At 41.8% G+C, this 143,258-nt stretch overlaps 3 protein-coding genes, 1 non-coding gene and 1 pseudogene across 6 annotated transcripts; 3 read left to right on the forward strand and 2 right to left on the reverse strand.

The window, feature by feature from the left end:
* Positions 1-8,053: 8,053 nt before the first annotated feature.
* PLIN2 (perilipin 2) lies at positions 8,054-26,219 on the forward strand. 3 transcript variants are annotated; one of them, XM_044265604.1, is made up of 9 exons: positions 8,073-8,130; positions 9,302-9,354; positions 9,440-9,635; positions 11,451-11,533; positions 12,327-12,612; positions 13,425-13,606; positions 14,442-14,576; positions 15,453-15,743; positions 25,803-26,219. In XM_044265604.1, the coding sequence occupies exons 2-9, from the start codon at positions 9,325-9,327 to the stop codon at positions 25,941-25,943; spliced, it is 1,344 nt and encodes a 447-aa protein (XP_044121539.1). In that variant the 5' UTR covers positions 8,073-8,130; positions 9,302-9,324; the 3' UTR covers positions 25,944-26,219. The 3 variants fall into 3 exon arrangements, with proteins under 3 accessions (XP_044121540.1, XP_044121539.1, XP_044121538.1); XM_044265603.1 differs by having other exon boundaries at positions 8,097-8,138; XM_044265605.1 differs by lacking the exon at positions 25,803-26,219 and having other exon boundaries at positions 8,054-8,134; positions 15,453-16,319.
* Positions 26,220-30,197: 3,978 nt separating this feature from the next.
* On the forward strand, positions 30,198-75,413 carry HAUS6 (HAUS augmin like complex subunit 6). The gene is made up of 17 exons (XM_044265606.1): positions 30,198-30,575; positions 36,018-36,113; positions 38,710-38,788; positions 40,372-40,504; positions 42,153-42,300; positions 44,436-44,501; positions 44,971-45,019; positions 47,661-47,831; positions 49,319-49,512; positions 50,141-50,267; positions 50,728-50,830; positions 62,912-62,993; positions 68,470-68,536; positions 68,793-68,978; positions 70,812-70,947; positions 72,034-73,077; positions 74,544-75,413. Exons 1-17 carry the CDS (start codon positions 30,448-30,450, stop codon positions 74,627-74,629), a joined length of 2,895 nt encoding a protein of 964 aa, XP_044121541.1. The 5' UTR covers positions 30,198-30,447; the 3' UTR covers positions 74,630-75,413.
* On the reverse strand, positions 55,674-55,792 carry LOC122917809 (annotated as a pseudogene).
* Positions 68,259-68,389, forward strand: LOC122917914. The gene has a single exon (XR_006386527.1).
* Positions 75,414-79,820: 4,407 nt separating the features above from the next.
* Positions 79,821-81,450, reverse strand: RRAGA (Ras related GTP binding A). The gene has a single exon (XM_044265607.1). It carries the CDS (start codon positions 81,214-81,216, stop codon positions 80,275-80,277), a length of 942 nt encoding a protein of 313 aa, XP_044121542.1. The 5' UTR covers positions 81,217-81,450; the 3' UTR covers positions 79,821-80,274.
* Between the last annotated feature and the right edge of the window lie 61,808 nt (positions 81,451-143,258).

Raw genomic sequence — 143,258 nt, forward strand, 5'->3', positions numbered from 1 at the left:
AGTTTTTTTTGGGTCCATATTCCATAACCATCCTGTTATAACTAATCAGAATCTAAGAAATGAGTATAAATGGTGAAGGGGGGTATGGTGGTAGTTAGCTGATCTACATCTCAGTTTCAGGAAAATGGTCCTTTCTCCTGGGATGGTAGATCAGAATGGTTTTAGTTTGCTAAAGCCAAACGTGAAAATTTCGGCAGCCTTGGAAAAGCAATGTAGCTATCATAGATGTCATTTTCAACAGTATAACTTTGTGTCACATATCTTTTTTATTTTTATTTTTTGTTTTTTTATTTTTTTAAAGATTTTATTTATTTATTTGACAGAGAGAGATCACAAGCAGGCAGAGAGGCAGGCAGAGAGAGGAGGAAGCAGGCTTCCTGCTGAGCAGAGAGCCCGAAGTGGGGTTTGATCCCAGGACCCTGAGATCATGACCCAAGCCAAAGGCAGAGGCTTAACCCACTGAGCCACCCAGGTGCCCTAAAGGGCAATTCTTTTTTTTTTTTTTTTAAAGATTTTATTTATTTATTTGACAGAGAGAGATCACAGTAGGCAGAGAGGCAGGCAGAGAGAGGGGAAGGGAAGCAGGCCCCTGCTGAGCAGAGAGCCCAACGCGGGACTCGATCCCAGGACCCTGAGATCATGACCCGACCGGAAGGCAGCGGCTTAACCCACTGAGCCACCCAGGCGCCCGGTAAAGGGCAATTCTTTATGCCAAAATGATTAAGCGCAACAGACCTCTTGTCGATATATATATATATATATATATATATATATATATATATTTTTTTTTTTTTTAAGATTTTATTTATTTATTTATTTGTCAGAGAGAGAGAGTGCGGGAGAACACAAGCAGGCAGAGCGGCAGGCAGAGGCAGAGAGAGAAGCAGGCTCCCCACTGAGCAAGGAGCCCGATGTGAGACTCGATCCTGGGACTCTGGGATCATGACCTGAGCCAAAGGCAGGGGCTTAACCAGCTGAGCCACCCAGGTGTCCCTCGAGTTATATTTTTGTACACATTGTGGGAAGACCATGGAGCCAGGCATCTCAGGTTCTGGTGTCAACGCTGCCAGCTGTGGTGCCCTAGGCAAATCACTCAGCTGCTTTGTCCCTTAGAAGTCTGGCTGGAATGCAGTATTTCTCAAAGGATTACCTGAATCAGAATGACCTGGGCTATTTTTCAAATATTTCTGGACTATTTTTTTTTTTTTTAAGATTTTACTTATTTAGGGGTGCCTGGGTGGCTCAGTGGGTTAGGCCGCTGCCTTTGGCTCAGGTCATGATCTCAGGGTCCTGGGATCGAGTCCCGCATCGGGCTCTCTGCTCAGCAGGGAGCCTGCTTCCCTTCCTCTCTCTCTCTGCCTGCCTCTCCGTCTACTTGTGATTTCTCTCTGTCAAATAAATAAATAAAAGCTTAAAAAAAAAAGATTTTACTTATTTATTTGAGGGCAAGAGTGAGAGAGAGCGAGACTGAGAGTGAGAGCAAGAGAGAATCGCACAAGCAGAGGAGTGGGGGATGGGTAAGGGGCAGAGGGGAAGGGACTGGCAGACTCCCAGCAGAGCAGGGAGCCTGATGCTGGGCTCAGTCCCACCGGGACTGAGCCAACGGAGCGCTCCTATTTTTTTTTTTTTTTAAGATTATTTATTTATTATTTATGTTATTTGAGAGTGAGAGAGAGGGAAAGAGGGAGAGAGAGAAAGCCCAAGCTGAGAGAGGGGCAGGAGGAGAGAGAGAGAATCTCAGACTGACTCTGCCCTGAACACAGAGCTCACTATGGGGCTCGATCCCATGACCTTGAGATCATGACCTGAACCAAAATCGAGTCACTCAACCGACTGAGCCACTCAGTTGCCCCCTGGACTATTTCTTATATTTGGTGAAAAAGAATCTCTGGGGATGAGGTCCCAGAATCTGTTTTTTTTTTTTTTAAAGATTTTATTTATTTATTTGACAGAGAGAGAGAGAGACAGGCAGAGAGGAACACAAGCAGGGGGAGTGGGAGAGGGAGATCAGGCTTCTGGCTGAACGGGGATACGGATGCAGGGTACTAGGACTCTGGGATCATGACCTGAGTCTAAGATAGTCACTTAACGACTGAGCCACCCAGGCACCCTCCAGAATCTGTATTTTTTAAAAAGTGCCCCAGGCCATTGTCATATGCACAGGGACTCACTAGATGGGATCATTGATAGGATCGCTTTCTGGTCTAAAATTCTGTTCATTCTCATCACCTGAATTTTACCTGATTTTACTTTCTGTGAACAAAATGGCATTAACAGGAGAATGGCAATGACACTAGCTAAGAAACTATTTGTCTGGTGCTGTTTGGGGCCTTATACTCATTGTCTTATTCTTTTGCACAATAATCATTTGAGGTAGGTGTTATTGTTATCAGCGAAATATACGTAGATTCCAAGTTGGAACTCTGTATAAACTTCCAACTCTAAGATGATTAAGTTCTGGAACTTAATGTACAGCATGGCGACAAGAGTTAACCATACTGCTTTGTGTATTTCAAAGTTGTCAAGAGAGTAGATTTATTTAAGAGTTCTCATCACACACATACACATTGTAAGTATGTGATGTGATAACTAACCTTATTGTGGTAATCCTTTTTCCATATATATATGTACATATAATAATTACGTTGTGCACCTTAAGCTTACACAATTTTATATGTCTACTGTATCTCAATAAAACTGGAGGGGAAAAGTCAGGGCTCTGATTTCAAAGTTAATGGTTTTTTTTTTTTTAATTTTTTTTTATTTTTCCCCCCACACTCTTATGCTGTAGTAAGAAACTACAAAAGAACTTATTATAATTGACAAGCTCTAGTGCAGCAGCTTCTCTTCATACAATAGATTATTATTTTAGGAGCTGTTTCTTCATCCTAGTTGAGTCACTGAGCCTCTCCTATTGTGAACGTTAATTACCTGATGTGACGATGATAGTCTGAAAACAGTAAGTGTCATTCACACTCTTTGCCTTATTTTTCTTGCCTATTTAAAATGTATTCTTGGGCACCTGGGTGGCTCAGTCGGTCAAGTGTCTGCCTTCTGCTCTGGTCATGATGTCAGCATTCTGGGATCAAGTCCCATGTCGGGGTCCCTGCTCAGTGGAGAGAGCTCTCCCTCTGCCTCTCAGCCACTTGTTCTCTCTCTCTCTCACTCTCCCTCTCTCAAATAAAATCTTTAAAGAAAATTAAAAAAAAATAAAATGTATTCTTATATTCTATGCATTTTATGAGGCAATCCAAGTCCTTTGTGTGTGACAGAGAATAAATTGGATATTAAATAAATAATCAAAAGTAAGCTATATTTATGAATTCACTTAATAACTGCATTCACTTGGGGGTGCCTGGGTTGCTCAGTCGGTTAAGCAACCGACTTTCAGTTTCAGCTCAGGCTGTGATCTTGGGGTCATGGGATCAAGCCCCACATGGAACTACACACTCAGTCTGCTTCAGATTCTCTCTCTCCCCCTCCCTCTGCCCCTTCTGTGCCTGCGTTCACTCCCCCCCCAATAAATAAATAAATAAATAAATAAATCTTTAAAAAATATTCCATTCACTGAAAGAGAAAAAAAATACATGAAGTTGTGATAGCCCAGGATAATTTCAGTTTGTGAAATCTCAAATCTATAACAAACTACAAGATGGAGGGAAAAGAAAGAAATCAGACAAGACATGGATTCGAAATTTGATGAGATCTATCTTTTGTATACTTCTCCTTGAGTTATCCATTTCAGATAGAGAAGGGAAGGGGCCCTGACAAGCTAAAATACATGAAGTTCTTTGAGAAGGAGGAGGAGGTTGGTTTGTTTGGAAACTAAGTCAAGTTAAAGGCCATGTGAAAGAGGAGTGCCTTTTCCTCTCCAAGGTATTTGGAAGGGAATAAAAGAAGAATGGCAGAGGATCAAGCTTGGGCATGATTAGGAAAGTAGATTAATTGGGTCATCCAGGAAATTCTTGTGCTGGTGACCAGTTTGCATGGAGTTTGAACTGGTCAAAACAGAAATCATCTGGCCTCCTGACTCATTAGTTGTGACCCATTATTTTTGTCCCTGGTTCATGAGAAAAGCAGTTTTTATCTAATTTCCAGCTCAGATGAAAAGAAACAAACGTAGTATTATTTCTGCTGTTTTTGAATGCTGTTGTCTTAGCATACAGGAATAGGAAAAGGTACCTGACTGGTTTGGGATAATGTTTGTAGAAAGAACATTGTAACACCATAAACAATGTATTGTTATTTTTTTGGATTAAGACAATACAGCTGGAAGGAGCCCTAAATACCATCTAATTCCTTCATATAGACATTGAGGCCTGTGAAGGTCAATTCTATTCACTGCCTAAGAACATATACCATAGATTCGGGAGCCAGACCTACCTGGTTTGAGGCTCAGCTCTGCTGTATATGAGTTTGTGGCCTTGGGCCTGAGGAGGGCCTCACAGAAAGAGCTGTGTAGCCCAGAGTGAGTGGAGTTTGCTAGATGGGTAGGCATTCCAGACAGAGAGACTGAGGGTTTGTCCAAAGAGGGAGGGCTGGGAGGGAGAGAGGGATGCATGTTGGTTGCATGGGGAGGTGAATGTAGCTGGAGCTCACAGTGCTAAACCCCAGACTAAAGAGAAATCAGCCAGGGAGAGAACCTGTTGCCCCTCCTCTAGAAGAGGAAACTTCATTGGCAGTTTTTTTTTCTTGCTATTTCACTATTACTTTGTATCAGTTATACACTCAAAGAGGGTAAGTTGCTATAAACTCTAGAATAGGTTTCTTTGTCAACAGGGTCTCCCATACTTTGGAGTTCAGGAAGACTAGGCAGGGCTTGGGATGTTGCTGGTCCTTAGGAGCCCCTTCTAATTCCCCTGTGAGCTGAGTTCTCTCCAGCCCAATGCCCAGCATATGACTCTTGGACAAAACAGCTCTGGGTGTGGTTATAAAACATTAAATAATAGCTACCATTTCTAGGTACCTGACATTGATTCATTTAATCCCTGCAAAAGGGGGGTGCTTGGGTGGCTCAGTGGGTTAAAACCTCTGCCTTTGGCTCAGGTCATGATCCCAGGGTCCTGGCATTGAGCCCCACTTTGGGATTTCTGCTTAGTGGGGAGCCTGCTTCCCTTCCTCTCTCTCTGCCTGCCTCTGCCTGCTTGTGATCTCTGTCTATCAAATAGATAAATAAAATCTTAAACAAAAAATCCTTGCAAAAATTTATGAAGGAAGCCCAACTATACTTTTTTCTTTTCTCAACTTAAAAAAAGTTTTCTAAAAAAGATTTTTATTTACTTATTTACTTGACAGAGTGATAGAGCACAAGTAGGCAGAGTGGCAGGCAGAGGGAGAGGGAGAAGCAGGCTCTCCACAGAGTGGGGAGCCGGCTGAGGGGCTCAGTCCCAGGACCCTGGGATCATGACCTGAGCCAAAGGCAGATGCTTAACCAACTGAGCCACTCAGGCGCCTCTTTTCTCAACTTTTCAAAACTCATCTAGAGAAGTAGAACATACATGCAAAAAATATTTAGGTTTAATATATCTTATATATATTAATATATAAATTCATATAAATTTAATACACTTTCACGAAAAGAGCACAGACATGTCACTAGTGCCCAGCACAAGAAAAAATTAGCAGTGGGGCCTCTGGGTGGCTCAGCTGGTTAAGTGACTCTTGCTTTTGGCTCAGGTCATGGTCTCAGAGTCATGAGATTTAGTGGGGCATTGGGCTCCTGCTGAGTGCAGAGCCTGCCTGGGATTCTCCCTTTCCCTCTCCCTCTGCCTCTGTATGCACCCCCTTCCGCCCCCCTCTCCCCCGCCCCCATGTGTGGTGTGTGCTCTTTCTCACGCTTCCTCTTCAAAAAAAAAAAAAAAAAAAAAAAAGGAGAAGGAGGAGAGAAAAAATTAGCATCACTCAAAGGAACTTTCATGACTGCACCCAGTCACTAGTCCTTATTAGCCCCCAAAGGAACTGTCCTCCTTACTTGTAACAGCAGAGTTTAGTTTGCTTGTTTTGTACAGTGTTACTTGTCTGTGGTTTACCTTAAACTGCAGATGATTACAGGTCTGATCATTTTCTTTCATTGCTACATTATTTCCTCTACCTTGTCTCTTGAAACATTTTAAGCCCCAGAAAAGTTGAAAACTGAGTATAGTGAACACCCATATGTCCTTTATAGAGCGCTGAGGACTATTAGTATTCCTGCTTTCTGGGTGAGGGAGCTAAGGCAAAGAGAAATGAGGTAACCAGCCGTGGTCATGCCTGTAGGATGTAGTTTTGCATCATTTGCTGTTTACTCAGCTCTAAGACCGTGAGCAAGTCCTCTAACGTGTCTGAGGCTGTTCCTTCATTAATAAGATGGGGTTCCAGACTGTTCTGAGGCTGAAATGTGAGGAACATACGAAACTGTATGTGAAGAGTACAGGGGCTCAAAAGGCATATTAAAAACACAGGCTCCTGAGTCTCACTCTCCAGAGATCCCCGCTAAGCAGGTCTGGGGAAGGAGGCATAAAGTTGAACAAGCACCCTAGGGGACTCTGATTGAGGCTCAAATCCCCTCCCACAGTACCAAAAAAACACTAGTATGAAACAATGATTCCCAAACTTCAGAGGCTATCAGAATCACTGTGAAGACTTGGACATTATTCTTGCTGCTGCCTCCACATTCACTGACTTGAGAAGACAAAAGAGGGTTGTAGGTGCTGTGTAGGCTTGGCCTCTTTAAGGAGGACGCATGACTCAAAAGTAGGTGAAAGGGAAAAAAGAAGTAGGTGAAAGGGCAAGAGTGTTAGGTTTCAAAATGAGAGGTCAAATCAGAGGGAAGTAAAAAAATAAAAAAGAAAAGAAAAGAAAGGAAGAAAGAAAATGACTCCTTGTGATCCAAGGAGTCATTACTCAAAAGTCAATACATTCTTACTATTTTACATCAGACCAGGGGTTAGATTCACTACTGGTACACCAAACATCTGCTTACAGCTGAAACAAAGCTGGAACACAAAAAAGAAAAAGAGAGAGAGAGAGAGAGAGAAAGAATCTGATTGCTTGAAGCATTGAAAATGTCAATCACATGGGAGGGGGGGACCTAAAAACCAATTCAATACCTTTTTGGATTTTCAAACATTTATCTTACGGTTTGGTATTGTGTTTTATTTTGAATCCTACGGTGCGAGAGGGAGGGAGAAATACCGTATTTTTCAGCTGAGGGAATTTATATGTATGAATTTGGTCTCATTGAAGGGATATTTACTGGGTCAGTTTGGAGCTTTAAATATGATCCCCTGCCACCTGCCAACTGTCCCTTGTTTACATTCCCCCTGAAAGAAGGCGAGAGGGCCAAGGCCGGCAGCAGCCCCTAAAATCCCCTGCCGCAAGTCGGGGTGCGGGAGGGGAAGTCCACAAAACTCCCACCCTGCCAGGGCCCTTGTCACAACTTGTTTGCTCAGATCATCTGGTGCAAGTCCCTGCATTTTAAAGGCAAAAAGCCTGGAACTCAAATGTTGGCGACTTAATTTCCTAACTATCTTTTAAAAGGCATAACCTACAATTTAAAAAAAAAAAAAAAAAAAAAAAAAGAAAGAAAGAAAAAAGACCATCTTGCATTGTCAGCACAGACCGCTATCATCCTGGAGTGGTTCGGTCTTGCGTGTCGCTCAGAGAAAATGAAGGGGGCCAACCGAGGGTATTTCAAGGCCCTTTTTGGAAACTGCGACTCAGCTTTAAATGAGAAATACATTTGAAAAACTGACTTTAAAAACACAGAAGCCATAAAACAGTCTCCACGGGTCCGTCATCGGGTTAGAATTTCACCAAACTTCATAAGTGATTTACTTGCTAAAAATAAGCCTAGGAGCCGGGGTTTGCGTTTTTTAAAGAGCGTCCTATTTTGAGGACTGACGGGAATCAACAGGTTACTGCCCATTGGGGCGCGCGACTCCGCCGCCACCAGCCTCCCCGCCCCCCCTCCCCCAGCAGGGCGCCCACTCCGGGCGGGGCCTGGGGCAGTTCCGCGTCCCGCGCCGCGGATCACGTGCAGCTGAGGCGCGGGGGGCGGGGCGGGTGGGTATAATACAGGCCGGTCACCAGCGCCCCCACTTCGAAACGCCGCGCGGGACTCGCCGGGCCGTGAGCTCTCCGCTGCAGTGGGTCGGTAGGTGCGCGCACCCCGTTCCGTGCGTCGCGCACTGGCGCGGGGATCCCGCGGGGCTGCAGGTTGGGACGCGGGGCGGTGGTCCCGGAGCCTGCCCGCCTCGCCGCCTTGGGGCGGTTTCCGGGTTGGGGTCGGGGTTGGGGTCGGGATCGGGGTAGGGAAGGGGCGGTCTCCTGGGCCTGCGCTTTCCCCCTTGGCTTTTGTCTTTCGAGTCTCTGCGCTCGCTGCAGTGCGGGTGTAGCTTTTGGGCTTGGTTGCGGGGTAACAGTTTCCGTTTGTCCCGCAAGTCCGTTACAGAAAAGGAAATGCGCTAGCAAATCTGCTTCAGCAGAATTTCTTTAGGAAGTAGCGACAGCGAGGCTGTGGGCACTGGCGCCTGACTTGCGCCCTAAGAAGGGCTCTTACTCATTTCCTGTAGCATTGGGACCCCCGGCGCGGGCGGAGCGTGAACTGTCTAGCCTTGACCGGGCGGCGGCCAGCGGGCTGTGCAGGTTTTTTCCCACTCTGCTGCTTAGGAGTGAGGCGGGTTTATGTGGGTGTATACGGGTCATAGGAGGCACAACTTACATGGAGGAGCCTCCTGGAGTGTTTCCTCAGAGCTCTTGTGCTTAGTTTCCCCTAGACGAAATGCAGTCCTCCCCAAGGAAGGAATAAATCCCCCCAGAGCCTTTATAGTTTTGACCGCCAAAAATGTCTTGTACTTGAAAGCTCTCTTTTTAAGTAATGTCTGCACCCAGCGTGGGGCTTGAACTCAAAACCTCCAGATCAAGAGTCACCCGCTCTACTGACTGAGGCCCCCAGGCACCCCTCTCTCTGGTTTTGATATGGGTTTTAACTTGGTTCTAATGTGTTTGTGAACAGATTATCCTCTTCAAAAGGCATTTCTAGTATCCTGGTGAATAAACAAGACCAACATATCAACAGTGCAGTGTCTCCGCTTGTATTCCCTGCACATACTCTCTTCTATTGGAACTTTACACATCATGTCTGAAAGCGGGTCTTAGAACGGGTTTGCCCAGGGGGGAGAGCGGTCAGCTAGAGAGTGGGGAGAAGTGCAGAAGATTCAGCTTGAGTTTTTATCTCTTCTTGAGATTCGCGTTTACTTGGGAATGAATGAATTTGAGAGATTCTTTTTCTGGTGTCCTGAAAGCAGTGTCTTTCCCACAGATCCTGTTTCTCTGAGAAGAAAAATGGCATCTGTTGCAGTTGATACACAACCGGTATGAATTTTAAATCGTGTCTTGATCCCCTTTCCCTCCCCCGGGTGTGTTGAAGGCATTAACACGTCCCTCCACTTGGTTGCAGAGTGTGGTGACTCGGGTAGTCAACCTACCCTTGGTGAGCTCCACCTACGACCTTGTCTCCTCGGTTTATATCAGTACAAAGGATCAGTATCCATGCTTGAAGTCTGTGTGCGAGATGGCAGAGAAGGGTGTAAAGACCATCACTTCCGTGGCTGTGACGAGTGCTCTGCCCATCATCCAGAAGCTAGAACCACAAAGTGAGTTCTGATTTCTTCTTTCAAGATTCAGTCCCAAGGAAGGAGCGTCTGGGTGGCTCAGTGGATTAAAGCCTCTGCCTTGTCCTCAGGTCATGATCTCAGGGTCCTGGGATTGAGCCCCAGATCAGGCTCTCTGCTCAGCAAGGAGCCTGCTTCCTCTTTTCTCTCTGTCTACTTCTCTGCCTACTTGTGATCTCTGTCTGTCAAATAAATAAATAAAATCTTAAAGAAAAAAATTCAGTCCCAAGGGATGGGGCAGGGGTGATCCCGGAACTGGCTGTAATATGTGAATGCCAGCCTTAACACGCCTAGCACACAGAGGCAAGGTCAGGGAATACTTAGCCTTTACCCAGGCACTTGCTGCCTTTCCTTAGAAACTGCCACATGGCCCTCATTGTTCTAGAAGATCTGCCTCATAACCATAGACGATCAGGAGAGAGAAACAGTTAACCTAGAGATGCCTCTGTACTGACAGCTGAGATCACAAGAGGAGCTAGTGGGTGAACTGAAATACAGGACTTCATGCACTATTTTAAAAAGTAATACCTTTCCGCTTCAATTAACATAAGCAATTCACCCACTTGAAGTGTACAATGAAGTGTTAATTTTATTCATAGAGGTGTGTAAATATTTTTGCAATTGATTGTAGAACCTTTCCCATCACCTCAGAAAGGAAACTCATACCAGTTTCTGTTTAGGATGATGAAAAAGTTCTGGAAATAATAGGGTGATAATTACACGTATTGTGAATGAACTTAATGACAACAAATTACATATTTTGTACACCTAGGAGTGGGACTGCTGAGTCCTCTAATACTGTGTAAAGCTTTTGAGGAGCTACCAGGCTGTTGTCCAAAGCCCCTGCACCATTTTAGCACCATTTTAGCACCATTTTACAGTCCACCCAGTAGTGTATGAAGGGTCCATTTCTTGTTACTAACCGGTTTTTTTTTTTAAAGGTTGTTTACTTGTTTATTTATTTGACAGATATCACCAGTAGGCAGAGAGGCAGAGAGAGGAGGAAGCAGGCTCTCTGTTGAGCAGAGAGCCCAGTGGGGGCTGGATCCCAGGTCCTTTGGATCAGGACCTGAGCCGAAGGCAGAGGCTTTAAACCACTGAGCCACCCAGGTGCCCCTATTAACAGCTTTTTAAAAAAATTTCTTTTTGAGATTATTTTTTTAACTGCTTGAGTAAAGGTTTAAATCATTCCTCTAAATGGTTGGATCATGGACTTTTGGGACTAGAAGGAAGCTTTAGAGCCTGGTTTTCCAAACTCTGCTCCTTCCCAGATGAACTTATTAGTGCATGGGTCATTACTGGAAGGGAAGCTTAGGTTAAAAACGGGGCCTTGCTGGCCAGATCCAGGGTGTGCTGTTCGCATACTGTTGGCTGGTGACAAAGTAGAATATGCCGCCACTTCTGGGAAGTGTAGGTGGGGATTAAAATGGAGTGGAAATGTTCATTTTGGGAATTTCAGTTACTTTACTCCTGGAATGATGGTTCGGGTGAAGCCTGGCTTCCCTTGGCATTAACCTTAGATACCAGTTGATGAGGAAGAAGCTTCTTAGCCAGCTTCTTACCGGGCATGCTGCTGCCTCTGCCTGCTGCTTCCTTTCACCCCGTATTTCCCTGTCTGTAGAAAAGTGTTGGCAGCAGCCTGCTGTTGAGCTAGACACGAGGCAGTGCATCGTATAGTAAATGAGGACCAACAGTTTTGCCATTTTTTTAATAATAAGGCCCAAGTTTCAAGGTACACTGTAGTGTGTATTCATTCTTACCTGCACTTAATGTTTTCCCCATTTGTAATTCTTCTAGTTGCTGTTGCCAACACCTATGCGTGTAAGGGGCTAGACCGGATTGAGGAGAAACTGCCTATTCTGAATCAGCCAACAAACCAGGTGAGCTTGGCGGGGAGTACTGAGGCTTACTGCCTCACATGTCTAAGTCTTCGTGCTCTGTCTGTCGAGCACAGGCTGTGCGTATCATAAACAGAAAATACTCTCTTCTCCTGAATGTGTTTCTGAAAGGGCACTCCCTTCCTTGCTGAATTACTGTCAGGTTACCGCTAAGAAGTAGAGATGAGCTAGCCACTTTTGGACTAGAATGCTTTTAGTCAGATCTTTATTTGTGGTTTTGCCTCTGGATGGTACTGCTCTCACAAGTAACTGGTCCCCATGTGGTGTTAGATAAAGGTGGGTGTGGTGTTCAGAACCTTTTCTTACTTGGTATCCAGTAGGATGGAGAATGACCGCTCTGCCCCTGTGCGGGCCTCCTGGGGCCCTGTGCATCAGGCCAGGTGGGCATGTGCCGTACCTCTCTGTCTGCTCACAGCCATGCGTGAGCTGCTTTCCCTATAAGTATGTCAACATGGAAAGTGCCTTTTCTTCTCTGTAGTACTCTTTGTGCCTTACTTAGTACACATTCATCGAGTTTAAAAAAATACTTAGTGACAAATTTTACATCATTTTACCTCAATAGCGCCTCCAGCAACCCTTGAATGGTGGTAGTGGCAGGTAGGGGAGATAGAGCTGATGAGGAAATGGAGGCTTAACCAACTCCAAGTGACTTGCCTCACACCTAATGCTGAAAGTGAAAGGGCCAGATTCCTCTTTCAGCACTTCAGTGAGGCTGCGTAGTTGGTGTTTATGTCTGTGCTGCACCTCAGCCCAGTGGTGGTTTCTCTGTTTATAGGTGGTTGCCAGTGCCCGGGGTGCTGTAACAGGGGCAAAAGATGCTGTGACAACTACGGTGACTGGGGCCAAGGATTCCATGGCCAGCACCGTCACCGCGGTGATAGACAAGACCAAAGGAGCGGTGACGGGCAGTGTGGAGAAGACCAAGTCTGTGGTCAGTGGCAGCATTAACACAGTCTTGGGAAGTCGGATGATGCATCTGGTGAACAGTGGAGTAGAGAATGCGCTCACCAAATCTGAGTTGCTGGTGGACCAGTACCTCCCTCTCACGGAGAAAGAATTAGGTAATTGGTTAGGGCACCTGGGTGGCTCAGTTGGTTAAGCATCTGTCTTCGGCTCACGTCATGATCTCGGGGTCCTGGGACCCTGCATCGGGTTCTCTGTTCAGTGACAAGTCTGCTCCCTTTGATTCTGATTTGTCACTTTTGCTCTCTTAAATAAGTAAGATTTTTTTTTTAAAGAACTAGGTAATTGGATTTTTGTCTTGAACTAATGGTTTATATCTTAAAAGCAGTCTTTTAAAATGGTTCCATTGAGATCTGCTTAATGTGCCATAAAAGTCACCTGTGTGAGTCTGAGTTAGAGTGCCCAGCCATCACCACAGCCCAGTGGTGCCGCATTTTTGTCATGCCAGAAGACCCTTTTTGCCTGTTTGTAGTCCCATCTCCCTTTTCTTTCCCAGGCAAACGATAAGGTGTCTCTGTAGACTTTCTCCTAAAGTAGGTTTAAGTTTCACGTTGAATACCACATAGTAAGTTTGGAAACTCTGGAGAGAAATTAACCCTAGAGAAATTTTTTGTAAGTGGATTGTCTTTAATGGTCTGCTTTATAGAATCGTTACGCATTCAGTGCCAAATACGATGTTGTCCGAGAAGCTGACTCGAATGGATTGAGATGTGTAGATGAAAATGCAGGATGCAGTAATAACTTATGTGTTGGGTAGTTAAGCCCAGCAGCAGGCAGGAGCTGTCTTGGGGAAATGAGAACGTAATTCCTAGGTGGGTGGGTAGAATGGACCAGGTAAGATCCAGATTAGAGGCCAGGCCTTATCACTAGCTGTGGCCCCTTATGCCCCCCCCTTTTTTTCTGTTTTCAGAAGAAGAAGCAAAAAAAGTTGAAGGGTTTGATACAGTACAGAAGCCAAATTACTACGTACGATTAGGATCCCTGTCTACCAAGCTCCGGTCACGTGCCTACCAGCAGGCTCTCAACAGGGTTCAAGAAGCCAAGCAAAAAAGCCAAGAAACCATTTCTCAGCTCCATTCCACTGTGAATCTGGTGAGTAAGACCTCATTTAAAGGTAGCCAAGGTGAGTTGAGTTATTTTAACAAGTGAGAGTAGATGCAGTCATGAAATCTAAGAATTTTAATCTTAATGAAAAACCCAAAGAGTAAAATGGGCAAAGAGGATACTCACAGAAAAGCAGGTATAGATAGCTGAACTCTAGGAAGCAATGTTCTCTTGGCCTCACACACTGGCAAAGCTTGACGCTGTGGGTAATGAAGTAGGGAACGGAAGGAGGTATGCGTGTACTTGTGCCCTTCTGGGGGATATAGGGACTGTTCTGGGTAAGTTACATCTATTCCTTGAGCAGTTTCATTTTTGGAAGTGTTTCCTGTAGATACGTGCAGAAGTTTCGAGTTAAAAAAACGTATAAGCAAGGCCTGTCAACTTAGAGGAAACTAAATTGCTACATCATAAAGGAGCTATTGTGTAGCCTTTGAAAGTTGCCAAGTTACAGAACCGTATGTCCTGCCATTAGAAACTGGTTTCTTGGAAGGGGAAAGAGGTAGCTGGCAACAGGGAAGAGGAGGTTTTAATTCCTTTTCCTTTGGTGATTTTGTCTTCTGTGAATATATGTACTAAATTTGAGTTGCTTTATGTCTGCTAAACTGGAAATAAATTGGAGACACTGGTTTAGTAGTGAAACAGGCAGTAAAGAACTACGATTACCTGGCTGATTTACAAAAAAACCAATAAAATTAATAGCAGGGATCTCTCCTTAAACTCTCATGGAAATTTTTTTATATTACCTGATTGATACCATAGACCTGAGAACAAAAGGCTAACCTGAATGACTGGTTTGTTCCTTCGTTATTTCAATGCGTTCTAGATTGAATTTGCCAGGAAGAATGTGCATAGTGCCAACCAGAAAATTCAAGGTGCTCAGGATAAGTTCTATCTCTCCTGGGTGGAGTGGAAGAGAAGCATTGGTTATGATGATACAGATGAGTCCCATTGTGCTGAGGTAAGACATCTCCCCTGCAGTTTCTGAGGATGTTCTTACTCAATTTTTCGTTCTCGTTTTCCCGTCATTCTCAGAATATTCTGTCAGAAGTTTGAACAGGACTATGTACCTAGGTTAAGTAACAAAAAACTAAAATGTGCAGTAATTTAAGTAATCTACAGACACATACATTACCCGTAACAGAAAATAGTATTTCTGTGGGAAACATGGGCCTCGCCCTCCTACTGGGTCCAGACCAGACTAGTGGGGGATACAAATATTTGTACTGCTTTTGATGACCTAGACAAGGTGCTAGTGAACACAGATGAAAGGAGCCTAACTCAGCCTTAGAGTAAGGATGGGTGAGTCAGGGCTTGCTGGAAGAGCTCCGTGCTAAGCCGGGATCTCCCTGGGTGCATAAAGTAGGTGAAAGGGCACTAATGTTCCGGATGCAGCAGTAGCACACTGTGGTCCGAGGAGGTGGTTCTTTGGGTTGCAGCAGCTTGTATGCATATCTCTGAAAAGATACGCTCTACTCAGGAATCTTATGTGGGCTTTTAAAAGTTGAATCAGGCACTTGGGTGGCTCAGTGGGTTAAGCCCTCTGCCTTTGGCTCAGGTCATGACCTCAGGGTCCTGGGGTCAAGTCCTGCATGGCTCTCTGCTCAGCGGGGAGCCTGCTTCCTCCTCTCTCTCTGCCTGACTCTCTGCTTGCCTCTGATCTCTGTCTGTCAAATAAGTAAACTCTTAATTAAAAATAAATAAATAAATAAATATCTTTAAAAAAGTCAAAGAATCCACATATATGTGGACACAAAACCCGTTTACTGGAATTGAACTGATGGATTAAATAGCATTGTTGGAGCCCCTGCTGATTTGTCAACTGTTGTGTTTTCAGCACATTGAGTCACGGACTCTGGCTATTGCCCACAGCCTGACGCAGCAGCTCCAGACCACGTGCCACACCCTGCTGTCCAGTGTCCAGGGGTTACCACAGAACATCCAAGACCAGGCCAGTCACCTGGGGGTCATGGCTGGTGACATCTACTCAGGCTTCCGCAGTGCTGCCTCTTTTAAGGAAGTGTCTGACAGCCTCCTCAGTTCCAGCAAGGGGCAGCTGCAGAAAATGAAGGAGTCTTTAGATGACGTGATGGATTATCTTGTTAACAACACGCCTCTCAACTGGCTGGTAGGTCCCTTTTATCCTCAGCTGACCGAGTCTCAGAATGCTCAGGACCGAGGTGCACCAAGGGACATGAGCAGTCAGGAGGCCCAGCAGCCTCAGCACAGAGCAGCTTAGAGCTGTCCTTGTCACCAGGATGGGTGCAGCCTGCCAGAGACTTGATGTTGCCATTAACCTGCTAGACACCTTTGAGTTGGGGAAGCATTTAGCTAGAGAAAAGGTCCTCAGTTGTAGTCCCTTCTAACTGGAGTCAGAGCTTTAAAATGCTTGGCATTGGCAGATGAGTTCTGTTGTTTACCTGGCTGGTAAGAAGAGAAGGCTAGGTTGGTCAGAGTCTCTCCAGGACTCCCAGAAAGTTTTCATGAATTTATAGTCTCATCCATTGTTAACCATTTTTGCTGTTTGTATTGAATAAAAGTACCTTCCCCTGGGCTGTGCTGTGGGCTAGTGTCTGCTCTGTGGTCTGATCTGAGTAGGCTGCTTCTCACTGGTTTGTCTCACAAAACATGCCTGTACAATCTTCTTTTTCACCCCATGAAGGAAGGCGCCCTATGTATTCAATAAAATTCACTGCAGAACAGATCAGTTTTATGCTGTGTGTTCCATGTGCTTTTGTGTGTTGCTTTCCTAGAGCTGCTTGGCCTGCATGACCAGGTTATTAACACACGTACATGAGTTCCAGTCAGCCCCCTGAGGAATTGGCTAGCGCAGTAACATTGGAAGGCTGGAGCTAGGAATGGACTGTTTGGTAGCAGATTGTTTCAAGATTCCATTTATTTAGATTTCCTTCATTCATTGGACCAAGAGAGGGAGGGAGAGCAAGCACAAGCAGGGGGAGCAGCAGGGAGAGGGAGAAGCAGGCTCCCTGCTGAGGAAGTCAGAATGGCTTGATCTCAAGAGAGGGGATCAACCAACAGAGCTGAAGGCAGACGCTCACCCAGGCTCCTGATGACAGGTTTTCAACAAAATAAAGCTAATGTGTATACAGGAATTTTTACGAGGGGACAATTACTGCCTTTATCTCCCCACATTTTTTTTTTTAAACTTGAAGGGTTTTACTTGAGAGAGCAGACTCCGCACGGAGCAGGGAGCCAGCCTCAGTCCTGGGACCCTGACCTGAGCCAAAGGTAGACGGTTAACTGACTGAGCCATCCAGGTGCCCCATTGATCTCCCCATTTACTTAACCTTGGGAGAGGGGGTTTTTAAGCCAGTATAAGGCTGTTCATTGCTGCCTGCCTTGCTGAAAAGGAATCAAAAGTTGAAAGGAAGCGAGTGAGTGACACTCTGCATCAGTTTCCTATATAAAGGCAGGCATTTTTTGCTAAAGGGCTGTTAAAAACTGTGAGCCCTGAACTATGAGACTGGTCAGTGTCATTCTCAGCAGGCCTGGACTTGGCTGTGTCCTCACTTTGGGAGAAAGCCACTCACACTAGTTGGTGAGATACTGTTGGAAGATCAGATGGGAGTAGTCAGACTCTAGACCCTCAGCAGGAAAGCTGCTCACTTCCCTAGGTGTTCAGACTTGGAGCCCCTCGATGTTGGTCAGTTGGGAGGGAATCTCAGGAATCTCCTAAACAGCAAAGCTGCAGTATGCTGAACTGTTAGAGAAATAGTTTGCAAATGGTGAAACACAGAAACGTGCTTCTGTTTGTTCTGCTAAAATAAGGTTAGCAAGGCAGCTCTTCAGAACTGAAGTCTTAAGATTTGTCTCCCTTTTCTACCCTGGTTCCCCCGTTCTCCCCAAGAAAACAAGGAGGCAGCATATAACTACATGCACTTTTTGATGTGAGTGAGACACATCAAAGCTTACAAAAGTTTCAAAAGCTTACAAAGTTACAAAACTGAATTTTCCCCTTGAGGTAACTCCAGGAACCAAATGAATTGGAAGAGAGAGACTCCCTGAGAGGCTTCTTGAAGTTGAGAGGCGACTTTGTTTTCCAGGAAGGTGGTGAAAGTTCCAGGACTTTGTTTCAAGGCCACGGTTCATGGGCTTCCAGAATGGAATCTGTCCATCCACACGCCCATCTGCCCCCAGTAACTGGCATTTTCTAAAGCAACTGTCTACCACACACTTACTTTACTATGACTTACAGGGTCTTTTTGTTTTGTTTTGTTTTCTTAATCCAAGTGGACCATGACCTTGCCCCTCTGCCTCAAAACTCCAAGGCTCCTATCTTGTGGTTTATTCTAAATGGTTGAAAATTACATGCCCTAGACTACACATACTTTCTTAATCCTGAACAAAGACCTGTTTCCCCATCCTAAAAGTTGTAGTGCCAACTGAATTGCTATAGAAATTGGGACTGTTCTCAAACCTTGATGAGGCAGACAATGTAAAGACTACTCTTAGCTTCCAGAGGACCACCACTAGCCCTCATTTTTTGCCACGTGCTCTGCACGCTTGTGGTTTTGTCTGTCCTTGGATCATGAGTCTGTGCCTACGTGCATTCCGTTCTGTTCTCAACATGTCTCAAATCGTGATCTGGCTTCTTAGAGCTTTCTTGTTGCATAAATGGGCAGTTTTGGTTTAACAGACTTTTCCCCAAGGAGGACAGGTCTTGGGGAGGAAAAGCTGAGTAAGCACAGTAACTGGAAGGTTGAAACATTTGGCTGCATGAAGGCTGGCATAGCATGCTTGAGTGTTCAAAGATGTTTTCTCCTTTGCATGTAATAAGACAGACTGCTTAGTTCTGGGTAAAAAGATCAAAGGAACATGGCATACTAGCCATTAATCCCTTAGACTTGGCTTTCTCATCTGTAATGTAGAATTAGTGATGCTCTCACAGAGGAAAGTGAAGTGTTTGAGGATGGGGTATCCTTTTCTGTTCTGCACTAGAAGCATGGGGACACCACCTGTGGGGCAGTGACATACAGTGTCTTTAACTTGCTAGTCTATCCAGTGTAAGCACATATTACCAGGTGATTAGGGAGATATATCCACTTTGATAAGGCATTACAGATACTAAAGAGCTAATGAAGTGAAAAAGGAAAAACTGAAATTTGGTCTATTTGAGCTTTTCCTTTTTTAAAGATTCACTTATTTGAGATAGCAGGGGACACAGGGAGAGTGAGAAGCAGGCACCCTACTGAGCAAGGGGCCTGAGGGGGGGCTTGATCCCCAGGACCCTGGGATCATGAACTGAGCCTTAAGGCAGAGCTTAACCAACTGAGCCCGCTTAACCAACAGGGCTCGCTACAATTATTCTTTCAGAAAACCATTTAGCTCATGGAGGTGGCTGGTGAGGGAGGGAGGAATACAAAGCAGGATAGATACTTGTGCATAAATCTTTCAAGAAATGAAGTGTAAATGATGCCTGGGAGAGTAGATGTGGGGGTATGGAAAGGAGGGCCCTTTGCCAGTCTGGTCTCTGGGCTCTTACGGAGTTGGGACTGGGTGAGCTCCAGGAGTGACCTCATACTGAGGTCTGCATGGATGATGGTCTAGTGAGATGTGTAGATAGCTGCATTTTTCTATATATATAGTTGCATTAAAAAGTTATTTAATTCACTGTTTGAGTTTGTAATAGAAGGCATGAACTGTGATGAGAATGGAAAGACCAGAAACTTCCCCCAAAAGGTATTTATCGTCTTAGGGGAAGCTTGTTGATGACTGTTCAAGTAATACCTGGGGGAGAACACTACTTGTCCCTCACTCTGGCCCCAGTCTGCTAATTGAAAAATTCCCTACCTTTTTTTTTTTTTTTTTTTTTTAAAAGAGATTTTTTATTTATCTGACAGAGATCACAAGTAGGCAGAGAGGCAGGCAGAGAGGGAGGAGGAAGCAGGCTCCCCGCTGAGCAGAGAGCCCGAAGAGGGGCTGGATCCCAGGACCCTGGGATCATGACCCGAGCCGGAGGCAGAGGCTTTAACGCACTGAGCCACCCAGGCGCCCCTCCCTACCTTTATTACTACAAAATTAACCTGCAGAATATCAAAGCAGTACAGGAATGGCAGGGCAACAATTTGGGTTTTCAGTTTTATTGGCCAAAGCAAAAGAGAATGCTAACTTAGGGGATATTTCCTGCTGGGGGTGGTGGGGGAGTTTTGATGTCTTCTAGAACTTAAAGTGAGGAAAGTAGGGAACAGTGTTAAGTGACACTTGACTAAAGTAATGAAGAGACGAACTGGTATTTCCATGTAGATAATGATGGAGAAACACTTACCACTTCAATTCTGCTTTCATTTCTCTTGGGTGTATGCGTGAGAGTGGCATTGGGAATGGGTCATGCAGTCGCTGTGTCTGACTGAACTGCCAGACTGTTCACACTGTTTGCTGCATCTTACGTGCCTGCCAGCAAGCTCTGGGGGTTCCGACTTCACACCTTCACCAACACTTGGTGAAGCCAACGGCTTAAAGAAAGCTTCGCATTGGGCACCCGGTTGGCTCAGCTGGTTGAGCAACTGCCTTTGGCTCAGGTCGTGATCCCAGATCGATTCCAGCATCAAGTTCCACACTGGACTCCCACCTCTATGGGGAGTCTGCTTCTCTCTCTGACCTTCTCCCCTCTCATGCTCTCTCTTGCTCTCTTTCTCAAATAAATAAATTAAAAAAAAAAAACTTAGCATTATAAAGAGTAGATGTTTCGTTTACGCTGGCTGGAGCACAGGAAAACTCAGCTAAGGACGTAGCTCATGTATCTATCAGACTGACTCCACGTATAAAATAGCCCTAGTGAACTCCACACGAATAACATTAGGGAGCGTTCTCCTGTCCTCTCTCTATGCCAGGGATTATCAACTGTAAAGATTGATAAAATGCAGATTCCTGGGTTTCACATCTAGAGATTCTGTTTACTGGGTCTTGGTGGTGGTACCAGGCACCTGCACTTTTTAAAATCATCCTTCAAAAAAATAAGTTAGGGGTGCTTGGGTGGCTCAGTGGGTTAAGCTGCTGCCTTCGGCTCAGGTCATGATCTCAGGGTCTTGGGATCGAGCCCCGCGTCGGACTCTCTGCTCAGCCGGGAGCCTGCTTCTTCCTCTCTCTGCCTGCCTCTCTGCCTACTTGTGATCTCTGTCAAATAAATAAATAAAATCTTTAAAAAATAATTAAAAATCTAAAAGCATCCCTTAAAAAAAAAAAAAGAGCATCATCTCTAGTGATTTCTGCTGCAGGTGACCTACGGACTACTCTCTGGGAAGCAAAGGAAAGAGGAAACAAATTAATTTTTTTAAAAGATTTTTAAATTTATTTGACAGAGATCATAAGTAGATAGAGAGGCAGGCGGGGGTGGGAGTGGGGGAAGCAAACTCCCCGCTGAGCAGAGAGCCCAATGTGGGGCTCAGTCCCAGGGATCACGACCTGAGCTGAAGGCAGAGGCCTCAACCCACTGAGTCACCCAGGTGCCCCAGAAACAAATTACTTTAACCTTTGACAAAAATAGGACTAGGGTTACCTGTAGTCCTCTCCAAATAAGACCTTCAGTCTGGGTTCCATAGTGTCCTAAGACATACTTTTGGCTTACCTGCTCGGATGAATACACAGGAGCTAACAGTGACTAGGTTCACTTTAATTTTGTTGGGATGATTTCCTATGCTGAGAGTTCTAGCCACTTCCACAAACTTAGCTAAAGAGAAATCATTGGGGTACGAGAGGGTGTTCTACAGCAGGGAAGGGGATGTGCCCCCGGAGGTAGTACCCGCTGTACCACACTGTTCAAATAAAGCAGAACCAAGGCACTCCCAGCTCTCCAGCTTGCAAGCACGTCAACAGGCCACACAGGCAAATCTATTTCGAATGGTAATAGAGAGAGAGCACATGCACAGGGTGGGGAGAGGGAGAGCGAGAATCTGGAACAGACTCCCTGCTGAGCGCCAAGCGGACCCCAGGCTCCAAATCACGACCCTGAAATCGTGACTGAGCCGAAACCAAGAGTTGGACGTTTAACTGACTTGAGTCCCCCAAGTCCCCCAGTATTTTTATTTCTGGAACAGTCTCATCTGTCCAGGGCCTTAGGCCACCAGTAGGCCACCTTTAGGCAAATAAGAAAATGGCCCCTAGTCTCAGTATGTGTAGCGCCACCTTCTGGAAAGTTGTCATGTAAATACGGGACTCCAAGAAGTGAGATGAGAAAGGTGCCCCCCCTAAGGTCCTATGGTGAGCAACCTGCACAAAGGTACACAGAGCTGGGCGCCTGGGTGGCTCAGCTGGTTAAGCAACCGCCTTTGGCTCAGGTCATGATCCTTGAGTCGCAGGATCCAGTCCTGCACTGGGCTCCCAGCTCCATGGGGAGTCAGCTTCTCCCTCTGACCTTCTCCCCTCTCGTCCTCTCACTGTCTTTCTCTCAAATAGATAAAATCTTAAAAAAAAAAAAAAAAAAAAAAAGATATACAGGGTCACAGGAATCCTAGCATGGTCGTTTGGTTTCCTTGGAAAGAATGTGTTCCTAGCTTCCTGTCCTTTCAGGGAGGGACTGTGGTTATCTCAGAATTTTGTAGTCTATCTGTTTCTGAGTTTGGCCTTTAACCCTGAGGGGTGTTCTCTGCAAGAGAATATTTACACTCCATCAGTGGTCTAGACTACACTTGTTCTTGTCAGTGAAAAACGGATTCATTTTATAGGTGTATGAAATCATTTCTCTTGTGCCACATTTGTAAAAACCTCGTAGATTTTGACCTGTAGATGATCAGGCACAACGGTAACATTTTACTGTAAACTCACTGTGGAAACCTGATGGACTGTGACTACCTCTTGGTTGCCCCACACTCTATTTTATTCACAGCCCCCAAGTAGGTTTTGCTGGTAGTCAGGAATTTAATGGAAATTAGACACTCGGGATTATTCTGGATTTATGGAGGGGGAATTGTATGGCTTTTCTAAAGCATCTCAGGTACTAGAGGCACGTTTTAAATTACTATTATTTTATACAGCAGCACTCTACACTTTTCCTCTAAAATTTTGAGAGTGAGATAATCAACCTTTTGCAAAGAATTCTGCTTTAGGCCAACAACTACCTAGCCTATAGGTGACTTTGGAGGTAGTGTGTATGTGTGTTGGTCTTTAAGGAACTAAGGAAAGTAAAAGCTACTGTTTATTAGGCACTTTTTACAAGTTAGGCTCATTCTACCTTCATTCTTCATATGCAACCAAATGAATTAGGTGTTTTCCTCATGGGAGAGGTGAGGAAACAGTTTGAAAAGATAGAAGGATGGGGTTTAGATTGATGTCTATTGATGTCAAAGGTCAAGTATTTGTTGTTGTGCTTGTTTTAGCACTCTTCTTTTTTAAAAACTTTTTTCAAAGATTTTATTTATTTGACAGACATAGCAAGAGCGGGAACACAAGCAGGGGGAGTGGAAGAGGGAGGAGTAGTCTTCCCATCGAGCAGGATCCTAGGACCCGGGGATCATGAGCTGAGCTGAAGGCAGGCGCTCATTAACTGAACCACCCAGGCACCCCTCTTTTTTTTTTTTTCCTTTTATGATTTTTATTTATTACAGAGAGAGAGAGTGAACAAGCAGGGGGCGTGGCAGGGAGAGAAGCAGGCTCCCCACTGAGCAAGGAGCCTGCCTCAGGGCTCCATCCCAGGACTCTGGGATCATGACCTGAGCTAAGGCAGCCAGTTTAACTAATGGAGCCACCCAGGTGCCCTCCCCAGCACTATCTTTTGGGAGAAAACTGCACCTTGTCTCCTGTTTGGAGCCCAGAAAATTTCTTGGCCTGAATCTTCTTGTGTCATAGCTTCCTGTTCTCTTGTGTATTTGTTAAAAAAAAAAAAAAGGGAAGTGATATTGGATGTTAAAAAAAAATACAGTTAATATGGGGCACCTGGATGGCTCAGTTGGTTTGTGACTGCCTTTGGCTCAGGTCATGATTCTAGGGTCTGGGGATTGAGCCCCATGTTGGGTTCCCTGCTCAGCAGGGGAGTCTGCTTCTCCCCTTCCCCCAGCTCATGCTCTCACTCACTCACTCTCTTTCAAATAAATAAAATCTTAAAAAAAAAAACAAAACCCCAAACCACATCAACACCCCCCTCCATACAATTAGTAGAGATAGTTGAGAAGAGAGAGCTAAATCATGCATATCTTTTAACTAATAAGGCTAAAGTTGCAATAGTTGACTTGTCTGGCTAACATTCTGAATGAGTTTGTAAGCTCATTGTTGGATTTTGTGGATGTCAGGTTGCACTGAATATTTGCAAAGTCAGCATTCATAAATAGAATGCAGTTAGATCTGGGCAAACTGAGAGCCTCGGGAACAAATGGTATAAGTCTGTACTCAGGCCAGACGTTTCTCTGAGCACCCGAGTTTTGTAGGGAAAAGAACAACAAACAGGATTCCCTCTTATGGTTGGTTTTCCTTCTTGTTTTACTATTTCTTAATTTTGAAATAACACAAAACATCAAATTTACCATTTTAACCATTCTTTTTTTTTTTTTAAAGATTTTATTTATTTATTTGACAGACAGAGATTACAAGTAGGCAGAGAAGCTGGCAGAGAGAGGAGGAAGCAGGCTCTCCGCTGAGCAGAGAGCCCGATGTGGGGCTCGATCCCAGGACCCTGGGATCATGACCTGAGCCGAAGGCAGAGGCTTTAACCCACTGAGCCACCCAGGCGCCCCCATTTTAACCATTCTTAAGGGTTCAATTCCATGGCATTGGGTACATTCACCATGTTGCGCCATTGTTACTGCTTTACGTTTCTAGAACATTATCATCCCAAGCATAAATTCTGTACCTGTTAAACAATGACTCATTTCTTTCCTCCCCCCTCTCTGCGTTTTGACGGTTTTTGTTATGTTTCTGTTAAGTTTTATGTTATGTTTTTTAGTTATGTTGCCTCTGTTAGGTGATTCGCCAATCTTTTTCTCTGCTCTCAAGCTTCCAGCCTTTCATAATTTATTAGACGTTACTAATTTTCTGCTTCTAATCTGCTGTTGGCTAGAAACATCACTTAGCTTATCAAATTTGCATGTAAAGGAAGAGTTCCTAGAACTTCTTATCCCTGAAAGCCTTTCCTCTGTGGAGAAGTACTAGGACTTTGTGATGGCTCTTCCAACTTTTTTATTCATTTATTTATTTATTTATTTATTTATTTATTTATTTATTTGACAGAGAGAGATCACAAATAGGCAGAGAGGCAGAGGAGGAAGCAGGCACCCCGCCAAGCAGAGAGCCCGATGCGGGGCTCGATCCCAGGACCCTGAGATCATGACCTGAGCCGAAGGCAGCGGCTTAACCCACTGAGCCACCCAGGCACCCAGCTCTTCCAACTATTAAAAGACCTTTTCCTTCCTCAGTTCCTAGACATTTCCCAAAGGGTTTATATTTGTAAGTCGGACTTATGATAAAAGTGGAGCATTACTGTTTTTAACAGAATAGTAAATTAATAGAAGAATAACCAGAAGGGCCTGATGTTTTGTATTTTAAAAAACACTTTCTTTCTTTCTTTTTTTTTTTAAATTTTTATTTATTTATTTATTTATTTATTTTTAAAGATTTTATTTATTTATTTGACAGACAGAGATCACAAGTAGGCAGAGAGGCAGACAGAGAGAGAGGAGGAAGCAGGCTCCCCGCTGAGCAGAGAGCCCGATGCGGGGCTCGATCCCAGGACCCTGAGATCATGACCTGAGCCAAGGCAGCGGCTTAACCCACTGAGCCACCCAGGTGCCCCTCTTTCTTTTTTTTTTTTTTTAAAGATTTATTTTTATTTATTTATTTGACAGAGAGAAATCACAAGTAGACAGAGAGGCAGGCAGAGAGAGAGAGAGGGAAGCAGGCTCACCGCTGAGCAGAGAGCCTGATGCGGAACTCGATCCCAGGACTCTAAGATCATGACCTGAGCCGAAGGCAGCGGCTTAACCCACTGAGCCACCCAGGCATCCAAAAAACACTTTCATTTAGTAAGTTCCACCTAGGTAGTTTCCTTTCAAAGAGAAGTTTCCTTAGTGCTTTTGTAATATGAGTGAATTGTGGGAATAAGACCATGAACACCTTGTTAGAAAGCCTGTCTACAGAGAAAGTAAGGGCCATTCACAAGCAGTCGTGTATCCAGGAGCTCACCTGGACATGACTGCACATTTCGTTAGTGTTTTTTTTAATATCCAAGATTCTTCTTTTTCAGGTATTTGATTTGACTGCCATAGACTTGACATCTGAGACTGATGAAATTCCAGATATTATAGCTTTGGAAGAGGAGGATGCATCAGATCACTCACATGCTAATGGTCCCGAGTCCTCTCAGGGCAAAACATTGAATAACTAACAAGAACATACTCCCTTTGGCTGAATACACAATTTGGGTCACATTAAACTTCATGCTTGCTCATGTGTTTATTCCTGAGGCTTTGGGGATTAACCTGTTGTGGGTTACAATCTCTTTCTTTATTTCTTTTTGGCTACTTGGTCTTAATTGTAATGAAACTGATTGGTGTAAACTTTTGTAAGAGAACCTAGTTCTGCAGCATATATCATTTCATGTAATTCAAAATTTAATCACTGATATGCCTATAATAAAAATTGTGCTGTGTATAATGTTGAATCAGAGTGATTAAAATTTTTTTAACTTATATATTGGCACTTTTTTTTTTTAAAGATTTTATTTGTTTATTTGACAGAGATCACAAGTAGACAGAGAGGCAGGCAGAGAGAGAGAGAGAGGGAAGCAGGCTCCCTGCCGAGCAGAGAGCCCGATGTGGGACTCGATCCCAGGACCCTGAGATCATGACCCGAGCCGAAGGCAGCGGCTTAACCCACTGAGCCATCCAGGTGCCCCTATATTGGCACTTTTGTCTTTATTTTTGGCCTCCCAGGATGGGTATTTTTTTTTTTTTTCTAAAGACTTTATCTATTTATTTGACAGAGAGATCACAAGTAGGCAGAGAGGCATGCAGAGAGAGAGGAGGAAGCAGGCTCTCCGCTGAGCAGAGAACCCAATGCTGGGCTGGATCCCAGGACCCTGAGATCATGACCTGAGCCAAAGGCAGAGGCTTTAACCCACTGAGCCACCCAGGCGCCCTAGCCAGGATGGGTATCTTAATAGGTCTGTGGGTCAGTGGTTTTTTTTTTTTTTTTTCTTTTCTTTTTCTTTCTCCTAGCCTAGTGGTGAGCATCTGATTGAAAATAGATCAACTAGGAGGAAGTATATCGCAAGGAGTAAAGATTGTGTGTTCTAATATTGGCTCTGCCACTTACTAGTCATGTGACTTTAAACAAGTTACTTAATTTCCTTATACCTCTACTTCCTCATCTGTAAAATGGGCATAATAGTAGAGTTTGTTATGAAGAATAAACAAATTAACATTTGTGAAAAGCTTAGAGCAATACCTGGCGTAAAGTAGCGTTAAATAAGTATTAAATGGTAGAAACAATGGTTGACCCAGTAGTTGTGAGCATCCCTAGTGTCCAAATCATAGTTTTGAAATGTCTTTTCCCACTAAAAGAAATCAGGGCTTCTTGGAGAAATGGCTGATTCCAGGTTTGAGGCAGAAAATTTACAAGATGATCCTTGAACTTCTTGCTACTCCAGATGGCAAGGAAACTGACTTGAAGAGTTTCCCATTGACTAAAGACAGGATAGTTTGAACTTCAGTAAGGATAATAATTGCAATAGTTTGAACCCCATCAAGTGCAAACCCTTTTAAATATCAAAGTGTATCATTATACATATAAAAATTTAATTGGTCACCTTCAGGGGATGATAACAAACCAATTAACTGTTAAATAAAGGGAAAAACAGCCATCAAAAAAAAATTTAAGGGATGCCTGGGTGGCGCAGTTGGTTGGACGACTGCCTTCGGCTCAGGGCGTGATCCTGGAGTCCCGGGATCGAGTCCCGCATCAGGCTCCCAGCTCCATGGGGAGTCTGCTTCGCTCTCTGACCTTCTCCTCGCTCATGCTCTCTCTCACTGTCTCTCTCTCAAATAAATAAATAAAATCTTTAAAAAAAAAAATTTAAATCTTCCCATTTGCAAGGATGTGGATGGAACTAGGGGGTATTATGCTAAGTGAAATAAGTCAATCAGAGAAAGACAATTATTATATAAACTCTCTGGTATGAGGAATTTGAGAAATAAGACAGAGGATCATAGGGGAAGAGAGAAAAAAATGAAACAAGATGAAACCAGAGAGGGAGACAAACCATAAGAGACTCAATCTCAGGAAACAAACTGAGGGTTGCTGGAAGGAAAGGGAGTTGGGGGTTGGAGTAATGGGGTGATGGATTTTGGGGACATGTGTTGTAATGAGCACTAGGTATTATACAAGACTTATGAATCACAGACCTGTACCCCTGAAACAAATAATATAATGTATGTTACTCGATTGAACTTCAATTTAAAAAAGAAAAAGAAAAAATAAAGGGAAAGAATGAACGGTTTATCTTCTTTTATATATACACCTGTATTTTAAAGATTTTATTGATTTATTTTAGAGGCGGGGCGGGGCAGAGTGAGAGCAGAGTCCCAAGCAGACCCCACACTGAGTGTGCAACCCAACACATCCCATAACCCTGAGATCAGACATGAGCAGAAAACAAGAGTTGGACTCCCAGATGACTGTGCCACTCAGACGTCCTGTTTTTCCTTATATCCTTACCCCTGGATAAAACAGTAAATGTGGGAAAATTTCTATCATAAAATTATTGCTACTGGGCGCCTGGGTGGCTCAGTGGGTTAAGCCGCTGCCTTGGCTCAGGTCATGATCTCAGGGTCCTGGGATCGAGTCCCGCATCGGGCTCTCTGCTCAGCAGGGAGCCTGCTTCCTCCTCTCTCTCTCTCTGCCTGCCTCTCTGCCCACTTGTAATCTCTCTCTGTCAAATAAATAAATAAAATCTTTAAAAAAAATTTATTGCTACTAACAAGAAAAAAATGATTATCTTGGACTGCTATAATTACCTTAGACTGAGTGGTATACAACAGCGATGTATTTCTCACAGCTCTGGAGGCTGAAAGTTTGCAATCAGGACATGAGCCTGGTTGGGTTTGGTGAAGACCCTTCTAGGTTGCAGTAAATCCACTTACCTTTGTATCCTTAAATGGCGGAAAAAGCAGATCCTTAAGCAAGCTCTCTTGTGACTCTTAGGACATTAATCCTGTTCAGGAGGGTTCCTCCCTTATGATCTCATCTAATCCTAATTATCTTCCAAAGTCCCCACCTTCTAACACCATCACATTGAAGAGTAGGGTTTCAACGCAGGAATTGGAGGGAGGAACCAACATTCAGTTCATAGCAAACAATAAATTAGAATTTTGACATTTTGCAATGTCCACTATATTAACAGATCTAGGCATTCAGCATCAATGGCTGTCAATGGCATAAATAAAGCTATGTACAGATTGATGAAACAGCACCACCAATCATCTAGACTTGCCATAGGAATCATATCTGAATCTCATCAATCCCTCTGGATCCAGGGGCCAATTTGAAGGAAATACAGAGGGCAGAAATAGAAGAACATGTTGAACTACAGCAAAGATACAATCAGTAAAACCTAGAGTAAGGCATATTATTCAGGTCAAATAGCACCTGTTCCTCAACAGAAAAGTTGTAAGAAAAAAAGGAGTAAGGGAGGATGGAGGAAAGCCTGTATATTAAATGATAGTATTAAAAAAAAAAATCTGTTAAAGACTGAAAAAAAAAAAAAGAAGAGGGCAAAGCAAGTATAAAAAGGGTAAGACTGAACTATAGTGTCCAGAGAAGCACATTTAACTGGCAAAAACTGTAAGACAGTGCAAAGAAGTGATTACTATAAAAGTGAGAATGGTGGCTCTTTTCTTGGTAAAGGAGAGGTTTCAGGAATGGCTGGAAAAATTTTATTTCTTGTCCTTGGTGGTAGTTACAAGGTCATTCACCTAGAATGACACATTAAGCTCTTTTTAAAAATGTAAGTTGGTTTGCTGGCATATAAAGATTGAGTGGAGTGGCACATGATTTGCCATTTTCTGAACTTTACTCTCCTGGCCTTTCCATTCTTTATTTATGCTAGTCAATATCCATCGCATAAAGCACCCTCCGAGGCAGTTTTGCTGCCAGATTTTTTATAGCATTAAGAAGAAAGGTACACTCCGCATTTGAGGGCATACAAGAGGGCATTTTATTAATGACAGACCTAGGGCTTAGTGTTTAGATGTCGTTACATCCCACAGCTAGTGAGATAGGTTAGGATGGAACCCATTGTTTTTTCTTCTACACCGAGCTACAGTCCCAAAGCTCCGTTTTTGTTTTTTTTTGTTTTTTGTTTTTTTAACCTGACGAAATCAACCAATAGGAGCAAAAGGAACCATAGCCACAAAACAGAAGAAAGCGCCAAGCTTCGGAGCAACTGCTAGATAGCGTTTGAAGTTACGCAAACGCAAAAGACTTCGCTGGCGACGCAATGCACTGTGGGTTTTGTAGTTTTTCGGCAGGGCCTGGCGGGATGACTTGGAAACTAGGGTGCATTGCATGGCGGGAAATATAGTCGGCCGTGGAAGTCCCTCCTCCACCGGAAGCCAGGCAGCGCCAGCGCTTACCGCTTTTCCGGAAGCGCGGGAGTCTTGGTTTTTGTAGGCTCTGCTTAGGGAGCTGTACCGTAGTACCGTTAAAGGCTCCGTTTCCCTGAGACTTCATGGCCGTTTGAGGTGACATGGCTCCGGGCGACAGAGGAACAGGCGGTGGCAATGGAGGGGCCGCCGCTACCTCAGGCTGCCCGTAGGGAGGGAGCCTAAAGCCACTCTGAATCTCTCGGGCCTGTGCTTACTTCTTTTGCAGTGATACCGCCTACGGCGAAGATGAGCTCGGTGTGGGTCACCTCTTTCGAGAAGGAGCATCTCTGGATGTATCTGCAGGCGCTCGGTTTCGAGCCAGGCCCGGCCACCATTGCCTGCGGAAAGATCGTGTCGCACACGCACCTCGGAGTGTAAGGAGCCGGGGCTGACAGGGCGGGGGAGTCGGAGCTGGGACGCGCTGGTGTGACCCACCCTTCTCGCGGACCTCGCTGGGCGATGAATCAAATAGTCCCGCGGCTACTTTGTGCCGGCACTGGCTACAAAGCCCTTGCTCTTTGCGGGTGCCAGCCTGGTGGCAGAAACTATCAGTCGCGGAACCGTGCCGGGAACGCTTTGTAAGGGGTCGTGTCTGCATTTGGGGCAAGACTGGAGGGATGGCTTCATCCTGCTTTAGTGGTGATGCTGGGTGGTCTGTGAAGTCCAGGGAGGGATGGAGAGTTGGTCGTGGAAGGGTGTGAGGACAGTATGTTCAAGGGCTTTGGGACCCAAGGAGCCTTTCATGGTGGTTGTTTTCTAGTTGATAATTTTTACTTTTTGAATTAACAAACCGAGACGTTGCGTAGTTCAGAAAAAAATAGTAGAAAAGCGTATGAAAATGGAAAATAAAAATCCCTCCCAACTTCGTCACTAATATAATGGTTATGAACATAAATCTAGATACTTAGTATGTATTTCTGTGTCTAAACTTACCAACTTAGGGGGTATAGCTCAAGAGAAATTATTGATAAGTAGGCTGTTAATTGTTCTCAGTCTTTCGACTTTTCTGATTGTTTCATTTCTTCTAGTGGCAGTGTGCTTAGACATCTATTTCTTGATGTATCAGTTCAAACGATCTCTTAATTCCCCACTATGTAATTTCACAATGAAAGTTGCTGTTACTTATAAGATAATTCATTAGCTCACTCACACTTTCCTGCTCTCCCCTGCTGCCTTCTTGACTTTTTTCAAATGTATGTTTTTTACTGTCAAAGGTTAGAGCCATACTTTTTTTTTTTTTTTTTTGCTTAGAGCCATAATTAAGATTTACTGGTTAACTATTTGTTTAGAGGTTATTATTATTTACATATAGAAGTGCTTTGTTCAGAAGCCTATTCTAAAAATTGTCAACCAGTAGAGAGCATTTCTAAGGTTATACTTATGTATTAATAAATAGTCCAGTTATTTCACATGATTTAATTGCCCACAGTATAGTTTCATTTTCTTTGTGCTGGCAAAGAAGCTTGAAGCTTGCCATTTCCACCACATCCTTCTCTTCAGTGTTTAGCAATTTGAGTTTTCTCTCCAGCTGCAGTCTGTTTTCTACCTTTGAAACTTAGTTAAAATCTGTGCTCCCTCCTCCCCAGCACCATCATAGATTATCCCTAAGAGTCATTTTAGTTGGTTGTTAGGAGGGAGCTATCATTTTGAAACAGGTGTCCTCTTTAAAATGCTTCAGACTTGAATATACTGTCAAATTTACTTAACTTTTTTTTTTTTTAGCTTTTTAAAATTCACTTACATATAATATGGGTACGCAGGGTGAACAGAATAGGCATAAACTTTCCCCTTGCAGAATTTCAGTCTAGCGGATGAACAAACCTTCAACAAATATCTTACTAAAAATTCTTTAATTAAGTGTCAAAAGGAAGACAACGGGATACTATGTGAAAAATATCAGGCTTGAGAGATAATAAGAAGGAAGGATCTTCCTTTGTGTTAGTTGAGGAATAGAAACATTTCAAGGACAAGAGTTGTTTGACATATGGATAAGCATGGGAACTTTAATCTCAACTCATTTTATTTCAACTTGAGAACAAAGCCTTTTCTGTTCAAAGGTGTACTCCCCTACATTTGTCCTGCATTCCAGTGCATCACAGCTCCTTTTGTATTTGCCTAACTTTTTTTTTTTTAAAGATTTTATTTCTTTGAGAGAGAGAGGTCACAAGTAGGCAGAGCAGTTGGGGGGTGGTGGTGCTGGGAGCAGACTCCCTCTCGAGCAGAGAGCCCTACCCAGGGCTTGATCCCAGGACCCTGAGATCATGACCTAAGTAGAAGGCAGAGGCTTAACCCACTGAGCCACCCAGGCACCCCAAGTAATTGACTAACTCTTAAGCCAGTTTTTTTTTTTTTTTTTGAGTCTGAAAGTAAGGCATCACACAATTGAGATATCCCTACAGATAATTGTTGAAAATGTACCAGACATGAAAAGATCTCAGATCTCTGTTTTAAGTGTTAAAAACACTTCATATTAGCACATAGAATATCCTTAGATATATTCTACTATGTTCTAATGAGCTGCCCCTTTTTGATGATGTCCTCAGTTTCTTCTGAGACTTTTCCTTTATAGTTATTCGCTTCTTTTGCTTTTAACTTCTTTTGATACTACTGTGGTCAACTCTTCTCTTTTCCACCCATGCAGATGACCTTTTTATTTTTATTTATTTATTTTTAAAGATTTTATTTATTTATTTGACAGAGAGAGATCACAAGTAGATGGAGAGGCAGAGAGAGAGAGAGAGAGAGAAGCAGGCTCCCCGCTGAGCAGAGAGCCGGATGCGGGACTCGATCCCAGGACCCTGAGACCATGACCCGAGCCGAAGGCAGCGGCCTTAACCCACTGAGCCACCCAGGCGCCCCAGATGACCTTTTTATACTAAAATAATGGGGGAGGGTTCTTATAATCTTTTATCTGATAACTTTGACAGGTTATTTCTTTTCTTTCCTGAGTGTAAACTTTTAATTTGGGATGTGTGCTCCATTTTTATCCCCTTTTCATTTACCCAGAGAACTTAATTTTTTTTTTAAAGATTTTATTTATTTATTTGATAGATAGAGATCACAAGTAGGCAGAGAGGCAGGTAGAGAGAGAGGAGGGGGGAAACAGGCTCCCTGCTGAGCAGAGAGCCCAGTGCGGGGCTTGATCTCAGGACCCCTGAGTTCATGACCTGAGCCAAAGGCAGAGGCTTTAACCCACTGAGCAACCCAGGCGCCCCAAGAGAACTTAAATTAAAAAAACTTTTTTTTTAAATTTTAAAAAAAATTAACACCTGGGTGGCTCAGTTGGTTAAGCAGCTGCCTTCGGCTCAGGTCATGATCCCAGCGTCCTGGGATGGAGTCCCACATCGGGCTCCTTGCTCAGCAGGGAGCCTGCTTCTCCCTCTGCCTCTGCCTGCCATTCTGTCTGCCTGTGCTCTCTCTCCCTCTCTGACAAAAAAAAAAAAAAAATCTTTAAAAAAATTAACATATAATGTATTATTTGTTTCAGGGGTACAGGTCTGTGAATCATCAGTCTTTTTTTTTTAAACCTTTTTTTTGTTGTTTTTTTTTATATTTATTTATTTATTTACTTGACAGAGAGAGATCACAAGTAGGCAGAGAGGCAGGCAGAGAGAGAGGAAGGGAAGCAGGCTCCCTGCTGAGCAGAGAGCCCGATGCGGGACTCGATCCCAGGACCCCGAGATCATGACCTGAGCCGAAGGCAGCGGCTTAACCCACTGAGCCACCCAGGTGCCCCTGTGAATCATCAGTCTTATACAATTCACAACATTCACCATAGCACATACCCGCCCCAGTGTCCGTCACCTAGCCACCCCATTTCTCCCACTCCATTTCCCCTGCTACTACTCAGACTTTACTACAAGGGTTTTGCGAAATGGCAGCTGTATCTCCGTGCCAAGTTTGACTTGGTTTGCCTTGGGAATTGCCAAAGTGTAGCTTAAAATCCTACAGGTGGGCCATGCAGTGGAACATGACATCTGAGGTGGATCCTTTTTCATCAGCAGGTTGTTGTAGATGAAGTTCAAGAAAACTCTCCTCCTTCTGGCTCTGGCAGTTCCTGAAGCCTGAATTTTCTGTCTTACTGGACACAGGGTGTGAGGAGTGGACATCCATCCTAGAAGTGGCTGATGACTCTGGCCCAGTGGCTGCCTTACCGTCCTTACACTAACTCTTGATTCCGTATAGCTGTGTAGCATTTCTTTTTTCTTTTTTTTTTTTTTTCTAAATAAAGATTTTATTTATTTATTTGACAGAGAGAAGTCACAAGTAGATGGAGAGGCAGGCAGAGAGAGAGAGAGAGGGAAGCAGGGAGCCCGATGCGGGACTTGATCCCAGGACCCTGAGATCATGACCCGAGCCGAAGGCAGCGGCTTAACCCACTGAGCCACCCAGGCGCCCCCTGTGTAGCATTTCTTATATGGTTTGGTTTGTTGGTTGTTATTTTTATTTATTTACTTATTTATTTAAAGTTCTTATTTATTTATTTGACAGAGAGAGATCACAAGTAGGCAGAGAGGCAGGTAGAGAGAGAGGAGGAAACAGGCTCCCCAGCGAGCAGAGAGCCCATTGCGGGGGCCCGATCCTAGGACCTTGGGATCATGACCTGAGCCGAAGGCAGAGGCTTTAACCCACTGAGCCACCCAGGCACCCCTGTTGGTTGTTATTTTTAATGTAATTGTATTTTTTTTTAAGGCTTTTCTTGATTAGGAAAATCAGGACAATCAACACTTTACAAAGACTTGGTAGAACTACATCATGTAAGGGTGGTTCTGGGGTTAAAATGTAATGGTTAAGAACCTGGACTCTGGGGTCAGATGACATATTTCAAGTCACTGCTCTTCTGCTTCCCGATGTGATTTTGGATAGTTTTAGCAAATTATCTAATCTCTCTAAATTTAAAAAACTACAATCTGATGTCATTAGAATTAAACCATGGTAAAGCAGCTAGTACAGTATTTAACTTTATGGTTGTGGTAAAGATTAGATGAGTTATTGCCCGTAAAAGGCTTAAAATACTACCTGGGAAATAAACTATTGGTAGCTATTTTTATTGTTATTCAGTAGATACTGGTTTGTATCATTTTCAGGTTATAATAGGCCACAGTTTTCTCTCCACCTAATTAGGTTTTCCTTTTCTTTTTGTAGAATATTCTCGGCGATAAAGGAAGTTTTTTTTTTTTTAAGATTTTATTTATTTATTTGACAGAGAGATCACAAGTAGGCAGAGAGGCAGGCAGAGGTGGGGGGGGAAGCAGGCTCCCTGCTGAGCAGAGAACCCAATGTGGGGCTCCATCCCTGCACCCTGAGATCATGACCCAAGCTGAAGACAGAGGCTTAACTGACTGAGCCACCCAGGTGCCCCTCGATAAAGGAAGTTCTACCAGTGTTCTATTTGATCAGTATTATCAGAATCAGAAAATTTTTATTGTTTTTCTTTCTTTCTTTTTTTTTTTTTAAAGATTTTATTTATTTATTTGACAGAGAGAGACACAGGGAGAGAGGTGACACAATCAGGGGGAGTGAGAGAGGGAGAAGCAGGCTTCCCGCTGAGCAGGGAGCCCACCCCAGGACCCTGGGATCATGACCTGAGCTGAAGGCAGCTGCTTAATGACTGAGCCACTCAGGCACCCTACTTGTTTTTATTAATTATAAAATGTATATGAATTAAAGAAACTTAATTTGCTTTGACCTCTTGAAGAGAATGAAAAATACTAATTTGTGTTAAACTCTTACACAGCTTTTGATGCTGTCTAGTTTTATTAACCATTTTTCTTTTTTTCTTTTTTCTCTGATTCTCTTTCTTTTTAAATTACTAGGAACATGTTTGACAAGTTGAACCGTGATGCCTTTCAAATCGTTTCTTATTTTTTGTTTCAAACACTGGACCCGTCTCTCACCAAAGAAGTTTTCAAGTGAGTCAAGTTCTTTTCTTTTCTTTTTCTAAGTAGTCATTCTCAAATTTGAAACGGGAGTAGGCTCTGATATAAGCCAGAATTTCAGCTTTTGTCCATTCACTATATGAATTGATATCACAAAAGTCAGATTTGAATCTTATAAATTTAGTGCTTGACCTTTGTAAATCTGAGAGATTTTTCTTTGGTACCTATCTTAAAAATCATATATTTTAAAATCATTGATTATTTTATAGATAAGACTTTTGTTTTACATACTTAGTTCCTAACATTCTTCTTAGTCACAATTAGGCCATGCTGTTAATTGGTACCAATCTATTTGTATAGTTTTGCCTTACTCTCTCTTTTTTTTTTTTTTTTTGCTGATTACCCCCTGCCTTACTCCTTCTTCTGTAGGCAATATTACTTGTCTTATTTTTACTTTTTTTTTTTTTTTTAAGATTTTATTTATTTATTTCACAGAGAGAGAGAGATCACAAGCAGGCAGGCGGGGGGTGGGGAAGCAGGAGGAGAGAGCCCGATGCAGGGCCTGATCCCAGGACCCTGAGATCATGACCCGAGCTGAAGGCAGAGGCTCAACTCACTAAGCCATCCAGGTGTCCCTTGTCTATTTTTACTTTTTGGGTGTCTCTAAATCCTTATTATTTTTGTCAGTGATATATAAGTGTTAAGTGCTGTAGGTGAAAATCATTCCTATTACGTTTAGTCTAATGTTAGATACTGTTGAGTATTAGTTTAAGGAGGAGATAAAAACATGAATATCTGTAAACTTTGGTTCCAAGATATTTTGCATGTGATTTGGGCTTATACCACCAGAAAAAGTGTTTAACTTTGTTTTGATATTTGTATTTTTCTCTTATCCTCTTAAATAGAAAAGCACAGTGTCTGCTTTATGATTTTTTTCCTTCTCCATCTGCCCTTCCCCCCACTTGTGCTTTCTGTCTCTAAAAATAAATCTTAAGGGGCGCCTGGGTGGCTCAGTGGGTTAAGCCACTGCCTTCAGCTCAGGTCATGATCTCAGGGTCCTGGGATCAAGTTCTGCATGAGGTTCTCTGCTCAGCGGGGAGCCTGCTTCCTCCTCTCTCTCTCTCTCTGTCTGCCCCTCTGCCTACTTGTGATCTCTGTCTGTCAAATAAATAAATAAAATCTTTAAAAAAAACCCAAAACTTAAAAAAAAAATCTTAAGAAGAAAAGTAACAAGTAAATTGTTTAGGCATTGTTATTTTTGATAATTTATTCTTAATATTTTGTGTCCAGTTAAAGCTATGGGTGACCAGGAGCACATTTAAAACATCTTTTCTGGAAATCTCTATCTTTAAGCTATAGGATTTATTCTGCCCAAATAAAAATAGATTTTCTAACCCCCCCCTTTTTTTTTTTTAAGATTTTATTTATTTGCCAGAGAGAGAGAGAGTGTACACACAAGCAGGCAGAGCGGCAGGCAGAGGCAGTGAGAGAAGCAGGCTCCCCGCCGAGCAAGGAGCCTGATGCGGGACTCAATCCCAGGACCCTGGGATCACGACCTGAGCCGAAGGCAGCAGCTTACCCAACTGAGTCACCCAGGCGTCCCTCCCCCTTTTTCTGATTATAAACAAAATACAGTTCATTTTAAGTAATTCAGGAAATACAGAAAAATGTAAAGATGGAAGTAAACATCATTCTTACACTTACTAACCAGAAAATATCACTGCTGACATTTTAGCCTTTTAGTCCTTTTTTTCCCATGCATACTCAATTTTTTACATGACTATAGAATGTATGACGTAGAAGTATTAAAAAATGAGGTTCTAAACAAATAATTATGTCTCAGAATAAAAATTTATCAGGGGAAAGTAATAGGTAAATTTTAAGTCTATTGTTTTTGACTAAAACAGAGCCAAAACTTTTTTTTTTTTTAAATTTATTTATTTGACAGACAGATCACAAGTGGGCAGAGAGGCAGGCAGAGACAGAGAGAGGGGGAAGCAGGCTCCCCACTGAGCAGAGAGCCCGATGCGGGGCTCAATCCCAGAACCTTGGGATCATGACCTGAGCTGAAGGCAGAGGCTTTAACCCACTGAGCCACCCCGGTGCCCCCAGAGGCAAAACATTTTAATCATTTTGTATATTTTTTATACACAAAACAGTAGTACACACTGACTGTGTTATGGGTTGTCTCTGCGAGTCCTAAGCTCTCACGTCATTCCTTCTGGCTCTTCCTGTGCAACCATTTATGTTTCTCTCTCTCTCACCCCCCACCCCCCAGGCTTAACATACTAATTTATTAATACCATCGTTTTGCTTAGTTCAGTGAATTCATTGAGAGTGTTGTCTTCTTTAGCCAATTTCTAGTAATTTTAATGATGTTTCATTCCTTCATTTAATATATGTATACACTGATGATTTGTGGTAAACTGGACTCAACCTTATAGTAATTTATAAAGGAAGATACCCAGTTTCTCACAGGTTGTTGTCCTTCTTTAGTTGAAATCTATAAATACTAGCTTTGGTTCATTTAGCATTTATGTTTCTAGTATAGGACAGAAGTTTCATGTTTAAAAATTTTGCCGAGTTTTTTTGTTCATAATTCTAATGCTTTTATATCTGTTCTTTTAAGGCTTTGTTGGCCTCCATTTGACCAAAAGAGTGACACTGAATTCCGGAAACATTGCTATGAATGGTTAAAAAAGATTTCTGTAAGTATTCTCTTTCTGGAAGATGTAAACTTAAGTTAGAAATTACAGTCGGGTGGCTCAGTGGTTTAAGCCTCTGCCTTCAGCTGAGGTCATGATCTCAGGGTCCTGGGATCGAGCCCCACATCGGGCTCTCTGCTCAGCGGGGAGCCTGCTTCCCCCTCTCTCTCTGCCTGCCTCTCTGCCTACTTGTGATCTCTCTCTATCAAATAGATAAATAAAAATGTTTTAAAAAAAAAAAAAAAAAAGAAATTACAGTAAGAGATGCCTGAGTGGCTTAGTGGGTTAAGCGTCCGCCTTCTGCTCAGGTCATGGTCTTAGGGTCTTGAGATCCAGCCCTGCATCGGGTTCTCTGCTTGGTGGGTAGCCTGCTTCCCCCTCTCTGTCTACCTGCCTCTCTGCCTACTTGTGGTCTCTGTCAAATAAATAAATAAAATCTTAAAAAAAAAAACAAAAACGAAAAACCAACTACCTTAAATTTTATTTTTGGCTTTGTTGAAGTATAATCTTACATTAATTTTTTGGAGGAAGTCTTTAATGCTTTTATGCTAACAGTATAATAGCGAGGAAATATTTGTTAAAATAATATTTTTGGTGGTTTTGGTTAGGATTTTGTGTATATCTAGAAACCAGTTTTTCTGCCTATATGCATTGGAAATAGGTTTCTGAGTTCTTGCAAGTTTATGTCATAGTTTTTGTTTAAAGAAACTTTTTAAAATTTTTTTTATTTTTTAAAAGATTTTATTTATTTATTTATTTACTTGTTAAATATTTCATTTATTTGCCAGAGAGAGAGAGAGAGAGAGTACACACAAGCAGGCAGAGAGGCAGACAGAGGCAGTGAGAGAAGCAGACTCTCCGCCGAGCAGGGAGCCCAGGAACCTGGGATCATGACCTGGGCTGAAGGCAACGGCTTAACCAACTGAGCCACCCAGGTGTCCCAAAAGATTTTATTTATTTATTTGACAGAGAGAGAGATCACCAGTGGTCAGAGAGGCAGGCAGAGAGAGGGGGAAGCAGACTCTCCACTGAGCAGAGAGCCCGACACAGGGCTCGATCCCAGGACCCCGAGATTGTGACCTGAGCTGAAGGCAGAGGCTCAACCCACTGAGCCACCCAGGTGCCCCTAAAGAAAACTTTTTTGATGATAGATTACTTTAACTTGTGTCCCCATATAGTATCCATAATTGTGGCTTTATAATTATTTTTTGTGACCAAGTCCGCCAAGAGTTTAGAAATATTCCAGTATTCAATTTCTGGTTCAAATGGAATAATCTTTATATAGTAGGAATTATGGCTATTACTATTACTATTTTCAAAGGATCTATTATTTATTTGACAGAGAGCACCCATGAGGCATGGGTTGGGAGGGGCAGAGGAAGAGGGAGAGAGAGATTCTAAGCAGATTCTGCACTGAGTGCGGAGCCAGAAGGGGGGCTTGATCCCGACCCTGAGATCATGATCTGAGTCAAAACCAAGAGACACCTAACCAGCTGTGCAGCTGGGGCTCCCCAGAGTTATGGTTATTACTTGATAAGGTTATTATTAATAAAGTCTTCAAATTGTCTTATTTCTTTTTTCCATAGGTGGAATGTGGAAGTAGCTTTCCTCAAGTTGTTGGGTCACTTTTTCTTTCTCCTGGTGGTCCTAAGTTTATTCATCTGATGTATCATTTTGCACGATTTGTTGCAATAAAATATATCAAAACCCATTCTAAAAGTAAGTTATATTTTTAATAAGAATTTTTTTGTTTTCAGTTTTAAATTTTTGTTTTTCATAATTTGTAAGTCATAAAGAGATTTTAATAAAGCAAGGTAAGATAAAAACATTAAATTACCTCACAAGGTAATAGTTAATATTCTACAGGAACTGTAGTTTGAAAGCCTCTAATGAATGTAAGTAACTATTGGTGTGTGTGTGTATGATTCCTGAAGACCATTTACCATTTGCTTGGTCAGAGGGATTGTGCATTTTGTTAGTTATCTGTGTATTTTCTGTAGAGATTGATCAGTTTATACCTCTGTCACACATAACAACATTGTGTGTGGTCAGACATTTTTATCTTTTTAGTCTGATAGGTTAAAGTGGAATCTGAGGGTGGGGTTTTAATTTGTATTTCTCTTATTTAGTTAGATTGAAAATTGTTTCATATATTTAAGAGCAGCTTGTGTTTTTTTATACACTATATTCATAATTGTTCATTTTTCTCTTAAGTTACTGCTTTTTTTTCATTTATAGGAGCTCTTATTTATTACTATCCTTTCTCTGTGATGTGATATGTAAACCTTTTTTTTCCATTTTATTTTCTATGCATGATTTTTTAAGAACTTATACATATGATTTTGGTGTATAAGTATTTGTATATGTAAAATTAAATGCAACATAAGCATTGTTACCAGTTTTTCTTTTCGTAGATGGTCTATTCCAATTACATGTAGCCCAAAGTATTTTAGTATATGTGCTGTTGAAGTGAGCACTAGCCCAAAGTATTTCATATGAAGTATGTATGTTTGGATTTAGCAAGAGTTTGTTGTGCATAAAGCTTCTAAGCATGGGTTTTCCTATTTCTGATTTCTGATTTAAATCAATTCCAGTCAGCATGTTTAGTGTCTAGATGACTTCTACATTCTGTGAACTCATCCCCAGTTGAATATATAGAATTTGTGGCTTCTTTGGGGATAGCACTAGGACCTGGATTAGTAATGTTAGGTGCACTGGAGTGGTCTCCATTTATCTGTTTATCCATTTAGCCAGTAATGTAGGATTTATTACAGCTAAAAATGTGGATTCTGAAATGTTTGGATGGACTGTTCTCAGGTTCTGCTTTGATCATTATTAACGCAGCCAAGAATTATCGGAGAAATGGAGACTGGTTTTGTTTGGTTGTCCTGTTGGTCTTACTAGATAGAAAAATAAACAGCAAAAGACGTGTTGTGATCTAACCTCATCTCTTTTAATTGATTTTCTTTCTTTGTTGTGAAGAGATCCTGGTAAGAAGTTGCTCTTGTATAACAGTGTATTTGTTCATGGATATATCAAGCTGTGATAATAAGAATTATTTGGGGCAGAGAAACTTTCAAAGTTTTTATGATTCTATAAAACAACTCAACTTCAGATACCCTTTTTTAGTTGCCTACTTAAAAATAGATTTCCTTGCAAAAAAAAAAAATAGATTTCCTTGCTTTTGTTAAAATTAGTTGTATCTGTTTATGTGGCATACCTGTTTTTAAGGAGTTGTTAGTTGTTTGAATTATTAATCTCTTAAAATTAATGAATCTCCGGAGGCTGATGCCTTATCCATTAGGCCTCTGGATCTCTAATTTTTGATATTTGATATTTTCTGTGATCTTATTTGTCTTCCATATAGATTCTTCTATACGTTTTACAGAGACATTTAATGTAAAATCACAAGATATGCACAAATGCATTGCCAGATGCCATGTGGCACGTAATAGATTTTTACACATTTTGCAAAGAGAAGACTGCGTTACCCGAAAGTATCAGGAAAATGCACAGTAAGTAATACGTTGATAGTTAGAAAATGAAAATTTCAGGGGCGTGTGGGGGGCATAGTTGGTGAGGCATCTGATTATTGGTTTTGGTTTAGGTGGTGATCTCAGGGTTGTGAGATCTAGCCCTCCTCATGGCTCTGCACTGGGTGTGGAGTCTGCTTAAGATTCTCTGTCTCCGGGCGCCTGGGTGGCTCAGTGGGTTAAGCCACTGCCTTCGGCTCAGGTCATGATCCCGGGGTTCTGGGACCGAGTCCCGCATTGGGCTCTCTGCTGAGTGGAGAGCCTGCTTTCCCCTCTCTCTCTCTCTGCCTGCCTCTCTGCCTACTTGTGATGTCTCTCTGTCAAATAAATAAATAAAAATCTTAAAAAAAAAAAAAAAAGATTCTCTGTTTCCCTCTCCTTCTGCCCCTCCTCGAGTGCTCTCTCTTTCTCCCCCCACCCCACCCAAAAAAAATGAAAATTCCTTTCTCCTTAGCAAATGTCATCAGTGTACCTTCAGTGGCAGTAATCTGTGCCTACCTCAAAATCCCTTAGTGTCCTATTTTCATTTTTTTTTTTTTTAAGATTTTATTTATTTATTTGAGAGAGAGACAGTGAGAGAGAGCATGAGTGAGGAGAAGGTCAGAGAGCGAAGCAGACTCCCCATGGAGCTGGGAGCCTGATGCGGGACTCGATCCTGGGACTCCGGGATCATGACCTGAGCCGGAGGCAGTCGTCCAACCAACTGAGCCACCCAGGCGTCCCTTTTTTTTTTTCTTTTTTTTTTAAAGATCCTATTTTCATTTTAAAGCCACATAACTTCTGAATAAGATATTTGAAAACTGTGCAGATGTACATGAAACTTTAGAGCAAAGGAAAATATTACCTTAGTTTAAAAATTCAGTGTCTTAGGTATTTTTCATTTTTTTAAACATGGATTTACGTCTTTATGCTGTAATTATTTTGCTCATTCTATTTTGTATTTTTTCTCTTCATATTTCTTTCTGTAAATTTTTCCGTATTGCCATACTATACTGCTTTTATTAAAAAATTAGAAAATTATTTTTATTTTTTGAATTTTCTTAAGTATATTGCTTTTAATATCTACTTAATAGTTGAGTATCCATTAAGTAGATATTCCATCAAGTAGGTATTCCATAGTTTCTTTAACCATCTCATCTTGTGTTATATTTTGGTTCCTCTTGTCAGCAGATTTTTATTTGAGTTACTTTTGTGTGCCAGATATTGTTTAGGCACTGTCGTACAGCATTAAACAAGACAGGCAAGGTTTCTAGTCTCAAGAAATAGAGTGTGTCAAAATTTTTTTTTTTTTAAAGATTTTATTTACTTATTTGACAAAGAGATCACAAGCAGGCAGAGAGGCAGGCAGAGAGAGAGGAAGGGAAGCAGGCTCCCCACCGAGCAGAGAGCCCCACACGGGGCTTGATCCCAGGACCCTGGGATCATAACCTGAGCCGAAGGCAGAGGCTTTAACCCACTGAGCCACCCGGGTGCGCCAACTGTGTCAAATTTTTAATGATTATAAACAACTACAGTAGACAACTTTTTATTTATTTATTTATTTATTTTTAAGATTTTATTTATATATTTGACAGAGGGAGAGAGATCACAAGTAGGCAGAGAGGCAGAGAGAGGGGGAAGCAGGCTTCCTGCTGAGCAGAGAGCCCAATGTGGGGCTCAATCCCAGGACTCAGAGACCATGACCGAAGCTGAAGGCAGAGGCTTAACCCACTGAGCCACCCAGGCACCCCAAGACAACTTTGTAAATGTTGTGTTACATGTTGTGAAAACTAAAGAATCCTTTGAAGTCATCTTGAAACTACAGTGTTGCCTATCGTGACCCTAGGTATGTGTGACGAGGATAAGAGAGCAGAGTAGTCCTACTTCCATCATTTTATTTGGAGACAGAGTGTATATGAGCCGAGAAGTCCTGGTCCATCTCAGTAGCAACCTGTATGTTAGATCACACTGTAAGTCTTGGAGAAAGTCTAGACTCCTTTAGCTGGCCCCTGGCTGTATTTGGAAGAGTAGTCTTCAGAGGCCTTGAGAAAAGATAACAAATGGGGGAAAATATCAAAGTGGCCTATACCAGTTAATTGTAGTGGAATTATAATTGTTATTTGTATGTTTTCTTACAGATTGTCAGTTAAACAAGTACGAAGTTTGAGAGCAGAATGTATGGAACAGCAAAACCAAATAAAAAAGTAAGTGACTTTTACATTAGAGCTGAAAGTTGCCTTAGTGCAGCTCTTGTATTTTACTAGTAAGGAAACTGAGTCCCATAGGATTAGAACATAATTCTGATTCCTAGTTCACTTCTTCTAATAAATTTATTGCTTTTGGGGCGCCTGGGTGGCTGTCGGTTAAGGGTCTGCCTTTGGCTCATGATCTGGGGTCCTGGGAACAAGTCCTGAGTCAGGCTCCCTGCTTAGTAGTAGTCTCCTTCTCCCTCTCCCTCTGCTGCTTCCCCTGCTTGTGCTCTCTTGCTCTCTCTCTGTCAAATAAATAAATAAAATCTATTAAAAAAAATGATTGCTTTTAGCTAGAATTGTATTTTTTAAAAAATTGGAATGGTTGTTAGTGAGTGGGTTTATGGATCAGTTCACTCTTTTGGGGGTAAATTACCATGAAATTAAAAAAAATGACTAATGAGATCATTTATTTTTTAACTAGAATGGAACCCTATGATGACCAAAGTAATATACAAGAGAAAATCCAAAAGGTGAGGTGACTTTTTAAGGGAGAAATTTAATCTTTCTTACTTTCGGGATCTTAGCCAAAAGGCCGAGAAGCGATAATCTTTCTTACTTTCGTGATGTGCAATGTTGACTTACTTAATTGGACCCTTATATTCTGTTTTTGTCATTTCTTTTTGTTAAACTGTTACTTTTTAAAAAACTCCTTAAGTGATATATAAAGGTATCAACAGGGTGCCTTTAAAAAGCATGAATATAATGGAAAAATTAACTTATAATTTATAAGACTAAATATATACAAAAGCAGTCTTAAATATGGTTAAAAGTTCAGCTTGATTGTAACTTAATCAGTAGTATTAATTTATGTAAATAAAATATGTTAACTGAAGGGAGACATTAAGTATGGAAGAAGAATGAGAAGTCACATTGAAGCTGGCTTGGCAGTAGGGAGGAATGTGGCAGACATAAATAGTCTGAGGTTTTCAGAGGGTGGCTTTGATGTGCGATTAGAGTGTTTTCTTAGGCCTTTATGTTTAGATGAACTCTCAAGCTCTTCATCCTGTTTTTATGATCACTGAGCTGCTTTGGGTGTTAATTTGGCTTCCCAGACAGTTTGTCACTGGGGAAGGTGAGTGCCCTCCTCAGGAAATAATTATTCATCTACTCAGTGAATTTTTATTGATACCTGCCATGTGCCAAGTGTTCTAGATGTTAGAGCTCTAGCAGTGAAAGAAAGAGGCAAAGTCACTTCCTTCATGGATCTTCCAGCTTTGTGAATATGAATACTTCTATTACTGAACACAGTATCTTTGATTGCAAATTTAATAGGTTGATGTGAAACGTGTTTGAAAGTTTTCACATTGCTCTCTCCTGAGTTTGTAACCACTTTCCCTGAGTCCGGTCAATTTTTTATCCATTAACAAGATAAAAGTAAAAATCTGAGAATAAAAAAAAAAAGAAAAAAAAATCTGAGAACCAGTTTGTGTATCTTTTTCCACCAAGGAAATGCAATCCTGTGAGACCCCTAGACTGCCAGTCAGTCAGTCTTCTTTGGGGACTTAACTTTGTACGGTGGGAAGACACAAACACAAACATGGGTGTAATTGTATTTCGCTGCTCGCCTCCCACTTTTATAAATTCTTTTAAGGAGACCCATGTGTACAAAAAAGTGCAGAAGTCGTAAGTGCGTAGCCTGATAAAATTTCACAAAGTGAATACACGTATGTAACCAGAATACAGTTTAGGGAACAGAACGTTACTCTGGAAGCTTCAAGCCCCTTTTTATGTATAACCATTGCCCCCGCAAGAGTAAACACTTTCCTTCTTTCTTAGAGATTAGTTCGACACTTCTTGAACTTTACATTAAAGGGGAGTGTAGAATATATTCTTTTGTGTTTATCTTCTTTGACTCATGCTGTTTTATCTGTGCCGTTGTGTGTGTAGGTTGTGTGTTCCTTTCTCAGTACTATGGAGTGTTTTATGAATATAGCACAACAAATTTTTTTTTTACTCTAGGTAGACGGTTGGGTTAGTTGCAGTTTTTGACTTACAAATGGGAGTGCTATGAACATTCTTTGAAAATTTTGTTTACTATTTTAATGGAAGTATAGTTGGCACACAGTGTTCCGTGAGTTTCCAGCATATGGCCTAGTGATTGGACAGCTGTTATGCTCTGCTCACCACAGGTGCAGCTGCCACCTGTAAATGCTCGTACACATGCATTTAATGAACATAGACAGGTTAATACATGTTTAAGATTCTTTATTTTTTTATTTTTATTTTTTTTTTGATTCTTTGCTTTTAAAGAAGCGTGGTTTCAAGGCACCTGGTGGCTCAGTGGGTTAAGGCCTCTGCCTTTGGCTCAAGTACGATCCCAGGGTCTTGGGATCAAGCCCTGCATCAGGCTTTCTGCTCAATGGGGAGCCTGTTTTTCCTTCTCCCTCTGCTACTCCACCTGCTTGTGTTCTCCCTCTCTTTTTCTCTCTTTTTCTCTCTATGAAATAAATAACGTAAATAATCTTAAAAAAAAAAACACATGGTTTTTCATATTTTTACCTTTTGAAACTTGAAAGAATCTTAATATTGATATGTAGTGTGTTTTTTCCCTTCCTGAAAATCTTTTATTATTTCTCCCTGAAAAGTTTCTTTTTCTTTCTTTCTTCCTTTTTTTTTTCCTTTAAAGATTTTCTTTATTTGAGAGAGAGCATGAGTGAGGTGGAGTGACAGAGGGAATAGAAGACTTGATCTGAGAACCCTGAGATCATGACCTGAGCCAGAGGCAGTCACTTAACCAACTGAGCCACCCAGGCGCCCCTGCCTCGGAAGTTTCTATATTGCATGTCAAAACATAGAAAATGGTAATTGCATCTTGGTAGTATGAAGTTTCTTAGATTTGTTTTGAAAATCATGGTGGGCTAAATTCTCCTGAGAAATTATTTTTTTCTCCTGAGAAATTTTTTAGTTTTAAAACCCCTTTGGGAAAAACAAACAAACAAACAAAAACCCAAACCAACCCCTTTGGAAGTAGTATCAGTGCTTTTAGACAGTTAATTTCCTCATCAGAAATCATTATAGGAGTACTTCATTTGTTCTAGAGAGTGAGCATGTATTTGTGTTTTACATTTCTTTGATATATGTACAGATTATGTATAGTCTTTGTTTTTAAAGGTTCGGTCTTTGTGGGCTTCAGTGAATGAAACGCTCATGTATTTGGAAAAAGAAAGAGAAGTTGTTAATGCAGTCCTTAATCTTGTTAACCAATATACTTTAGATGGAACTAATGTTGCTATCAATATTCCAAGGCTCTTACTTGACAGAATTGAGAAACAAATGTGTCAGGTAAGCATTTGATACTAAATAAACTACTGAGAAAACTCTTTATGTAATTATTATATATAGTAATAATAAATACATGTATTCAATATATAACTAATATGTAATATGTAAGCATAAATAATGTATATTCTTTTTCTTACAGTGTTTTACTCCAGAATTTATTTTTGTGGCTAAATCTAGTAGAGCATTCATACAGAGGACTATTGTTAACTGTGTATATATTATATATTAGAGTGTGTATATTTATATACATAAACTTTCACTGTTCATCCCTTTTACGGTGCTACATCATACAGTAGATGCATGGAGGAGGTTACTTAGTAGGAAGATAGTATGGTACAAGTTCTTTATAAGATCTCAAGGAGAGCAGCAGTGATCTATTTGCTAAATGTCTTTTTAAAATGTCTGTACCTTGTGGTTTCTCTTTCTTCTTGATTCTGTTAAGGATTTTAGTCTTTTCTCCCATTAGCATTTGTGACGTTGTGTCTTTACTCTCTTTGGTTTTTCAGACAGCTGTTCTCAGTTTTTCTACTTATTCTTTTCTCTAACTTTCAAATGAAAGTGTTTCCATGGTTCCTTTAGTGCCTACTTTTCTTCCCCCCTACTTTTTCTTCATCTGTGTTTTCTTAGTTCTGTTTCCATCAGTATTCTATACACTGGTATTCCCAAATTAGTATTTCTAGTCTCTCTGTCGACCTGAACTGCATCAAATTATTTCTACTTGCTTATATGACATTTCCATCTGGATAGCCCGTATCTTTTTTTTTCTTAGTGAACTCATAATCTATTAAGTATCTGCTATATGCCAGGCATTAATTATAGTATAGGAAAGTACAAAGGTGAAATAGTGTTGTGATACTGAAAAGCTTTCACTGTAATAGGTAACATGCCAGCCCTGCAAATTTCCGGTATGTAAAAATCAAGAGTCTGCAAATTCAGGTTCTTACAGAGGCTAGATAGGTAATATATGCTAATTGTGTGTAACAAAAGGGGTAAAGTAGGAAGTGATGAGGTCTTTAGAGAAATAATAATTTCCATGTGAAATCTAAGATTTGGGGTTGATTGGCAGCTAATTCAGATGATTTTTAAAATACTGGAGTTATGCAGGCCAAATAAACATGTCTAAGTTTGGAATCAGCTATCATGGGCCATCACTTTGCACCTTTTGTTGAAATATGAATTTATGATCTTTCACCAAACCTGCTCTTTCTCCTCAGTCTTTATTTTGCTTTCCATTTATTTGCATTTCTTATGTTGTTCTAGCTTGCAACTTTTTTGCGTTATATAAAAATATGGCACAGCATGTTAAATCCTTTCACAGTAGTTTTTGTGACCAAAATTATTTACTTGGCTTCATTTTTGGGTAGACATTTGACTTGTTTCACTCTTCTTTAAGGTAACTTTTTAATACAATAGTAAAAACCATAAATATATTTATTTAACAGCTTATTATCTAAAGAACCACTTTTTTCCCCCCTCTGAATCCTAAGTTGCACATTGGAAATGTTTATGAGGCTGGAAAATTGAACCTGTTAACAGTTATTCAGTTATTAAATGAAGTCTTGAAAGTAGTGAAATATGAACGTTGTCAGGCTGACCCAGCAAGAATGACAGTAGACCTTCACTTCCTGGAAAAGGAGACCAAACTTCAGAGAGAGAGATTATCAGATCTGAAGTATATGAGGTACTGTAGAAAGATCTTTTGTTGCATTATTGGGAGAGGAATGGGTAGTTTTAAAATTTTTCAGCAGAACTCATGTAGTTGATAATTCTTTAGCATTGGCAAACAAATGTGAACATTTTATTAGAACTCAAAAAGTTCTGGAGAGACAGATTAAGTAGAAAGGACAATTAATGTAGTTTTCTTTTTGTCTAGAATAAATTATTTGCCCTTAGTGATAATTCTTTATGAAATAATTTTAACTTTCTCAAGCTTTTTTTTGGAGTCTACGTAAAACTAAGCCTCAGAAAAATTTGTTATGTGAGTAGAGTAATTGGGAGGTAGGACTACCTTTAGGAGTGGACAGAGTATAGGTGTAGAATTTGGACTTGAGTTCAGAACTAGGGAAAAAGAATATTTTAAAGATAAACAGAATAATAGATCTATGATTGCTTTCTGGTCTTAAAAGGAAAAAAGTACTTTAGGTTCTGAATGTTCATTGTGAGAGTTTATTCAGTTTTTATGTACTATACTGGTTGAACTTTCAATTATATTTTCTTCCCTTTCTCTGCAAACCGTTGTATTCTTAAGTTTTACTCAGTACTTTTATTATTCATGATTTGAATGAAGTTCTGTTTTTACGCTATTGTAGGTGTAAAATAAAGGAAGATGTCACCAATATAAAACATTCTGTTGTTGAAAAACAAGGAGAATGGCATAAAAAGTGGAAAGAATTTCTTGGCCTGTCTCCTTTCAGTCTAATTGAAGGTTTGACTCCAGTAAGTAATGTTGACTTTGGAAAGTAGTTTAATAGAAGGCAGTCTTGGGATTTTATGTTACAAATGGTCTAGGAATGCTATGCATGTGTACGTTGTCATCTTTGCACCTGAGCCTAAAGTTCAAATGTTTTGGTTTCTGTTATTTTTCTAAGTATGTATTTGGGTATTCACTGACTGCTTTGGAATTATAGTTACTATTTTTAGATTCAGAGAATTATATTAAAAAGAATGAGACATTTCTTTTGCTATTAGGTAGTATTACCTGTGAGGCACAGTTGGAGGTGCATAGTCCCGTTGTTCTAATATTGCACTCATTCGTTTAAAAATAGTTATAGGATAATTTATATGCTTGATAATTCTATCTTTGTAGGGAGAAAAATAATCTGTTCATAGATTAACTTAGTGTTATTATGGTACTGAGTAAATATATGTTTCAAAATGATGAATTCTGTGTTTTAAGGCTGTGGATCTTTTACCACCAATGTCTCCTCTTTCATTTGATCCTGCCTCAGAAGAAGTATATGCAAGGAGTATTCTTTTGCAGTATCCTGCTTCTCTTCCAGGTTGGTTATTTGTTTTTCTCTTTCTTAAACCTCCTCCCCATCAGTATTTCTCACTGTGATAGCAGTTCCTTTACATTTTTATCTTGTTTCGTCCCCTCACTTATTTTTTATTGTGAAGTGCACATAGATAGCATTTTAGTCACTGAAGTGTACAACTCAGTGGCATTTAGGAAGTTTACAAAATTGTGCAAGCTTCAGCACTTTTTAGCTCCAGAATATTTTTATTACCTTAAAAGGAAATCCTAGGGGAGGCTATCCTAGGGCGGCTCAGTCGATTAAACATCTGACTCTTGTTTTTGGCTCAGGTCATGATCTCGGGATCCTGAGTTTGAGCCCTGCTTTGGGTTCCGAGCTCAGTGCAGAGTCTGTTTGTCCCTCGTTTTCCCCCTTTGCTACTCTCCCCCATGCTCTTGCTCTCAAAAATAAATAAATCTTAAAAAAAAAAAAAAAAAAAAAAAAAGGAACTCCTGTACCCATTAAGCAGTCACTCCCCACTTTCCCTTTTCCCAGTCCGTGGGCAACCACGAAATATACTTCTTCTCTCTATGGATTTGTCCATGCAAGTCATATACTGTGAGGCTTTTTGTGTCTGGTTTCTTTCACTTGCAGAATTTTTTACTTTGCACAGTATATTCAAGGTTCATTCAAGTTGTAGCATGTATCAGTACTTCATTCCTTTTTTTTTTTTTTTTTTTAAGATTTTATTTATTTATTTGCCAGACAGAGATCACAAATAGGCAGAGAGAGAGAGAGAGGAGGAAGCAGCTCCTGGCTGGCAGAAAGCTCAATGTGAGGCTCGATCCCTGGGATCATGACCTGAGCCGAAGGCAGAGGCTTTAACCACAGAGCCACCCAGTACTTGCGCCCCAGTACTTCATTACTTTTTTTTTTTTTTTTTAAAGATTTTATTTATTTATTTGTCAGAGAGAGAGGAGAGAGAGCGAGCACAGGCAGACAGAGTGGCAGGCAGAGGGAGAAGCAGGCTCCCTGCCGAGCAAGGAGCCCGATGTGGGACTCGATCCCAGGACTCTGGGATCATGACCTGAGCCGAAGGCAGCTGCTCAACCAACTGAGCCACCCAGGCGTCCCTACTTTTTATGAATATATTCTGTTGTATGACTAAACCATATTTTGCTTATCTATCATCCATTGATGGACATTTGGGTTGTTTCCACTATTTCACTATTATGAGTAATACTGCTATAAACATTGGCTTACAAGATTTTGTGTAGAAGCCCACAGCTGTTTAACATGAAAGAATAGTACAATAATTATTTGAATACCACCTGTTTTAACTATCATCATCTGCTGCATTGCTTCATATGTGTATGTATGTGTTTTTGCTAAACCAAGTTGGAGTTCTAGGTATTGTTACACTTCACTCTAAGTGTTTCAGCATGTATTCCCATAAAAATAAAGGCTTCCTATATAACTACCATGGTAATGTCACATCAAAAAATTATAGTAATTCGGCGCCTGGGTGGCTCAGTGGGTTAAGCCGCTGCCTTCGGCTCAGGTCATGATCTCAGGGTCCTGGGATCGAGTCCCGCATCAGGCTCTCTGCTCAGCAGGGAGCCTGCTTCCTCCTCTCTCTCTCTGCCTGCCTCTCTGCCTACTTGTAATCTCTCTCTGTCAAATAAATAAATAAAATCTTTAAAAAAAAAAATTATAGTAATTCTATAATATCTCAGTTTTCTCAGCTGTTATACCACTGTCATACCTATCACACTATTACACTACTATCACACCTAAAATGAATTTCTCTATAATACCTGGTAACCCATTTTATATTCCGTTTTACCTGGTTGTCTAGTATTTGTGTACAAGAAATTGTTACGGAGTTCAGTAAATGTTAGGTGAATAAGAGAAGGAATAAATGCGTTAAAAAACCTGTGAATTATGTAGCCAGAATGGAGAATGTGATAGATGTAGGCCATATTTGAGTTCATGCAGGCCAAAGGTCATGGCATGAACCTAAGTCCATAGGACTTAGGAAGAAAAGGGTGAACATAGCTGGGGTGGATGATTGGTTTGGGACTCAAGTACACATGAAGAGGACACTGGTTAGGAAAGGTCATAGATTAGAGAGCAAGGCTTGGGATAGGCACTAGCAAAAGAGTAGACATAGGAAAGACTGCACAGTTTGATGAATGACAAAGCTTCAGATAGAGCATTACTTAGGATAATGGAATGACTCTTAGAACTCTTGGCATATTTGGCATTTTGTTTTCACTTCAACTTGGAAAAACCATTACCCTTGTACAAGACTTAGTTTAAGTCCTGTGAAACCATGAAATTAGTCCTGACTTAGTTTAAGTCCTGTGAAACCATGAAATTAGTCCTCATGTCAATTTGGAGATTTCTTGTCTGCCTTGAAAGTGAGGACATATTTGTGTCTGTTTAGGAAGTGCAGTGGAAATTCATATTTTAGAAGTGTTTGATAGGTCCTTTGAGATAATGCTGTCCTCAAGATAATTGCAGAATTTATACTTTTAGGATTCCTTTTTTTTTTTCTTTTTTTCCCTAAATTGGTAGAGCTTTGTTGTGAGCTGGGGATCTTAATATTATTTTATGCTTTTTTGTAGAAAACAACTACAACTTTTTTTTTTTTTAAAGATTTTATTTATTTATTTGACAGACAGAGATCCCAAGTAGGCAGAGAGGCAGGCAGAGAGAGAGGAGGAAGCAGGCTCCCCGCTGAGCAGAGAGCCTGATGCAGGGCTCAATCCCAGGACCCCAGGATCATGACTTGAGCTGAAGGCAGAGGCTTTAACCCACTGAACCACCCAGGTGCCCCAACAACTACAACTTTTTTTGTTTACTACAACTTTTTTGTAGTAAACAACTTTTTCCTCCTATACTTTACATATTACATCTTACTCGAAATTCTCTTTAAAAAATTTTTTAAAAAATATTTTATTTATTTATTTATTTGACAGAAAGAGGCACAGTGAGAGAAGGAATATAATCAGGGGGAGTGGGAGAGGGAAAAGCAGGCTCCCTGCTCAGCAGGGAGCCCAATGTGGGGCTTGATCCGAGGACCCTGGGATTGTGATCTGACCTGAAGGCAGATGCTTAACATCTGAGCCACCCAGGCACCCCATAAATTGTTTTTTAAAATAATTATATTTCAGCATATTAAAGGTGCAGGGAATAATATAAGTAACCTCTTCACCAAACACTTTTTGTCAAAGCTTTGCAATATTTTAGATTTTTTTTTTAAAGATTTTGTTAATTTATTTGACAGAGAGTGAGAGATCACAAATAGATAGAGCAACAGGCAGAGGGAGAGAGGGAAGCAGGCTCCCCACTGAGCAGAGAGCCCAATGTGGGTCTCAGCCCCAGGACCCTGAGATCATGACCTGAGCCGAAGGGAGAGGCTTAAACCACTGAGCCACCCAGATGCCCCCATATTTTTGATTTTTAAAAAAAGACTTAATTAATTTATTTATTTGAGAGAGAGAGGGACAAACACAAGCAGCTGGAGCAGCAGGAGAGGGAAAAGTGGGCTCCCCTGGTATCAGGACCTGAGGCGAAGGCAGATTCTTAACTATCTGAGCCACCCAGGTGCCCGATGAGATCTATTTCTGAAAACGAAAATAAAAGCTGTAATCTTGGCCAAAGAAAGAAAAAAAATCAGTAAATGTGTTGGTTAAGCTAAACACAAAACAATTGTTAAAAACAATTCCTAACAATGTCACTGAAAAAGGAAGGGGGCAGGGGCATTATTCGAGAATAAAACAGTAAGAGGACAAAACATCCAAAAGCAATGAATGAATGCTCCTTAGATCCTAGTTCAAAATATAAACATTTACACGGGACATTTTGGAGTATAGTAAGAGAAATTTATTCATATACCAGAAGAGTTCTGTATAGGTAGATCCATATGCCTGTAGTAAAATAATTTTTACAAACGTACATCAGAATAGACGTAAGATTCAGGATAGTGGTCATATCTGCAAATGCAGGAAGGATGGGGTCAAGGAAAGGTGGATCCCTGAGGACTAACTGCATATATACTTTAAGAAACAAAACAAAACAAAACAAAACCAATCTAAACTATTGCAGGGCACCTGGATGGCTCAGTTAAGTGTCTGACTTCATCTCAGGTCAAGATCTCAGGGTCCTGGCACTGAGCTCCAAGTAGGGGACTTCCCAGTCAGCAGGGAGTCTTCTCATCCCTCTGCCCCTCCCCATGCTCATGCTCTCTCTGATAAATAAATAAAGGCTTTTAAAAAAAAGTCTAAAGGGGCACCTGGATGGTTCAGTTGGTTAAGCATCTGTCGTCGGCTCATCTGTCCTTATGATCCCAGAATCCTGGGATGAAGTCCTGTGTCTGGCTCCCTGGTCAGTGGGGAGTCTGCTTCTCCTTTTCCCTCTGCCTGCTGCTCCTTCTGCATGTGCTCTCCCTCACGCTTTCTCTCCCCCTGTCAAATAAATAAATAAAATCTATCTATCTGTCTGTCTATCGACAGAGAGAGACCTAGCGATAGAGGGAATACAAGCAGGGGGAGTGGAAGAGGGAGAAGCAGGCTTCCCACCCAGCAGGGAGCCCAATGCCTGGTGGGACCATGACCCAGCCAAAGTCAGAAGCCCAACAACTGAGCCACCCAGGTGCCGCAAATAAATAAAATAAAAAAAAAAAAGTTTTGTTTTTGTTCTTAAGATTTTTATTTATTCGACAGAGATCACAAGTAGGCAGAGAGAGAGGGGGAAGCATGCTTCCTGCTGAGCAGAGAGCCTGACACGGGGCTCAATCCCAGGACCCTGAGATGATGACGTGAGCTAAAGGCAGAGGCTTAACCCACTGAGCCACCCAGGAGCCCCTTGTTTTTGTTTTTAAAGCCTACAGCACCTGGTATTCCCAGGGGGTCTCCCATCCAAGTACTAACCAGGACCGATCCTGCTTAGCTTCCAAGATCAGATGAGGTGGGACAAGTTCAGGGTGGTATGGCTGCAGACAAAAAAAAAAGGTTTATCTCAAAGTATATTCTTTAATTCTTTCTGTGGTGGACCCTGGATAGTAAAATCTCTTAGTTTTCCTGTGAAAATGTCTTTATTTTCACTAATTTCTGAATGATAATTTGGCTGGATATACAATTCTAGATCAAAGCTCAATTTCCCCTTTTTCTTCTTTAAGATTTTATTTATTTATTTGGCAGAGATAGAGAGAGATCACAGGTAGGCAGAGGAGCAGGCAGAGAGGGGAAAGCAGGCTCCCTCCTGAGCAGAGAGCAGAGATCCCAGGACCCTGAGATCATGACCTGAGCTGAAGGCAGAGGCTTAACCCACTGAGCCATCCAGGCGCCCCCAAAGCTCAATTTTCCTACAACATTAATGATATGATTGCATTGTTTTCTGCCTTCTTTTGTTTCTGAGACCTCTGTTGTCAGTTCAATGGTCATTCCTCTGTAGGTAATTTTTAATCTCTGGTTGCTTTTAAGGCTTGTACTTAGTTTTGTATTATTTAGATGTGTCTAAATGTGGATTTATTTTTATTTAAATTTTGGGCCTGTGTGAGCTTATTTAACATAAAGGCTCACATTTTGGAAACTTCAGTAATACTTCTTCTAACACTGTCTCAGTCATTCTTTTGACGCTTCCTTCTGGAGCGCTTGTTGTTGGAGCTTCTCATTCAGTCCTTCATGTATCTTTTTTTTTTTTTTTAAAGATTTTTATTTATTTATTTGACAGACAGAGATCACAAGTAGGCAGAAAGACAGGCAGAGAGAGAGGAGGAAGCAGGCTCCCCGCTGAACAGAGAGCCCGATGTAGGGCTCTATCCCAGGACCCTGGGATCATGACCTGAGCTGAAGGCAGAGGCTTTAACCCACTGAGCCTCCCAGGCACCCCAGTCCTTCATTTATCTTAAATTTCTCATTGTATTTATAATGTCTTTGTAGCTCTAGGCGTACAGTTCACTAATTATCTTTTTAGTTATATTTAACCTCTTTTTTGACATGTCCATTTAGTGTTTGGCTTTCATGGATGTGCTTTTCATTTGCTTCTTTTTCAAAAATTGCCTGTTCTTTTTCATGATATCATCTTATTTCATTATGGTTCTTGTTTTTTTGCCAAATATTTTAAATGTATTGATTTGATCTTATTCAATTTTTTAAAAAGCCCTGTGTTTCAGATACTTTGGTTCTGTGTGTTCTGCCCTCTCATTTTCTTTTTTTTTTCTTTTCTTAAATTTTATTTATTTATTTAACACAGGGAGAAAGCACAAGCAGATGGAGTGGCAGGCAGAAGGAGAGGGAGAAGCAGGCTCTCTGCTGAGCAGGGAGTCCAATGTGGGGCTTGATTTCAGAACCCTGGGATCCGAGCCGAAGGCCAATGCTTAATCCGACTGAGCCATCCAGATGCCCCTGTCTACTCATTTTCATAGTCGTTTGTTTCCTATTAAAATATTTGATTGTGGGGTTGCCTGGCTGGCTCATTCAGAAGAGCATGTGACTCTTTGTCTTGGGGTTTTGAATGTAAGTCCCATGCTTGGGTGAAGGGATTACTTAAAATAAAATTTAAATTTTTTTTTTTTTTTTTTTTTGGGATTGTGACCTCAACTTCAGTGGATCCACCTCTGAAGGAGTCATCTGGGGCCCTGGGTTGTAGAATGGTCTTTACATGGTGGCGTAGGGTCTCTGGTATTTCCCTTGAACTAGGCAGTTAATGTCTTTAGTTTGGGATTCCCACAAGTAGCCAATATAATTTTGGATTTCTTTCTTTTCTTTTTTTTAAATTTTATTTATTTATTTGTTAGAGAGAGAGAGAGGGATAGAGAGTGAGCACAGGCAGACAGAATGGCAGGCAGAGGCAGAGGGAGAAGCAGGCTCCCTGCCAAGCAAGGAGCCCGATGTGGGACTCAATCCCAGGACGCTGGGATCATGACCTGAGCCGAAGGCAGCTGCTTAACCAACTGAGCCACCCAGGCGTCCCTAATTTTGGATTTCATACCTCCCTTTGAGTAGACTAGGTAGATTTAAGACCCCCCCCCTTTTTTTCTTTTAAACCCAGGACTCCAGGTAGACAGTAAGCTTCTCTGTTACTTCCCTGGTTAAGCTGGCAGAATTTTTTTAATCTTTTCAGGGTCTGAGCAGCCTTTGCAATGTTCTGGCTTTATGGCAGTTCTCAGATTGGAGGCTAAGAGGCCTGATCTCATGTTTCTTGTTATGCAGGCATTAAATCTCCATTGTTCAGCCCCAGAGCCTACCATTTAGCCTTTGTGTCTCAGTTTCAGCTTAAATTCTTTCCATCTTTAGTCCTGGCATGTGATGATTTTTATTTGTGCTTCTGGGTATTCCTTTCTTTTTCTTACATTTTATTTTGCAGTTCTAGTGTATTTATGGTAGGAGTCATTGTCTGCTGCAGCTTGGTTTGCTTTGTTCTGGTGAGTTCAGTTTTGTTTTAACCTCCTTATTACCTTGTTGTGTCCGTCCCCTCTGTTCTCTTCACATCTTAAGTGCTGTAGTTTGGTTTTCTATTTCTTGCCTTTAATTGTGTTCTCTAGCTATTCTGCCTCCATATTCTACCTATTCTGTGTTGCAAATGGTGATCAGTGATCCTTCTGTAGTGTAAATATGAAAATATGGTCCTTTTCATTTCTTGGTGTACTATACTTTTTTTTTAAAAGATTTTTATTTATTTATCAGAGAGAGGGGTGGGGAAGAGAGCGAGCACAGGCAGACAGAATGGCAGGCAGAGGCAGAGGGAGAAGCAGGCTCCCTGCCGAGCAAGGAGCCCGATGTGGGACTCGATCCCAGGACGCTGGGATCATGACCCGAGACGAAGGCAGCTGCTTAACCAACTGAGCCACCCAGGCGTCCCGGTGTACTGTACTTTGATGGCTTTCTAGCACCTTCAGGGGGAAGAAAAGTGCTTCATCTCTGCCTACCACCAGCAACTAGTATTTATGTTGTTCCTAATTAGTTTATTGTTGTCTACTAGTTTTGTGATACAATTCTTGTATTTGTGTTCATTTTTAGAATGTTTTATGAATATCAGTAATCCCATCATCATTAGTAGGTGCAAAAGCAGAGGATACTGAAAATGTTCATAATACAGAATACTATTATGGTGGATTACAAGGAAAAGTTCACACATTGTTTTTTTTTTTTTTTTAAGATTTTATTTATTTGACAGAGATCACAAGTAGGCAGAGAGGCAGGCAGGGAGAGAGGGAGAAGCAGGCTCCCTGCTGAGCAGTGAGCCCGATGTGGAGCTCCATCCCAGCACCCTGAGATCATGACCTGAGCCGAAGGCAGAGGCTTAACCCACTGAGCCTCCCAAGTGCCCACACACATTGGATTCTTACACAGTAACACTTTGGACACATGTATATATAGGGATAGTCTTTCAGAAGCTAACATGTTAAAAGAAGAGGAGTTCCTGGAATAGCGAATACTCTGTAATGGAGCCATGGCTTTCTGCACCAATCTTGTTTCCTTCCATGCTTCCACTCAGATACACCCTATGCTATACACCGAACTTGTACCCTCTTCTCCCAGTACCTTTATGTCCTCATCACATTCTGCATTCCTGGGCCAGGTGCCTTTCTGTCTCCTTGCATTCCTGTGCATATTTCTCTCATACTATAGTAGTATGCCATCATTCTCTACTCCCCAGTAGTCTTTTTCCTAGACTGACTCCTTGAAGCCAGGTCTCTACCTTTTCTTTCTTTGTCCTTGTTAGTATAGCAGTGGCACATAATTATTGATGTGTTGAGGAATAAATAAATAAATTGACTGATGTTGTAGATGCTGAGCTGAAATATGCTATATAGTATAATTTTTTTGGCATTGCTAATTTTTTTAAAGATTTTTTTTAAGATTTTAAGTTTTTTTAGAGATTTTTTAAAGATTTTATTTGTTTACTTGACAGAGATCACAAGTAAGGCAGAGACGCAGGCAGAAAGAGAGAGGGGGAAGCAGGCTCCCTTCTGAGTAGGGAGCCCGATGCGGGGCTTAATCCCAGGATCCTGGGACCATGACCTGAGCTGAAGGCAGAGGCTTTAACCCACTGAGCCACCGAGGTGCTCCTTAAGATTTTTTTTTTTTTTTAGATTTTTTTTTTTTTTAATTATTTGACAGAGACAGTGAGAGAGGGAACACAAATGGGGAGTGGGAGAGGGAGAAGCAGGATCCCTGCCGAGTAGGGAGCCCAAAGCATGGCTTGATCCCAGGACCCTGGGGTCAGGACCTGAGCTGAAGGCAGATGCTTAATAACTGAGCCAGCTACCCAGGCACCCCTGGCCTTGCTGATTTATGTGGTAATTGCATGATCTGTGTACCAAAACAAGAAGCAAGGCTATATCATATTGGAGAACTACGGACTGGCACTTTTTTTGAAATTTGGTTTAGTATAAACCTATCATTTGAAAAAATTTTTTTTTTATTTCAGTTCACTTGAGTTAACATAGAGTGTATTATTAGTTTCAGAGGTAGAATTTAGTGATTCATCAGTTGCATATAAAACTCAGTGCTCATTATATCAATATGTGCCCTCCTTAATGTCCATCACCCAGTGACCCCATCTCTCCAGCCCCTTCCCCCTCCAACAACTCTCAATTTGTTTCCTTTGTTTATTTTAATATATATTTATGTATATATATATATATATATTTAAAGATTTTATTTATTTATTTGACAGCAAGAGAACATAAGCGCGGGAAGCAGCAGAAGGGGAGGGAGAAGCAGGCTCCTGGTTGAGCTGGGAGCCCAATGTAGTGCTAGATCCCAGGACCCTGGGATTATGACTTGAGCCAAAGGAGACACTTAACTAACTGAGCCACCAAGGCGTCCCTTATTTCCTTTCATTAAGAGTCTCTTTCAGTTTGTCTCCCTCTCTGATTTTGTCTTGTTTTATTTTTCTCACTCTTCCTCATGATCCTGTTTTGTTTCTAAAATTCCACATATCCGTGAGATCATATAATAATTGTCTTTCTATGATTGACTTATTTTGCATAGCACAATACCCATGTCATTTACAAATGGCAAGATTTCGGGGCGCCTGGGTGGCTCAGTGGGTTAAGCCACTGCCTTTGGCTCAGGTCATGATCTCAGGGTCCTAGGATCGAGTCCCACATCGGGCTCTCTGCTCGCGGAGAGCCTGTTTCCTCCTCTCTCTCTTTCTGCCTGCCTCTCTGCCTACTTGTGATCTTTCTCTGTCAAATAAATAAATTCTTAAAAAAAAAAAAACAACAAATGGCAAGATTTCAGTTTTTTGATGGCTGCGTAATATTCTGTTGTATATATATACCACCTCTTTATCCATTCATCTGTCAGTGGACATCTGGGCTCTTTGCATAGTTTGGCTATTGTGGACATTGTTGCCATAAATTTTGGCAGATCAGATCACTACATTTGTATCTTTGGGGTAAATTCCTAGTAGTGCAATTGCTGGGGCTTAGGGTAGCTTTATTTTCAGCTTTTTGAGGAACCTGTGTACTATTTTCCAGAGTGGCTGCCGCAGATTTCATTCCCTTTAACAGTGTAAGAGGGTTCCCCTTTCTCCGCATCCTCCCCAGCATCTGTCGTTTTCTGACTTGTTAATTTTAGTCATGCTGACTGGTGTGAGGTGGTATCATTGTGGTTTTGATTTGTATTTTCCTGATGTCGAGTGATGTTGAGCACTTTTCCATGTGTCTCTTGGCCGTTTGTATGTCTTCTTTGGAGAAATGTCTGTTCATGTCCATTTCTTTGATTGGATATTTGGTCCTTTGGATGTTTGAGTTTGATAAGTTCTTTATAGATTTTGGATATCAGCCCTTTATTTGATAAGACATTTGCAAATTTCTTCTCCCATTCCGTAGGTTGCCTTTTGGTTTTACTGTTTCTTTTGCTGTGCAAAAAGCTTTTTTCTTGATGAAGTCCCAGTAGTTCATTTTTGCCTTTGTTTCCCTTGCCTTTGGAGACGTGTCTAGCAAGAAGTTGCTGCGGCTGAGGTCTCAGAGGTTGCTGGTTGTGTTCTCTATGATTTTGATGGATTCCTGTCTCACATTTAGGTCTTTCATCTATTTTGAATCTGTTCTTGTGTATAGTATAAGAAAATGGTCCTGTTTCATTCTTGCACATATGGCTGTCCAATTTTCCCAACACCCTTTGTTAAAGAGACTGTCTTTTTTCCATTGGCTATTCTTTCCTGCTTTGTTGAAGGTTAATTGGTCCCTTTCTGGGTTCTCTGTTCCATTGATCTGTGTGTCTGTTTTTGTGCTGGTATTGTACTGTCTTGATGATTACAGCTTTGTAATACAGCTTAAAGTCTGAAATTGTGATGCCTCTGGTTTTCTCTTTCAACATTCCTTTGGCTATTAGAGGTCTTTTCTGGTTCCATACAAATTTTAGAGTTGTTTATTTCAGCTCTTAATCTGCCACTCTTTTTTTTTTTTAAAGATTTTATTTATTTATTTGACAGAGAGAAATCACAAGTAGGCAGAGAGGCAGGCAGAGAGAGGGGAAGGGAAGCAGACCCCCTGCTGAGCAGAGAGCCCGATGCGGGACTCGATCCCAGGACCCTGAGATCATGACCTGAGCCGAAGGCAGCGGCTTAACCCACTGAGCCACCCAGGCGCCCCATGCCACTCTTTTTATAAGAGTTTATTCTAGATACTCTCTATCTGTCCTATTTCTATACTTAACAGTTAAATAATTGTCTTTTCCTTTTTTTTTCTATTTTAAAGATACTATTTATTTATTTGTCAGAGAGAGAGAGCGCACATAAACGGGGGAGTGGCAGGAAGAGGGAGAGGCAGGTTCCGTGCTGAGCAAGGAGCTTGATGTGGGACTTGATCCCAGGACCCTGGGATCATGACCTGAGCAGATACTTAACTGACTGAGCCACTCAGGTGTCCCATTGAGTAGTTGTCTTTAATTTTTTTTTTTAATTTTATTTATTTTATTAAAGCATGGGGGCAGGACTGATGGGTAGAAAGAGCTGCCGAATAGTTGTCTTTTTCTGTTAGCATTTATATTAGTCTTATTTTTCTCTTTCCTTCTGTTCAGAAGTTTTTCTAGAATTTTAAAAGATCCCTGGATATTAGAATATATAAACATAATTGAAGAGTAATTAATGTTTATTTTCCTTTAGATACACCTAAGGAACACGACCAAGAAAATGATTGCATGAGAGCCAGTGATACATTGGGAACTGGACATGATCTAGGCAACAGGTAAAACAAATGTGATTTTCATATTGACTGTTTTCCTTTTTCATTAATTTAGTTTCATCTTCATCTAATTGCCATGCTTCTTTACTGTGGGGTCATCTGTAATTTACTTTTCATAACCAGAGAATATTTTTCCACCATGGATCCACATTTTCAGGAAAGATTCAACATTTTTGATACATACACATTTGTCCCCCTTCTCTTGTTGTCTAAATGCAGGGATTCATAGGGGATTATCTAATATTTGAAGGGGAAAAAAGCACGTATGGAAATTATCTAATGCAAGCTTGGGAATTTTTGCCTTTTTGTGCCTGTGAACTTATTAAAACCACTTGTGGCTTTGACAATCCAAGAGTTAAGAGCTTTTGAGATCATCTAGTCTCCTAGTTTTCAGACTGTTCTGTAGCGCCCTCTGATGCTGTGGATTAATCTAATTTAGCCCATCACTGATCTGACCCTTTCCATTTCAGCCTGAGCAGCTAGTTCTTTTATCTGTATTATATGTTGGGGGTTTTACATGCCATTTAATAAAAAGAATTCCATGCTTTAAAGAAAAAAAGAACGGGAGGACTTCTGATTCAACCCAGTTCAGAAGTTTAACAGATGAAAAAACTAAACCTTAGTTTATTATAATAGCCTTCAGGAGTATTATTTTCTTTATTGCCTGTTTTCTTTATTAATTTTCCTGTTTTGGCTCTTTAAACAGATGCCAGATTATATAAGCCAAAATCTCTAAAGGTATATAATCCACCTGGGGAATATATGTATTCTTTTTTGAAACTAAGAATTATTAAGAAGCAATCAAGGGGCGCCTGGGTGGCTCAGTGGGTTAAGCCGCTGCCTTCGGCTCAGGTCATGATCTCAGGGTCCTGGGATTGAGCCCCGCATCGGGCTCTCTGCTCAGCAGGGAGCCTGCTTCCCTCTCTCTCTCTCTCTGCCTGCCTCTCCATCTACTTGTGATTTCTCTCTGTCAAATAAATAAATAAATAAAAATCTTAAAAAAAAAAAAAAGCAATCAAAAACAGACATCCTGTCAGGGCACCTGGGTAGCTCAGTGGGTTAAAGCCTCTGCCTTCGACTCAGGTCATGATCTCAGGGTCCTGGGATCAAGCCCTGCATCGGGTTCCCTGCTCCCCTTAACCCCCATCCCCGCTCTGCTGCCTCTCTGCCTTCTTGTGATCTTTGTCTGTCAAATAAATAAATAAAATCTTAAAACAACAACAACAACAACAACAAATCCCAGACATACTGTATAGGTGTTTTATTATTTTTTGTTTTCTGACTACCCTTTGACCTAAATAGGGATCTTTTAGTCCAGCTTCCCCATGTAATTGAGGCACAGATATGGAAACAAATTGCTTAGGATAATTTAAATGAAAATTATAAATTTTAAATGAATTGAAGTTCTCGTCATTCTGTATACTCTTGTTTAGTTAAGTTCAAACAGCATAACAAGAGTCAAAATTTAGATGTGAAATTGAGCTATTGGTGGGATGCCTGGGTGGCTCAGTTGGGTAAGTATTTGCCTTTGGCTCAGGTCATGATCACAGGGAGCTGGGGTCAAGTCCCACTTTGGGCTCTTTGCTCAGTGGGGAACCTGTTTCTCCCTATGCCTGCTGCTTCTGCTCGCTCTTTCTCTCTCTCTGATCAGTAAATAAATAAAATCTTTAAAAAAAAATTGAGCTATTGGCAGTTTCCTGTGTAGTAATTTTCTGATTTATAGGAGGTCAGGATTACTTGTGGAATATATATTTTTATTCTTAGATCTGGATGTGATGTTGATTTTCAGAGTACCTTAAAAAAAAGGAAGACATCTATTGTGAAGAATTGACATTGAAGAGATACTCAAGTTACTGGGCTTCAGTGTTTCACTCTCTCTCTCTCTCTTTTTTTTTTTTAAGATTATTTATTTATTTGACAGACAGAGATCACAAGTAGGCAGAGAGGCAGGCAGAGAGAGAGAGAGGAGGAAGCAGGCTCCCTGCTGAGCAGAGAGCCCGATGTGGGGCTCGATCCCAGGACCCTGGGACCATGACCTGAGCCAAAGGCAGAGGCTTGACCCACTGAGCCACCCAGGCGCCCCAGTGTTTCACTCTCTTATCACTGTTCTTAACGCATCTTGAGGGGAATAGTTGATGCTTCCCAGTCTCAGTTGTGTTTTTGGTTTGTCTTTCCTTGAGAGAGCAAATGAAATATTTGATTCACGTTTGTTGCTGGACTAAAGATTGATGGAGGTAGTAGATTGATTCATAGATCAGATTTTATTTATGAACTCCATTCATCTTCAAGATTCTTTCTTGAAGTAGAATTTTGTACTAAGATATATCAGAATTCTATAAGAGCCAGATACTTAGCCCCTAAGAATTTAGTTCAGATGGAATTTTCTTCTTATAGGAAAAAGAGGTTGTATTAAATATACTTTGATTCCAGACTTATACTCTTCCAGGCCTTTAGATCTTTTAATTATCTTCTGGTACTTTAGTTATAGGTTTGGGGTATTGAAGGGGGAAAGTGAAGAGGAAGGGTGTTGGTGGTGAGGGACAAATAAAAGCTCAATGGGATATGAACGATTATTTGCGCTTGATAGCAAAACAGAAGGAAGGTGAAGAATTGAGTCATGTGGAAAACTTGTTGCTTAGAATTCCTTACAGTAAAGGTGTTTTGTAATAAAATGTTTTATTAGTAATGTGTAGTGCAAGTAGACTGTACTTAAGATAGTATCCTTTTTTAACATGTAGTTCCGCTGTTGTTTGTATGGCATCATCTTTTTTTTTTTAAAGATTTTATTTATTTATTTGTCAGAGAGAGAGGGAGAGAGAGTTAGCACAGGCAGACAGAGAGGCAGGCAGAGGCAGAGGGAGAAGCAGGCTCCCTGCCGAGCAAGGAGCCTGATGTGGGACTCGATCCCAGGACGCTGGGATCATGACCTGAGCCGAAGGCAGCTGCTTAACCAACTGAGCCACCCAGGCGTCCCTGTATGGCATCATCTTAATGTCAGTACCAGTGTAGTTAATTTGGAAATTCATATGTGGATATGATCAATAACAGCTATCAATTAAAAAACATGGAAATAGTGTAGTTTTTAGGGTAATTACTGTGTGTTATTAGCCCTTTTTTTTTTTTAAAGATTTTCATTTATTTATTTATTTATTTATTTGACAGAGATCACAAGCAGGCAGAGAGGCAGGCGGGGTTGGGGGAAGCAGACACCCCGCTGAGCAGATGTGGGGCTCAATTATGACCTGAGCCGAAGGCGGAGGCTTAACCCACTGAGCCACCCAGGCGCCCCTGTTATTAGCCCTTTAATACCCAGTTGTCATCCACAGATGCCAAAATAGAAGTAGTTTTCTCCGTAAGCCTCATGGCTGTTTTTGATCAGAGTGAGCTGATGGAAGCTTTACCATACTTAAAGCCAGAATTCAGTGATTGATGGTACCTTTGTTGTACACTCTGGGCTCAACCTTTCTTTACAGTGATTTCTGGAAGGGAGGGTTCCATGGTATTTCTAGTGGTGGCAGTACAGTTCTAGACTTTTAACCTCTACAGTTCTCCTTTATTGCATTTCAGATATAGGGCAGTATGATCTTGCTTGCATGCCAACTAAATAGCCTTCGTCTTAGAAATGGATGTCTCATTGCCTCTCTCTCTCTTATAATTTCCCTTATTTGTAGATATATTATAACAATGAAATAAAAATGAAGAATAATTAGCTAAAATTTCTAACAAATCACTTGTTGGACTTTTTTTTGCAAGTTTTTTTTGGGGGTTTATGTACAAACAAATTTAATACATTTGGAATTTTCTAAACATTAATATCTGTAAGTACAGTTTTTTGGTCGTTTCTGTATGTTAATGTTAATTTTACTGATTTTTTACTTATAATGATTTTGTAACATTTCATTTATTTTAGACTTTTAGATTTTCCTCAGTTTTTTTACTACTATAAAAAGCACGTCTTCAATTATTTTCTTTTGGATGTACTCTTTCCATAGGATAAATTGCCATAATGGGAGCAACACGCTCTCTCTTTATCTGTTACAGTGCTAGGATTTTGTGGGCCTCAGTTTTGGCGTAGCAAGCGTATCGAGAGTGACTGAGCCAGGGCTGCTTTAAAATTGGCTTGGATTGAGATGTTAGCAGGGCTGATAGCATGTTTCCAATTCAGAAAAGGAGGAGAGGAAGGGAAGAGAATATGTTTCCATTTTTGTCTTTTATGAGACTCTGTAAGAATGATCCAAATAGAAAAATTTGGTGGTGTCTATTCCTAGAACTTCATGCTCAAGTGATGTTTTATTCATTGATGCAGTCAATCCGTCCGTTAGTTACAAACAGGTATTGCACTTCCAAGTACCAGGCGCTATGTTAGTTCCTGGCAATAGTCAGGAAGGACATAGTCTTTGTCCTCCAGTAGCTCACAGTCTGGTGTTGGCATCCTAGTGGCATCTTAGATGGCTAGCCGTGTTTCAGAGGGCTTTTGGATCATTTTAATGTTACTTTTTGGAAAAATTAAGATAAAGTCACAGTAGATGATTAATTTTTTCCTTTGACATCTAGATTATATCCTGTCGAGGCCAAGTTGAGCTTTAAGCAGTTTCAGTGGTCTTGAATTATGTTTGAAAGGTAGATAATTCCAAGAAGCTCGTATTTGAAAAGTTTGAAAAAGCATATTTGCTGTTACTTGAGATACTTTAAAGCTACTAATTTTGTACTTCTGGCTATGAACAGAAAGCAGAGCACCAACATGCTTGATACTGAAAGTGGTCTCTGTGGTAATAAAGTAGAAAAGCTTTGACCAGTGAGCAGACCCCATCCGTGATTGAATTTGAAAGCTCTTTGAAGATGAAGATGAAGTTATTGCTTTGACAGCTTTAAAAATTTAATAACTTATTTTGTAATTGATGTGTAAGGTTTTTATGTTTATCCAAAGGGCCAAGAGAATCTAAGAGGGTAGGAATGCTATGTGTAGAATGCAGGAAACGGAAACTGAGCAACATTATAACTTGACTGTAAGTGTAACTAAAGTATGTGCTATCACACAAGATTCAGCATAAGATAAATTGATTTTGGACATGAAAGATTAAAATTTTAAGGTCTCTGTTACAGTGAAATTCTGTGATCTGAAGCCCAAGGATAATATAATAATGTGATTCTTTTTAGTTGAATTTGTGTTTACTGCGTACTCAAGTTTTGAGTGTTCATGAAGTCATTCAACCTTATAAAAAATGTTGACTTAAAATATATAGTGATTAAGGAAAAATGTTTACCGTTTGGGAGGCTGATACACAAATGGGGCTGAAGTGCTGCTCTGATTGTCACCATCCCTCCCTAGAATAAACTGCCTTTCGATGACCGGGACGAATTGAGGGAAATCGTAACGGACAGATACGGGGCAGACAGTTTCTTTAGATTATTCACATCTAGCAAATGAAGGAATTCTTTCTTGTACGTAATTTGGATTTATTATCTCTTTTCCTTTTAGACCTGCAGCTTTCCTGTCACAGCCAGTTTCATCATCAGATAGAAACAGTGTTAGATTACTTGAAAAGGTATATTTTAAAACAATGTTTAATCTGTTCATACTAACTTTTGTTAAAATATTATTTTTCCTGCTGTCCCAGTTAATTTGTACTTATATATGTCCTGTTGCTTCTAAATGGAAATACTGGAATTATTTAATTTTGCCAGTGAACATATGATTTCACAATAATGATAGCCTTTATAGGTTTGTGATAACTCAAGAGCCTCTTTTGAAGATCAGCCAGAGTCCTTAAAGTTTTAACGTTACATGTCTGCCTCCTTCAGGACATGAAGATAAGAACTCCTAGAGAAGGAAATGAAACACCTTCTAAGAAGACACCAAAATTTGAAGTGAAAAACTCTCTATCATCAAATACTGCAAGGAGTACAGAGAATACTGCATTTGCAGGGTCTCTGCCAGCTAAAAATAGGGATATATTCCAAAAAGAGCAAGATCATCTGGTAGAAGAGGTTAGAAAAAGATTGTAATAAGTACTCTGAAATATCTATTATTTTCTCATTGGGGTTGAGATTATAAGTGAAGTTATAGTTAATTATCGAATAACTGGGGTTAATTTGGGAAAGGAGGGCATAGATAATGAAAATTTTGGTTAAAGCAGAATTGGTTCTCCCAAAAAGTAGAAATAGATTTAATATAAACTTATTTAAGATTATATCCATGGTTTAGAAACCATGTCCCATTCTATAAATATCATCCTCCAAAAGTATAAAAATAACACAGGTATGGTGTTTTTGGAATGAACCATTACATGAATTGTTGGATAAATACATCCAGTGATTATACTCTATCAAAATAATCAGCTTTAAAAAAAAAAATCTGAATGTTGCTGTTGCTTACTTAAGCTTCCTCTTTTTTTTTAATATTAGAACAAAAACTATATGCAATATCGTATTATCACTAAGGATAGTGTTTATCCTTCTGCTTTCTAAATATTTTAAGACGTCATTAAATGCATCATAGTTCATGACCTTAGTTTTCCTGACAAGTGACTTTGCATGTGTCTACATAATGCTACTATTGGTTGATAGTAAAATTGTACTGTTTACTACAGAAGTTTACACAGATTCTCAAGCCATTCTCTGATGTTATTTTTATTATGTTTCCCACAACATCCCATAGCATTGTTTGATTTTGGATAAGGAGCCTGAAAATAAATCAGCTACTTTATATTGCTGAGAGACTGAAAGAAAAATTTGGTTTAGTGCTTACTGATTTAGGTATTGGAGTTTCCTCCTTTATCTCAATCTTGATCAAAGAAAGTGAACAATGTCCAAATAAGAGAGCTGGATGTCTAGTCATGTTCTTATTTGTAACATTAGGAGGTTTAACTGTTTCATGGTCTGTAAATACTTTAAAATCTTTCAGGTTTATATTATTTCTCTTTGTTGGTTGATGGACTCCACATAAAGGATGGTCAGTCTGTTTTTCTTATCTGATAGGAAGGAAAGACATTTTCAATGAAAAGAATTTATATTAGCAGCAGAATGGAATGGGATGGAAAAGGAGAGTCATAAAATCTCATAAAGCTCTGAAAATAAAGTGAAATTAATTTTCTTTAATAGTATTTGTGACAAGAATTATTTAGTATTTGAATTCTAAGAAATCTTCTCTTTTCATGGGGTGGGTGTGGGGGTCTATTTGATTATGGTTGTAGGATGTTTATTTTTTAGGGCTCTTTGGGGCAGTATTTTTAATGTGTATGTTTTTTGTTTCCCTGTTTTATTGAAATTAATATACAGTACTGGTTTCATATTGTATACTTTCTCTATTTTAGAATATATTCCTATGCCTTGTTCACTAATTTATTATCTGATAATGAGGTTGCTGGCAAAGATGTATGTTGTCAGAGTGTATTTCATTTGTTAATAGAGCTGTTACTATGCAAGTTGTTTATATAATTAAGACTTTGCTTGCTTTAAAACTAGTCACTTTACCTGATACAGAATTGTAAATTTCAAAGATGTGGCAGATAGTACCTTAGGTCACTGTGTAGTCAGGATTATTTCTGAATCTTCTCACGTATAAAGATTTTTTACCTTCCCTTTATATGGAATATCCAGTTAAGATAAGAAGGGAGGAAACAGTTTTGGGTTTAATTTCACCTTATAGGACTGTGCCTTGATAGATGATATAGAGTGGCTGGCAGCTATGTTCTGAGTGACCTTTTGTGTGCTCTGCTGTGGTAGGGGCTGCTGACTATCGGGCTAATTTGTTCTCATCAGGGCTTTTGTTGCATTCTGCCAATGAATGTGTTAATTTTTGCTTTACCTTTTCTGTTTTAGGTTGCAAGGGCCGTTTTATCTGATTCACCACAGCCCTCTAAAGGAAGAGAAGTAAAATTAGAGGAACTATTTGATTCTTTAGTGTCTAACCCATTCTTAACAAGGAACCAAATTCCCCGAACGCCAGAAAACTTGAGTAAGTGAATAATGTTTTCTATCACTTATTTTCTTCTTAGACATTACTTATACATTAGTACTGTTAGAACCATGGTTTGACAGATCTTCTGGAAACTCACTTTAGAATTCTTTTCTCTTTCAGTTTAATGGCAATGGCTCTTTATTTGCTTGGATGTAAGGGACTTTTACAGAAGTATTAGATGTGGGTGTTCTCACTGATAACGGCAGTTTGTAAGCAGTGTTATTTTGCCGTGATACTCCACAGTTTTGTTTTTGTTGTTTTACTTGGCTCTTTCCTAGAAAATATTTCAGTTGAGTACTTTTAAAATACCCTCTGCCTCCACATATGACCTGTGCTCAACATTTATAGAGTACCTAGGCTCTCTCCTTCCAGTCAGCAGCTAGCGGCATCAGCCCAAAATTGTGCATATGGAAATCTTTTATACCCCTCTCTAGCTAGCTAGACTGCCCAGTACTTTTTTCTTATAACCTATAATCTGTGTTGGCCAAATTCTGATTTTGTTGTCCTTATGGTACATCATCCTGGCTGAATTCATACTTGAAGTTAAATTGATTCAGTTCAGGTTGAACCTTGCCACAGCCTGGATCAGTGGTCAGCAGACTCCAGGCTCTGAACCACAGAGGCTTGCCCTGTGTATTTTTGTAAATAAAGTTGTATTGAACACAGCCTTGCTGATTTACATAATTGTTTGTGGTTGCTTGCATGTTATAGTGGCACAGTTCAGTTATCACCACAGACCAATGGCCTACAAAGCTTAAAATATTACTATCTGCCCTTTACAGAAAGTTTGCTGAACACTGCTTAGATGGATGAGAAAACATCTTTCTAATACCTGTAATTCGTATGTGCTATGTGAAAGTATATGCACATTTCAGGGAAAGCTTTTGTTATTTGTGATCAGATGGAGGAGTTCTTTGATGTTGTTGGTCTTTGGTTTATTGTTTAGTCTTGTCATCCATTGGGCACATCTGTGGAGCATATACTGACTTACTAGTTTTATGTTGAGCACTAGAAATGAAAATTTTAATTGCATGCTCTGTTTGGAAATATTAATGAATTGTGTCCTCCACTTAATTTAATTAGTAAGTGAAATCAGGAGCTCATGGAGAAAAGCTGTCGAAATGGAAGATAACGAAAGTACAGAACCAATTCAGATGGATACTGAACAGAGAGAAGAATTGCCAGAATCCTTACCTGTGTCACATAACCCAGAAGAAATTAGCAAGACCAGCTCTCTTGCAGCAAGCACTGTATCCCATTGTAGCCATTTCCATTTACCTGAAGAGAACGTTGTTTCAGATTGCCTCAAGTGTGTGCCTCAGAAACATGTGGTGACCAGTTACATAGGTGGACCATCGACACAAAATCAGTCAGATTTGTTAAGTAAGAAAATAAGGTGCAAGGAAGGTTTGGAGCATGCAGTGTTACAGAGCAAGCCTTTAGAAACTAGCCAACCAGAGACAGTCTCCCCTGCTCCAGGTAATAGGAGAGTTGTGATGGGTAGCAATGAGGAGGGGTCTTCTATTGACCACTTGCAAGCTTCTTACAAGGAACCTTTCATGCATAAAAGTATGTTATGGGACTCTTTTCAATTATCAAGTGGAACTAGTTCCAGGAGCTTAAAGGATATTGATGTTGGCATATTACATGAAACGCTTCCAGAAGAAGTTGGTAACTTAAGTCTTAATAGTTCCAGTAGTACAGAGGCCAATTTTAAACTAGAGCCAAATAGTCCTATGCACAGTGGCATTTTTCCAGATAGTGTTGTGGGAGAAAGACCAACTACTCCAGAATCAGACTGTAATTTACAGGCTATTTGCCGTAGATATGAGGCTCTGAAAAAATCTCTATCCAAGAAAAGGGAAGAAAGTGACCTTTCTAATCCTGAAACACTTGAAGGACACAAACCAGAATTGAGTCCTATGCCCACTAACATGCAAACAGATGATATGCTTGACTTTTTGGGCACTCAAGATTTGCACGTTGACTATAAAAAACCATCTTTACGCATGTCCCTTGGTGAAAGAAAACGGTCTCTTTCACCACTAATTAAGTTTTCTCCAGTTGAACAAAGATTGAAAACTGCAATACCATGTAGTCTTGGAGAGCTTCTACCTAATTTAAAAGGTAAGATTTAACTAGACCTGCGCATATTGATCTATTGAATTTTTCTCTCAACCTCTTGTAATGTTGTATGCATTGAGTGCTGCATGGTCTTTATTGTTAATGTGATAAAACATTCTCTTTGTTCCTTTGACAAGCATGAGAAGAGTGAACATCTCACGTCTATGGGTACTTTCAAATCTCAAGTGACAGGTGTTTGTTTACAGTTAGTCTGGGACAGGGTGGAAAATAAAACCCTGAAACCTATTGCTTTTATAATACAATCAAAAGTAAATCTTGTCAAAATCTTGGCTAGTGGAGGATGGTTCTCAAAATGTTGAGTAACACTATGTATGTCAAATACCATTTTTAAAAAAGATTTTATTTATTTATTTGACAGAGAGCACAAGTAGGCAGAGAGGCAGGCAGAGAGAGAGGGGGAAGCAGGCTCCCCCCTGAGCAGAGAGCCTGATACAGGGCTCGATCCCAGGAAGCTGGGATCATGACCTAAGTCAAAGGCAGAGGCTTTAACCCACTGAGCCACCCAGGCCGCCCTCAAATATCATTCTTGTAGTAATATAATATCTGTAATTTGTTTTGAGATAAATTTGAGGGGGTAGGTGATAAAATATGAAAGGTTAGTAAATGTGCATTTCCTTGTGCTGCCATACAAAGTACCACAAACTGGGTAGCTTAAAACAACAGAAATTGTCTCTGGAGACAGTAAGTTCAAAGGCTGGAATCCAGAATCAAGGTGTTGGCAGGGCGGTGGTCTTTTGAAGCCACCAGAGGAAGATCCTTCTCTGCTTTCCCAGCTTCTGGTAGCCCCAGGTGTTCCTAGGCTTGTGGTAGCACAGCTCTAATTTCTGCCTCTATCTTCACATGGCTTTCTTCTCTTGTGTGTCTTTGTGTCTTTTTTATAAGGCCCCTAGTCATAGAGAGGTTTAAGCACCCACCCTACTCCAGAATGAACTCATCCTAAGGATTATATTGTTAATGGCCCTCTTTCCAAATAAGGCCACATTCTGAGGTACTGGGGTTAGAAGTTCAACATGTCTTTTTGGGGTACATAGTTCACCTAGCAGTATTAATTACTGAAGCTGGTTAATGGATACATTGGGCTAATGATAATTCTCTTCATTTTTGTATGTTGAAAATTTTCATCATAGAGATTTAAAAAAAAATTCTGTTCATAAAGCATGTTAGAGCAAATATAGATCTGGTGATATAGATTCATCATATATCACTCTGATATGCTCGTTAATAATTAGACACTGCTATATTGAGAAGTATTTTAAGAGGGATGTTTTGATACTCTCTGGAGAAAAGGTACCTCAGTGAGAATAATGGTAAGTTTCATCATAATTATTTGCACATGAACATTTTACTTAACGAAGACTGAAATTTGCTATTTGGAATCTGTCCTATTTAATTTTTTTCTTTGTAATGTTTGATTATCCTTTTCTCTTTTTAAAAAATCACCTTTGCAGAAGAAGAAATCTTGAGTAAGAGCCTTGAGGCAAACGAATTTCCGTCAGACTTTAGAAGAGATGAAGCAGAAGCCCAGTCAATTTAACTATGATGTACCTAAATTTAAAGCATTGTACAGGCTAAAAATGGATTTATAATTTAAATACATGTTGGAAGTATAACTCTTTTTCAAGGTCTAAAAAATCCTAAATAATGTCTTTTATTTAGCAAACAATAGTTTTTAGGTAAAGTGTTTGGATTGTCTCCTTGAATGGGTCTGGGGTTAAAATGGGAAGTACTTGGGAAGCAGATATCAAGTTTTGTGAAGCCATTTTGATTCCTTGAATAATTTGTAAGCATTAATAGTAAAGTATTAGTTTAATTTGTTATAATTTCAGTTGATTAGCAAACATGAGTGGTTTTTGACACACTTTTATTAACTGGTTAACATAATAACCACTGAATACTGATCTTTCATTTTAGGGAAATACATAACTTTTATTGTTTCTTTATGGAACATTATAGTACTAACCAAAAAAAGTGAGAAAATAGTACCTTGGGATATGTAGTCAAGGTGAGAAAAGTTTAAGTTTGGGAAAGCTCTAAACAGGCATAATGATTGTTTAAGTAGTAGGTTGGTCCTGGAAAATGTTTGATGGAATAAAGTGTATGTGATGATAAGTGAAGACTGAGGCAGAATGAATTTAGAAAAAAGGAAAAAGATGGAAAATGACTAGACACTTTTAAGGAACACTGTCAAAATATAAATCCATTCAATGGGTTGTATAGCAGATTTATATTTAGTCTAATTTAGACTTTGAGAATTTAATTTAACCCTAGTTTTATATTTTAACAGGAAAAAATGTAAATTAAAAATTTGTTAGTCTCTGTTTACTGTTGTTGGTTTATTTGGGGGGCATGGTTTTTAGGGAAAGCAGATAATTTTTATTGTTTTACTTTCCTTCTCAAAAACCATCAGTATACCACATACTATGCATAGCCTCAAAGTAACTTAAGAAAACTAAATTCGGGGTGCCTGCTTAGTGTCACAGTTAAGTCATTGGTGAAGCTAAGACTTTGACCCTGTTTTCCTTCCTTAATATACCACAAGACCTTCTACAAGTAACTGAAAGGCCAGGATAAAAGGATATGGCCATAGGAGTTGGCCTCCTGTTGACCTTATAGACTGAATGGGAGACAGAGGTGAGGCCTCTCATACAGTAACTTGCCTCACTCTGTCGTGACCCCTGGCTGAGAAAATGGCTCATCTCTACCATCCAAGTATATACATGCCTTTGTGAACCAGGAGCAATGAGCATGCACTGGAAAGGTGATAGCACTTAATGGTACCCCAATTCTTAACCATCAAAACCTTGTCCATTTGTCAAGAAACTGGTCAGGAGGGGGGAAAAGTTGAAGGGGACAGTTCTGGATGGGCTCAACTGTTCATCTTTTTTCACTCATTTTGGGCTTTTGCTAAGTTGTTTGATCAGTTTGAAGGTCAGTCTTTTTGAGAGAGAAGAAAAGCACATACAACTTCCTTAATTGCAGGGGAAAACAAAGAAGAGCGGTTTCTTCTAGGGTTCTATATTCCTGTTATTAATTAATACAACAAATCAATGACTATAGATCTACTGGGAAACTATCCTCCAGTCTGCCGGAAGAAAGCCCACTAACCTGTAAGTCTGAAATTAATGTATTAGGGAGGAGATAGGGCTGTTAATATCCACAATGTGCCAGGGCCATTCCTAGACATTTAATACATACTGTTTCATTTAATTGTCATAACTTTAAGGTAGTGGTTATTCTACCTATTTTATGGACAATGATACTGAAGCTAGGGAGCTTAAGTGACTTGTCTAAGGTGGACTCAAGGGATAATCTGGGATACATCCTAAAAGCTGTAGATTCTATACGTCTAAAATGGGGATTAAGAATCTGATTTAAATAGCTTGTCTGGTAATTCTTAAGTTCAATAATCAGATTGAGAAGCACTTCTGGGGAATACAGAAGTCACATTTAGCCTTGGGGTACCTTAAAGAAGCAAGTGTATTATTACATATGGACTGCTTTAGAGGTTAGTTGATAAGATAGTTCAAGTTCACCAGTAAGGGTGGGAGGCCTTTAATTACTGAGAATCAAAAGATCAAAATGTCTCTGGACAGTATGGATTTATAAAAATCATACTGTTATGTCATACCTGGAATAGGCTGGGAGTTTTGGCATTCTTTCCTGTCCTTTATATGCCAGGAGTATTAACAAAAATAACTACGATTTATCATTTTCTCCTAAACCGTTATGATTATGACCTAACTACCTTCAGGTTCTTCCCTCTCCAGTATTGCCTGCATAGCTACCTTTTTGACTTTAGGACACTTAGGATCACTTAGTTTAAAATTCCATTAATCGTTAATTCCAGAATAGAGTTAAAATTTAAAGGCATATAATCTTCCCTATGTAGATTCCTCTATTTCCCTTCCACGATTGTTTCTCATTTTTTTACTGAACTACTTTTGAGTGTGGTTCTTTAGAAATTTTAATTCACAATTATACCTGTCCTTTAGGGCTCAGACCAAATGTCACCTCCATGTTGAAGTCCTAATGTATCCCTTCCATATCCATGGATTTAGCCCTTCTCTAAAATTTGTAGTTTATCTTTCATTCATTTAGTGTTTTTCACTTAGTGCTTTTATCATATTTTATGGTTGTATGTATGTGATCTTTCCAGTCATACTGATGATACACATATGGACATACCTATCTTTGTAGATATAGGAGGTATGTGTCCACATAGACTTATTCTCAAGGGCCATGGATCATCTTTAGCAAATACTTAAGTATTGGAATTTTTTTTTCCCTCCTATGTGATGGGATTAAAATGATGGTAGAGGACTACTTAATTGCTGTAAATGTCCTTTTTCTTATTACATTCATTGCAGATTATACAGAATGTACCTCTTTATTCACTGTTTGTAAGGTAAAGGTGTGTAAATTGACTTTTTTTTAAAAAAAGGTTTTATTTATTTGACACAGAAATCACAAGTAGGCAGACAGGGAGGCAGAAAGAGAGTGGGAAGCAGGCTCCCTGTGGAGCAGAGAGACCAATGCAGGGCTCGATCCCAGGACCCTGGGATCATGACCTGAGCTGAAGACCGAGGCTTTTACCCCCTGAGCCACCCAGGTGCCCCTCTAAATTGACTTCTGTGTCAAGTGGAAACTTTAGTAATGAATGACAGAATGTCCTAATTGTTTTAAATGTTTAAAGAGGACAAGTGTGATACTTAACATGAAAAATGTTACCAAGTGGAATAGGAGTATTTGAGGCTAAAAAACAAAAACATTTTGGGGGAAATTAACTAAAAAAAAATACAAGTATTTTGAAACCATTTTTTACCATGATCTATGAAGTCAGTTTTATCTAAGGGAAAAAACAGGAATTCTTGAGAACTTTATACAGGAAACCTTATTTTTTTCCCCCTAGTCTTAGAATTCTAAAACAAAATAAATATTTAAGGACATTTTCCATAATGTAAAAGTACTTGCAAAAGTAAAATTCTCTTTCACATTATCTTTTAGATACATAGTTGCTTTCTCCTTGGGCACTGTGCAAGTCCACATGCTTTATTTTAAATATTTGTTGAGTCCTCTATGGGACTATTTGTAAATATGTTCTTTTTACTATAGTCTTGAATAAACATTCAATATTACACCTGGCTCTGGAATTCCCTATATAATATCAGAAAGAACCATGCCCTACAATCCTAGAATGATCACATACAAAGCTCCACCGGTAACTTAAAGAAAGAAATTTGAGAGGTTAAGTGATTCAGGTAAAATTATTTTGTTACTGCCATTTTAATTAGATATACTAAATGTGGTATTTTAAAATGCTTTTAAAAAGGAACGCTTAAGTTTTTAACATCTGGAGTCTTAACTTACTGCCAAAGGCCCTCCATAGAAGAGTTTAGTAACTTAGATCTGAATAGCTTCTTGCTCTTCATGGGTAGGGACATCATTGTCATCCACAACCTCTGCTCTAAAGGCCTGGGAAAAGCTAAACTCTGTCAACTTCCATTAATGTCTGTATTCAAAGGAAATGTGCCCTTGTAAAATGGTGAGAAGAGTGGATCACAGGGATCTCTTGGCTCTAAAATACTTAAATTTCATTTAAAAGCATAAGGCCGTTGGACTAGGACACTTTAAGTGTTTTCTGATTTCTCCTTACTACATTGCCAATCCAAATTAGAAACCTTAGTATCCTTCCTTAGAAATGGCAATCTAACACTGATTCAGTATTAACCAATTTCCAGATAGATAAAGATGGGGAAGTGAATTTGCCCAAAGTGAACAAAACATTGTTCTTTGAGAAGTCACTTAACTTTCTGGGCTGCAATTTCCTTAATCTGTAAAATTCGGGGAATTATAAGGTGTAGTGTATACCTGAAAAGCTAAGATTTTAGGATGAACTTTTCTGTCAGGAGGAAGTAGTGAGGAGTAATGGTCCGGAAAGGGGTAGGTCTGTAATCTTATTGTCTAGGTTCAGCTGCATAACCTGAATAAGATCAGTTTTCTCACCTATTAAATAAAAGTAATCTACCTCAGGTTGTGGATTAAATAAAATAATACACATCAAGTGTTTAAGAGTACCTGGCATTTAGTAAGGGCTCAAACATTTAGCTAGGCTTCAGTGATTTGGGAGTAGGCATTTATTTAAGTGGGCAGGGAGGAGAATGGCTCTGGTGGTCCTATTGATAGCTGACACATAGTACTGAGTATGTCCGGCACCATTCTAAATGCTTTCTATGTTTTAATTGCATTAAACAATTTGTGTGTGTGTGTGTGTGTGTGTGTGTGTGTAACAATCCCATAAGTAGTGCTACTCTTACAGTCAGGGCGTTTCAGTCAGGGCGGCGCGCAGGGCCCACATTTCGTAAATGAGGACAGCAGAAATGAAATTAAGTACCTTGCCCAGTTCACAAAGAGCAAGCAAGTGAATGGAGAATATGAACTCAGGTGGTCTACCCTCAGAGACCCTACCCTTAGTTGCTCTACTTACAGCCCCTATTTACTATCACTAAGGTGATAGGAACTAAATAAATTTAAGGACATTTTCCATAATGTAAAAGTACTTGCAAAGATAAAATTCTCTTTCACATTATCACACATTCACATTATCACATTACCAACTTTAATTTAGGGACTAAATTAAAATTTACCAGTTAAGCATTACTTTTGGGCTATCAGACTCTTTGGGTTTACATACTAACCACCTTCTAATTATTTCAAATAAGACCATATTTTAAATTGCTAACAGCAAATGTTTATTCATGATTGAAGCCAAGAAGGATTTATAAATGCATTTTAATACCTTGCTGATAAAATAGTAACATTCCATCTTTGCAGTCTTGTAAGGAATACAGGAAGATACTGTAAAGGCTTTAATGTGTATATCTATTATAACCAGGTAATCAGAACACACACATACACGCGCGCACACATACACACACACACCACCTACTTTAGTGTTGCACCATACCAACTTTTCAGAAAGGCCATCTCGAAGCTCTACTGGATAGCGGAGTAAATAGCGTTCAAGGTTCAAAGACGAAGGAGTAGGGGAGATGAAAAGTAGTTAAGCAGCACACATTTCAAAGCCCACTTTTAAGCACAGGACATTATGAATATTAAAAAGAAAAGATGCGGGGGGGGGGAAGGCAATTCAGCATTTTCAGAAAGGGCATTTGGCAATATTCAACGCATCAGAAGGCTGTGCTTGGGACCATCCACTCTCTCCAGCTTCTCAAAGTGTTTCCTGGCATTGCGAATGTTGATCAGAGTAGCTGCAGAAGGGATCGACGGATCCGACATAACCACCATCACGTACGTGTTTGACGTGAAGATGTCGATGAAAGCAGCGAAGTTAGAATTCCGAACCTCCATGCTCTGGAAAGAGGCGGCTAATTTACTGCAGCTCAGCTTGAACTGTTTAATGATGTTGCTGATCTTCTCGAACCGGTGGACGTCGCGCTGCTCTTTGCACTGGTAATGGGAAATGACCAAGAACGTTGCTCTCTCGAACAGCAGGACTTCGTCGGCCTCGATAATTTGGGCAAAATTCCTTAGGTTCATCTCCAGCTGCTGCACATTGGGAATCAGCTGATAGACAATACTGGACCAGGCTTTGTAGAGCGTTTCGTCCCAGATGGAGGTTCGAAAACAAGCGCATTCCAGAGGGCGAGACAAACGCCTCAGGTCTTCCTCTCGCTCTTTAAAAATCAGGTCACGCTGATCCTCCTGAACCAGATCCATTTTGTGCACCAGGCAGAAGATTTTGGCATCCGGAGAGTTCTGGAGGATGGCCTCCAGACACGACTGGTAGTAATGCATGTCCTTTTCCAGTTCGCGGCTCTCCACGTCAAACACGTAAATCAAAACCTCGACGTTACGGAAGATGTTGTCTCGCTGGCTGGTGAAGTAATTCTCCATGAAGGTGTCCTGACCGCCACAGTCCCACAGGTTAAGCACTAGGTTGCCCAGGAATCGGACGTGGGAGTGCTCCACATCAATGGTGGCACCCAGGCGCCGGGTGTCGCGGGCGATATAATTTGCAAAAATAATCGACCGCATGCTGGTCTTGCCCGACCCGCTCTTCCCCATCAACAGCACCTTCTTCTTCATGGCTGTATTTGGCATCACCTGCCGGAGCCGCCGCTGACTGGGCCTCAGGGCGCGGCCTAACTGCAGCGCGGAGGGAGGGCGGGGTCGGGGCTGGCGGGCTCTCCGCAGGCCGGGCCGCGGCGCTGTGCGGTCGGGGCAACCGAGAGCGAGAGATCTGGGCTGGAAAAGCCGCGGCGGGGCGAACTCTCCCTCGGAGACGAGCGCCCTGGGCGAGGCGGCTGCAGAGCTTCGGAGAAGAGCTCACCTTCCGGAGAACCGAGCCGCGGCGTCCCGGCGGCCACCCACTTCCGGCGGCGATCTCGCGAGAGCGTCCGCGCTCGGCGCTCAGGGCCCAGGGATCTGTGAGAAACCTGCTCTTTCAATGAACCCGAGCAGGGGCCACCCGAAGGGTAAAATGCAAAGGGAACCCAGCGCTGTGGTGTCGCTTTTCCTCTTTAAACTGGGTTTACAGTTGCAAGCTGTACGTGTGCGCTCGTTTGGGAGAATGCTGCCATCTCGTGGCCACATTCCCCCCCGCCCAGCACCACACAGCTCGCTTTCAGAGCGCGGAGTGCTCGCTCGGTTTCAGTCAGGGCGGCGCGCAGGTGAAGGGCCTCAGCCCAGCGAGGCCTCCTCAGAGTCCCTGGTTTGCTGCGTACGAGGGCACGGTAAATGAGCACTGCAGATGAGGAAGGGGGAGGCCCGGGAAAGTTAGGTGATTGAGATGTACTGACTCCCACTTAGTGATTTTTCCACTTGGAAGCGAGTTGCTTTCTCACAGCTGCTTTGGCGGTAACCTGAATGTAATGAGAATCCCAAAGCTCCGGGAAACGACGGTAGGGAAGCTGGTAGCTCGGTCCTCACGATAACCCTGTGAATAAATAACTCTGTGAATAACCACCCCTGTTTTCCAGTGAGGACATCCAAGCGTGGAGGGGCTAAGTCATTTTTACCAAGTCACACACCAATCAAATGATGCAACGCAGTTTGTCTGTTTTTAAAATACAAATTGCACATATGTAATGCGTACAACGTGATCTTGAAATGATACCGTAGTCAGACCAACAAAACTCACAGTCGCTTCTCTGGTGAGAGCGCGTGAAATCCGCTCTCAGCAAATTTTCCGTGTTTAATACAGTGTTGACTATAGTCATGCGGTAGGTTAGCTCCCTACAACTTGCTCATCCTACCTAACTGCAGCTTTGTACCCTTCGGCCAATATCTCCCCATTTCTTCCACCGCCTTCTGCCTGGGAACCACCATTCTACTCTCTGCTACTATGTATTTGACTTAAGATTCTTCATAATTGAGATCCTGCAAGCTTTTCTCTTCCTTTAGCTAATTTCACTCAGCATAATGTCATCCAGGTTCATTCATGTTGTTGGACGTGACAGGATCTCCTTTAAAAAGGCTGCATAATAGTCTACCACATATATAAACTATGATTTCTTTTTTAAGATTTTTATTTATTTAATTTTTAAAACAGATTTTATTTGACAGAGATCACAAGCAGGCAGAGAGGCAGGCGGGGGGTGGGGTGGGAGGGAGGGGGGTGGTGAGAAGCAGGCTTCCGGCTGAGCAGAGAGTCTGTTGCGGCTCAATTCCAGGACCCTGAGATCATGACCTGAGCGGAAGGCAGTGGCTCAACCCACTTAAGCCACCCAGTCACCCCAATTTTTATTTTTATTTTTTTAAAGATTTTATTTATTTGAGAGAGAGAATGAGCAGAGGGGGGAGGCAGAGGTAGAGAGAGAAGCAGACTTCCTGCTGAGCAGGGAGCCCTGTGCAGGAAATCAGTCCCAGGACCATCATAACCTGAGCAGAAGGCAGACGCTTATCGACTGATGCACCCACGTGCCCCGGGGTGGTTTTTTTGTTTTTTTAAAGATTGTATGTATTTGCTAGAGAGACAGCATGCACAAGTGGGGGAGGTGGGGGGTGGGAAGAAGCAGGACGCCCCTCCCCCCAGCAGGGAGCCGTATTCAGGGCTGATCCCAGGACCCCAAGATCACGACCTGAGCCAAAGGCAGATGCTTAAACACCCAGTCGCCCTTTGTGTTTGGGCTCTTGATGGCCACCTCCAGGTTCATCATTTGCTAGGAGGACTCACAGAACTGGGCTTGAGGTCATACGGCTATGATTTATTACAGTGAAAGGACTCCTAGCAAAGTCAGCAAAGGGAAAAGAAGCAAGGGCTGCAATGTGGAGGAAACAGTGTAAGTTTCCAAAAGTTCTCTCTCAGAGAAGTCACACAAGATGTACTTAATTCCTCCATGAGTAGGGACAACTGATGTGAAATACTGTCTATCAGCAAATCTCATTAGGAAGTCAGGGCCCAGGGTTTTTACTGGGGGCTCACCCTGTAAGTATCACCGACCTCAGATGACCAAAATTCCATGTTCCTAGAAGAGCAGGTGTTCCGCATAAACCACATTGTTTATACACAGTGATTATTTCAGAGATCGGTGGGAATGCTCCTGAATTCCAAGTTCTTAGCCAATCAGTGATAGTCCTGGTAATAGAGACTTTCTAAGGATGACAGTTCCAGGCCTGCTGGGTGAACTCCTTTGCACACAAGTATCTATTCTTGTGCTTATTAGGCATTCATGTGTTTCTTTTGGTGAAATCTCTCTAGCAGTCCTTTGTTTTTTGTTTTGTTTTGTTTTGTTTTGTTTGTTTGTTTGTTTGTTTTAAATTGGGCTGTGTAGGGTGCCTGGGTGGCTCAGTGGGTTAAGCCTTGCCTCTGCCTTTGGCTCAGGTCCTGGATTGAGCCCCGCATCAGGCTCTCTGCTGAGCAGGGAGCCTGCTTACCTCCACTCTCTCTGCCTGCCTCTCTGCCTACTTGTGATCTCTGTCTGACAAATAAATAAATAAAATCTTAAAAAAAAAATTGGGCTGTGTTGGGCTTCCTGGGAGGTGCAGCCAGTTAAGCCTCTGACTTGAGCCCCACATTGAAGGGCTCTGCGCTTCACAAGCAGGGGGTCTGCTTCTCCCTCTCCCTCTGCCCCTCCCTTTGCTTGTGCTCTCTCTTTCTCAAATAAATAAAATGACTTTGAAAATTTATTTACTTATTTATTTGAGAGAGAGAGAGGAAGGAACAGAGGGAGAGGGACAAGCAGACTCCCTGACCTGGGGCTTGATCTTAGGACCTTGAGATCCTGACCTGAACCAAAACCAAGAGTCAGTCGCCTAGCCAACTGAGCCACCCAGGTGCCCCAATAAACAAAATTAAAAAAATATAAAAAGTGGGCTGTGTTACCGTGAGTTGTGGGTTCTTTGTGTATTCTGGATGCAAGTTCTTTATTAGATAACTGAGATGCAAGTTTTTCTCCCAATCTGTACTTGTCTTTTTATTTTCTTAATAGTGTCTTTTGGAAGTGTAAATTCTAAGTGTGATGGCATTTGTAGCTTTTTTGGTAAATACCCTTATTAGCTTGAGGAAGTTCCCTTCTTTTCCTAATTTGTTCAGGATTTTTGTCAAGAATGAGTGTTGATGTTATAAAATGCTTTTTCTGAATTTATTGAGAAGATCGGATAGCTTTAATCCTGTATTCAATTGAAGTGGTACAGGAAATTGATTTTCCCCGGCTAAGACAGCTTTGTATTCCTGGGATAGATGCTCTTGGTCATATTATATAAACCTTTTTTTTTTTTAAATTATCTTAAAAAGATTTTGGTTATTTATTTGAGAGAGAGAGAGAGAGACAGAGGGAGAGAGAGAGAATCCTAAGCAGACTCCCACTGAGCAGGGAGCCCCACACGGGGCTGGATCCCAGGACCCTGAGATCATGACCTGAGCCAAAAACCAAGAGTCAGATGCTCAACCGACTGCACCACCCAGGAGCCCCTATAATCCTCTTTATGTATTGCCAATTTCAGTTTGCTAATGTACAAGATTTTTACGTTTATATTCATGAGAGATGATGGTCTGGGGTTTTGAGTGACAGTTTCATCTGGCTCTAAAGTCAGAGACATACTGGCCTCCCAGAGAGATTCTGGAAGTGTTTCTCTCTCCTCTGCTTTTTAAGAGTATGCATAGAACTGGTATGCTTTCTAACTCTATATTTGACAGAATTCACCAAGCCCTTATATTTTTTGCTTCTTCACCTTTTGGTAGTTTATGGTGACACGTTTGGGCAGTATTTTGGTTGTCTGTTCCTCCATCTAGATGAAGTGTCGTGAGAGCGTTGTCCCTGTCTCCAGTATTCGGTCCAGTGGCCAGCTTGACTAGCCGGGGACTGGAGCATGCTTGCTCGTGATGTTTCTTGTAACCATCCCTCAGAATAATACGCCGCTTGAAGTATAACTAATGAGGAGTTGTACTGGTCATGCAAACGTGCTTAAAGATGACCTTGAGAAAAGCATGTACTAGCAGCAGGCCTCTGGTGGAGGGGATGATTCAAGTCATGGAAACCAAGCAGCTGGGAGCGCCCGGCTGGCTCCAGGAGGAACACCACCTTGTTTCACTTTTTTGTGGTCTCCTCTACCTCAGAGGAAGCCTCCTCCTAAGGTAATCCCTTTAAGTGCTCTTGCTCAACTACAAATCCCTGCTGCTGGGCCGGACACACCTTACTCCTCTTCTGTTTAACCTTGTTTACCTCTAAAACTTGTGACCGACATATGACTCACATTCCTTCTAGTTTACCTACTAAACATATGACTATTCTATAACCTTCTTTTCTTCTCTTTTGTTGCTCTCTTGTATCTAATAAATATGGGATGGAGGAGTTGTTCGGGGCGACAGTCCTTCCAGCTGTCATCCCTGGCTCCCTCTCTCTTACAGCTGACTTGATTGTGCCTCATTCTTCTCCCGTGCACCGTTAGAAAAGCAGCAGTTTCTGGTCATTGTCAGTGGAGTGGCTAAGCAGTGTCGAGAGGTGGAGGTTTGTGTGTTACGATGGGCTAGTCTTCTGCTGGTGCCAGAAATTTAGCAACCCTAAATATTTAAGGGTGATGAAAAGACAATGTTTTACTAAAGCACTGTGCGTTCAGAGGACTGACCATGGAATTTTTTTTTTTTTTCTTTCACAGAGAGAGAGTGAGTGAGCATGGGCTTAGAGGGGCAGAGGGAGAGGGAGAATACTAAGCAGGCTCCACACCCAGCACGGAGCCCAACACAGGGTTCGATCTCACAACCCTAAGATCACAGCCTGAGCCAAAAACCAGAGTTGGGTGCTTAACTGATGGAAACACACAGGTGCCCCCACCATATGTTTTTAAAATTGTATTTATTTATTTGTCAGAGAGAGAGAGAGAGAGCACACAAGCAGGCAGAGGCAAAGAGAGAAGCAGGCTCCCTGCCGAGCAAGGAGCCCGATGCTGAACTTGATCCCAGGACCCTAAGATCATGACCTGAGCTAAACACAGAGGCTTAACTAATTGAGTCACCCAGGTGTCCCAACCAATCATATGTTTTTATTTTTTTATTTTTAAAAATATTTATTTATTTGACAGAGAAAGATCGCAAGTAGTCAGAGAGGCAGGCTGAGAGAGAGGAGGAAGCAGGCTCCCTGCTGAGCAGAGAGCCCAACTCCAGGCTTCATCCCAGGACCCTGAGATCATGACCTGAGCTGAAGGCAGAGGCTTTAACCCACTGAGCCACCCAGGCACCCCAATCATACGTTTTTAAACAGTGTTCTAAAACAAAACGAAACAAAACAAAACAAAACAGTGTTCTACAAAGAGTAGATTTTCAGATGATATACAAAATGAGTTTGGGGTTGGGTGAGTTAGTTATGAGGCTATAGAATAAAAATCGTGTAGCTTCACTGTTAATTTTAAAGAAAGATTGTGGGGAAATAGTAAATAAAAATGGTCCTATTAAGAAGCAAATGTAAGGGGTGCTTGGGTGGCTCAGTGGGTTAAGCCTCTGTCTTTGGCTCAGGTCATGATCTCAGGGTCCTGGGATCAAGCCCCAGCAGGCTCTCTGCTCAATGGGGAGCCTGCTTCCCTGTCTCTCTGCCTGCCTCTCTGCCTACTTGTGATCTCTCTCTGTCTGTCAAATAAAGAAAAAATTAAAAAAAGAAGCTAATGTAAAATTTCAAGATAAAATATTGTTTGCAGTGGTCTTTAAGATCTCCAGGTTCCTCATTTTTTTTAAATGAAATTTTTAAAAAGATTTATTATTGGTCAGAGAGAGAGAAAGAGTGAGAGCAAGAGCACACAAATGGGGGAGTAGCAGAGGGAGAGAGAGAAGCAAGTTTCCTGCTGAGCAAGGAGCCCAGTGTGGGACCCAATCCCAGGACCCTGGGATCATGACCTGAGCCAAAGGCAGACGCTTAAAGGACTAAGCCACCTGGGTGTCCACCTCCCCCCATTAATTCTTTTACTTCGTCCTTTTCTTGCATGGAAATGTTTGAAAAGAAAGACCTAGGTGAGTCTGAATCCTAGTTCCAGAACTTACCAGCTGTGTGATCCTGATTCACCCCCTTGCTTCAGCATTTCGATTCATAATATAATAGATTTTGTCAGTTTTAGAGAACTTGCAGGAAGGTATGCAGAAGTATTTAGTGGATAGAAAGTGACAGTAAATTCTTCCCAAGCAAGGGATTTTTGAAACAGGGCTAGGGAGGTGTTTAGATGGGCGGGGTGGAGTTGGCAAGAACAAACACGGCAGGGGCAGCAAGTGTAGAAAGTGGGGCAGGTTGTCCTGTTGCACACCAGCTCTATGAAAGTTCTTGTGTTAAGGCTATATTAGCCACATGACCTCCATCTTTCAAAATCTCTGCTCTTTGGAAGGCAGGGCTGCGGGAAGTTGGGAGTACTACGGGTTGTTGACAAGATCTATCCACAAGGGTGGTCTGCATGGGAGGTGGTTCTCATTAAAGTCTGGGAGCATGAATGGGGCATCCTCCTTCTGGAAGATTCATGGATAGTGTTTAGGCAGCTCTCAAGAGATGGCTGGTGTTCAGCAGTTTAGTTTCTCTGGAAGAATCGATTATGTGTTCTTCCCTGTCAATGGCAAGGGATGGCATGCAGGTTTTGCCTTGGATTTCAAGAACTTCCACCTCTCCATCTGGTCTCCCCTTACCCACGAAGGTTTCCATCTTTCCTTTTAGGACCCCGACTTCCTACTGGAAGGCAAGGAACAGCTTCATCGTTTACGTTTTTTTTTTTTTTTTTTTTAAAGATTTTTATTTATTTATTTGACAGAGAAATCACAAGTAGATGGAGAGGCAGGCAGAGAGAGAGAGGGAAGCAGGCTCCCTGCTGAGCAGAGAGCCCGATGCGGGACTCGATCCCAGGACCCTGAGATCATGACCTGAGCCGAAGGCAGCGGCTTAACCCACTGAGCCACCCAGGTGCCCTTGTTTATGGTTCTTAAGATCAGTAAGCTTTGCTCTCCTTTCAATCTACCTTTTTGACTTTCTAGATCTGGGTTGGCAAACTTTCTCTGTAAAAAGCCAGATGGTAAATATTTAGTTCTTTTGTGGTCCTGCAAGCAAGACCAGGAACATTTCTACAAGTGTTTTTTTTTTTTTTTTTTTACAAACTTCACAACTTTATTTATAGACACTGAAGTTTGAATTTTATGTTTTGTGGGTCATGTAGGAGTCTTAATTTTTCCAATCATTAAAAAATGCAGGGGCGCCTGGGTGGCTCAGTGGGTTAAAGCCTCTGCCTTTGGCTCAGGTCATGATCCCAGGGTTCTGGGATCAAGCCCCGCGTTGGGCCAGAATCAAGAGTTGTATACTGGGGCGCCTGAGTGACTCAGTGGGTTAAAGCCTCTACCTTCAGCTCAGGTCATCATCTCAGGGTCCTGGGATCGAGCCCCGCATCAGGCTCTCTGCTCAGTGGGGAGCCTGCTTCCCCCTCTCTTTCTGCCTGCCTCTCTGCCTACTTGTGATCTCTGTCTGTCAAATAAATAATAAATAAAATCTTTTTAAAAAATGCAAAAACCATTCTTAGCTTGCTAGCCATGCAGAAACAGATGGCCGCTGAATTTGGCCTGTAGGCAATAGTATTCTGACCTCTGTTCTGGAGCCTAAGGTGGAAGAAAGTAAATCCCCAAACTCGTCATATTAAATATCCCTCTGCTGTGGCGGCTCTGACTTCATCACTTACTCATTGGCTAAAACTAATGGGACAAGTTAGCAAACATGGGAAAGAGAAGCAACATAGGACTGTCCATTTTTTTAAAAAAGATTTTATTTATTTGACAGAAAGAGAGAGACACAGCAAGAGAGGGAACACAAGCAGGGGGAGTGGGAAAGGGAGAAGCAGGCTTCCCGCCAAGTGGGGAGCCGGGTGCAGGGCTCGATCCCTGGATTCTAGGATCATGCCCTGAGCTGAAGGCAGACTTTTTTTTTTTTTTAAAGATTTTATTTATTTATTTGACAAACAGAGATCACAAGTAGGCAGAGAGGCAGGCAGAGAGAGAGGAAGGGAAGCAGGCTCTGGGCTGAGCAGAGAGCCAGACGCGGGGCTTGATCCCAGGATGCTGCGTGACCTGAGCCGAAGGCAGAGAATTTAACCCACTGAACCACCCAGGTGCCTCTGAGCCAAAGGCAGATGTTTAACGACTTAGCCCCCAGGCACCCTAGGAGTATTCATACTTGAAGCTCCTACTTCCCCTAAGTGGGAAGTGATGTCTGATCCCAAACATCTCACTGGAGCAGTGTCTCCTGAACTTACTTCACGATCAGAATCACTAGGCTTCCCGCTGGAACGGCAGTCCCAGACAAGAGATGGTGCTTAGCAGGTGTCTTCTGGGCAGGATCTGTACTGGTTCTTGGGACGAGGTGAGCCACGTGCTATGGGAGGGCTCCAAAGCTGTGCTTCTTAAAGGCTGGTCCCTGGCCCAGCAGCATCAGCAACTCTCAGGAACTTGCTAGGCATACAAATTCTCCACTCACCCCCAGACCTACTGAATCAGAAACTCCTGCGTGGGGGCTGGCAATCTGGCTTTTATTAAACCAGGTGATTCTGAAGGCTACACTTGCCCTCTAAAATTGAGAACCACTGAGTCACTACTGGCCCTGAGAGAGGTGATTAAGTACTCCCTTAAGGGCTGAAGGCATAGGCACGTGCTTTGTTCTCAAGAGCCCAAGGTCGATGGGTGGGTGGAGCCAAAGGTATTGATTTTTATAAGGAAGATCTGGAAATGGTATTTAAGGTCGGCCATGGGGAAGTCAAAGGAAACTTTTCTACAAGAAGGGGGCGGTTGTCATGGGTCCTAGAGATAAAAAAATGTTGCCCAATGACATGCCAGTGGAGTTTCAGCCCTTGTGCACACGTGATCATGGCCTTTGTGGACTCGCAGACCCGCAGGTTTTCCAAAGACATCGTGACCTTCACCCTTCGATTTCTCTACAGTCCAAGGAAGGGACCTTTGTCCTGGGACCCCCAGGTGAAGCTCTGGGAGCTTCCTGCCCTCACAAGCGGCCCTTGTGACATCACTGCCGCCCCAAGGTGCGGCTCCTGTCCCTGGCGACGTCACAGAAGCCCCATGCATCCCTGGGCGGCTGGGCATCCTGGGCTCTCGCAGCTGCTCCAGGCTCGTGGCTGGAGCGTGCAGAGGCCGGGGCGGCGCCTGCAGGGGGAGGTCACCCGGGCTGGCGCGCAGTCCACGCTCACTGCTGCTCTGGTGGAAGGCCAGCTCCAGGAGGGGAGCAGACGACCGGCCTTTGCAGAAGGGCCACTTCAGTTCGCTTTGAAGTAAACATTCGGGACATTGGCCAAGGCCCTCGAGACTCGGTACGTCCCCAGAGAGGAGGCTGGGGCCCAGGAGGCGGAGGTGGCTGCGGGGGATGCTCTGCACGGACACCCGGGCCTCGGGATGGCCCCGCTGAAGAGGAAATGCATCTGTGACCTGTGCACCTGCGGGTAAGAGAGCCGCGCCCTGGCCGAGGACCCAGGAGCCTGAGTTTTCAATCCCGAAACTTAGGCGGAGACTCTCCATTGGGCTGTGAGGAAGTCCCAGGCTGGTGGAGTCGTCCACGTGCCGACACGTTCTGGGCCGCAGTTTTGTCAGCTAGCGTTAGTGCCGCCGCGTTGATTTGGTCTGGGTGAACGTGTCTATCCTTGGGCCTTTAAATATGTCCCTTCACCCAAAAGCAAGCAGAGGTTGAACACCTGCCCAACGCCCAGTCTGTGCTCCTCGCCCTTGAGCCCAGAAAAGATCCTTGATCTAAACGCTTGGCGGGGTTGGAAGGCACTGCTGTCGTCGGACTTGTTTTTGAAGGGGATAGGATGGGGGAAGAGGAGTCCTTCCGCTGTAACAGACTTCCTCTGAGTGAGAGATGATGGCTCCTGGATCAGAGAAGTGTAAGGTGTTTGTAAAACCGGTTTCCACGCTGGTGCAGTGTGGAGCAGGAAGAAGGAAAGAAAATGACTTTTGCACGCCCGTGCTGACCAGTTGCCCTTAAGGACCAGTTCTGGGTGAAGTTCCACAAAGGCAGGTGGTCCCAGGGAGAAATGGTGGGTTTTCCTTAAAGTTCTGTGGCTTATTCCTTTCTCTCACGTCTCATGGGTTCTGACCTGCGCCTTCCGCTTCCCAGGACATCTGGGGAGCTGCTGGGTGTGGGGCACGCGGAGAGGCAGCCAATAGAAGGGTGGACCCTAGGGCCGGTTCTCCTGGGCTTGAAGCTAACGGTGGGATCTTGGGCAGGTGACTGAACTTCTCCAGGATTCGCTGGGGATTAAATGAGATGCGGTGGGTGAGTCTCCTGCTACAGGATTGTGCTTGATCAAGCTTGACATCTTTTTTTTTTTTTTAATGTTTTTTTTTTCCCTTAAGATTTTATTTATTTATTTAATTTGACAGATCTTATTTATTTATTTATTTGACAGACAGAGATCACAAGCAGAGAAGCAGGCAGAGAGAGGGGGAAGCAGGCTCCCCACTGAGCAGAGAGCCCAATGCAGGACTCGATCCCAGGACCCCGGGATCATGACCTGAGCTGAAGGCAGAGGCTTTAACCCACTGAGCCACCCGGGTGCCCCAAGCTTGACATCTTGAAATAGCCGAAAGTGCTTGCCCACTGCAGCGTGCTACCGGAGTGTGGGAGATAGCGCTGGTGGTAGGGAGAAGTGAAGGGAATACCAGACACCAGGTTAGAAACCTTACGCTCTCTGTAGTTGTGAGATGGTCCTTGAGTTTGGCTCTCATGAGTGTCACCTGTAGAGCTTTAAAACTCCCAGCTGCCCAGGCTGTTGAGCCGTCCTCTGTGAGGGTGGGCCCCACGGGCAGGCTTCAGGTGATTCTGATCGCTTGCCGGGACTGGGAACCGCTCATCTAGGTCACATCCTTGCAGGGGACTTGTTCTGAAGCAGCGTTAGGTGGGACCAGAGCAGAAACTTAGCCGAGAGCTGCTGCTTTTGCACAGGACCGAGGCAAAAGCTCGTTGGTTCCCTCTCCTCTGGGGGCCCTTCGCATCACCCTCCAAAGATACTGGGTTCTTCTGGTAGGATTGTCGTTAGGATTTAATCTGCGCTGTTGTAGGAGAATTGCTTCTCCAGGTGTTCCCGATGACTCCGTGCCTCCTTCATCCCTGCAAGGGGGCTGTTCACCATCAGAGGCAGAGTCTGTCCTTGGTTTTCTTTGCTTCCTTCTCCGTCTTGTATCTGCCCTTCCACTTTATGGTTTCAGGCTGTGGCCTCTGGTTTGACTCCTACCTGTCACCCCTCCACTCTTCTGTCTTATTTCACTTCTCAAAGTGCTTGTTCACCTACCTGGCTGTCTCATCAACCTTAAGAGCTCTCTTCCTTGCCCTAGCCTGGTCCTCCTCTAAATGCCTGTGTCCCTTCCTCCTCCTGTGTGACCTTTTAAAGCCTTGTCTGGGTTGCACATCTCCATTAACCCGGCCCTGTAGCTCCAATCTAGGTTCTAGTTATATGCCTGCATGTTTATCCCCACCCCTTTGGTTGCATATACCTGGAAAGCAAAGACCATGTTTTCTATTTTTTTCCATGTTTTCTATTTTTGTATGCTATATAAAACTAACACACTTTCTCCACTGGGTAGTGAAAACATAACTTTTTGAATAACAAGATAGATTTATTTTTATTACTTTTTTTTTGGTATTAAGGTGACATGCTGAAATGGATAAGGAAGGCAAAATTTACAGCTGTGCTGTCCAGCAGGGGAGTCACCAGACATATGTGTAATTTCATCAAAATTAATTAAATAAAATGAAAACTTCAGTTCCTCATTGCCCTAGTAGTACTCCAGTGCTCAGTAGCTATCTGTGTGTCGTGGCTACTCTACAAGGGGGTGTAGATAGGGGTCCTTTTCATCCTTGCAGAAAGTTCTGGGATAGCATGGATATGGAGCCTCATTATCCAGAAGTCCTCACCCTCCTCACCACCAGTTAAATCTGGGATGAAATGAGAATTTTCTAGCTGTTCTCTAAGCTCTAGATGTCAATAATTTTTGGCTTTCCCTACTGAGGTTATGGGGGAGAAGTGATGAGAAATCAGGAGGAAGAGGATGGGTGAAGAACTCGCCTTTTCAGAGGAGAGAGCCCTTTAGGTGGGAGAGGGGAGATGGGGTTTCTGACTGAGTTATCTGGTATCTCTGGGCTTCTGTCTCGAATTCTTTAAGCCAGACTAATAGAAGTTCTTTACTCATATGGAAACCCACACCTTTCCCTCCCCTCTCCCATTCATCTTCCTCCCAAAGCTAGGTGTATGCAAAATTACTTGTCCTCTGAACTGCAATTTCTGAAGACTTAGTTCTTGTTAGCGGGGAGGCTTGGGATGCACAAGGAGCTGGAGAGGAAGGCTTCCTTCCTCCAGGAGCCACTCTGTCAGAGGATCTGGGCATGGGCAGTGCTCTTGGAACAAGTTCTCACTCTTGGCCACAAGATGGCAGCCTTCTCCCAATCAACTGTCACTCCTCGTTAAACTGGAGACCAGCCTAAAGGAGAAACAAAACTGTGGGGTTTTGGGTTTTCTTTTAAATTTTTTAAGATGTTTTCTTTCTTTTAATATTTTTGTTGTTTTCTTTCTTTTAAAATTTTTAATTTTTTTAATTATTATTTTTTAAAAATTTACAGACAGATATCACAAGTAGGCAGAGAGGCAGGCAGAGAGACAAAGGGGGAAGCAGGCTCCCCACTGAGTAGAGAGCCCAATATGGGGCTCGATATGGGGCTCGATCCCAGGACCCCGGGATCATGACCTGAGCCGAAGGCAGAGGCTTTAACTCACTGAGCCACCCAGGCACCCCCCATATTGTTTTCTAAAGTGAGCTATTAGATTGTAGGGCCCAGCAGAGCTCGGGAAGTGGTATACTTTGAGAAGTATAGATCGCTGGATTACAAAGTGATGGCCTTTCAAATACCTAAATGTAAGGATTCTAGCAACTGAACAAAAGTCTTAGTGAGCCTTGCTGGTTTTATGTAAGATCTATTTTACTGTATTGAGCTCAAGGCTCTGCACAACAGTCTGATCAAAATTCGGCCGTTGGGCATATTACCATGAAATGCTATGTTCTCTTTTAAGTATAGCCTGTCCCAAATAAGACAAACTGTTCACCAGCTGAAGAGATACAGTAAAGTGAGCAGTTAAATATTTTCTCACCATCCTACAACTTTTAATTATCTGAACAACAAAGCTATATTGGGAACTTGAGTGTAGTGACCTTGCATTTGGATATGAGAGAATTTTCTTTTCTTTCTTTCTTTCTTTCTTTTTTTTAAAAGATTTTATTTATTTGACAAGCAGAGATCACAAGTAGGCAGAGAGGCAGGCAGAGAGAGAGGAAGGGAAGCAGGCTCCCCGCTGAGCAGAGAGCCCGATGCGGGGCTTGATCCCAGAACCCTGGGATCATGACCTGAGCCGAAGGCAGAGGCTTTAACCCACTGAACCACCCAGGCGCCCTGAGAGAATAATATTTTCAATTACATATGAAGATTGCCAGCATTTCATCATATGGGAAAAAATGCTGTTCTGCAATATACCACCTTACATTTATATAGTGTTTAAAAATTGTAAAAGCACTTTCTCATAAATTACTGTCTTCCTGGGGGGGGAGTTCTTCTGCACGGGGAGCATTGTTTAGTTGGGAAGTTTGACTCCTGATCTTAGCCTCTGTTCTCCCTGTAGATGCTTTTGGTTTACTGAGCTATTCTTCTCCCAAATTATTTAATTTGAAACTGGGGTTGGAGGGGTAGGCTGTGGATGAAGTGTTAAGTTCAGTTTTCAAGGTTGAAATTGAAAGGGATCTTAATGGTCACTAGCTCTTTTATTTTGCAGATAATGCAGTTGAAGGATTGAGATAAATTTTAATGCACAAGGGCGCATTTTGTTAAGCTTTGGACACAATTTAGGTCAATTAAATTTTATTCATCTAGCGTGTATCAGACACTAGATACTATAGGTGATAGTCCGTGGTCTATTTTCAAGTCATACTGGGCTATTTTTTTTTTAAAGACAGTGTGTGAGAGTGGAAGGGGATGAGGGACAGAGGGAGAAAGAGAATCTCAAGCAGGCTCCAACACCCCGCTCAGAGCCTGATGTAGGGCTCGATCTCACAACCCTGAAATCATGACCTGAGCCGAAACCAGGAGCCGGACACCCAACTGACTGAGCCACCCAGGGGTCCCTCACGCTGGGCTCTTTTTGATTACAGGTGGTAATGTGAAGCTCCTTACAGTTGAGAAATCTTATCTGATAGTTAAAAAAAAAAAAGGTGTAATTCTTAAAGCTTTTTAGTCAAATAATATAAATAGCAAATCTCTCTCTTGAGATTAAAATGTAATAGCACTACTTTTTTCTGAAATTCATGTTAGAAAAAAAGAAAGTTAATCAAGGGGTTGATGTAGCTTGCTTTTATATCTGATTATTTTATGGCCTGCCGTACACTATTTTAAAGACTTTGTGCAATCTTGCAGAAAATTCCAGGACTGGGTAATGTATCAGGAAATATTTACGTAGCGTTGGTAGTATGTGCAGCATTTCATAAAAAAGGTAGTCCCATAGAGGACTTGTGAGTTGTTGAAAAGGATGTGGATTTGGCCCTTTCACAGAGCTTGGGGAGGAAGGTGATCTCAGGGGCAGTCATGTATCTGCAACTTAAATCAGTTTTGTTAACCAGGGAGGAACTTGTTATTTTAATTTTGGAAAATATTTTCTTCACATTGATGGAAATTTCCTTAACCTTAGATTTTATTTTCTCAGAGTCTCTGTTACAAATTAAGAGGAAGGGAAAAAAAATCAAGGAATTGGTTTGATATTACATATTTCAAGAAGAATTCTTGTTTTTAATTTAAATAAAATTGATTTCATAAATTCTGATTAAGAAAAAAGGACAAAGAGCAGCTTTTGATAGGTGCTTGCTGGTGACTTTTTATCTTTGGCAGAACCCGGATAGAGGAACCAAGGGGGGAAGAAAAAACCCTTTTACTCTAACACCAAATTATTTTTATTATAGTATTTATGCACTTGGTGTGTTATATGCTCTTTAAAAATTATGGAATCTTTGTGATACCAGAATTAATGTTTAATTGTCCATATACACCTTTCATCTTATAAAAGGAGTATAATTATACATAATGAGGCAAATTTCAAATAGGAAATTAGAGCACAACTTCATAGTAATCCACATTCCAGCAATGGAAACGATCTGCTCAGTTTTATAATCAACAAATGGATCCGTTTAGAGTTTTGAGTACCCTGCTCTAATTCTATCTGCTGTGGGCAGTTTTAGACCCCCTTTCCTTGATCGATGTTTTGGACTGACCTTTTGATTTACAGTTCATTCAGGAAGATGACCTGTTTCCTGGGGGTGGGGGAAGTAGAAAACTTCCAGTGAATAAGACCAAGAAAATAACTAACGTAGGATTTCTGAGGTGGGAGAGCTCCCTTGGAGAAGGGGTAGTAGAGAAGACTGTAGGAAGGGGAGGTGACGTGCTTGGGCCATTGGGAAAGGGTTGCTTTGTTTCAAACCCTGGCTCTGCCTCTTTGAGTTTGTGCAGATGGTTGAACCTATCTGTTGAACAGGAATGATGACCATGCCTTTTTCTTAGGGTTGGGGTGAAGACGAGCGGGGAGGGGTGTGCATGCTGGCACTTACAAGCTCTGAAGGAAAACTTTGGGGTCAGGACTGTCTATACCAGCTGCAGGGGCACGGTGGCATAGAGATGTGGATAGATCACATCCACATTGAACACTTGGGTCTTGAGTGGCAGGTCCTGCCTCAAGCTCTGTGGACATAATGGCATTGGGGCTCTTAAATGTCAAAGAACATGACCTTGGGCAGCAGAGATAGCCCTTGATGGATTTGAGCAGGTGAATAACACAGATGAAGCCATCTCCTGAAAAGAGCAACATCCCTCCTCTCTGCTCCCTTGCCCCTTCCTGTTAAAATAAATATCCAATATCTCAAAGTCTGTTGTTGGGTTAAAACTCCTGAATGGATTGATAATTTGCCCATAGTTCCTTCCAGGTATCTTTGTTGCATTCTTGTCATTTTTCTTAACAAGTCACTGCTGGTTTACTATGAGGGGCTGCCAACTGCAGGAGTTAGCACAGGTCCTGAGCCAGACGACCTGGATTCAAATTCCAACCTTTGCATGCACCAGCGGTGTCACGTGGGACCACTCCACAGCAATGTCTTTTCCTCTGCAGTCTCCTCTGTAAAATGCAGATCCTAGAGCCTCTCGGAGGGTGGTTGTGAGGACTGAGTCAGTACTAAATACACAAATAGAACCATGCTCGGCAAAGCAGTAAGGCACAGACAAGTGTTACTAAATCAATATAAAGATGGTGGACCATGTTCTGGGTAATGGGTCCTGGGAGGAGTGAACAAGCTCTCTGTGGGGGCAGAAACTCTAGGAAGGGGTATTCATTCTGTTTATTACCTGGCAGGCCGTGAAAAATCCTCCACAGAGAATTCAGACAGGGTGATGTGCTTAATATGCGCTTGGGGAATTTGATTAAATTTGGAGAATGGAGATGGTCCCGTAATATTTAATCTGCTCTGCACACAAGTGGAAAGGCCCTCTGCTTTCTCAGGGATGCCTGTGTTTCAGTCAAGCAACAATTAGACTTCTCAAGTTCAGACCTTCACTTTAAGGGAGTTTCTAATTCAGTTTAGAGCTTCCAAGTCTGAAAAATCGTGAATTTGGTATTAAAGACCTTCTCACTGCCTAGCATATACTACCATTCCATTTTATCATCTTCCTTTCTGGCTCCTTCAAAATAACTTCGAGGGGCGCCTGGGTGGCTCAATTGGTTGTGTGTCTGCCTTCAGCTCAGGTCATGATCCTGGGGTCTTGGGATCCAGTGCAATATGGGGCTTTTTGCTCAGCGGGGAGCCTACTTCTCCCTCTGCCTGCAGTTCCCCCAGCTTGTGTTCTCTCTGACAAATACAATTTTTTTTTAAAGATTTTATTTACTTATTTGACAGAGAGGGAGAGATCACAGGTAGGCAGAGAGGCAGGCAGAGAGAGAATGGGAAACAGGCTCCCTGCTCAGCAGAGAGCTTGATGCGGGGCTCAATCCCAGGATCCTGAGATCATGACCTGAGCTGAAGGCAGAGGCTTAACCCACTGAGCCACCCAGGCACCCTGCCAAATAAAATCTTAAAAAAAAAAACCCCAAAACAAAAACCTAAACAAAGTAACTTTGAACCATCTGGTCCTTCCCTCTTAAAGGTTGTCAAGTTAGCCACTTCCCAAATAGATCCACATATTTGGAATATCCAGAATATCCCAAAGCCCTTCATTCTAATGTTAACACATTGAGTTTGTAGTAGAAGGAAAAAGTTAAATTTCTGCCTGGGCCAGTTGGTTAACAGAAACACTGTCCTGTACCTGATTATTTTTAAAAAGTCAAGACGTTTCCTTTTCAGTATCCATTTTTCTTTCTTTCAAATAGGATGCATTTCAACTCTGTTCTTCAGATACAGAAAATCTGTAGAAAGTCTGAATAAGAGCTCAAAATGAAAGGCAGAAGATTAATTGACCAGCTTGTTCTTCTTTCCTGCTTCAAATGAGTAATGTCTGGGAAAGAACAGGGGACAATGAGTTAGAATGTTTGAAATCCAGTCCTGGTTTTGATTATTAGGTTTGTGATTTCATTCAGGTTCTTTATTTTTTTAATTTATTTTTAAAAGATTTTTATCCATTTATTTGACAGGGAGAGAGAGAGAGCACAAGCAGGGGGAACAGCAGAGAGAGAGGGAGAGGCAGGCTGAGAGCAGAGAGCAGAGAGTCCCACATGGATCTCGATCCCAGAACCCTGGGATCATGACCTGAGCGGAAGGCAGACATTTAACTGACTGAGCCACCCAGGTATCTCTCATTCAGGTTCTTTAATGTCTCTGGGCTTTTCAAAATTAATGATCCTCACTTGTCTTTTTTTGAAAAGCTATCCTGACTGGTATAAGGTGGTATCTTGTGGTTTTATTGATGTTTCCTCTGATGATTAGTGACATTGAGCATTTTTTTCCATATACCTGTTGTCTATTTAAGTTCTTAGCTGATTTTAAACTAGAATTATTTGGGGGTGCCTGGGTGGCTCAGTGGGTTAAAGCCTGTGCCTTCGGCTCAGGTCATCATCTCAGGGTCCTGGGATAGAGCCCCACATCAAGCTCTCTGCTGAGCAGGGAGCCTGTTTCCCATTCTCTCTGCCTGCCTCTCTGCCTACTTGTGATCTCTCTCTCTCTCTCTTTCTGTCAAATAAATAAATAAATAAATCTTTAAAGAAAAATAAACTAAAACTTTTCGAGTTATAGGAATTAGTTATATTTTAGAGATTAACACCTTATCATATACCTGGCTTGCAAATATTTTCTACGATTCTGTAGATTGCCTTGGGAATTGGGAATGCAAAATGGTGCAGCCACTGTGGAAAACTGCACGGGGATTCCTCAAAAAATTGAAAATAGTGCTACCATGTGATCAAGCCATTCTAGCTCTGGGTATTTATCTAAAAGAATTGGTACCAGGACCCTAAAGAGCTAGTACCACTCCCTTGGTCCATCACAGCACTACTCCCCATCGCCAAGATTGGGAAGAAAATGAAATGTCTATTGATGGAAGAATAGATAAGGGACCTATGTACAATGGAAAATTATTCAGTTTTTATTTTTATTTATTTTAAATATTTTATTTATTTATTTGACAGCAAGAGAGGGAACATAAGCAGGGTGAGCCGGAGTAGGAGAGGGAGAAGCAAGCTCCCTGCCAAGTAGGGAGTCTAATGCAGGGCTCGATCCCAGGATTCTGGGATCACGACCAGAGCTGAAAGCAGGTGCCTAATGACTGAGCCACCTAGGTGCCCCTATTCAGTTTTTTAAAAGAAGGAAATTCGGGACGCCTGGGTGGCTCAGTTGGTTGGGCAGCTGCCTTGGCTCTGGTCATGATCCCGGTGTCCTGGGATCGAGTCCCACATCGGGCTCCTTGCTCGGCAGGGAGCCTGCTTCTCCCTCTGCCTCTGCCTGCCATTCTGTCTGTCTGTGCTTGCTCTCTCTCCCTCTCTTTCTCTGACAAATAAATAAATAAAATCTTTAAAAAAAAAAAAAAAGGAAATTCTGCAGTATGTGACACATGGATGAGCTGTAAGGACTTTCTTCCAAGGAAAATAAGCCAGTCACAGAAAGACAGATATGCATGATTCTACTTACCTGAGTTATCTAAGAAAAACTTACACCACTGATGAGTAGAGGTGGCTGTCAGGGACTGAGGGGAGGGGCTAAATGGGGAGTGACTAATAATGAATGGGCTAAGTTTTGGTTTCACAAGATGAGTAAGTTTTCGAGCTCTGCCATAAGCATTGTACCTCTCATCCATACTGTGTTCTACACTGAATTTTCAGAGGGCTGATCTCCTTGTAAGTGTTGTTAGCACAACACCTAGGGAATGGAGTCAATGATACTGTAACGTTGTGTGGTGACAAATGGTAGTTCCACTTGTGAGGAGCACAGCAGAATGCATAGACTTGTTGAGTCACTGTGGTGGATCTGACATTAACGTAATATTATATGCCCACTATAATTTTAAATAAATCCCACAGGCTCTTAATTTTGAAATAGGATGCTATTTTTAGGACCTACATTTACAGGGTCATTAAGTGTCTGCCTTCAGCTCAGGTCATGATCCTGGGGTCCTGGGACTGAGACCCGCATCGGGCGCCCTGCTCAGTGGGGAGTCTGTTTCTCCCTCTCCCTCTGCTATTCCCCCTGTTCGTGCCCTCCCCCCAATAAATGAAGTAATTGAAAGATTTACATTACAGGGAGAAACAGGAGAATGCTTGTTGGCTGGGGTCCAGGCACAATCCTGTCAGCTTCCGAATGCACTAATTTACATGCAGCCTTTCTTATGTACCCCGGTATTCCTAAATCTCACCTTTACACAACATTTCAGGAATTGCTTTGTGGTCCATGGGGGGACAGAGGCCCAGCACTGTTGAAAATCACAAGAGAGAAAATGGATACCTCAAAGTTGCAAACAAGTCAAATCCACATTTGAAAACAAGGGAGAGTCAAGGTATTCCAAAGAGGGAGGGGAGGAGGATGTGGAAGAGATGTAAAGTAATCTTGATATGGTGGGTCGGAGGAATGAAATCTTAAGGATCAAAAAAAGTTCTTACTTGGGGCGCCTGGGTGGCTCAGTGGGTTAAGCTGCTGCCTTCGGCTCAGGTCATGATCTCAGGGTCCTGGGAGCCTGCTTCCCTCTCTCTCTCTGCCTGCCTCTCCATCTACTTGTGATTTCTCTCTGTCAAATAAATACATAAAATCTTAAAAAAAAAAAGTTCTTACTACAATCAAATTAAAATAAAAATTATTCCTCAGACAAGGAGATAGCCCCCGTTCTCTGTAATGGTGTTTTCTGAGCTCTGTCAGTTCTTATCTCTGGATCCTGAAGGGGTCTGAAGAAATCTTCTAGAGCCTCTGCTGGTGAGCCTAGAGAAGTGAGGGAAAGTAGAGATAGTCACAGTGAGGAGGGACAGGTGTCTTCTTGACCTTTCTGAAAAATTACTGAATGGCTGGTTAGAATGAGTGTCTTTCTCAGACCTCATGGATTCTTGAGGATATGGCGGGTCCAGTTTCCTCTGGGCGCACTGAATTCCTCTGTACGGCAGCTCTGTGTGGCTGCCCCAGTTTGCACTTTATGCCGCAATTTCAGATAACCAGAGACGAGTGTACTATTTCCAAATATTGAGAGGAACAGGGGAGCCCATGAGGTGGTCCCTCTGATACCCTCTGACTAGGGTCCTTTCCCTTGGTCCAGTCAGCTGAGCTCTGGGGTGACTGAAGATGGGGTTATTCTACATAATAGGGGTGTGGGTAGAAAAAAAATGATTAGAAAAAGAAAGACTTGGTCCCTTGAGGACTCTTGCCAAGATATTCTTGTAGATAAAATTCTTTTAAGATGGATTGGATGGTAGTGTAATTAGGTAGATTCGTAGCTCCTTGAACAAGCTTGCCCATAGACCCATCAGTTGATTGGCTTTTTGCCTACATGGAACAGCATCACTAGAACCATGCCACCATTAACTTTGTCTTGTTTAACATTTTTATCAAAATTTGGATGAAGACCTAGGAGTTTTCCTTATCAAATATACTCAAGCTAGAAAATGGGAAGAATATAGCAAGTGTGATAGGTGACAGGACCAAGATTCAAAATTATCTTGACAGGCTGGAATGCTGGGCCTCAAACCAAGCTGAAATTTAACAAGAGTAAACATGAGGTTCTACGTTTGGGGTGAAAAATCAATTCTACATCTCCCTAATGGGAGAGGTTTATCTTGGCCACAGCTCACGTAAAGGTCTTGGGTTTTACTTAACCGCAAACTTGTTGTGATCTGTTGCTGTGATGGACCTGCTAAGAAGCATTAACTTGATTTCAGGCTGAATGGAAGGAGGGTGTCCAGGTCAGATGAAATAATTATTTCACTGGACTTTGGCTTGGTCACACCACAACTGAAGGATGCTTTTCCATTTGGACACGCCCCTGTTTTTTGTTTATTTTTTTAAAGATTTTAGAGTGTGCAAGCTGGGGGAAAGGGAGAGGTGACATTCTCAGACTCCCTGCTGAGTGCAGAGCCAGATGTGGGGTTCATCTCATGCCCCCGAGATCATGACCTGAGCCCAAATCAAGAGTTGGATGCTTAACCAACCGAGCCACCCAGGTGCCCTGGACACTTCAGTTTTTAAAGGATAACGAGTGACCAGGAGGGCCAGGATAGGGGGAATGCATTCTGGAAGTGAGAAAACTTGAACCTGACAAGAGCAGGGGCTGGATAGACCGTCAACTAGTAACAAAGGCTGAGGAGGACTTGTTCTGGGTCACCGAAAGGATATAACTAACACCATGGAGTGGTCACTTCATGAAAACTGGTGTGGGGCCCATACAAATTGAAAATTTTGTAGCAGGACCACAGAGACTCGAAGTGGACTTGCTTCAGGTCCTTGAGCTGAGCATTTGCCTGTTGGGATGCTGTGGAAAGAATTCCTGTGTTGGACAGGAGGTTTGACAAAATGATCTCCAGGGTCCCTTTCAACACGGAAACCCCAGATTTCTGGAAAGGGAGAAGGACATTTATTTTAATATGATGATTGAACTTGAAAGACTATTGCAGAGCAAAGAACTATGGGTGCATGTGATATGAAGGATAAGCTGAGATCCATATGTGCCTGGAAAACCCAGGAAGCGAAGAGGGTTCTCAGGCGTTCATACGTAATGCATTAAGCACGTGTGCATGCTTCAGCCTCCCCTCCCCAACCATCGCTCCTACTGAACCTGTCTCTTCACTTGGTGCTCCTGCTTTTCTGAGAATCCTTTACTTTTTAAAAATATATTTTTAAAAGGATTTTATTTGACAGAGTATAAGCAGGGGGAGCAGCAGGCAAAGGGAGAGGGAGAAGCAGGCTTCCCACTGGGCGGGGAGCCTGATGTGGGGCCCGATCCCAGGACCCTGAGATCATGACCTGATCCAAAGGCGGACGCTTAACCAACTGAGCCACCCAGGCATCCTTCTGAGAGTCCTTTAACAGCCTTTGGGTGATGTTTAAGAATGCTTCATCTGTTGCTTCCATGACTTTAGCTGCTAATGTCTATGTGTAGCGGTTCACATTTAGGAGGTTTTTGTGGGCCAGCCTGGGACACCAGTCCCCTGTGAAAGCAATGCTTTTCTGGGAAATGGATTTCAAACTTCCTGCCACCAGTGTGTGGACTTTTGAAACGTGTTCCACTCTAATATGGGGATGACCCAGGATTTGCTCTCTTTATGACATTGTACTTCACACCACCTTGGAGCCTTTCTAAATGGAGCTCTGAGCTCGGAAGCCCTCCTTGCTCCTTGCTGCCAACATGGCAGCTCCTGAAATTCTGACACTTTAATGAATCAAGGCTTCCTATTGCTCTTGCACTGCTCTGTCTAGAAATGAGTTTTATTTATTTTTTAAAAGATTTTATGTATTTGATGGCACAAGCAGGTGGGAGACAGGGAGAGGGAGAAGCAGGCTTCCCGCTGAGCAGGGGATGCTCCTCCCAAATGTGGAGCTCAATCCCAGGACCCTGGGATCATGGCCTGAGCTGAAGACAGATGCTTAAGCAACTGAGCCACCCAGGCATCCCTTCCCAGAAACAATTTTTGTTATCATATTGCCGGATGTAAAATTTGTCGTATTGTTATATTGCCATATATCCTTCGTCTGAGAATCATTGGGCTAGAGGCTTTCTCAAACTATGGATTATAATTTGATAGCCTTGCAATAATGGCTTTATCACGAGAATAGATCTGGCAGGTTTGTCTTCAGAGAGAGGCTGTGCTTTCCCTGTGACTATCCTATGCTTCCACTTAATGGAAAGGTCTGAAATTCCAGTATGCTTAAGAATCCCCTGGAGAGCTGTTGCAAAGGTGAAAATTCCTGGACCCTGCCCCCAAATAGTTTGACTCTGTGGGTCTGAGGTCCAGGAATCTGCAACTGTTACAATGAATCCTGGTGAAGCTGAAGCAGGTGGCCAACGGACCACACTTCAAAAAACTGGAAGCTACTCCCGAGTATCCACCCATGAAACTAAAGGTGTGTATTCCTTCAAGGAGAAGCGAAGCAATTTTAAGGCTTTCAAATCTTTCCAGTTGTGGATGGAAAAGAAGCAATGTAAAGATGTGGTCTGTTTTGCAGGATTTTTTATTGCCAGGGCTGTTTGGAGCACGGGCTGGTGGCACTCCCCACCATCGACAACCATCCTCGAGAAGTGTCTTCACTTTTGAGCTCCGACTTATCTCTCAGTCCTCCTTTGGGAAGGACCTTTCACTTCACCCCCATCCCCATCATAAGTATGAGTCAAACCTCTCAGGGAGGTTTTAATGCTTTCCAAGTCTATTTTGTGGTCTAGTTCACGGATTCTCTGACCTCCACAGGTGCAGAGAACACGGTCCCTCAGCATCACTGGCTCTATTTCTCCTGCAGAGCCTCCATGGTTCTAAGTGTGTATGGGACAGTGGAGGCATCTGGCAATCTGGGGCTAAGCTGTGGCCTTCCTGGGTCTTTCCACCCCTCTCTCAGGAAGGCTGAAAGCTGATCAAGAAAGTCTTGTCCACTGACAAAACATCTTGGAGTTTTGGACGATGTTCGAGGGGCTTGCTTGAACTGCTAAGTCCTGTTCTCATTTCTGCTTTAGCAGGGACCAGGCACCGTGCTATTTGTGATGGGAATCCTTCTAAACAGTGGATCATGTGGCTTTAATTCAAAGCCTTTGGTAGTCATCTACAGGTCAAAGAGCAAATTACACTTAACCCACCCTACATTTCCTGCTATTTCTTACCACGCACCCTAGATGTCAGGCTCCCCAAACTGGGCTAACACCATGTATGATAACTCTCTCGAGTATGCTAAGTATACGAAGTGCCCTATACTCCAGACCCACCAGAAAATTCTATACATAAATATGCAGTACCCCATTCACAAACTGGGTGCCGGCCAACTGTTTTTTTTGAAAGATGGAAATGCTTGCTCACATTCTGAGAACTCTCCTGATTTTATTATATTATTTTTTAAAAGATTTTATTTATTTATTTGACATAGTGAGAGATTACAAGTAGGCAGAGAGGCAGGCAGAGAGCGGGAAGCAGGCTCCCTGCTGAGCAGAGAGCCTGATGTGGGGGGCTCGATCCCAGGACCCTGAGATCACAACCTGAGCCAAAGGCAGAGGCTTAACCCACTGAGCCACCCAGGTGCCCCTTATTTTATTTTTTTTTTAAAGTTTTATTTATTTATTTGAGAGAGAGACAGTGAGAGAGTATGAGAGGGGAGAAGGTCGGGGGGGAAAAGCAGACTCCCAGTAGAGCTGGGAGTCGTGTAGGACTTGATCCTGCGACTTCAGGATCATGACCGGAGCTGAAGGCAGGTCCTCAAACAACTGAGCCACCCAGGCATCCCATCTCTCCTGATTTTAAAAAACCTGGACTTTAGGGGCACCTGCGTGGCTCAGTGGGGTAAAGGCTCTGCCTTCTGTTCAGGCCATGATCCCATAGTCCTAGGATAGAGCCCCACATTGGGCTCTCTGCTTGGCAGGGAGCCTGCTCCAACCACCCCCGCCCCCCACCTACTTGTGATCTCGGTCAAATAAATAAATAAATAAAATCTTTAAAGAAAATAAATAAAAAACCTGGTCTTTATTTGTCTTGGAAAACAGAAAGATGGGTCCCTCCCATGCCCATAATCCCGAATGGTATGTTCTGTCCCTAGTGACCCTGGAGAAAAGGGGGAAACACAGTGCAAATTTACCTTCCTTGTTCCCACCAGAGGGCAATATAATCTCTCTCTCAAAAAAAAAAAAAAGGAGAGGGGAGGCGAAATGGAACTGAAATCGCAAAAGCTGCTAGCTTGACTTTGTTGCCCAAGCAGCAAAGCCCTTCTTGGGAAGCCCACCCGCACTTTGCACGCTGAAGGGGCGTGGAGCTCGCTGTGAGCTGCCGTTAACGCGCCGTTGCACACACGCCTTTCCTTTGGCCTGGCTCCTCTCCAGCATCCCGGTTCAGTTCATCTGAAAGCCAGCTGGAGGGAAAGGTGTGTAAGGGAAGCTTCTGGAGGTCGAGGAAACGTGGAGGCCCGAGGCAATTGCCGGGGCGATGCTCCTCCGTGGAGACGGCCTCACACCCTGACCGTCCTTGGTGGTGCCTCCCGTTGGCACAGGATCGTGGTTTTGGTCGGCACCCTGGGGCGCCCCGTCACACTCGCCAGGCCGGTGGAGACTCGTGTGGTAGCCCAGATGCCTGCTTATTCCTTGAGACTGTGATCTCTCTGTGGAGGGGGCTGAGGAACGCATTCTGGCCGGCAGGGGCGTGCTTTCCTTTGAGAAAAACCAACAATGGAAGCCAACACAGAATCCCCGGTTGCTCATGTGAGCTCGGAGCAAGAGGAGTGTTAGGATTTGCACGTTTGGAGCCCCCGCGGTGACGTTGTGGAGGCTCCTGACACGTGGAATTCTTTGTTCAGATCTTGTGGATGCGGCCACTGTTTTGGTTTTAATAGGCCCGAGTATTTGGAGAGGGTGAGGGGTAAGGTGCCTTAGCACTCCTACTTCTCCCACCCAAAAAGCCTTCAGACATTTAAGAAAACACCCCCAGCTCTTGACCCGCGTTTGGGGTAACCGAGTACAGATGAGTGAAAGCAAAGTTGCCAAATGTCACATTCTCTGCTGGGTTTCTGCTCTTTGCTGGCCTTGGGTTAAGACCACAGACGGACTCATCCTTGCCTTACCTTTTCACCCTCATTTTTTCTTTATCCCTATGTCATGCTGCTAGGATTTGTCAGGCTGCTAAGATTTGGAATAGTTCAGTAGGCATGTGGAAATATGGAAAATGAGCAAGAGAAAGAGCAGAAATGGTATAATTGGGTCTTGGGGATTTTGGAAAATTGGCTTCGGTTGTTAAACGCGTAAAATTTTGTTCATTATCAGTTTGGGTTGACTCACCTACCATATTCCATTATGGAAAGCTCACACTGAAATACATATACAGATGATCCTTGAACAGGGGTCCACTGGCACAGATTACTTTATTTTGGTAAATATAGTACATTACTATAAATGTATTTTCTCTGATTTTAACATTTTCTTCCCTCTAACTGACTTTATTGTAAGACTACAGTATACAGTACGTGTAACATACAAAATGTGTTCATTGACTTATCCGTAAGGCTTCTGGTCAACAGTGGGTTATCAAGTTTCTGGGGAGTTGAAGTTCTACGTGGGTATTTGATGGGGTTTGTATCCAACCCTTGCCTTGTTCAAGAGTCACTGCATATTTAAACAAAAAAGTCCTATTTAATTAATTAATTTATTTAAAGATTTATTTGTTTATTTGACAGACAGAAATCACAAGGAGGCAGAGAGGCAGGCAGAGAGAGAGGAGGAAGCAGGCTCCCTGCTGAGCAGAGCACCCGATACGGGGCTCAATCCCAGGATCCTGAGATCATGACCTGAGCCGAAGGCAGAGGCTTTAACCCATTGAGCCACCCAGGCACCCCAAAAAAGTCCTTTTTTAGATAGGATTTAGGTTGCACTAGGTTGTTTACAGTAAGAGATATTGGCTCAGCCTTGGGTCTTAAAATCTGTTTTAACTCTGGGCACACAAGAAATTTAAGGCTTGTTAGGCAAAATCTTGGGTAACTTTTTTTTTTTTTAAAAGCATATTCCGTGTAGTCAAGAGGGCATCTCCCTGAGCTCCAAGGTGTGTCTCCTGTTGTACTTTGTTGAGACCATCACCCATGGCCCTGGGGTTCTTAGTGCAGAAGGGAAGGAAGTGACCCTGGGGTTGAACCGGTTTTTGCCTCTCCCACCAGAGAGGGTGGCAATGGGCTCAGATGACTCATTAAGTAGTTTTATAGGGTTTGGAGAAATAGGATAGTTAATAAGTTATTTGGTAGTGCTGTCTAGTCAGCATGTATTTCAATGGCTTTTTAATGCTCTGAACGTCACTTAGATTTCCTGGTGTTATTGTAAGTGGAAGATTTAATCCCTGTTTTTAAGGAGTTTAAAATCCATGCAATTGGAGTATGGAATAAGACAATTAGAAAGCAGTGCAGGACACCATAATGTAGTGACTAGGTTTAGAGATTCTGGGGTTAGACCTGATTTCTTTTTTTTTTTAATCTTTTATGTCTTAGTTCCTTCATGTTAAAGTGAGGATAGTATGAAGATTGTATGAGATAATGTAGGTAAAGTATTTAGCCTAGAGCCTTAGTATGTGGTTGGAAGTTCAGTATCTGGTAGATAATCATAAACTTAAGTTTCCTTTATGCAGTTGTATTGAGAAAGGATTTCCCATTTCAATGCTCAGGTAAATCACTTGGAAAGAAAATTTCCTTCAATGCTACTATATATATGCCTTGATTTCTTTAAGAAACTATTTTTTTTTCCTGCTAACAGAAATATGGACCTGTCTTAAGTGTATTTTTTTTAAAGGTTTATTTATTTTAGAGAGACAGAGAAAGAGAGAGAGCATGAGCAAGCAGTGGGAAGAAGCAGAGGGAGAGGGAAAGAGAGTTTTACACAGGTTCTGTGCTTAGCTGGGGCCCTGATGTGGGTCTCCATCTCACAACCCTGAGACTGGGACCTGAGCTGAAACCAAGAGGGAAGTGCTTAACCCATTGCACCACCTGGTGGCCCCTGAAATGTTGTTCTTACAGTCAGTGTGCTGCCCGGAATTGCCTTTTTTTTCTTTTCTTTTTTTTTTTTTTTAAATCCCCCCCTATATTTATCAGCTGCTTCTATTCTGGAGAGTGACCTAACCAGATACACATAAAGGAGTAAAGAAAAGGGTCTGCACTTATGGGGTAATAGCAGATAAGTGACAACTTCAGTGTTTTGGGTGCTCAGAATCCATTTGCTCCCATCTTCCTAGCCGTGTTCTCAAAGACTGGGGTGTCCAGGAGTTTTTGTGAAACCTGGCTAAATGCTGTGTTTGTTTAGTAGGACCAGAGGTGTGGAAAACAAACCAAAACAGTGTGTAGTGCCTGGATGATCTTTATTTCCCATCAGAAGAGAGCTTGATGGAAAGACTGACTCATAGGCAGGCGGGAAATGTGGGTTCCAGTCCTGATAGTGTCGGGGCTGCCTCTCCACAGAGCAAGGTGCTGGGCTGCCTGAAGACATCTTCAGAGTCGCCGAAACCCTTAGGCTACTCCCGCCCCGCCAAGAGTAAGGAACATAACGAGTGCCCATGAATTTCACCTTCACCTAAGATTTTTTTTTAAATGGTGAATGATGTTTGTTTATTTACAATAAAAACAAAAGCTTTAATGGACTGTGCCTTTTCGGAGAGAGTATTCTTTTTTGAGGTGATGGAAATTGCATGAGTAAAGGAAAATCTGAGTGGCTTCGGTAATGAAAGAGTGTAAGCACGTCGGGGTTTCTCACAGCTGTTTTAGTAGGCAGAGAGCTTCCACTTGGGGAATAACACCACAAGAAGTCTCCATTTCCCCTCATGTTTGTTCCATTTCATTCTGTGTATTCCTCTCCTCGCAGATTTAAATACCAAATTGCTTCTCTTACTTCACACTTTCCACCTGGGGTCTCAGGAGTTCGCACAGAGCCAAAAAAGCGTCTGCAGCCCCCCCCCCCCAACACTTGCCACATTTTATAACTGGGGGCTGCTTTTTTAGGCTGTTTATGTCATCACTGCTGTATCTCTGGGTATTCCTAGTTGAGTTTTTAGTTTCAGCCGAAGCCGTAATCTCAGAAGTGGCCTGTCTCCCTGTACAGAATAACCAACAGCATCTTGGAGAGTTTTCCGCTGGGACGTTTTGGGGTGACTGAATTCTGAAAATCCTTTTTGGACCTTACCGCTCTCTGCTTGTTTTTTTTTTTTTTTTCCTTTTAATTTTAAAATGTAGTAGAATTAAAAAAAAAAGTCTCTAAAGATGATGGTTTTTTTGCCCGTAGATATGGAAAATAACCATCTTGTCAGTATCAGGCTTTTATTCTTAGGGAAATTTAGAGGTTGTAGAAAGTCCATTCGGTCTGCCAGTGCTGCCGTGGCACTGATTAAAATGAGGCATTGCCCTTTTTTGGAAAACGGAGTATGGATTTTTGTTTGGAAATAACAGCTTTCTGCATGCGTGAATGATTTTGGCCATTTCGACTAAATTGATCCACCAGTTAGCTGGGTGATGAATTTCTTTCAGTTTGGGTATTAATAAATTTTGTGTGCCGTGGTCGGCATTGTCTTAGCTGAGTTGCTAAGTTGCATGAATGCTCAAAAGGGCTTCTAGAGAAGTGCCTGTCCTTGAATAAGTCCCCAACAGTGGCTGGAGCAAACCACTCCCCCTTTTTTCCCCCACCATGTGTGGGAAAGTTGTTTCCCCCCCCCCTTTTTTCCCCTCCCAGCTTTATTGAAGTATAATTGACAAAATTGTAGGATATTTAAAGTGTACATCATGATGGTTTGGTAAACATTGTGAATGGAATGTGAATTGTGAATAACTAAGGGGAGACCCTTAGTTAACCTCTATCACCTCACATTTGTGTGTGTGTGTGTGGCATTTCAGTTCTACTCGGAGCAAATTTCAATTCTGTAATACAGTATTATCAAGTATTAATCACCAGGTTCTACATTGGATCCCAGACCTTCTTCTTCCCGTAGCTGAAAGTTTGTGTCCTTTTACCAACCGTCTCTATTTTTCCCACCCCCAGTCCTTGGAAACCACTTTTCTACTCTGTTTTTCTGAGTTAGACTTGTTTGTTTCACATATAAGTGATACTGCAGAGTATTTGTCTTTGGCTTATTTCACTAAGCATAATGCCTTCAAGCTTCATTCATATTACTGAAAATCGTGTGTTCTCCTCCTTTCTGGTGGCTGAATAATATTTCGTTGTGTGTGTACATACACACACACACATACATATGTATTCGTATTTTCTTTTTCGATTCATCTGTTGATGGACACTTAGGAAATTTTTATATCTTGGCTATTATGAATAATGCTGTAGTGAATGTGGGAGTTTAGATATCTCTCTTTAAGACCCGTTTTCATTTCCTTTGGGTATGTACCTTGAAGTGGGGTTGCTGGATTGTAGGGTAGTTCTATTTTTAATTTTTTGAGGGCTCTCCATACTGTTTCCCACAGTGGCTGTGCCAGTTTTCTTTCTCCCCACTCAACCCCCCTCTTGATTTGTCCTGTTCTTCCCCCGTGACATCCCGTATGGGCTGAGTGGGACCAGAGTGATAGTCTGACACCAGGTGAAAGGTCGGCTTGCTGGCATCTGAAGTTGGACGTGAGACTTAGGGAAAGTTTCTCCTACTTTTGGCTCTCTTCCACTTTTTTTTAATTTTTTCTACTTCCCCAGTTCTCAAGAGTTCAGTGTCCTGTGGCTGGCGGAAGACCACCATGGAGACTGCTGCCCCTGTGTCCCACACTTCATGATTGCTTCTCTTTCCTTTCCTGACTTCAATACTCCCTTTTGCTGTTTGCAGTTTGGATTTTAGTTGTTGGATTTTTGTATGCCAGTGGGACATTAGGACAGTGGCACATGGTAGGGTCTTAATAAGTATTTGAATAAATGAATAATTTGTCTATTGATAGAAAGCAATCTGACTAAACTGATCCACATTAAAATACAAATGACTGTCCCCAACCTTTCATCAGCAATCTTTTAAGCTTTACACAGAATTTGGGCTTGAACTTGGAGCATTTGTACTATTACTTTATTTTTATTTCAGCAAGAATTTTTTTTTTAAAGATTTTATTTATTTATTTATTAGAGAGAGTGCACGAGCCAGGGGAAGGGCAGAAACAGAACAGAAACCACGCCAAGCCAGGTTTCAGGCCGACCCATGAGATCATGACCTGAGCCAAAACCATGACTCTGATGCTTAATTGACTGAACCACCCAAGTGCCTGCACACCACTCCCCCCTTTTTAATGTAGGGCCCATGCCCAGCGTGGAGCCCAGAGCAGAGCTTGAACTCACTCTCAACCCTGAGATCAAGACCTGCACTGAGATCAAGGGTTGGATGCTTAACCAACTGAGCCACCCAGACACCCCAGCAAGAAATAATTTTAAGGGAAATGTTCAGTTCAAGGTTAAAGGGGTCAAATAGCCCCCCAGGTTTCTTTACCAAAGACAACCACTGCTCTTGATCTCTTACGTATCTTTTCTGAGTTTTTGTACGTATACAAACCTGTGCTTACACATTGCAGTACACTAACAATATGAGACATGCCTTTTTTTTTTTTTTTAACTTTTTGTTAATGTAAGGCCCTGATCAAATGGGCCATCTGCCCCCCAGCCTGCTTTAGCTATTCCCAATAGGCCATATGTTTGTCTTTAAAAAATCCCATTCTGAATTGGGTGTTTAGTATTTTTTTACACTGCTTTGGTATTAAAGATAAGGTTTGACTGCATGTGTAGAAAACCTAAAATAACAGTGGCTTACCTAGGAGAAAAGTTTTTCTTTCACTGAAGACAGCCCCAGGGCTGATAGGGAAGCTCACAATGTCAGGGACTCCGGCTCTTTCTAGCTGACTTGCCTTCTCTAGTACTTTGCCTCATGATCCAGGATGGCTTTTGAACCTCCAGCCATTATATTCATATTCTAGGCAGCAGGAAGGAATGGTCTCTCCTAACCCCCAAATCAAAGAATGGTACTCTTTGTGGAGTTCTGACAGCCGTATCCTACAAAACTTCCTAGCTGGCCCAGCTAAAAATTGGGGAGTCTATTGCCACCAGAGAAGGGGAATACAGATATTTGGGTAGGTAGCTAGTGTTTTCTGCCACTATCATTCACCTCTTCAAATATGACAATCTCTCTTCTCCCCAATTTCTTACGCCCATCAACTTCAAAATAACTTTCTGCTTCTCTCAGAAATCAATGACCTCAACTTGATTCGTGAAAATAAAGTGTGAGAATGTTAATCAGAACTTTAAAGAAGTGAGTGTTGTTTTTAGCTCAGAGGCAAGTTGGGTGTGGTTTGACACTGGAGTTTGGCCTTTTCTGAGCTGATCATTTAGACCCGGGATTGGCAAAGCTTTTCTGGAAAGGGCCACGGAGTGAATGTTTTAGGTTTTGCAGGCCACATTCTCTGCGTGGCCGTGTTCCGATGACATTTTATTATCACTCTGCTATTAAAATTACAGATGCTCCTATGTATCCTAAAATATTTTTCTTAATTTTTTTCAACTACTTAAAAATGTAGACATTGTTCTTATAAGCTGCAAAAAAAAACACAGGGCTGTGGTTGCTGACTCCTAGTTTAGATGATGGTTGTAGCAATGATAAGTTCTAAGAAAGAAATCTGCTGCTCTAAGTGGAGGTTGGTCAGCTAAGCTGAGACTCTGGACAGAAGGAAGGAGAATCAACAACTATTTGAAAGAGTCAACTATATTTTGAGGTCATATACTCTAAAATGCTTAAGAATACATCACTAGAGGGGCGCCTGGGTGGCTCAGTGGATTAAAGCCTCTGCCTTCAGCTCGGGTCATGATCCTGGGGTCCTGGGATCAAGCCCCGCATTGGGCTCTCTGCTCAGCGGGGAGCCCGCTCCCCCCCCACACTGCCTAACTCTCTGCCTACTTGTGATCTCTCCCTCTCTGTCAAATAAATAAATAAAATCTTAAAAAAAAAGAGAATACATCACTAGAATAAGAAAATATGCATGCTTTTCTTAGAGATTTGTTGTTTTAATCTTTTAATGTGATACAAATTTTACCATTTGAACCAATCTTTTTTTTTTTTAAGATTTTATTTATTTATTTGGCAGAGAGCGAGCCAGGAGGGAACACAAGCAGAGGGAGTGGGAGAGGGAGAAACAGGCTTCCCACAGAGCAGGGAGCCCGATGTGGGGTTCGATCCCAGGACTCTGGGATCATGACCCAAGCCAAAGGCAGACACTTAATGACTGAGCCACCCAAAAAGATTGGACTGAACCAATCTTTAAATGTACAAGTCAGTGCCATTAAGTTTATTCGCAGTATGTGCAGCCGTTGCCATGATCCAGTTTCTAAACTTTTCCTAAATAGAAGCTCTTCCTTTTAAATGGTAGCTCCCCACTCTCCCTTCCCGCTTGCTCTGGGTAAACTCTATCTTTTCTATGAATTTGCCTATTCTAGGTACCATGTAAGTAGAACGATACAATATTCGTCCTTTTTAGTCGGGCTTATTCACTTTGCATGATATCTTCCAGGTTATTGCAGGATGTGTCAATTTCTTTCCTTTCTAAGCCTGAATAATATTCTATTGTACATGTATATCATCACATCCATTTTGTTTATCCATTCATCTGTTGGCAGACATCTGGGTTCTTTGCACTTGTTGGCTATTGTAAATAATGCTACTTGAGTCCCGGCTTCTAAGTCTTTTGCGTACATGGTAATTCTAACTTTTTAAGGAACCTTCATCCTATTTTGTACAGAGGCTGCACCATTTTACATTCCCATGAGCAATGCTTAGAGGGTCCCCTTTGAAGATGGAGTATTAGAGAATGTGGACTGAAAAACGTACTCAGTTCTTCTAAACATTTTTAGATTCTCCTTCCCTCTATCCCTTTCCAGAGTCTCACTTTACTTCACTAACTTCCCTTTTTAATTTTTTTTTATTTTTAGGATTTTTAAAAAAAAGATTTTATTTATTTATTTGACAGACGGAGATCACAAGTAGGCAGAGAGGCAGGCAGAGAGAGAGGGGGAAGCAGGCTCCCTGCTGAGCAGAGAGCCCAATGCGGGGCTCGATCCCAGGACCCTGAGATGATGACCTGAGCTGAAGGCAGAGGCTTTAACCCACTGAGCAACCTAGGCGCCCCTTATTTTTAGGATTTAATTTATTTATTTAGGCAAGCACACATGTGCCAAGGGAGGGGCAGAGAGAGAGCGAGAGAGAGAGAATCTCCAGCAGACTGTGCACTGAGTGTGGAGCCCAGCATGGGGCTCGATCTCATGACCCTGAGATCATGACCTGAGCCAAAAGCAAGAACCAGCTGCTCAACCAGCTGCGTCACCCAGGTGCCCCACGACTTGAACAACTTCTATTTAGAACAGCAAATTGTTCCTTTCCTCACCAGTGCTTACTTAAAAAAACTTTTAAAAATAATTATCATCCTAGTGGGTGTGAAGTGATGTCTCATTTTAGATTTGCATTTCCTAGAGATGTTGAGCATCTTTCCATATGCTTAGTGGCCATTTTTGTATCTCTGCAGAAACATCTTTTCAAGTCCTTTGCCCATTTTTTAATTGGCCATTTTATTGAGTTGTAGGAATTAAAAAAAATTTATTCTGGATATTAGTCCTATATCAGAGGAAAACGATTTGCAGATATTTTCTATTTCGTGGGTTTTCTCTGCATTCTTTTAAAGTTTATAAATTTAAGTCTACCTATTTGTGTTTGGTTTCTCTGTTTTTGGTGTTAGAACCAAGAAATCATTGCCAAATCCATTGTTAAAAAACTTTTCTGCCTATGCTTTCCTTGAAGGGTTCTATAGTTTTTTGAGTTACTTTTAATGTATGATGTAAGGCAAAGATCCAGCTTCATTTTTTTTTTTTTGCATGTGGATATGCAGTTTCCCAGAAATATTTTTCCCTATTTAAAAAAAAAAGATTTTATTTATTTCACAGAGACAGGGTGATAGAGGGACCATAAGCAAGGGGAGTGGGAGAGGGAGAAGCAGGCTTCCCGCTGAGCAGGGAGCCGAATGCGGGGCTCAATCCTAGGACCCTGGGATCATGACCTGAGCTGTAAGGCAGACGCTTATGACTGAGCCACCCAGATGCCGCTTCCCCAATTTTTTTTTTTTAATTTTAAAGTTTTGTAAAGTTTATTTAAGTAATCTCTACACTGAAAATAGGACTTGAACTCATGGTCCCCAAATCAAGAGTCCCTTCAACTGAGCTAGACTGGTGCCCTGATTTTATTAAGTTTTTAAATTTTAATTCTGGTATAGTTAATATACAGTGTTATATATTAGTTTCAGTTGCAATATAGTGATTCAGTAACTCTGTATATGATGCATCATGGTACGTGTCCTCTTTAATCCCCATAACCCATTTCACTCCCCACTACCACTTCCCCTCTGGTAACCATCAGTTTTCTGTAGTTGAGAGTCTGTTTCTTGGTTTATCTCTTTTTTTTCCTGCTATTCGTTTGTTTTGTTTCTTAAGTTCCACCTAGAGTGAAATCATACAGTATTTGTCTTTCTCTGGTTTCACTTGGCCATCCACGTTACTGCAAATGGCAAGATTTCATTCCTTTTTATGGCTGAATAATAATTGTTATATATATGTACATCTCCTCTTCTTTATCCATTCATGTGTTGATGGACACTTGGGCTGCTTCCATATTTTGGCTGTTGTAAATAATGTGGCAGTAAACATAGGGGTTCGTATGTCCTTTCAAATTAGTGTTTTTGTATTTGGGTAAGTGCCCAGTAGTGGGATTGCTGGATTATAGGGTAGTTCTAGTTATAATTTTTTGAGGAAGTGCCATAGTGTTTTCCATAGTGGCTGCACTAATTTGTATCCATCCCAAACAAAATTTATGTTCCTTTTTCTCCACATCCTTCCCCAACACTTACTGTTTCTTGGGTTTTTGATTTTAGCCATTCTGAGAAGTATGAGGTGATACCTCCTTGTAGTTTTTATTTGCATCTCCCTAACGATGAGTGATGTTGAACATTTTTTCATGTGTTTGTTGGCCGTCTGTATGTCTTCTTTGGAGAAATGTTTGCTCATGCCTTCTGCCCATTTTTAAATTGGGTTTGTTTTTTATTTGGTGTGGAGTTATATCAGTTCTTTATATATTTTGGATACTAATTCTTTATCAGAGATGTTATTTGCAAATATCTTTTCCCATTCCGTAGGTTGTCTTTTAGGTTTGCTGCTGTTTTTCTTCTTTTGTGCTGAATCTTTTAATTTTTTTAAAAAGATTTTATTTATCTATTTATTTATTTGACAGAGAGAGAGCACGCGTGTGAGTGCGCGCACAAGTAAGCAGAGTGGCAGGCAGAGAGAGAGGGAGAAGCAGGCTCTTTGCTGAGCAGGGAGCCCGATGCGGGTCTTGATCCCAGGACCCTGAGACCATGACCCTAGCTGAAGGCACCAACTGAGCCACCCAGACGCCCCTGAATCTTTTTATTTTGATTTAGTCCTTAGTTTGTTTTTTGCTTTTGTTTTCTTTGCCTCAGGAAACATATCTAAAAAATCTTGGTATGGCCGATGTCAAAGAAATTGCTGCCTGTGCTGTCTTCTAGAATTTTTATGGTTTCAGCTTTTACATTTAGGTCTTTAATTCATACTGAGTTTATTTTTGTGTGTGATGTGAGAAAGTGCTCCAGAGTCATTCATTTGCATGTTGCTGTCCAGTCCCCCCATTCCTCCACACCATTTGTTAAAGAGACTGTCTTTCCCATTGTGTATTCTTGCCTCTGTTGTTGAAGATCAATTGACCATATAATTGTGGGTATGTTTCTGGGCTTAATTTCTGGATTATTTCTGGATTTTGTCTTCTGTTCTATTGATCTACATAATCTGTTTTTGTGTCAGTACCATACTGTCTTGATCACTATAGCTTTGTAAAAGAACTTGAAGTCCAGAATTGTGATGCCTCTAGCTTTGCTTTTCATTTTCAAGATTGTTTTGGCTTTTTGGGGTCTTTTGTGGTTCCATACAGATTTAAGGATTGATTGTTTTAATTCTGTGAAAAATGCTGTTGACATTTTGGTAGACATTTCCTTGAATGTACAGAATGGTTTGAGTAGTATAGACATTTTAACAGTGTTTGTTCTGCCAATCCATGAGCATGGAATGTCTTTCCATTTCTTCATGTCCTCTTCAATTTCTTTCATAAGTGTTTTGTAGTTTTCAGAGTATAGGTCTTTTATCTCTTTGGTTAGGTTTATTCCTAGATATCTTATTTTTGGTGCAATTGTAAATTGGATTTTTAAAAAAGAGATTTTATTTATTTATTTGACAGAGATCACAAGTAGGCAGAGAGGCAGGCAGAGAGAGAGGCGGAAGCAGGCTCCTGGCTGAGCAGAGAGCCCAATGCAGGACTCGATCCCAGGACCCTGAGATTACAACTTGAGCTAAAAGTAGAGGCTTAAACCACTGAGCCACCCAGGCACCCCTGGATTGTTTTCTAAATTTTTCCTTCTTGGTTTAAAAATTTTTATTTATTTATTTAATTTATTTGATAGACAGAGATTACAAGTAGACAGAGAGGCAGGCAGAGAGAGGGGGAAGCAGGCTCCCTACTGAGCAGACAGCCTGATGCGGGACTCAATCCCACGACCCTGGGATCATGACCTGGACTGAAGGCAGAGGCTTTAATCCACTGAGCCACCCAGGCACCCTGTTTTCTTAATTTTTCTTTCCCCTGCTTCATTATTGGTATATAGGAATGCAGCAGGTTTTTATACATTGATTTTTTGCAACTTGCAACTTTACTGAATTTATCAGTTCTAGCAGTTCTTGATGGAGTCTGTCAGGTTTTCTACATAGAGTATCATGTTATCTACAAATAGTGGAAGTTTGATTTCTTCCTTGTTGATTTGAATGCCTTTTATTTTTTTCTGTTTGCTGTGACTAGGACTTCCAGTGTGATGTTGAATAAAAGTGGTGAAAGTGGATATCCTTGTCTTATTCCTGACCTTTGGGAAAAGGCCCTCAGTTTTTCCGCATTAAGGATGATGTTAGCTGTGGGTTTTTCATAGATGGCCTTTATTATATTGAGGTATGTTCTCTCTAAAACTGCTTTGTTGAGGTTTTTTTTTTATCATGAATAGACGTGCTTTGTCAAATGCTTTTTCTGTGTGTATCGAAATTGCTCATATCGTTCTTATCCTTTCTCTTATTGATGTGATGTATCATGTTGATTAATTTGTGAATATTAAACCACTCTTGCAACCCAGGAATATATCCCACTTGATTGTGGTGAATGTTTTTTTGAATGTACTGTGGTATTTGGTTTGCTAACACTTTGTTGAGGAATTTTGAATTTGTGTGCATTGGAGATATTGACTATAGTTTTCTTTCTTTCTTTCTTTCTTTTTTTTGTGGCATCTTTATCTGGCTTTGGTGTCAGGGTAATCCTGGCCTCCTAGAATGAATTTGGAAGTTGTCCTTCTTTTTCTGTTGTTTTTTGTTTTTTTTTTTTGCAATAGTTTGAGAAGAGTAAGTATGAACTCTTCTTTAATGTTTGGTAGAGGGTGACTGTGGGGCTCAGTTGGTTAAGTGACTGCCTTTGGCTCAGGTCATGATCCCAGAGTCTTGGGATCAAGTCCCACACTGGCTCCCGGCTCCATAAGGGGTCTGCTTCTCCCTCTGACCTCCTCGCCTCTCATTCTTTCTCTCAAATAAATAAAATCTTTAAAAAAAATAAATGTTTGGTAGAATTCACCTGTGAAGTCATCTGGTCCTGGACTTTTGTTTATTGGGAGTTTTTTTGATTACTGATTCAACTTCATTGCTGGTAATTGGTCAGTTCAAATTTTTGGTTTCTTCTTGTTTCAGTTTTGGTAGTTTATGTTTCCAGGAATGTATTCCTTTCTTCTAGGTTGTCCAATTTGTTGGCAGATAGTTTTTCATAATATTTTCTTATACTTGTTTGTATTACAATTGTTTGTATTTTCTGTGTGTGTGTGTGTGTGTGTGTTTAAAGATTTTATTCATTTGTCAGAGAGGCAGAGAAGGTGTAAGAGAGAGAGAAAGAGAGAGAAAACACAAGCAGGAGGAGTGGCAGGCAGAGGGAGAAGCAGGCTCCCCACTGAACAAGGAGCCTGACGTGGGACTCGATTCCAGGATCCTGACCTGAGCTAAAGGCAGACTCAGCCACCCAGGAGTCCCTATGATGTTGGCTTTTATTTCTCCTCTCTCACTTGTGATTTTATTCATTTGGGTCCTTTCTCTTTTTTTCTTGATAGGTCTTGCTAAAGGTTTATCAATTTTATTGATTGTTTTTTTTTTAAAAAAAAAAAAAAACCAGCTCCTTGTTTCATTTATCTGTTCTAGCGTTTTTTGTTTTGTTTTATTTTCTAATCATTTATGTCTGCTCAGATTTTTATTGTTTCCTTGTTTCTGCTGGTTTTAGGTCTTGTTTGTTTTCTCTCTCTCTCTCTCTCTTTTTTTTAAGCTCCTTTATGTGTAAGGTTAGGTTTTTTATTTGAGATAGTTCCTGCCTTTTTTTTTTTTTTGATAGATTTTGTTTATCAGGAAGAGTGTGAGCACAAGCAGGGGGAGAGATTGTTCTTGCTTCTTGAGGAAGGCCTGTATGGCTATAAATGTCCCTCTTAGAACTGCTTTTGCTGCATCCCAAAGGTTTTGAACTGTTGTGTTTTTCATTTTCATTTTCTTTTTATTTTTTTTAAAGATTTATTTATTTATTTATTTATTTGACAGAGAGAAAGAGAGATCACAAGTAGGCGAGAGGCAGGCAGAGAGAGAGGGGGAAGCAGGCTCCCTGCCGAGCAAAGAGCCCAGTGTGGGACTTGATCCCAGGACCCTAAGATCATGGCCTGAGCCAAAGGCAGAGCCTTAACCTACTGAGCTACCCAGGCACCCCTACAGTCTTTTTTTTTTTTCTTTTCAAATATTTTATTTATTTATTTGACACAGAGAGAGAGAGAGAGAGAGATCACAAGTAGGCAGAGAGGCAGGCAGAAAGATGGGGGGAAGCAGGCTCCCTGCTGAGCAGAGAGTCCGATGCAGGGCTCCATCCCAGGACCCTGGGATCATGACCTGAGCCAAAGGCAGAGGCTTTAACCCACTGAGCCTCCCAGGTGCCCCCTATAGTCTTTTATTAAAAGTCTGTTTTGTCCAATGGAAATATTGCTACTGCACCCTTCTTTTGACATCCATTTGCATAATAAATGCTTCTCTGTTTCCTCACTTTCTTTTTTTAAAAAATTTATTTTAAAAATTATTTTATTTTAGTTTTTTTGTTTCCTCACTTTCAATGTGCATGTGTCTTTAGGTCTAAAATGAGTCTCTAGTAGACTACACATCAATGGTTCTTGTTTTTTTATGCATTGGGCACCATATGTCTTTTGATTGGAGTATTTAGTCCATTTACATTCAAAGTAATTATTGATAGGTATCCATTGTCATTTTATTACTTGTTTTGTGATTGTTTCTGAAGATTTTTTTTCTGATCCTTTCTTGTCTTTCTCTTTGGTGGTTTGCTTGTTTTCTTCAGTGATATATTTGGATTTCTTTTTCTTTATTATTTGCATACTTATTAATGGTTTTTGTTTTGTGGTTAGGTTTATATATAACATTTTCTGCACATGGCAGGCTATATAAAGTTGATTATTTAAATTAGAACCCATTCTTTTCTTCTTCCCATGTGTTAGGTGTATGGTGTCATATTTTTATTTTTTTAATTTTTAATTTTTATTTATTTTATTGGAGAGAGAGCGCACACAGAAATGGGGGAGGGGCAGAGGGAGAACCAGACTCCCCACAGAGCAGGGAGCCTGATGTGAGGCTTAATCCCAGGACCCTGAGATCATGACCTGGGCTAAAAATAGATGCTTAACTAACTGAGCCATCCAGGTATTCTATGGTATCATATTTTCTGACCTTCTATTCTGTGAATTCTTCGATTTTTTTTACAGAAATATTAATTTTTACTGCTTTTGTATTTCCTACATTTATATCATCACTTTTGTTCTTTACACTCGAAGAGTCTCCTTTAATATTTCTTTTTTTTTTAAAAGATTTTTTATTTACTTATTTGACAGAGATCACAAGTAGGCAGAGAGGCAGGCAGAGAGAGAGGAAGGCAAGCAGGCTCCCTGCTGAGCAGAGAGCCCGATTCGGGGCTTGATCCCAGGACCCTGGGATTGCAACCTGAGCTGAAGGTAGAGGCTTTAACCCACTGAGCCACCCAGGTGCCCTCCTTTAATATTTCTTGCAGGGCTGGTTTTGTGGTCATGACTCCTTTAGTTTTTGTTTGTCTGGGAAAATCTTTCTCTCTCTTATTCTGAAGGATAGCCTGGCTGGGTAGAGTACTCTTGGCTGCAGATTTTTCCCATTCAGCACTTTGAGTATTTCATGCCACTTCTTTCTGGTTTGTAAGTTTCTGCTGAAAAAGAAAAATCATTGATTTTTTTTTTTTTTAGTTTCCTTTGTATTAACTGTCTTTATTTGTCTTGCTGCTTTTAGTATTTTTTACAACTATATTTTGCCATTTCAATTACAATATGTCTTGGTGTGAATCTGCTTTTGTTGATTTTGTTGGGAGTTCTCTTTGCCTCCTGGATCCCGATACCTATTTGTTTCCCCAGAGTAGGGAAGTTTTCAGTTATTATTTCTTCAAATAAATTCTCTCTCCCCTTTCCACACTCTTCTTTTCTGTGATATGAATATTATATATGAATGTTACTATAATATGATATATATGAATGTTATAATATGAATATATTATGAATATGAATGTTACTACATTTGATGGAGTCACTGAGTTCCCTAAGTATATTCTCATGTTGCATAGTTCTCTCTCTCTTTTGTGCATCTTGATTACTTTCTATTACTCTGTCTTCTAGGTCATTAATTCATTCCTCTGCTTCTTCCAGCCTGCTGTTTGTTCCTTCACATGTGTTTCTCATTTTCCTTATTGAGTCCTTTATCTTTGCCATGTAATTTTTTATCTCTGTGTTGAGGTTCTCACTGATATCACTCTTTTCTCAAGTCCTGTGAGTATCCTTATGATCATTGCTTTAATTTCACCATCAGGCTTGTAACTTATATCTGTTTCACTTAGATCTCTGGTCATGGCATTGTCCTGGTTTTCCATTTGGGACAAATTCCATTGTCTTTTCATTTTACCTAAGTCTCTGCCTATTTCTCTGTGTTAGGAAAGTCAGATATTTCTCCTGTTCTGGAGGGTAATGACTTTATGAAGAAGAGGTCCCGTAGTGCCCTCCCTGCAGTGAAGTGTTCCCTGGTTGGTCCCCAGGGCCTGCTACTTCTGGGAGTGTCTCCAGTGTGTGCTGTGTGTGCTCTGCTATTGTGCCCTGGATGCTTTAGCCTTCAGGTGAGTCCTCTCTGGAGCTCTTTTCATCTGTTGTGGGCAGTGTTTGGTCCCTGGCCTGCACATGACAAACTTTAACTAGGATGCTCTAGTCTCTTTGTGCATGAGACCTGTTGCTGCTGCCCCTGGAGCTGAGACCTTACAAAACTCCTGCATTGGGAGATGTGGCGTTGGCAGGGGTTTGGGCCATTCTTCTGTGGGAAAGGGCCTCCTGCTCTGGGACTGAGGCCAGCCTGATTGGGAGGGGTGGTTCCACCAGAGCATGGGGGCAATGGGGCTTGGTGTAATCAGGTTAGTTAGTGAGTGCTGGTGCTGTGCTGGTTTCTGTAGGTGGTCCTGTGCTTATGCTGACAGGGAGAAGGGAGGGAAATGATATGGCCAGTTCCTTTGTTCTGGAAGAGAATCTCCATGAATGCTGCCTCTCTGGGATGTGCTCTGAGATGAGCAGATATTCTTGCCACTGTGTGCCCTAGGTACTTTATAGATCACTGTTCCTGTGCCCTTTGTCTGAGGCTAGTTTACTGGCCTTCTCTCCAGGAGCAGACCCAATGCCTTTAGGCTCTCCACAAGCCAAGCATGCTGACTTTTAAAACTCCAGGCTTTAAGCCCCACTGGTTGCAAGGATCCAGGAAATTGGGGCCCTCCTGCTTTGCAAGCCAGTAGCTATGGGAATTCATTAATCTATGTGCTCCCCCGTGTGCTAGTCTTCTTTCTTCTGTGATCTCTGTGACCATGACTGCTTCACCACTACCTGGCTATCATCTGTGTCTCTTCCCAACTATACCTCTATACTTCCCATATTCTTCGATGTGGCCTCTTTGCCTTCAGTTATGGGATTGGTTCTGGTCAATTTCTGGGGGTATTTGGGATGACTTGATAGTTACCTGGTTTTATTTGTGGAACTAGGTGAGCCTAGGGTCCTCCAATGCCATTCTCTTTCATCTCTATTCTTAATTTGAGGGTTTCTTCTTTTTTTTTTAATCAAGAAAGAATGTTGAATTCTGTCAAATGCCTCTTCTGTAGAGATGCATATTAAGAATGTACAATGTGATTTCTGAGGTTTACTTTAAACTACTTCTGCCAAGGAGGGATTTAATGAAGCGAGTATGGCAAAATCTAGGTAATTGTGGAGAATGGATGATATTTGGGTACTTATTAAACTAGTACCTCTACTTTTGGGTATGTTTCAAAATTTGTTTGTATAAAAACTTGAAAATCTGGCATTAAAGTATGAGTTTTATTTTATTTATTTATTTAAGATTTTATTTATTTATTTGATAGTGAGTGAGAGAGAGAATGACAAGGGAGAAGGTCAGAGGGTGAAGTGGACTTCTCATGGAGCTGGGAGCCCAATGCGGGACTCGATCCCAAGATTCCAGAATCATGACCTGAGCCAAAGGCAGTCGCTCAACCAACTGAGCCACCCAGGCACCCTATGAGTTTTATTTTAAATTGTTCAAATGTTCTTATTTCAAAATACCTGATTTAAGCCATTATTATTTTGATTATTGTCACTTATTTTCTCTTTGTTTTATGGAATAATGTGGTCATTTGCAACATCCAACTATACTATGCTTTTCCTTTTTCTAAGAGAAAAATAATGTGTTTCTGTTCTTTGTTTTTAATGGTCTCACTCTTGCCTCCAGTGTTTTTCTTGTCTCTGGAAGTTGAAGTTGATTCTTGTGAACTCTTGAGTGGTTAGTATAAATGTGCAATGACTTTTTAAAAAAGATTTTATTTATTTGAGAGAGAGAAGGAGAAAGGAGAGCAGCAAGGGAGAGGGAGAAACAGACTCCCTGCTGAGCAGGGAGCCCTGTGCGGGGCTTGATCCCAGGACCTGGGGTCATGACCTGAGCCAAAGGCAGACACGTAATTGACTGAGCCACACAGGCACCCTAAATGTGCAGTAATTTCTAAACCTGATTTACTTGGAGGAGCTTTGAAAAAACTACAGAAATGTATACAGATTCTCTAGGCCTAGAGTGGAATTTGCTTCCCAGAAGTGACTGGGATGCAGTCAGATTTGGGAATCACTAAGTAGGAGCAGTGCTTCTGGAAGGATGTGGAAGACCCATCCCTTTGTGCTCTCTCCTACCAGTCTGGAGAACACCCTGCCTTAGCGGGAGGAGAGCAGGTCTTGGAATCAGAAGTTCCAGGCCAGTTAATAGACTTAGAAGACCATGGTTGAACAGGTAACTTCACTCTCAGAAGAATGCGACTTAGCTGGGCTAGCAGGGAGTTCCCTAAATGAGTTAATTATTCCATGATGAGATTTTGGCTGATGTCAGCATATCCTGGGAGAGACATGTTGACCTCTAGAATGAGGGATTTAATGTGGAATCATCCCATGTACTGAAGGAGAAAATATTTACGTATCTGTATTAGGTTGATTATATTTTTAGACAAATCACTGAAGGAAAATAACCACAAAATCCTGAAGAGTGTGTGTGTGTGTGTGTGTGTGTGTGTGTGTATGTTGTGGAGAGGGTAGAGGGGAGAAGTTTGCTTTATTTTTTTGCTTATTTAAATTAGCATAAGGCATACTATAGTTAATATCTATATTTCTAAAAAAAAAAAAAACAAACCTCAGTCCCTTCTTGGATGGTCTAGTGGAATAGCAACCTTGACGTATTTAATAAAACTAAGTGTTGTATAATGAGCTTTTCTTTTGAGGCCTTTAAGAGTGTTCAAATATGTCTTATTAGCTTACTCAAACCAAATGGGGAGGGTCAAAAAGATGTTGGCAGCCAGAGACTCCAGGCGCTGAGATTAGCCCCAGATCACGTCCAAGGGTTATGGGCAACTGCTAACTGATCCCAGTCCTCAAAAAACAAAACAAAACAAAACCCAGGATTCTGAAGAGTTGTGAGAGATTTTTGGAGCTGCCTGCCCTTTAAGAATTGACAGAACAGAGCCCAATCCTGTTGAGCCCAGGCATTTTCCATTCACTTGGTCTCTCTAAGGATGGCAGCACCTTCAAAACAGAGAACATACTTCCCTGCCGGAAGCCACATCTTTCAGTGGTGACACCCAAAGGCCACCCCTGTGGTCCTTTGCTGGTTTTGGAGAGATGCAGCCTGACTGCTGCTGTTGTTACAGCGCTGGGTGGTCTGCCAGTAAGCACGTAGTATAAATAACAACTAATAAATAATTTTACAGCAGAGGTCCTAAATCTTTCCAGATAGTGCACTGGTGCGTGGCTGTCAAATGTCAGACAGATCCTAAGAAAACAGTAACTTTAACCTATCCATTTTTTACGGATGTGGCATGCTGTTGTTGTAAAATGTTCCTTAGGTTTTAATGGCATAAGGGCAGAAATGCGCACGTAAAAACACATGGACACAAACAACCCACACAGGCACAGCCACCCTTGCTGTCTACATGATGATTTCTGTTGGTGGAAATTGCCAATTTTTATACATCACCGAGTTGTTTTTCGAGTTTGAGTGGGGTACGTTATTTGAGACTTGTGACTTTGAACAGACTTGATTTTTTTGGAGTAAGATCCCTGTGATATTTGCAGGCTGGACCACACTCTTGGAATTGTGTTAGTGACCCAGATGATGAGAAGATGAATTGATTTCACTCCTTTTAGAGTTTCCTACGTCTTGAGAGCCAGCTACCTGGGTCCTGTGCTGTCTAGAACGTTTGGGGTTGGATTACGATAATCTTCTCAGCTTTATTTCCTTATTATCTCCTAGTTAGGTGGTTAGGTTGGTTGGGCATTAGGATTTTGGTCTCATCCCTCCCTGTGAAATTTCCCTGGCTTTGGCTTCTTATATTGGAGGTAGTAATACCTGTGAATGGGATTATTTTAAGGATGGAGTGTGGTGGCTTCCCTGAGAGCGCCCAGCATAGGTTTTCAGTAGGTGTTGTTTCTCTTCACCTTCTGTATTTATGTCTTACACCCTGTTCCCTTGAAATTCTGCCCACAGCGAAGCCCATGGTCCCATGAAGCCCTCCCGTATTGGGAGGAAAGTCACGCTGCCCTCTGTATTTTCATAGCGACTGTGAAATCTCTCTCCTGTGGTCTTCTGGTGTGATGTCTTTCCCTGTGGTGATGACAGGAACCTGTCTGTGTGCCGCCTCACCCCCCACTCTGGTCAAACCACTGGGCAGAAGGCGGAGGACAGAGGTTGAGGCCGATGGGGCCCAGCGTTTCCTGTGGGACATTAGCAAATGCCGCACCCCCAGCAGGTGTGGTCACAGAGAGGCTCTCCACAGATGTGTGGGCGGTTCTTAAAATAAACCTGTAGAATGGTACCTGCTCCCAAGGTGCTTGTCTCCCTCCTCCTCTTGCTTCCAGATGCCTGTGCCTCTGTCTAGCCCTCTCGCTTGGAGTCCCTGCTCTGTCACTGGAGCAGGCTTGACCTCCCTGGGAGGTCAGCTTTATAGAGTATTGGATAATTGGAACCAGCCTGTCTACTTAATAGCTATGTGTTAGGGGTGGAATCATGCCCCCAAAAGACATGGGAGTCCTAACCCAGTACCTCAGAATGGGACCTTATTCGGAGGTATGGTCTTTACAGAGGTAATCAAGGTTGCATGAGGTCATTAGAGCGGAACTTAATCTCACATGACTGGTGCCCTTATTGGAAGAGACAGACATACGGTGAGAGACTGTGTGGAGGCAGAGAGAGAAAGGGTGAGCGAGCAGTGTTTACAAGCCGTGGGACACTGGAGACTTCCCAAAGCTAGGAGAGAGGCATGGAACAGATGCTGCCTCGTATCCCCTTGGAAGGAACCGTCCCTGCTGAGGCCTTGATTTTGAACTTCTAGCCTCTAAAACCTCAGACAATATGTTATTTCCAGTGTGTGCTACTTTGTTAGGACAGTCCCGGGAAACTAGTACATTGGGTGAAGCAGGCAAGTCTATTAATCTTTTCAGCTATATTTCCTTATCTATGGGATAATGTGACCCATCATAACTATCTCCTAGGGTTCCTCCGAGGTTTAAATACTGCCTGGCATTTTGGGAAGACTTATTAATGGCATCCCTTTCTGCTGGTTCCATAGGCTCCTGCCCCTATGTCAGCCCTGGACCACTTTTTTTTTTAAAAGATTTTATTTATTTATTTGACGGAGAGAGATCACAAGTAGGCAGAGAGGCTGGCAGAGAGAGAGGAGGAAGCAGGCTCCCTGCCGAGCAGAGAGCCCGATGCAGGACTCGATCCCAGGACCCTGAGAGCATGACCTGAGCCGAAGGCAGCGGCTTCACCCACTGAGCCACCCAGGCGCCCAGCCCTGGCCCACTTTTATTTTATTTTATTTATTTATTTTTTTTGGAAGGTCAAGCAAAGCTTTATTTCCTGGACCACTTTTAAATTTAGCAGTCCCTTGTGTTTCTCTGGAAGACATTCATCTGGGTTCTGGCTTCTGTGAGCATGAGATCTAGAAGCCTTAGCCTAAAGCGAATCCTCTTTTCTGGCAAGTATCCAGGTCAGTTAGGGCTTTCATTTCTTTTCTTTTCTTTTTTTTTAAGATTTTATTTGTTTATTTGACAGAGACACAAGTAGACAGAGAGGCAGGCAGAGAGAGAGAGAGAGGGAAGCAGGCTCCCTGCCAAGCAGAGAGCCCGATGGGGGACTCGATCCCAGGACCCCGAGATCATGACCCGAGCCAAAGGCAGCGGCTTAACCCACTGAGCCACCCAGGTGCCTCAGGGCTTTCATTTCATTTCTTTTCTTTTTTTTTTTTTTTAAAGATTTTATTTATTTAGTTGACAGAGAGAGATCACAAGTAGGCAGAGAGGCAGGCAAAGAGAGAGGAGGAAGCAGGCTCCCTGCTGAGCAGAGAGCCCGATGCGGGACTCGATCCCAGGACCCTGAGATCATGACCTGAGCCGAAGGCAGCGGCTTAGCCCACTGAGCCACCCAGGCGCCCCAGGGCTTTCATTTCTTGATGAAGCACTCAGCCAGTCAAGTAACCTGCAAAGCCATCCTGTCCTATTAGTATGTGTTAATAGGCTGAGGGCTCATGCCTTTCAGGTAACTTCTTACCCGAGAGCCTTTGTTAAGCATGATAACCTTTAGGTACCTATTGATACCTGAAATAAACAGATACCTGTTTATTTCAGTTGAAGTGTAGTTGACATCGATATTAGTTTCAGGTGTACAGCATGGTGATTTGACACTTACATACGTTACAGACCACTCACCATGATAAGTGAGGTACCGTCTTGTCACCTTGCAAAGCTATTACCATACTATGAACATATTCCTGATACTGTAATTTACATTCCCTTGAGTTAGTACTGGAAGTTCATACCTCTTAATTTCCTTCACCCATTTTACCCATGCTCCCAGCCCCTTCCCCTCTGGTAACCACCAGTTTGTTCTCTTTATTTCTGAGCCTGTTGTTTAGATTTGTTTTTCAGATTCCCCATGTAAGTGAAATCATATGGTATTTGTCTTCCCTTGTCTAACTTATTTCACGTAGCACAGTTACATCTAGGTCAGTCCATGTTGTTGCCCATGGTGAGAGTTCATTATTTTTTATGGCCACGTAGTATTCCATTATATATTTATACCTCATCCATTTTCCATTTATACCATTATCCATTTCTCTGTCAATGGACACTTACATTGCTTCCATCTCTTGACCTTATAAATGATACTGAAATGAACAGAGGGGTGTGTATATTTTTTCAAATTAGTGTTCTTGTTTCCTTTGGGTAAGTACCCAGAATTAGAATCTCTAGGTCATACAGTGTTTCTATTTTTAGTTTTTTGAAAAACACACCATCCAGCACACAGGGGTTCCCTTTTATCCACATCCTTGTCACACTTGTTATTTCTTGTCTTTTTTATTTTAGCCATTCTGTTGGGTGTGAGGTGATAGCTCATTGTGGTTTTGATGTACCTTTCCATGAAGATGACTGATGCTGACCATCTTTTCATATGATTGTTGGCCATCTGCATGTCTTTGGAAAAACGGCCATTCATGTCTTCTGCCTATATTTTAATGGAATGTGTGTGTGTGTGTGTGTATTAGCTGTATGAGATTTTTAAAGATATATTTTGGATATTAACTCCTTATGGGAGATATCATTTACAAATATCTTCTCCGAATCAGTAGGTTACCTTTCATTTTGGAGGTTTCCTTTGCTATGCAAAAACATTTTAGTTTGATATAGTCCTGATGTTTTGTTTTTGCTTTTGTTGTCCTTGTGCAAGGAGATTGATTAAAGAATTATTGCGAAGACTGATGTTTAAGAGTTACTGCCTGTATGGACGCCTGGGTGGGTCAGTTGAGTTTGAGCGTCTGCCCTTAATTCTGGCTCAGGTCATGATCTCAGGGTTGTGAGATTGAGACCTTTGTCAAGCTCCATGCTCAGCGGGAAGCTGCTTAAGATTCTCTCTCTTCCTCTGCTCCATCCCTCCTGCTTGTGCTCTCTCTCAAAAATAAATAAATCTTTTAAATAAGATTTTCTAATTTTATTTATTTATTTACTTAAAAGACTTATTTATTTATTTATTTGACATACAGATCACAAGTAGGCAGAGGCAGGCAGAGAGAGAGAAAGAGGAGGAGGCAGTCTCCCTGCTGAGCAGAGAGCCCGATGCGGGGCTCGGTCCCAGGACCCTGGGATCATGACCTGAGCCGAACGTAGAGGCTTTAACCCACTGAGCCACCCAGGTGCCCAAGATTTTCTAATTTTAAATAAGATTTTCTTAAATACTGCCTATCTTTTCTTTCAGGATTTTTATGGTTTTAGGTCTTTAATTTGGATCTTTAACCCATTTTGAATTTATTGTGTAAGAATGTGGTCTAGTTTCATTCTTTTGTATGTAGTTCTCCATTTTCTCCAGAACTTTTTGTTGAGGAGACTCTCTTTTCCCCGTTGTGTATTCTTGTCTCTTTTGTCATTGACCAGTTAACTGCATAGTCGTGGATTTATTTTTGCATTCTTGATTCTCTGTTCCCTTGATCTGTGTGTCTGTTTTTGTGCCAGTACCGACTGTTGCAATTATTATAACTTTGTAGTGTGTTTTGAAATCAGCTTTGTTCTTCTTAAGATTGCTTTGGCTATTTGGGGTCTTTTATGGTTCCCTATGAATTGTAGGGTTGTTTATTCTAGTTCTGTGAAAAATGCTATTGGTATTTTGATGGGGGGTAACATTGTGTCCCTAGATTGCTTTGGGTAGTACAGACATTTTAATAGTATTAATTTGCCCCATCTATAATCAGAGAATATCTTTCCATTTATTGGTGTCCTCTTCAATATATTTGATTGTCTTATAGTTTTCAGAATACATGCTTCTTTTTTATTTTATTTTATTTTATTTTATTTATTTATTTGAGAGAGAGAGACTGTGAGAGAGAGCATGAGTGAGGAGAAGGTCAGAGAGCGAAGCAGACTCCCCATGGAGCTGGGAGCCCGATGTGGGACTCGATCCCGGGACTCCAGGATCACGCCCCGAGCAGAAGGCAGTCGTCCAACCAACTGAGCCACCCAGGCGTCCCAGAATACATGCTTCTTGATTAACTTTCACCTCCTTGATTAAATTTATTACTAAGCATTTTATTCTTTTTGATGCAGTTGTAAATGGGATTATTGTTTAAATTGCTTTCTGCTAGTTTACTAGTGGTTATTAACTTTTTGTTTTAAATTCCTGTTATTGAAGGCTACAGGAGGTAGGGTCTGGGTTATTGGGGGGTTGTTAGAAGAAAAATTAAGGTCTTTAGATCTGTGAATTCTTCTTTGCATGTGGGAGGGGGTGTTTGGAATCAGCTGTGGGCCTCCATCTGACATTGCACCTGTGTGGCCTTGGGCCAGTTCCTTCATCTTTCTGAGCCATTGGCTATCCCCTCTATATAGCGAAGATGATGATACATCCCCAAGTGGCTTTTTAAGATTTAAATGAGATAATTTAGGTAAAGAAATGCCTTGTCTATGTGTTATATACTGAAAAAAAAAATTTTTTTTTCCTTTCCTCCCATTTTTCCCTTCCCCAACTGTTGACAGTCCATGGTTTAAGGATTGGCTGCTTTAAGCATGATATTAGAGGTTACTTTAGGACAGGTAAGAGCTTATTGTGCCCCTTAAATTAAACTCTGTCAAAAGCTGCATGCCACCCACATGCTGAGAAACTTTGAGGGACATAGTTCGTTCATGACTTTTTTTCAACGTGATCCAAAGTGAATTTGATATTCTACTCAAGGTACTTTTGGTGACAGTGTAGCTTCTGACTTGTTTAGCACTTTCAGACTTTTTTTTTTTTTAAATAAACATTTGAAGAATGAGATGGGTGTGTGTCTGCATGTATGATCGCTAAAAAAGTAAACTTTCCTATAGCTCGTGTTCTTTAATTGTGAGTTGGTCATCTCTAGAAGTTAAATGTATATTTTTGAAGGTCTTGAAGATAAATCTGTATTAATAACAATGGCTATTTGAGCACTTTAGGTTCCGATAACATCAATAACCTAAAAATCTCTATGCTTTTTATAAACATCAGTGAGAACTGTATTAATATATAAAACAGGACTTCAGTTTGGGCTAAATTGAATTAGTCTGTTGGTATCAGATGAGGAGTTGGTGCTCTAGTTTCACTTGAAAAGAGCAGGGTAGCAAAGGAAAGAGGCATAAAATGTTCTGTTTCTGCATCATTTTACTTATTTATTTTTTTTTAAAAGATTTTATTTATTTATTTGACAGAGAGAGATCACAAGCAGGCTGAGAGGCAGGCATAGAGAGAGGAGGAGGCAGGCTCCCTGCTGAGCAGAGAGCCCGATGCGGGCCTCGATCCCAGGACCCTGAGATCATGACCTGAGCCGAAGGCAGCGGCTTAACCCACTGAGCCACCCAGGCGCCCCATTTTACTTATTTTGTTAATTTTCTTGTCTCAAAGCCACTCTCAGATGATTCCATTAGAAGGAGGGTGGTGGGATATTTGCCGTTTTCCCTGAAAGTAAGGATAGTTGTTGGGAGAGATGATTCAGGCCTTATTATAATCAATAAAACTTCATTCTATAACTTCTTGTGCATGGAAAGTCCAACGATCTTCTCCCTTTTAAAAATAAAAAATTTTGGAATTCATGGGGAAAGGGTTCAGAATACCACAGGTTTTTATACCTTCCTTTAATAATTATTTTCATAAACTATGTTCAGTTCAGATCCTAGTCTGAGGAGCTATATGATCTGGAAAGCAGCATAAAGTGAATCATCATAAAGCAAATCCCATTTTCCCATAGGAGTCTAGTTTTAATTAGGGGTTTTATTCCTGACAAAGTGCTCACCATCATATAAATCATAAATATGGCTGTGGGTATGTTATAAAAGTAAAGACACAGCAGTATACATCATGTAATAATTTAAATAATATCGTACTCCTAGTTATATACAATGAGCGTGCATATAGTGTATACATTATTAGGCAAAGCCCAAGTGCTTTATAAAATATACATTCAGCATATAAAAATGCATAGCTGTGCCATGGTTTAATGTAAATGGAAGAACTTAATAAAGTATAGATTGCTGTACAGATGTAAGCTGAAATTTTATTAGTCTTATGCATATAGCCTAACATAATACACGTGCAATAAGACATTCCTAAATGTCTAGTTAGGAATATTTTTGCTGTCCGTAGAATTTGGAAGGACATTTGGGGGTCTGGGTGACTCATGAGGGTAGGATGTGCAGGTAAGTTTGAACGGATGCTTTTCTTTTGTTAAGCTTTCATTGTGCTTCTCTGCTTTGTTTCAAAATTTTGTAGTTTTGTAGCCTCATAGCCACGTTTTAAGAGAAGATGCCATCATTCACATTTTGAAGAAGAAGACACTGATGAGCACAGAAGATAAATGACACTTTCAGAGTCACTTTGTCACTAGGAAGTTGCAACATGAGACTAAAACCCATTCCTTCTGTCTGCTCATTCTGTGTTCCACCAAATACACTTGAGGACCTGGCCGTGGTCTCTGTAGTAAGCAGATGCTATCACAGTTTCAGGGCTTTTAGAGCACATTACCTAGAGCAAATTTAAATTTGAGGTCATTTTCAAGGGGAACTGTGGGAGTGTCTTCATGGAGGGGAGGGAGAAGAAGGCTCCCTGGAAGCCCAAAAAGGGGCTTGATTCCAGGACCCTGGGATCACGATCTGAGCTGAAGGCAGGCTCTTAACCAACTGAGCCACCCAGGCATCCCTGAGGAAGACAGTCTTGAATGTTTGTTTTTTCTTTACCCCCACCGCACCCCTGGCATTACTGAATGCAGGCAGTCATAGTAGGCTGGCCAGGGGGGCAACCTGAGGAGAGTGTGTGGAACGGGACAGTGGGTCACTTGGCTTTGCCTTAGTGTATCTATCAAGTAATTCTAGTTGGTGCTATGGTGGCAAACCCTGAAAGCTCCATAGTCATGATGAAGGTTTATCAGTCATACCAAAATCTTGGTGCTGCTGCCATCTTGCAACTTTGCCATCCTGGGGTTCATTTTTTCCCCCCCTGGGTGTGAGAAGGAGGGGGAGATAACATGGGGCCAGCCCTGAGTTGAGGGGTGTGGTCTCATGGTCCCATTTCTTCTCTCTGCTGAGGTTGTTGGCTTATATAGTGACGGAATCATGACACTGTCTACAGTAACATCCTGGTTAGTCACCTGGCGATCATCGTGGTGATTTGCTTACTGAATAAACACTAGGGAGTCTGATTCGAAGTAGCAGTTCATCCCAAAGAATCACTTGAATTGTGTTACTTGCAGTAATCATAAGTTCTGCATCACAGCCACTGTTAGCCCGTATGATTCCTTTGTGCAAATTAGAAACAGGCATCCCTTCTCCAATGTGTTTTACTTCCATCTGTCAGAAAACTGTCATGCTGAGCTTATTAGAACAACACCTACTGTCTCCTGAGAAATTGTCAAAATACACAAATTGACAATGTCTCTGAAATGAACAGTACCCCCTGAGATGTGTCAGCCTGTCATCCTTGTGCAGTACACAACCTGCACAACCATATATGGCAACTTTGTTCCCCTCACTTACTATTATTGAATCTTACTGAAACTTTGCAGATACTACCAGGTAAAAATTTTTCCAATCTTTATAAACATGATTGAGATTTCTTTTTTGGAGAATATTATGTCAATTCTGTTAAGCCACAGGAGAAAAAAAGTGTCACTTTTCATAAGGTCAAGTCTCTATGCCATTTTTCTGAGGCAGATATCATCCATCGTTAGTCTGATTTATTTAAAAATTGTATCTATCATCCTTTCATTGCTTCTCTGTTCTTTGACTATTTGCTACCTTTGAAAATTTGGAGTCACCCTGGCCTAAGAGTTCTTACTTAAAAGTCTTTCATTCAAATAGAAACTTGATGGATTATTTTCAGAGTGATAAGTTCCTGCCCAGAGGCTAAAAATTGTCATTATTAGGCAAATAAATTTTCTGTTTGCCAGCATTTCAAATAGACCAAACCAACAGACAATAATATTATTTGTTAAATGAACAAATTAATGGGTACATTGTGAGGACATTTTGTCTTAACTGTAAATCGGTTGCTTTAAAAAAACCCTAAAACCTGTTTTATGACTGCACATTATCACAGAAGGACCCAAACTTAGAAAAGCCTGTTACTATTTCTTTGGGTTAAGGATCCTTGCTAAAAAATGAAGGTGCAATCATGTGTGAAGAAAGGATAGTATGTTTAAAAAAAAATTCCAAGACCGGTCTAATTACACTTTGATTACTCTCTCTTGGGAGTAATTCTTATTCCTTGGTAGGAAACCACGAGCAAGTCTGACCATTTGGTTTTGTGAAAATAAACTGAGTTTAATTTATCGACACGTTACACATACCTGCCAAATTCTCATTCTTTTACGCTGACATGTGTCTTGCCCGATGGAGTCACTGTAATGCAGTCTATGTGTTTTTAAAGAAATTGTGTTTGGCTAAGGAATGTATCAAAATTGTTAAACCATGTTGCACCTTGTTCTCATTAGTCTTTGGAATGTAGCTGCCGGAACTAAAAGGGCAGGGGAGACAGAGACAGAGTGGGGTGCTGCTGCTCACAGGAGGCCCTCTGGGCTGCATTTTGAGCTGCAAAGTCTCAGCCTTTCCCCGGGCAGCTTTTCACCCAAGCCCTCTGTAGCTCTGTTAGCCGACAAACCAACAGACAAAATGAATCGCACCTCTATACCAGTCCAGCTATAGTCAGGCCAGTGTGTGTAAATTTCCAACATCCGAGTCTCCATTGGAAATACTTGGCTAAAGGGAGGCTTGCCTTGGTTCATTAACAGCAGTGAACACTGAAGAGAGTGCAGATCTTCCAAGTCTGCACAGTAATACCTGAAAACATCTCAGTCCCTGTTCTCTACTCCTGACACCCCAGCCTGCTTTAAGATCCTGTGAATCTTTTTTTTTTTTAAAGATTTTATTTATTTATTTGACAGAGAGAGATCACAAGTAGGCAGAGAGGCAGGCAGAGAGAGAGGGGGAAGCAGGCTCCCTGCTGAGCAGAGAGTCTGATGCGGGACTCGATCCCAGGACCCTGAGATCATGACCTGAGCCGAAGGCAGCAGCTCAACCCACTGAGCCACCCAGGTGCCCCAAAGATCCTGTGAATCTTGATGGAACTGGTACAATACTTAGTATTGGAGTACCGCCTCCCAGCCTCTGCTTTCTCCAGTCTACTCTTCACATTGTGGCCAGAGTGATCTCCTAAAGATGCATGGTCTTCTCTTCCTTGCTGGGAGCTCATCTGGGGTTCCCGGTCACAAGCAGCATCAGATGAAAACTCCTTTGTGTGTTGTGTTCTTTCCAGGACTAGCCTCTGCCACCCATTCTAGCCTACTCTGCAGCACTTCTCACCTGTCGTTCCTCTGTCCCAGGAATACAGGACTACTATAGTTTTGGAAGTATACTGTGAGCCCTCATACCTCTGTACCTTTATTCTTGTTTTAATTTTTTCCTTGGATGTCTTCTCTGCTCCTGGTCCATCTGGTTAGCTTTTCTTAGCTTGCATACTACCTCCTCTTTGAAGCCCTCCTTGATTTCCACCTGATTTAGATGCTTAGCCTTCTGTGATCCCCCTGAGCTTTTATATAAATAAAGCCATTAGAGCATTTACCAAGGAGCATAAATACTTGTTGGTCTTGACTGAATTCTGTAAGCCTTGAGGTTGAGGATCATAGCTTTTAATTTGTATCTCCATAAATTACCATGGAGTTGGCATATAGAAGTTCAATGAATGAATTAAGGAAAGATTGCCAAGGTACCACTTAGTGAGTCTTCAAAGGCAGTTTTGTTTTCATTATTTTTTGTTTCTGTTGTTGTTGGTAGTTTTTTTTTTTTTTTTTTCTTGTTTGTTTTTTTAAAGGCAGACCTTTGGGGCACCTGGGTGGCTCAGTGGATTAAGCCTCTGTCTTCGGCTCAGGTCATGATCTCGAGGTCCTGGGATCGAGCCCCACATCGGGCTCTCTGCTCAGCAGGGAGCCTGCTTCTCCCTCCCTCTCTGCCTGACTCTCTGCCAACCTGTGGTCTCTGTCTGTCAAAAAAAAAAAAAAGAAAGAAAGAAAGAAAGAAAGAAAGAAAAAGGCAGATCTTTCTAGATCCAGCAGAATGACATGACTTTGGTGAAAAAATTATCTCAGTGAAAAATCAGACTTGTCCACCTCTGTGCCTATTGGTTTCTCTCCTATGTTGATGTTATATACTCTTAACCTTTAAAATAAAACTGCCAGTTATTTTACCAGCAAAATGGGTTTATTTGGGAACAGCAGAGAAAAGCAATTCAGGGTTTATTTGGGAACAGCAGAAAAAACCAATTATGGACTACCGTAAAACCATAGGCGAGTCCAGAGAAAAGGAGAGGAAGGCTTGCTTATCTACTTATTATTTATTTGAGAGAGAACCCACATGAGTGGAGGGAGAGGGAGAGAGAGAATCTCAAGAAGACAACATGCTCAGCTTGGAGCCCTGGTACAGGACTCGATCTCCCCATGACTTGAGGCAAAATCAGGAGTCTGCCACTTAACCAACTGAACCATGCCCAGACCAGAGGATGGCTCCTTTGTAGAGGAAAGAGGGACATTGGGAAGCCTGTTATAAATAAAAAGTTCATTGGAATAACCTGGGAATTTGAAGTGTAGTGGCTTTTCATTGGATGAGTTGTGTTAGTCTCTCATTGGCTGGGCTGTTGCCAGGCAAGAAGAAATCTGCTGGGGAAGTAAAGATTAGGCGTCTCTTTGTTGGGAATGCAAGGTACCTCTCTTCCTGTTGGTCTGCAAAGAGCTGTAATGTGTTGTATGGCACCAGAGCTCCCCCTTCTGACTTCTCAACTCTGTTATTTTAATTAAGTAAGTGAACTCTCCACCCTACATGGGGCTTAAACTCAAGGCTCAGAGATCAAGACCCACATGCTCTACCAGCTGAGCTAGCTAGGTGCCCCTTAACTTACCCCCCTTTTTTTTTCTTCAACTCCGTTTTAAGTGAGGTTTCCTTGAATTCATTTTCTTAGTCTTGGCATATCATGTTACAAGGTTTGCATTTTCTCCAAATTTGGGGGCAGGTTGTAGCTTTATTTTGCTTGGACCTCTTAATTTTGTAGCTTGTGGCTCACTTTGGGTTGAGCCCTGCAGGCTGCCCTGGGGAGTGAGAATCTTGAGTCCTCGGAATGCAGCCCTACCTGTCTCAGTGATGGTTACAGGGTGTGAAGTGAGAGGGGTCTGCCCTGCATATTGGCCCCCTTGGTGGGTTCTCATAGCCCCCTGGATCAGGAATAGGGTTTCCTCCTTCCCTGGTGAGGACAGTCTAGTTCACTCAGTCTTCAGGAGCCAAAGCCCTCTCAACTTTGAGTGTGGCAAAATGTAGAGGAAAAGACTGGAGAGTTGGGCAAGGCTGAATGAGAGTTCCGATTCTGGCACTTAACATAAGAGCTGGGGCCAGCTGCTGAGTTCCTCTTTCTAAAAAAGACTTACAAAATAGGGCTTATGCTCTTCGCTGTGAAGCTGCCAGGAGGAGTAGCTGTGATGGCATTTTGGTAGAACTCCTACTACATCCCAGGGGCTCAAGAGTGAGGACACCCACTTGTGAATATCAGTTCTGACAATACATTTGAGAAATGTTGGGGGCAAGAAAGGGAGAGTGGATTTTGTTTTTGTTTCATGCCTTAGTGAAATAGCTAAAATGACTGGCCTCACACAGACTCAGAGAGGGGTCCAGACTCTGTGTGAGGAGCTTGAGTCTGGTACTTTCTTTAGAGGGTCTATTCTGGGGGCCCGTTGGGAAAGGGAGGGTGAAGGACACCTGAGTTCCAGTCCTGGCTTTGCCAGCAGCTCTCTGTATGACCTTAGATATGTTTCTTGCCTTGTATGTGCCTCAGTTTCCAGACTTGATCGGAAATTGGTGTGGACTAGCCTTGCTTATCTGCTAAAGGGGTTGTAGAAATACAATCATAACGAGCTGGGAACGTGTTGTTAGGAAAACAGTCCAGGGTATTTGATGGCTGCAAATGGGGGCTGGTGTCTTCTTTGTTCCTTCCCTTTTTCCATTAGTGAGCTATTTAATTATCACAGTCACAAAGAACTCGTGAGGAATCACAAAGAAAGCATGGAGGACAAGCTTTTCTGCTAAAGTGATTTCTGGTAGATGCCATCATATCCATTTCCCGAGGTTCTTAGGAAAGACTTTGAAGTTGGTTTTACACTTGACACCTGCTCTGCTGTCAGGTGTTGGGCTAGCGGCTGGTCAGATTTGAATTTCATGAGTCTATAAGTCTATTTATTCCTTAGCTCTTAGATAATGCTCTACTGGGATCACTGCATTTTAAAGGTGAAAATCTCTCAACTATGTTAAAAATGCAGGTGGAAAAGACTGGAAGGTAATATACCAAAATGTTAACTGGTGGATGGGTCATAGAGTCCTGATTGATAACCCCCCCACCCCTTTACACTTCTATACTTTCCAACTTTTCAATGATGGGTTTGGCTTTTGGCATAAAAACTATACATATACCTCCTCCCACAAATCAAATATAGTGTTGTTAATGTTAGAAAAATATGGATTTTAAAAGGGAGTGACTTGCCAGTAAGCTTAGGAGCATTCGAGTATCTGGAAAATCTTACAAGGCAAGTTTGGGCCAGCCGGGGTGGAAGCTTTCTTTGAGCCCAAGCACAGTGCCCCCTTCCCACCCTCCCGCTGTGGCTCAGGCTGGGGAGCTGGGACCAGACTGGTCTTCCGGCCAGGCCTTCCTTGCGAGCATGGGTGTTTAGTGAGCCACACACACCAGTTTCGGTGGGTCTGGAGGATTAATGAGCTGCTAAAACTCGACTTCTTCATCTCCTAAAGCTTCCTTTCAGACTACAGATTCCAAACATGACCTACCACAGCCATGTGTCCTGTACTCACAATCATTGGCGTGCTCACACACACACACTCCCGAGCAAAGCCTCAGTTCCTCCTGTTGATTCCAACAATTTAAGCCAAAAGGTGCCAGAACACAGCTGTATGAGGGAGCTCGGCAACCTCAGAGCATGAACAGGACCCTAGGAAAACCCAGGGTGTGTGCCACCCTGAAAATTCAACTTGATGATGATTCCAATTTGTTAATCCTGAAGTGTAAACACGAGCTGGTCAGAATCCATCCATTCAAAGAAACGGACATCCTTTCCTTTCTCAAATTCTGATGCCCCACCTTGGCTGGTGAGGGATTTTCTTGCTTTTATTCCTCTGATCTGGTGTGTCACTGAGTCTTGGTGAAATGGCTCTTGAGTGAACCCCTGATGGTCTCCATACCTGGTGTGGGCCTTCAGCATTTCATAACCAGACAACTGTGATTGCTCTTCCTACCTCTAGACTCATTCTTCTCCAGTCTGCACACTATTGCCAGATTAATCTTCATGGAAAATGGAGTGGATCAGGTCATTCTCTCAATCCAGAATCCTTCCTGGAGCTCCCCTTTGCCTTCACTGCACTGAGCAGATAGGTCAGCTCTTCCTTGCACAATCCCCAGGCCAAGTGCTTCAGCCTGCGGAGCAGTGGACTGTCCCATCAAGTGCGCTGTGCCTGTTCCTCCCTGAGCCTTTGCTCGGCTTCTTCTGTTTGCTGTAGACACTCCTCTTCACTTTTGCCCACTCACCCCTGACATATTCAAGCCTGCCAATTCTCCACCCAGATGCTGTCTTCCCGTGAAGTTGGAATTGATCGCATACCTTCCTGTCCTCCCCTGCTTCATGAAAACAAGCGTATTCATGTTTTCTTTCTCCTAGGCCCGTCGGTGTGCTGGGAAATTTTCCTCATCTTGTTTTAGTAATTGATTGAACAGTTTGTGTATTAATCTCTTTGTTGATTGGCATATTCATGGGGGAGGGGTGTGGAACTACCTCTCTTGGATCTCTCCATACTGTCTAGCTGAGTGCCTTGCATTTGTATTTGTTGAAGGTGATTGAAGAGTAGACATTCAAAAAACAGGTTTTCATGAGGCATCCAGAGTAGACTTAAGAAATACACTAATTTCCCCAACTTCATTTGTGGTGGATAAGAAGCAAAAATTCTGTGCCTTCCATTTTAGTAGAGTGCTGTGAACTGATGCTTAAGATGTCTTAAGAAGTCTTTCCTATTTTCCAACTTGAGGAGACTTCTAAAAATGAGTAATTTTTGTTCCATGAGAATGTGGAAGCGTGGAGAAAGAGGGACATGTAAAGATCAATGTTGTCAGCCCAAAACAAGGTTAGAGCTCAGCTCTTGAGCAAATTATCTAACTTGTAATAGGACCGCAGGCTCCCCATCTGTAAAATATTGGTCACATCTGCCTAAGCTATTTGTGCAGACTGTAGGATGATGGGTAGAAGCGTCTAGAACAGTGCCTGGCACCCAGCAGACATGCCCAGAATGGAATAATGATTATTTTTATAGCCACTGCACATGATTCTGTTGGAAAGGAGAGCATTGTAAGTGCAGCTGCAGACAGAAAATCAGTCTGTGTCTTTCAAAAGCTCACCCTGCCCAATTGCCTTTATTACAATGTGAGGTTGTCTCTACAGTGGAGGGTTATTTGCCAGCTGACCCTGAAAATGGAGCTTGTGCTCAGGCAGGAAGGGCCAGCCAGGTGTGCTCTGCCAGGCAGCACATTTCTGTCCTCAGCTGGCTGGCTCTGCGAGCCAGGACAAGCAGATGTCTGGTTTTCAGGGACGAGAGGGCAGGATGGGGTCTCATTTGCTCTTTCCTCATGTGT

The sequence above is a fragment of the Neovison vison genome, chromosome 9 (assembly GCF_020171115.1).
Source record: "Neovison vison isolate M4711 chromosome 9, ASM_NN_V1, whole genome shotgun sequence".
Classification (NCBI taxonomy): Eukaryota; Metazoa; Chordata; class Mammalia; order Carnivora; family Mustelidae; genus Neogale; species Neogale vison.

Excerpts from the sequence above, each read along its gene's own strand:
- RRAGA (XM_044265607.1), bottom strand. The coding sequence starts at position 81,216 with ATGCCAAATACAGCCATGAAGAAGAAGGTGCTGTTGATGGGGAAGAGC.
- HAUS6 (XM_044265606.1), top strand. The coding sequence starts at position 30,448 with ATGAGCTCGGTGTGGGTCACCTCTTTCGAGAAGGAGCATCTCTGGATG. Across the intron at positions 50,268-50,727 it reads TAATTGAAGGTTTGACTCCA|GCTGTGGATCTTTTACCACC; the intron begins GTAAGTAATGTT and ends CTGTGTTTTAAG. Across the intron at positions 50,831-62,911 it reads GTATCCTGCTTCTCTTCCAG|ATACACCTAAGGAACACGAC; the intron begins GTTGGTTATTTG and ends ATTTTCCTTTAG.
- PLIN2 (XM_044265604.1), top strand. The coding sequence starts at position 9,325 with ATGGCATCTGTTGCAGTTGATACACAACCG. Across the intron at positions 9,636-11,450 it reads CCAGAAGCTAGAACCACAAA|TTGCTGTTGCCAACACCTAT; the intron begins GTGAGTTCTGAT and ends TAATTCTTCTAG. Across the intron at positions 13,607-14,441 it reads TCCATTCCACTGTGAATCTG|ATTGAATTTGCCAGGAAGAA; the intron begins GTGAGTAAGACC and ends AATGCGTTCTAG.